At 60.2% G+C, this 121,896-nt stretch overlaps 5 protein-coding genes across 12 annotated transcripts in view; 3 read left to right on the forward strand and 2 right to left on the reverse strand.

The window, feature by feature from the left end:
- Nucleotides 1-5,299, forward strand: part of SYDE1 (synapse defective Rho GTPase homolog 1) — a gene marked incomplete at its 3' end in the record, with an annotated part of 10,740 nt that extends 5,441 nt beyond the window's left edge. The window contains exons 5-10 of the mRNA XM_082299329.1: nucleotides 191-405; nucleotides 1,431-1,557; nucleotides 2,323-2,474; nucleotides 3,339-3,609; nucleotides 4,299-4,595; nucleotides 5,157-5,299. Of these exons, the coding sequence (XP_082155455.1) occupies nucleotides 191-405; nucleotides 1,431-1,557; nucleotides 2,323-2,474; nucleotides 3,339-3,609; nucleotides 4,299-4,595; nucleotides 5,157-5,299 (1,205 nt within the window). The remainder of the gene's footprint in view (nucleotides 1-190; nucleotides 406-1,430; nucleotides 1,558-2,322; nucleotides 2,475-3,338; nucleotides 3,610-4,298; nucleotides 4,596-5,156) is intronic.
- Nucleotides 5,300-9,036: 3,737 nt separating this feature from the next.
- On the reverse strand, nucleotides 9,037-45,868 carry ILVBL (ilvB acetolactate synthase like). Of its 8 annotated transcripts, none has more exons than XM_082299387.1 (17): nucleotides 42,071-42,988; nucleotides 40,875-41,863; nucleotides 40,375-40,488; nucleotides 39,696-39,897; nucleotides 36,723-36,850; nucleotides 34,531-34,669; nucleotides 32,822-32,933; nucleotides 31,914-32,013; nucleotides 27,712-27,809; nucleotides 25,248-25,384; nucleotides 25,039-25,173; nucleotides 19,585-19,699; nucleotides 14,317-14,486; nucleotides 13,406-13,476; nucleotides 12,893-12,964; nucleotides 11,372-11,477; nucleotides 9,037-10,279 (listed from the first exon to the last, which is right to left on the reverse strand). In XM_082299387.1, exons 1-17 carry the CDS (start codon nucleotides 42,087-42,089, stop codon nucleotides 10,062-10,064), a joined length of 2,925 nt encoding a protein of 974 aa, XP_082155513.1. In that variant the 5' UTR covers nucleotides 42,090-42,988; the 3' UTR covers nucleotides 9,037-10,061. The 8 variants fall into 8 exon arrangements, 7 of the variants coding, with proteins under 7 accessions (XP_082155513.1, XP_082155512.1, XP_082155516.1 ...); XM_082299386.1 differs by having other exon boundaries at nucleotides 40,875-41,790; nucleotides 41,929-42,988; XM_082299390.1 differs by lacking the exons at nucleotides 40,875-41,863; nucleotides 42,071-42,988 and adding an exon at nucleotides 44,353-45,868.
- Nucleotides 45,869-46,467: 599 nt separating this feature from the next.
- On the forward strand, nucleotides 46,468-50,039 carry LOC309583587 (uncharacterized protein; the record flags this gene model as incomplete). The annotated part of the gene is made up of 3 exons (XM_082299330.1): nucleotides 46,468-47,200; nucleotides 48,329-48,362; nucleotides 49,612-50,039. The coding sequence occupies exons 1-3, from the start codon at nucleotides 46,481-46,483 to the stop codon at nucleotides 50,037-50,039; spliced, it is 1,182 nt and encodes a 393-aa protein (XP_082155456.1). The 5' UTR covers nucleotides 46,468-46,480.
- A 5,977-nt stretch (nucleotides 50,040-56,016) lies between these two features.
- On the reverse strand, nucleotides 56,017-85,999 carry C3 (complement C3; the record flags this gene model as incomplete). The annotated part of the gene is made up of 40 exons (XM_082299431.1): nucleotides 56,017-56,243; nucleotides 56,951-57,086; nucleotides 57,935-58,018; nucleotides 58,489-58,575; nucleotides 59,157-59,246; nucleotides 59,540-59,645; nucleotides 60,235-60,321; nucleotides 60,780-60,867; nucleotides 61,467-61,518; nucleotides 61,632-61,782; nucleotides 62,731-62,889; nucleotides 63,487-63,650; nucleotides 64,075-64,225; nucleotides 64,321-64,416; nucleotides 65,056-65,215; nucleotides 65,294-65,369; nucleotides 65,976-66,179; nucleotides 66,275-66,361; nucleotides 67,017-67,083; nucleotides 68,364-68,576; nucleotides 68,656-68,795; nucleotides 69,757-69,842; nucleotides 70,240-70,349; nucleotides 71,203-71,405; nucleotides 72,295-72,366; nucleotides 72,854-72,983; nucleotides 73,677-73,838; nucleotides 74,381-74,575; nucleotides 74,661-74,873; nucleotides 76,079-76,225; nucleotides 76,890-77,005; nucleotides 77,703-77,823; nucleotides 79,560-79,662; nucleotides 80,066-80,156; nucleotides 80,236-80,318; nucleotides 80,402-80,496; nucleotides 80,589-80,659; nucleotides 81,244-81,403; nucleotides 82,919-83,111; nucleotides 85,926-85,999. 40 exons carry the CDS (start codon nucleotides 85,997-85,999, stop codon nucleotides 56,102-56,104), a joined length of 4,965 nt encoding a protein of 1,654 aa, XP_082155557.1. The 3' UTR covers nucleotides 56,017-56,101.
- A 4,347-nt stretch (nucleotides 86,000-90,346) lies between these two features.
- Nucleotides 90,347-121,545, forward strand: VAV1 (vav guanine nucleotide exchange factor 1; the record flags this gene model as incomplete). Its single annotated transcript, XM_082299277.1, has 27 exons — nucleotides 90,347-90,550; nucleotides 92,622-92,738; nucleotides 92,831-92,889; nucleotides 93,759-93,824; nucleotides 94,229-94,337; nucleotides 94,463-94,552; nucleotides 97,049-97,117; nucleotides 98,402-98,508; nucleotides 101,823-101,919; nucleotides 102,673-102,768; nucleotides 103,430-103,498; nucleotides 104,083-104,169; nucleotides 105,463-105,548; nucleotides 105,933-106,065; nucleotides 107,178-107,287; nucleotides 107,399-107,500; nucleotides 108,311-108,408; nucleotides 109,746-109,768; nucleotides 109,939-109,984; nucleotides 110,869-111,005; nucleotides 112,554-112,619; nucleotides 112,769-112,800; nucleotides 114,086-114,202; nucleotides 114,287-114,374; nucleotides 119,424-119,538; nucleotides 120,710-120,858; nucleotides 121,492-121,545. 27 exons carry the CDS (start codon nucleotides 90,347-90,349, stop codon nucleotides 121,543-121,545), a joined length of 2,526 nt encoding a protein of 841 aa, XP_082155403.1.
- Between the last annotated feature and the right edge of the window lie 351 nt (nucleotides 121,546-121,896).

Here is a 121,896-nt window from a genome sequence, read left to right on the forward strand (position 1 = left end):
GTCCTGCTGTCCCTGTGACCCCATGGGTGTCCTGCTGACCCCATGGGTGTCCTGCTGTCCTGCTGACCCCATGGGTGTCCTGCTGTCCCCACGGGTGTCCTGCTGTCCCCATGGGTGTCCTGCTGTCCTTGTGACCCCATGGGTATCCTGCTGACCCCGTGGGTGTCCTGCTGTCCCTGTGTCCCTGCAGGTGGCCGGACACAGGCGCTGGCCCTGCAGCTGCACCCGCGGGGTGTCCTTTACTCCAAGCTGACCCTGGTGCAGCTCCAGGCCGCTCCGGCCCCGCGGCCGCCACGCGTGTTTGGGGCGGATTTGGGGCAGTTGGTGGCGCGGGAGGGGGACCCCAGCCAGGTCCCGCTGCTCGTCCAGAAGTGCCTGGCCGAGATCGAGCGCCGCGGCCTCAAGGTGACCGGGGAGTGACCAGGAGTGACCGGGGGGTGACCGGGGGTGACCGGGGCCAGGGGGTCACCAGGGGGTGACTGGGGAGTGACCAGAACCTGGGGGCTCAAGGTGACCACAGAGGGACCAGGGGGTGACCAGGGAGTGACTGGAGCCAGGGGGTCACCAGGGGGTGACTGGGGAGTGACCAGAACCAGGGGCCTCAAGGTGACCACAGAGGGACCACGGGGGACCAGAGGGTGACCAGGACCCAGGGGCTCAAGGTGACCGGGGAGTGACCAGAAGGTGACCAGGGGTGACGAGGGGTGACCGGGGGTGACTGGGAGGTGACTGGGAGGTGACTGGGACCAGGGGGTGACCAGGGGGGACTGGAGTGACCAAAACCTGGGGGCTCAAGGTGACCACAGAGGGACCACGGGGGACCCGGCAGTGACCAGGGAGTGACCGGGGGTGACCAGGGGGTGACCAGGGAGTGACCAGGGGGTGACCAGGGCGTGACCAGGGGGTGACCAGGGGCAGGGAGGTGAAGGTGAGTGGACCATAGGGTGACCCAGAGCCAGGGGGTGACCAGGGGGTGACCAGGGGGTGACTGGGAGGGTGACCCGGGGCTTGGGGGCTGACCAGCAGGTGACCTGGCTGGGGGGGTGACCGGGGCCGGGGAGTGACCAAGGAGCCAGAGGGTGGCCAGTGGTGACCCCACAGGTGGTGGGGCTGTACTGGCCAGGAGGTGACCGGTGGCCAGGGAGTGACCGGGACATAGGGAGTGACCAGGGCCAGGGGATGACCTGTAGTGACCAGTGGCTGGAGAATGACCAGTGGCCAGAGAGTGACCAGCAGTGACCCTGCAGGTGGTGGGGCTGTACTGGCCAAGAGGTGACTGGTGGCCAGGGAGTGACCGGTGGCCAGGGAGTGACTGGAACCCAGGGAGTGATTGGGACTGGGGGTGACGGGGACTGGGGGATGACCGGTGGTGGTGACCAGTGGCCGGAGAGTGACCGGTGGCCGGAGAGTGACCAGCAGTGACCCCGCAGGTGGTGGGGCTGTACCGGCTCTGCGGCTCGGCCGCTGCCAAGAAGGAGCTGAGGGACGCCTTCGAGAGGGACAGCGCGGGGGTGGCACTGTCCGAGCGCCTCTGCCCGGACATCAACGTGGTCACCGGTGAGGGGGGACACCCGGGGGACACCCCCGGGGTGGGAATTTGGGGGGAATTTGGGCTCTCAGGGGGAGGATTTAGGAGTGAAAAGGGGATCCCAGTACCTAAAATGGGATTCCAGCCCCAGAACTGGGATCTCAGCCCCACAAAAAGGGGATCCCAACCCCAAAATGGGATCCCAGCCCTAAAATGGGATCCCAGTCCCAAAATGGGATCCCAGCCCCAAAACGGGATCCCAGCCCAAAAATGGGATCCCAGCCCTAAAATGGGATCCCAGCCCCAAAACTGGGATCTCAGCCCCACAAAAAGGGGATCCTGGCCCCAAAATAGGATCCCAGCCCTAAAATGGGATCCCAGCCCCAAAACAGGATCCCAGCCCAAAAATGGGATCCCAGCCCTAAAATGGGATCCCAGCCCCAAAACTGGGATCTCAGCCCCACAAAAAGGGGATCCTGGCCCCAAAATAGGATCCCAGCCCTAAAATGGGATCCCAGCCCCAAAATAGGATCCCAGCCCTAAAATGGGATTCTGGCCCCAAAAATGGGATCCCAGCCCCAAAACTGGGATCTCAGCCCCACAAAAAGGGGATCCCAGCCCAAAAATGGGATCCCAGCCCCACAAAAATGGGATCCCAGCCCCAAAATGGGATCCCAACCCCAAAATGGGATCCCGGCCCCACAAAAAGGGGATCCCGGTCCCAAAAAGGGATCCTGGCCCCAAAATGGGATTCCCAGCCCCTAAAGGATCCCCCCCGATCCCGTTTTTCCCAGGGATCCTGAAGGATTTCCTGCGGGAGCTGCCGTCCCCGCTGGTGCCGCCCCGGCTGCAGCGCTCGGTGCTCGAGGCCATGGCCCGGAGACCCCCCCGGGACCCCCCCGGGGACCCCACGGCCCTGCTGGAGTGCCTGAGACCCCCGGAGAGGGTGGGAAAACGGGAATGGGGTGGGAATGGGGGGTGGGAATAGGGATATGGGGAGTGGGAATGGGATTGGGAGTGCCTGAGACCCCCGGAGAGGGTGGGAAAATGGGAATGGGGGTGGGAATGGGAGGAATGGGGTGGGAATGGGGGGTGGGAATGGGATTGGGAGTGCCTGAGACCCCCGGAGAGGGTGGGAAAACGGGAATGGGGTGGGAATGGGGAATGGGGGTGGGAATATGGGAATGGGGATATGGGAATGGGGGAATGGGAATGGAATGTCTGAGACCCCCGGAGAGGGTGGGAAAATGGGAATGAGGGGTGGGAATGGGGAATGGGGGTGGGGATATGGGAATGGGGGGTGGGAATGGAATGTCTGAGACCCCCGGAGAGGGTGGGAAAACAGGAATGGGGTGGGAATGGGATTGGGAGTGCCTGAGACCCCCGGAAAGGGTGGGAAAATGGGAATGGGGGTGGGAATGGGAGGAATGGGGTAGGAATGGGGGTGGGAATGGGATTGGGAGTGCCTGAGACCCCCGGAGAGGGTGGGAAAATGGGAATGGGAATGGGAAAATGGGTGGGACTCGGGAATGGGGGAAATGGGGTGGGAATGGGAAAAGGGGGGGGCAGGGATGGGAAATGGGGCGGGAATGGGGGTGGGAATGGGGAGGAATTGGGGTGAGAGTGGGGGGGAGCGGGGTGGGAACAGCAGCGGGGAAAAGGGGGCTGGAAATGGCGGAAATGGGGAACAGGGCTGGGAGAAAGGAGCGGGAAGGGCGGGTGGGAAGAGGTGACCTCAGGTGACCCCGGGTGACTTCAGGTGACCCCCAGGTGACCTCAGGTGACCCCCGGGCTGTCCCCGTGTCCCCAGGCCACGCTGCGGCGGCTGCTGTCGCACCTGAGCCTGGTGGCGGCGCTGCAGCGCTGGAACCGCATGGGGCCGCAGAACCTGGCCGTGTGCTTCGGGCCCGTGCTGCTGCCCCCGCACACCTGCCAGGGCCACCAGCGGGGCGAGCGGGGCCACCAGCAGGGCCACCAGCAGGGCCACCAGCAGGGCCACCCCTCCGGAGAGGACGCGGCCGGAGCCGTGGATTTCAAGAGGCACCTGGAGGTGCTGCACTACCTGCTGAGGGTGTGGCCAGGTGAGGGGGGCACAGCTGGGGGGCAGGGGACAGGTGACAAGGGGACACACCTGGGGAGGTGACAAGAAGGGGACACAGCTGGGGAGGTGACAGGGGACACCTGGGTGGGTGACAAGAAGGGGACACACCTGGGGAGGTGACAGGGGACACACCTGGGGAGGTGACAGGGGACACCTGGGTGGGTGACAAGAAGGGGACACAGCTGGGGAGGGGCAGGGGACACCTGGGTGGGTGACAGGGGACACCTGGGGAGGTGACAAGAAGGGGACACACCTGGGGAGGTGACAGGGGACACACCTGGGTGGGTGAAGGGACACAGCTGGGGGGGTGACAGGGGACACCTGGGGGGTGACAAGAAGGGGACACACCTGGGGGGTGACAAGAAGGGGACACACCTGGGGAGGGGCAGGGGACACACCTGGGGAGGTGACAGGGGACACCTGGGTGGGTGACAAGAAGGGGACACAGCTGGGGAGGGGCAGGGGACACCTGGGGAGGTGACAGGGGACACCTGGGTGGGTGACAAGAAGGGGACACACCTGGGGGGTGACAGGGGACACACCTGGGGAGGGCCAGGGGACACCTGGACAGGTGGGGGGGTGTGGGGTGGACACACCTGGCCAGGTGACCGGGACCACCACCCCCTCCCCCCTCCAACACTGACCCTCTGTCCCCTTCTGGCCCCGCAGCCCCCCCGGTCCCTGCGTGGGCCGAGTCCCCCCGGGGTCGCCCCCAGGCGCTGGCCCTGAGTGACCCCCCGGTGGTGGCCCCGAGTGACCCCCCGGTGGTGGCCCCGAGTGACTCCCCGGTGGTGGCCCCGAGTGACCCCCCGGTGGTGGCCCGGAGTGACCCCCCGGTGGTGGCCCGGAGTGACCCCCCGGTGGTGGCGCGGTCGCGACCGAGGGGTCCCGAGAGCCCCCCCAGCAACCGCTACGCGGGGGATTGGAGCGTGTGCGACCCCCGGGGCCCGCCCGGGGACAGCGACGGCGACAGCGCGGGGACAGCGCCCCAAAACCCGCCCCAAAGCCCGCCCCAAGAGCGGTTCTGGTCCCAACCCCAAAACCCGCCCCAAAACGCGCTCCAGACCCCGCCCCAAAGCCCACCCAGAACCCGGACCCCGCCCCAAAACCTGGCCCGGACCCCGCCCCAAAACCTGCTCCAGACCCCGCCCCAAAGCCCACCCCGACCCCCAGTCCAGACCCAACCCCAAATCCCGCCCCAAATCGAGCTCCAGACCCCGCCCCAAAGCCCGCCCCAAAGCCCACCCAGAACCCGGACCCTGCCCCAAAATCTGGCCCGGACCCCTCCCCAAAACGTGCTCCAGACCCCGCCCCAAAGCCCGTCCCAAAGCCCACCCCAAAGCCCACCCAGAAGCCGGACCCCACCCCAAAACGTGCTCCAGAGCCCGTCCCAAAGCCCACCCCGGCCCCCGGTGCAGACCCAACCCCAAATCCCGCCCCAAATCGAGCTCCAGACCCCGCCCCAAAGCCCGCCCAGGACCCAACCCCAAAGCCCGTCCCAAAGCCCGCCCCGGACCCCTTCGGTAGCGGATTTGGGGCTGGGGGCGGATTTGGGGCCGGGGGGAGGTCCCCAGGTGCCGTCGGGGCCCCGTCTGACCCTGAAGGATTTCGATGCCCTGATCCGGGAGCTGGAGCGGGAGCTGGGGACGCGGCCGGACGTGGGGCTGTGACACCGAGGGGACATTGGGGACACCCAGGGGACACCCAGGGGACACCCAGGGGACACGGCCGGACATGGGGCTGTGACACCGAGGGGACATCGAGGACACCGAGGGGACATCGAGGGGACATCGAGGACACGGCTCAACATCGGCCCGTGACACTCGGGACACCGCGGGGCTGGCACCGCCACCGGCGACGTCGACAGCGCTGTCGCCGACCCCGGTGACACGGTGACAACGGCGGGCTGGTGACACCGGGGCTGGCACTGGCACTGGCACTGTCCCCAGTGACCGACACGGTGACAACGCCGGTGCCAGTGATGGACTCAGCGGTGGCACTGCCATCCCCCGGTGTCACCAACCCCGTCCCCAGTCCCGTGGTCACCGCTCCTGTCACCACCACCCCCCCCCCCCCAATGTCCCCAAATCCCCCTCAGTGTCCCCAAACCACCGTGCTGCCCAAAGTGTCCCCAAGGGGGGTGGCAGTGCCCGAAATGTCCCCAAAGTGTCCCCAGAGTGTCCCTAAGGGGGGTGGCAGTGCCCATCGTGTCCCCAAAGTGTCCCCAGAGTGCCCCCAGGAGAGGTGGCAGTGCCCAAAGTGTCCCCAAAATGTCCCCTGAGTGTCCCTAAGGGGGGTGGCAGTGCCCGAAGTGTCCCCAGAGTGTCCCCAAAGTGCCCCCAAGGAGGGTGGCAGTGCCCAAAGTGTCCCCAAAGTGCCCCCAAGGAGGGTGGCAGTGCCCGAAGTGTCACCTGGGTTTGGGGACTGTCCCCAAAGTGTCCCCAAAGAGGGGTGGCAATGCCCGAAATGTCCCCAAAGTGTCCCAAGGGGGGTTGGCAGTGCCTGCCCCAAGTGTCCCCGGAGTGTCCCCAAGGGGGGTGGCAGTGCCCAAAGTGTCCCCAAAGTGTCCCCAGAGTGTCCCCAGCGTGCCCGAAGTGTCCCCTGCCACCCCTTGGGGCCACTCTGGTGGCACCTGGGGACATTGGGGACACTTTGGGACATCGGGGCCCCCTGCCCAGAGCCCGGAATTGTCGGAGCCTCCAAATAAAGATTTTTATTTCTATTTTTATTTTTTAGGTTTTTTCCAGTTTTTTTTTTTTGGGGGGGGGAGGAGGGGATTTCGATTCCTCCCCCCTTGAAATTCCCGGGATTTGGGAGTTCGGGATGGGCCCTGGGGGAGAGGGAAACTGAGGCAGGGAAAGGCCGCTGGAATCCAGGGAAAAAGCCCCAAAATTCCCGAATTTAATTCCCAAATTTGGGGTCCCAGGGAAAGGGAAACTGAGGCAGGGAAAGCCCCCAAGATCCAGAGAAAAAAACCCCAAATTCCCGAATTTGGGGTCCCAAGGAAAGGGAAACTGAGGCAGGGACACGCCCAACCCCCCCAAAATGCAGGGAAAAAAACCCCAAAATTCCCAAATTTAATTCCCAATTTTGGGGTCCCAGGAAACTGATGCAGGGAAAGCCCAAAAATCCCGGGAAAACGCCCCAAAATTCCCCAAATTTTGGGGTCCTGGGAGAGGGAAACTGAGGCAGGGAAACCGGGAAAAAACCCCCAAAATTCCCAAATTTAATTCCCAAATTTTGGGGTCCTGGGAGAGGGAAACTGAGGCACGGAAACCGGGAAAAAAAACCCCAAAATTCCCGAATTTAATTCCCAAATTTTGGGATCCTAAGAAAAAGGAAACTGAGGCAGGGAAAGCCCCAAAAATCCCGGGAAAAAACCCCAAAATTCCCAAATTTAATTCCAAAAATTTGGGGTCCTGGAAAAGGGAAACTGAGGCAGGGAAACCGGGAAAAAAACCGCCAAAATTCCCAAATTTAATTCTCAAATTTTGGGGTCCTGGGAAAGGGAAACCGCCCAAAAATCCCGAGGAAAAAACCCCAAAATTCCCAAATTTAATTCCCAGATTAGGGGACCTGGGAAAAGGGAAACTGAGGCAGGGACACCCCCAAGATCCAGGGGAAAAAAACCCCAAATTCCCCAATTTAACACCCAAATTTGGGATCCCAAGGAAACCCAGGATCCAGGGGAAAAAAACTGCCCCAAAATTCCCCAAATTTGGGGTCCCAAGGAAAAGGAAACTGAGGCAGGGAAAGCCCCAAAAATCCCGGGAAAAAAAACCCCCAAAATTCCCAAAATTTAATTCCCAAAATTTGGGGTCCTGGGAAAGGGAAACTGAGGCAGGGAAACCGGGAAAAAAACCCAAAAATTCCCAAATTTAATTCCCAAAATTTGGGGTCCTGGGAAAGGGAAACCGCCCAAAAATCCCGAGGAAAAAACCCCAAAATTCCCAAATTTAATTCCCAGATTAGGGGACCTGGGAAAAGGGAAACTGAGGCAGGGACACCCCCAAGATCCAGGGGAAAAAACCCCCAAATTCCCCAATTTAACACCCAAATTTGGGATCCCAAGGAAACCCAGGATCCAGGGGAAAAAAACTGCCCCAAAATTCCCCAAATTTGGGTTCCCAAGGAAAAGGAAACTGAGGCAGGAAAAGCCCCAAGATCCAGGGAAAAAACCCCCAAATTTCCCGAATTTAATTCCCAAATTTGGGGTCCTGCGAGAGGGAAACTGAGGCAGGGAAAGCCCCAAAAATCCCGAGAAAAAAACCCCAAAATTCCCAAATTTAATTCCCAAATTTTGGAGTCCCAAGAAAAAGGAAACTGAGGCAGGGAAAGCCCCAAAAATCCCGGGAAAACGCCCCAAAATTCCCAAATTTTGGGGTCCTGGGAGAGGGAAACTGAGGGAGGGAAACCGGGAAAAAAACCCCAAAATTCCCGAATTTAATTCCCAAATTTGGGGTCCCAAGGAAAGGGAAACTGAGGCAGGGAAAGCCCCAAAAATCCCGAGAAAAAACCCCCAAAATTCCCAAATTTAATTCCCAAATTTTGGGGTCCTGGGAGAGGGAAACTGAGGGAGGGAAACCGGGAAAAAACCGCCAAAATTCCCAAATTTAATTCTCAAATTTTGGGGTCCTGGGAAAGGGAAACCGCCCAAAAATCCCGAGGAAAAAACCCCAAAATTCCCAAATTTAATTCCCAGATTAGGGGACCTGGGAAAAGGGAAACTGAGGCAGGGACACCCCCAAGATCCAGGGAAAAAAAACCAAAATTCCCCAATTTAACACCCAAATTTGGGATCCCAAGGAAACCCAGGATCCAGGGGAAAAAAACTGCCCCAAAATTCCCCAAATTTGGGGTCCCAAGGAAAAGGAAACTGAGGCAGGAAAAGCCCCAAGATCCAGGGAAAAAAACCCCCAAATTCCCAAATTTAATTCCCAAATTTTGGAGTCCCAAGAAAAAGGAAACTGAGGCAGGGAAAGCCCCAAAAATCCCGGGAAAACGCCCCAAAATTCCCCAAATTTTGGGGTCCTGGGAGAGGGAAACTGAGGGAGGGAAACCGGGAAAAAACCGCCAAAATTCCCAAATTTAATTCCCAAATTTTGGGGTCCTGGGAGAGGGAAACTGAGGGAGGGAAACCGGGAAAAAACCGCCAAAATCCCCAAATTTAATTCTCAAATTTTGGGGTCCTGGGAAAGGGAAACCGCCCAAAAATCCCGAGGAAAAAACCCCAAAATTCCCAAATTTAATTCCCAAATTTTGGGGTCCTGGGAGAGGGAAACTGAGGCAGGGGCACCCCCAACCCCCCCAAAATCCAGGGAAAAACCCCCAAAATTCCCCAAATTTGGGGTCCCGGGGGAGGGAAGTCCCCGCTGCCCCTCCCCCCATCGATGTCACCGGACGCCACTTGGGGACATCAGAGCTCTTTATTCCCACGGGGGTGGCAGCGCCCAAAGTGTCCCCAAAGTGTCCCCAAAGTGTCCCCAAAGTGTCCCCAAGGGGGGTGGCAGCACCCAAAGGGTCCCCAGAGTGTCCCCAAGGGGGGTGGCAGTGCCCAGAGTGTCCCCAAAGTGTCCCCAAGGGGGGGTGGCAGTGCCCAAAATGTCCCCAAAGTGTCCCCAAAGTGTCCGCAAGGGGGGTGGCAGTGCCCAAAGGGTCCCCAAAGTGTCCCCAAGAGAGGTGGCAGTGCCCAAAGTGTCCCCAAGAGAGGTGGCAGCACCCAAAGTGTCCCCAAAGTGTCCCCAAGGGGGGTGGCAGTGCCCAAAGTGTCCCCAAAGTGTCCCCAAGAGAGGTGGCAGTGCCCAGAATGTCCCCAAAGTGTCCCCAAGGAGGGTGGCAGCGCCCAGAGTGTCCCCTGGGGTTGGGGACAGTGCCCCAAGTGTCCCCTGGAGGGGTGACAGTCCCCAAAATGTCCCCTGCCACCCCTTGGGGCCACTCTGGTGCCACTCTGGTGCCACCTTGGTGACCGCTGGTGACCCTTGGTGCCACCTTGGTGACCCTTGGTGCCGCTCTGGTGACCCCTGGGGACCCTTGGTGCCACTGGTGCCGCTCTGGTGACCCTTGGTGACACCTGGTGACCCTTGGGAATGCTCTGGTACCACTCTGGTGACCCTTGGTGCCACTTGATGCCACTTTGGTACCACTCTGGTGACCCTTGGTGACCCTTGGTGCCGCTCTGGCGACCCTTGGTGCCACTTGATGCCACTCTGGTGCCACTTGGGGACCCTTGGTGCCACTCTGGTGATCCCTGGGGACCCTTGGTGCCACTCTGGTGACCCCTGGGGACCCTTGGTGCCACTTGGTGCCACTCTGGTGACCCTTGGTGCCACTCTGGTGACCCTTGGTGACCCTTGGTGCCACTTGGTGCCACTCTGGTGACCCTTGGTGCCACTCTGGTGACCCTTGGCGACCCTTGGGGACCCTCGGGGACGCTCACACGGACACGGAGCCCTCGCGGAAGTCGCTCTGGCCCAGGAGGGCGTTGATGAGGACGGGGTGGCCTCGGTGGCACTCGGCCTGTGCCGCCCTCAGCACGGCCACCACCCTGTCCCCTGCGCTGTCCCCTGCGCTGTCCTCGGTGTCCTCGGTGTCCCCGGCGCTGTCCAGGACGAAGCCTCGGCCCCCCAGTGCCACCGCCACCGCGTGGTAATCTGGGGACAGAGGTGGCACCGTCACCGCCCTGGGGGTGGCACTGTCACTGTCACTGCCAGGGGTGGCATTGTCACTGCTGGGGGTGGCATTGTCACTGCCACTGCCCTGGGGGTGGCATTGTCACTGCTGGGGTGGCATTGTCACTGTCACTGCCAGGGGTGGCATTGTCACTGTCACTGCCAGGGGTGGCATTGTCACTGCTGGGGTGGCACTGTCACTGTCACTGCTGGGGGTGGCATTGTCACTGTCACTGCCGGGGGTGGCACTGTCACTGCTGGGGTGGCATTGTCACTGTCACTGCCAGGGGTGGCATTGTCACTGTCACTGCCCTGGGGGTGGCATTGTCACCAGGGAGGGACAGAGGTGGCACTGTCACTGCTGGGGGTGGCACTGTCACCGCCCTGGGGGTGGCATTGTCACTGTCACTGCCAGGGGTGGCATTGTCACTGCTGGGGGTGGCACTGTCACTGTCACTGCCCTGGGGGTGGCATTGTCACCAGGGAGGGACAGAGGTGGCACTGTCATTGCTGGGGGTGGCACTGTCACCGCCCTGGAGGTGGCATTGTCACTGTCACTGCTGGGGGTGGCATTGTCACTGCTGGGGTGGCACTGTCACTGTCACTGCCAGGGGTGGCATTGTCACTGCCGGGGGTGGCATTGTCACTGCTGGGGGTGGCACTGTCACTGTCACTGCCAGGGGTGGCATTGTCACTGCTGGGGGTGGCATTGTCACCAGGGAGGGACAGAGGTGGCACTGTCACTGCTGGGGTGGCATTGTCACCAGGGAGGGACAGAGGTGGCACCGTCACCGCCCCGGGGGTGGCACTGTCACTGCTCCAGGGGTGGCATTGTCACCGCGGGGGTGACAGGGGGTGGCACTGTCACTGCTGGGGGTGGCATTGTCACCAGGGAGGGACAGAGGTGGCACTGTCACTGCTGGGGTGACACGGGGACACCGGGGGTGGCCTGAGCTGGTGTCCCCCTGCTGTGCCCTCAGTATTCCCCCGCTGTCCCCAGTGTCCCCTCCCTGGTCACTCAGTGGTCAGTTGGTCACTCAGTGGTCACTCAGTGGTCACTCAGTGGTCACTCACCGCTGTAGGCCAGCCCGCAGCCCACGGCGCTGCCCAGCAGGGGGAGCTGCTCGCGGCTGATCTGGGTCCAGCCCGCGTCGTTCCCGACCAGGGCGATCACCGGCACCTGGGGACAGCGAGGGGACAGCGGTGACACAGAGGGGACACACCGGGGACACAGAGGGGACACAGTGGGGACAGAGGGGACAGCGGTGACACAGAGGGGACACACCGGGGACACAGAGGGGACACACCGGGGACACGGAGGGGACACGGAGGGGACACAGTGGGGACAGAGGTGACACAGAGGGGACAGCGAGGGGACAGCGGTGACACAGAGGGGACACACCGGGGACACAGAGGGGACACACTGGGGACACGGAGGGGACACGGAGGGGACAGAGGGGACACAGTGGGGACACACTGGGGACACAGAGGGGACACGGAGGGGACACAGTGGGGACAGAGGTGACACAGAGGGGACACACTGGGGACACGGAGGGGACAGAGGGGACAGAGGGGACAGCAGGGGACAGAGGGGACACGGAGGGGACAGAGGGGACACAGAGGGGACACACTGGGGACACGGAGGGGACAGAGGGGACACGGAGGGGACAGAGGGGACAGAGGTAACACAGAGGGGACACACCGGGGACACGGAGGGGACAGAGGGGACAGAGGGGACAGCAGGGGACAGAGGGGACACGGAGGGGACAGAGGGGACAGAGGGGACACAGAGGGGACACACTGGGGACACAGAGGGGACAGAGGGGACAGAGGGGACAGCAGGGGACAGAGGGGACACAGAGGGGACACACTGGGGACACGGAGGGGACAGAGGGGACAGAGGGGACAGCAGGGGACAGAGGGGACACAGAGGGGACACGGAGGGGACACAGTGGGGACACAGTGGGGACACGGAGGGGACACGGAGGGGACACAGTGGGGACAGAGGGGACAGAGGTGACACAGAGGGGACACACTGGGGACACAGAGGGGACACGGAGGGGACACAGTGGGGACAGAGGTGACACAGAGGGGACACACTGGGGACACAGAAGGGACAGAGGGGACAGAGGTGACACAGAGGGGACACAGAGGGGACACAGTGGGGACACACTGGGGACACGGGGGGACACGGAGGGGACACAGTGGGGACAGCGGTGACACAGAGGGGACAGAGGTGACACAGAGAGGACACACCGGGGACACAGAGGGGACAGCGGTGACACAGAGGGGACAGAGGAGACGAAGCGGGGACAGAGGTGACACAGCTGAAGACAGGTGACACCCCCAGGACAGCGGGGACAGAGGTGACACAGCGGGGACAGAGGACAGGTGACACCCCCAGGGCTCCACCCAGGGACAGGGAGGGGACAGGGGACAGGTGACACCCCCAGGACAGGGAGGGGACAGGGGCCAGGTGACACCCCGGGGACAGGGAGGGGACAGGGGCCAGGTGACACCCCGGGGACAGGGATAGGGACAGGTGACACCCTGGGGACAGGGAGGGGACAGGGGCCGGGTGACAGCGACAGCGACCTTGTGGCGCACGAAGGTGTCGAACTCCATCAGGCTGAAGCCCAGGGAGCCGTCCCCGTACAGGACCCACACCTGGGGACCGTCCCCAAATGTCACCGTTGTCCCCAGCGGGTGGCCCTGGGCACCCTCTGAACCACCCCCCCACCCCCCGTGTCCCCCAGTGCCACCACCCCGCCCCAGTGCCACCCCTCCGTGTCCCCTCCGTGTCCCCCAGTGCCACCACCCCGCCCCAGTGCCACCCCTCCGTGTCCCTCACACCCTCCTTGTCCCCCCCAGTGCCACCACCCTCCGTGTCCCCGTGTCCCCGCAGTGCCACCCCATGTCCCCAGTGCCACCACCCCCCGTGTCCCCCTCCCCCCCACACTCCCTGGTGTCCTTCCCACCCCACATCCCCCCAATGTCCCCTCTGTCCCCGATGTCCCCGATGTCCCCGTGTCCCCACATCCCCCCAATGTCCCCTCTGTCCCCTCTGTCCCCAATGTCCCCCCCATCCCCCGCTGTCCCCGCTGTCACCTCCGCCTCGGGCCGGCACAGTTTGGCCCCGAGCGCGAATCCTCCGCCCACGCCCAGGGTGCCGAAGGGACCTGCGGGGACAGCGCGGGGACAGCGCGGGGACATCAGCGGCCACTGCACCGGCCGGGGCCGGCCGAGTCCCGGAGCTGTCCCCGCGTGTCCCCACAGGGTTTGACCGTGTCCCGGAGCTGTCCCCGCGTGTCCCCGCAGGGTTTGACCGTGTCCGGGAGCTGTCCCTGCGCGTCCCGGAGCTGTCCCCGCGCTGTCCCTGCGTGTCCCGGAGCTGTCCCCGAGCTGTCCCCGCGTGTCCCCGAGCTGTCCCTCCGTGTCCCGGAGCTGTCCCCGCGTGTCCCCCCGCAGGGTTTGACCGTGTCCCCGAGCTGTCCCCGCGTGTCCCCTCAAGGTTTGACCGTGTCGGGGAGCTGTCCCCGCGCTGTCCCTGCGTGTCCCGGAGCTGTCCCCGCGTGTCCCCACAGGGTTTGATCGTGTGCCCGAGCTGTCCCCGCGTGTCCCGGAGCTGTCCCCGAGCTGTCCCCACAAGGTTTGATCGTGTCCCCGAGCTGTCCCTGTGTGTCCCGGAGCTGTCCCCGCGTGTACCCACAGGGTTTGACCGAGTCCCGGAGCTGTCCCCGCGCGTCCCGGAGCTGTCCCAGAGCTGTCCCCACAAGGTTTGATCGTGTCCCCGAGCTGTCCCTGTGTGTCCCGGAGCTGTCCCAGAGCTGTCCCCGCATGTCCCCGAGCTGTCCCCGCGTGTCCCCTCAAGGTTTGATCGTGTCCCGGAGCTGTCCCCGCGTGTCCCCGAGCTGTCCCCGCGTGTCCCCACGCAGTCTGGCCGTGTCCCTGCAGGGTCTGGCCGTGTCCCTGTGGGGTCTGGCCATGTCCCCACACTGTCCCCCCGGGGGTGGCCATACCGGGGTCCAGCCAGGCCAGCGGCCGGCGGGGCCGGACGATGTAGGCGGCCGTGCCCACGAAGTCGCCTCCGTCGGCCACCAAGAGGCTGTGGGGTGGCAACACCTGGTCCACGGCCTGCAGCAGCGCCAGCGGGTTCAGGTGACACGGAGGGGACACCGCGGCCTTGTCCCTGCAGGAAAAGGGCAATGAGGAGGGCTCTGACCCCAAAACCCCCAATGAGGAGGGGTCTGACCCCAAAACCCCCAATGAGGAGGGGTCTGACCCCAAAACCCCCAATGAGGAGGGGTCTGACCCCAAAAGCCCCAATGAGGGGGGGATCAGACCCCAAAACCCCCAATGAGGAGGGGGTCTGACCCCAAAACCCCCAATGAGGAGGGGGTCTGACCCCAAAAGCCCCAATGAGGGGGGGATCAGACCCCAAAACCTCCAATGAGGGGGGGATCAGACCCCAAAACCCCCAATGAGGAGGGGTCTGACCCCAAAACCCCCAATGAGGGGGGGGCCTGACCCCAAAACCCCCAATGAGGAGGGGCCTGACCCCAAAAGCCCCAATGAGGGGGGGATCAGACCCCAAAACCCCCAATGAGGGGGGGATCAGACTCCAAAACCCCCAATGAGGGGGGGTCTGACCCCAAAACCCCCAATGAGGAGGGGCCTGACCCCAAAAGCCCCAATGAGGGGGGGATCAGACTCCAAAACCCCCAATGAGGGGGGGTCTGACCCCAAAACCCCCAATGAGGAGGGGCCTGACCCCAAAAGCCCCAATGAGGGGGGGATCTGACCCCAAAAGCCCCAATGAGGGGGGATCTGACCCCAAAAGCCCCAATGAGGGGGGGATCAGACCCCAAAACCCCCAATGAGGGGGGGATCAGACCCCAAAACCCCCAATGAGGAGGGGTCAGACCCCAAAACCCCCAATGAGGGGGGGGCCTGACCCCAAAACCCCCAATGAGGAGGGGCCTGACCCCAAAAGCCCCAATGAGGGGGGGATCAGACCCCAAAACCCCCAATGAGGGGGGGATCAGACTCCAAAACCCCCAATGAGGGGGGGTCTGACCCCAAAACCCCCAATGAGGAGGGGCCTGACCCCAAAAGCCCCAATGAGGGGGGGATCAGACTCCAAAACCCCCAATGAGGGGGGGTCTGACCCCAAAACCCCCAATGAGGAGGGGCCTGACCCCAAAAGCCCCAATGAGGGGGGGATCTGACCCCAAAAGCCCCAATGAGGGGGGATCTGACCCCAAAAGCCCCAATGAGGGGGGGATCAGACCCCAAAACCCCCAATGAGGAGGGGTCAGACCCCAAAACCCCCAATGAGGAGGGGGTCAGACCCCAAAACCCCCAATGAGGAGGGGGTCAGACCCCAAAACCCCCAATGAGGAGGGGGTCAGACCCCAAAACCCCCAATGAGGGGGGGATCAGACACCAAAACCTCCAGTGAGGGGGGGTCTGACCCCAAAACCCCAATGAGGGGGGATCTGACCCCAAAACCCCCAATGAGGAGGGGTCTGACCCCAAAACCCCCAATGAGGGGGGGATAAGACCCCAAAACCCCCAATGAGGGGGGGATCAGACCCCAAAACCCCCAATGAGGAGGGGTTTGACCCCAAAACCCCCAATGAGGGGGGATCTGACCCCAAAACCCCCAATGAGGAGGGGATCAGACCCCAAAACCCCCAATGAGGAGGGGGCAGACCCCAAAACCCCCAATGAGGGGGGGATCAGACCCCAAAACCTCCAATGAGGGGGGGATCAGACCCCAAAACCTCCAATGAGGGGGGATCTGACCTCAAAACCCCCAATGAGGGGGGATCTGACCCCAAAACCCCCAATGAGGAGGGGATCAGACCCCAAAACCCCCAATGAGGGGGGGATCAGACCCCAAAACCCCCAATGAGGAGGGGATCTGACCCCAAAACCCCCAATGAGGGGGGGATCAGACCCGAAAACCTCCAATGAGGGGGGATCTGACCCCAAAACCCCCAATGAGGGGGGGATCAGACCCCAAAACCCCCAATGAGGAGGGGTCTGACCCCAAACCCCCAATGAGGAGGGTTCTGACCCCAAAACCTCCAATGAGGGGGGGGTCTGACCCCAAAACCCCCAATGAGGGGAGGGTCAGACCCCAAAACCTCCAATGAGGGGGGATCTGACCCCAAAAGCCCCAATGAGGGGGGATCTGACCCCAAAAGCCCCAATGAGGGGGGGATCAGACCCCAAAACCCCCAGTGAGGAGGGGTCTGACCCCAAAACCCCAATGAGGGGGGGGTCAGACCCCAAAACCCCCAATGATGGGGGGGGTCTGACCCCAAAACCCCCAATGAGGAGGGGTCAGACCCCAAAACCCCCAATGATGGGGGGGGTCTGACCCCAAAACCCCCAATGAGGAGGGGTCAGACCCCAAAACCCCCAATGAGGAGGGGTCTGACCCCAAAACCCCCAATGAGGGGGGGATCAGACCCCAAAACCCCCAATGAGGGGGGGATCAGACCCCAAAACCCCCAGTGAGGAGGGGTCTGACCCCAAAACCCCAATGAGGGGGGGGTCAGACCCCAAAACCCCCAATGAGGGGCGGGGTCTCACCCCAAAACCCCCAATGAGGGGGGGATCAGACCCCAAAACCCCCAATGAGGAGGGGTCAGACCCCAAAACCCCCAATGAGGGGGGGGGTCTGACCCCAAAACCCCCAATGAGGGGGGGATCAGACCCCAAAACCCCCAATGAGGGGGGGTCTGACCCCAAAACCCCCAATGAGGAGGGGGTCAGACCCCAAAACCCCCAATGAGGGGGGGATCAGACCCCAAAACCCCCAATGAGGAGGGGTCTGACCCCAAAAGCCCCAATGAGGAGGGGATCAGACCCCAAAACCCCCAATGAGGGGGGGATCAGACCCCAAAACCCCCAGTGAGGAGGGGGTCAGACCCCAAAACCCCCAATGAGGGGGGGATCAGACCCCAAAACCCCCAATGAGGAGGGATCAGACCCCAAAACCCCCAATGAGGAGGGGATCAGACCCCAAAACCCCCAATGAGGAGGGGTCAGACCCCAAAACCTCCAATGAGGGGGGGATCAGACCCCAAAACCCCCAATGAGGAGGGGTCTGACCCCAAAACCCCCAATGAGGGGGGGATAAGACCCCAAAACCCCCAATGAGGGGGGGGTCTGACCCCAAAACCCCCAATGAGGAGGGGTTTGACCCCAAAACCCCCAATGAGGAGGGGTTTGACCCCAAAACCCCCAATGAGGGGGGATCTGACCCCAAAACCCCCAATGAGGGGGGGATCAGACCCCAAAACCTCCAATGAGGGGGGATCTGACCCCAAAACCCCCAATGAGGGGGGGATCAGACCCCAAAACCCCCAATGAGGAGGGGATCAGACCCCAAAACCCCCAATGAGGAGGGGTCTGACCCCAAAACCCCCAATGAGGAGGGGATCAGACCCCAAAACCCCCAATGAGGAGGGCTCTGACCCCAAAACCCCAATGAGGGGGGGATCAGACCCCAAAACCCCCAGTGAGGAGGGGTCTGACCCCAAAACCCCAATGAGGGGGGGATCAGACCCCAAAACCCCCAATGAGGAGGGGGTCAGACCCCAAAACCCCCAATGTGGAGGGGTCAGACCCCAAAACCCCCAATGAGGGGGGGATCAGACCCCAAAACCCCCAATGAGGAGGGGATCAGACCCCAAAACCCCCAATGAGGAGGGCTCTGACCCCAAAACCCCAATGAGGGGGGGATCAGACCCCAAAACCCCCAATGAGGGGGGATCTGACCCCAAAACCTCCAATGAGGGGGGGGTCTGACCCCAAAACCCCCAATGAGGGGGGGATCAGACCCCAAAACCCCCAATGAGGGGGGGATCAGACCCCAAAACCCCCAATGATGGGGGGGGTCTGACCCCAAAACCCCCAATGAGGAGGGGTCAGACCCCAAAACCCCCAATGATGGGGGGGGTCTGACCCCAAAACCCCCAATGAGGGGGGGATCAGACCCCAAAACCCCCAATGAGGGGGGGTCTGACCCCAAAACCCTTAATGAGGAGGGGGTCAGACCCCAAAACCCCCAATGAGGAGGGGTCAGACCCCAAAACCCCCAATGAGGGGGGGGGTCTGACCCCAAAACCCCCAATGAGGGGGGGATCAGACCCCAAAACCCCCAATGAGGAGGGCTCTGACCCCAAAACCCCAATGAGGAGGGATCAGACCCCAAAACCCCCAATGAGGAGGGGTCAGACCCCAAAACCCCCAATGAGGGGGGGATCAGACCCCAAAACCCCCAATGAGGAGGGGTCTGACCCCAAAAGCCCCAATGAGGGGGGGATCAGACCCCAAAACCCCCAATGAGGGGGGGATCAGACCCCAAAACCCCCAGTGAGGAGGGGTCTGACCCCAAAACCCCAATGAGGGGGGGGTCTGACCCCAAAACCCCCAATGAGGGGCGGGGTCTGACCCCAAAACCCCCAATGAGGGGGGGATCAGACCCCAAAACCCCCAGTGAGGAGGGGTCTGACCCCAAAACCCCCAATGAGGGGGGGATCAGACCCCAAAACCTCCAATGAGGGGGGGTCAGACCCCAAAACCCCCAATGAGGGGGGGATCTGACCCCAAAACCCCCAATGAGGAGGGCTCTGACCCCAAAACCCCCAATGAGGGGGGGTCTGACCCCAAAACCCCAATGAGGGGGGGATCAGACCCCAAAACCTCCAATGAGGGGGGATCTGACCCCAAAACCCCCAATGAGGAGGGGATCAGACCCCAAAACCCCCAATGAGGGGGGGATCAGACCCCAAAACCCCCAATGAGGGGGGGGTCTGACCCCAAAACCCCCAATGAGGAGGGGTTTGACCCCAAAACCCCCAATGAGGGGGGGATCAGACCCCAAAACCTCCAATGAGGAGGGGATCAGACCCCAAAACCCCCAGTGAGGGGGGGATCAGACCCCAAAACCCCCAATGAGGGGGGGATCAGACCCCAAAACCCCCAATGAGGGGGGGATCAGACCCCAAAACCCCCAATGATGGGGGGGGTCTGACCCCAAAACCCCCAATGAGGAGGGGTTTGACCCCAAAACCCCCAATGAGGGGGGGATCAGACCCCAAAACCTCCAATGAGGGGAGGGTCAGACCCCAAAACCTCCAATGAGGGGGGATCTGACCCCAAAACCCCCAATGAGGGGGGGGTCTGACCCCAAAACCCCATTTCCTTGTCCCCCACCCCCGTCCCTGTCACCATCCTGGTCCCAGCTGTCCCCATCCCTGTCCCCTCACCGGTTCCGCTGCTCCTTGTCCCTCTCGGCCTCTCGGAGCCGCTCCAGCCACTCCCGGGGGCAGGAGAAGTCCTGGAGGCTCCGGGCCAGCGCCACCATGAAGGACGCGGGGTCACCTGCGGGACCCCAGAGTGTCACCAGGGACTGGCCCAGCTGGGGACGGCCCCAAATCGGCCCCATTTGGCCCCAAAACCAGCTCTGTTGGGAGCCCCAAACTGGCTCCATTTGGCCCCAAAACTGGCTTGGTTGGGGCACCAAAACTGTTCTGTTGGGGCCCCAAACTGGCTCAGTTTGGCCCCAAAACCAGCTCCGTTTGGGCCCTAAACTGGCTCAGTTTGACCCCAAAACCAGCTTGGCTTGACCCCAAATGTGCCTCAGCTGGGGCCCCAATCTGGCTTGGTTTGACCCTAAAAGTGGCTCAGTCGAGGTCCCCAACTGGCTCAGTTTGACCCCAAAAGCGGCTCCATCCAGATCCCAAAACAGCCCCGTTTGGCCCCAAAAGCAGCTTGGTTGAGGCCCCAAACTGGCTCGGTTTGACCCCAAAACCAGCTCAGTTGGGAACCCCAAACCAGCTCAGTTCGGCCCCAAAAATGGCTCGGTTTGACCCCAAACCAGCTCAGTTCGATCCCAAAAATGGTGCACTTGAGATTTCAAACTGGTTCTCTTTGATCCCAAAACCAGCTCGGTTTGACCCCAAATGTGTCTCATTTGGGGCCCCAACCTGGCTCAGTCTGGCCCCAAAACCAGCTCGGTTGAGGCCCCAAATTGGCTCCCTTTGACCCCAAAACCAGCTCAATTTGACCCCAACCCCAGTTCAGTCAAAGCCCCAAACTGGTTCAGTTTGACTCCAAAACCAGCTCAGTCAAGGACCCAAAATCTCTTGGTTTGGCCCCAAAAGGGGCTCGGTTGGGACCCCCAAAACCAACTCAGCCATGACCCCAAACTGGCTCGGTTTGACCCCAAAACCAGCTCAGTTGGGGGCCCAAAACCGCCTCAGTTTGACCCCAAAACCGCCTCATTCTGACCCAAAACCGCCTCTTTTTGACCCCAAAACCACCTCATTATGACCCAAAACCGCCTCATTCTGACCCAAAACCACCTCATTCTGACCCAAAACCACCTCATTTTGACCCCAAAGCCCCAATTTGTGTCCCCAAAGTCCCGATTTGTGGCCCCAAAATCCCGATTTGTGGCCCCACTGTCCCCGGCTTCCAGAAGACGTCGGAATTGCGCAGCAGCTGCGTCCGGTTGCGGTTTGACCCAAAACTGCCTCAATTTCACCCCAAAACCGCCTCTTTTTGACCCAAAACTGCCTCATTCTGACCCAAAACTGCCTCATTTGTGACCCCAAAGTCCCGATTTGTGGCCCCACTCTCCCCTGACCTTGCAGGGCCAGCCGCGGCTTCCAGAAGACGTCGGAATTGCGCAGCAGCTGCGTCCGGTCACGGTTTGACCCAAAACCGCCTCAATTTCACCCCAAACCACCTCATTCTGACCCCAAAGTCCCAATTTGTGTCCCCAAAGTCCCGATTTGTTGCCCCAAAGTCCCGATTTGTGTCCCCAAAGTCCCGATTTGTGGCCCCAAAATCCCGATTTGTGGCCCCCACTGTCCCCGGCTTCCAGAAGACGTCGGAATTGCGCAGCAGCTGCGTCCAGTCGCGGTTTGACCCAAAACTGCCTCATTCTGACCCCAAAACCGCCTTTTTTTGACCCAAAACCACCTCATTCTGACCCCAAAGTCCTGATTTGTGTCCCCAAAGTCCCGATTTGTGTCCCCACTGCCCCCCTGACCTTGCAGGGCCAGCCGCGGCTTCCAGAAGACGTCGGAATTGCGCAGCAGCTGCGTCCAGTCGCAGTTTGACCCAAAACCGCCTCAATTTCACCCCAAACCACCTCATTCTGACCCCAAAGTCCCAATTTGTGTCCCCAAAGTCCCGATTTGTGTCCCCAAAGTCCCGATTTGTGGCCCCAAAATCCCGATTTGTGTCCCCAAAATCCCGATTTGTGGCCCCCACTGTCCCCGGCTTCCAGAAGACGTCGGAATTGCGCAGCAGCTGCGTCCGGTCGCGGTTTGATCCAAAACTGCCTCATTCTGACCCCAAAACCGCCTCTTTTTGACCCAAACCCACCTCATTTGTGGCCCCAAAGTCCCGATTTGTGGCCCCAAAGTCCCGATTTGTGGCCCCACTGCCCCCCTGACCTTGCAGGGCCAGCCGCGGCTTCCAGAAGACGTCGGAATTGCGCAGCAGCTGCGTCCGGTCGCGGTTTGACCCAAAACTGCCTCATTCTGACCCCAAAACCGCCTCATTCTGACCCCAAAACCACCTCATTCTGACCCAAAACCACCTCATTTGTGACCCCAAAGTCCCGATTTGTGGCCCCAAGATCCAGATTTGTGGCCCCCACTGTCCCCGGCTTCCAGAAGACGTCGGAATTGCGCAGCAGCTGCGTCCGGTCACGGTTTGACCCAAAACTGCCTCATTCTGACCCCAAAACCACCTCATTTGTGACCCCAAAGTCCCGATTTGTGTCCCCACTGCCCCCCTGACCTTGCAGGGCCAGCCGCGGCTTCCAGAAGACGTCGGAATTGCGCAGCAGCTGCGTCCGGTCGCGGTTTGACCCAAAACCGCCTCAATTTCACCCCAAACCACCTCATTCTGACCCCAAAGCCCCAATTTGTGTCCCCAAAGTCCCGATTTGTGTCCCCAAAGTCCCGATTTGTGGCCCCAAAGTCCCGATTTGTGGCCCCAAAATCCCGATTTGTGGTCCCCACTGTCCCTGGCTTCCAGAAGACGTCGGAATTGCGCAGCAGCTGCGTCCGGTCGCAGTTTGACCCAAAACTGCCTCATTCTGACCCCAAAACCGCCTCTTTTTGACCCAAAACTGCCTCATTCTGACCCAAAACCACCTCATTTGTGACCCCAAAGTCCCGATTTGTGGCCCCAAAGTCCCGATTTGTGGCCCCACTGCCCCCCTGACCTTGCAGGGCCAGCCGCGGCTTCCAGAAGACGTCGGAATTGCGCAGCAGCTGCGTCCGGTCGCAGTTTGACCCAAAACCGCCTCAATTTCACCCCAAACCACCTCATTCTGACCCCAAAGCCCCAATTTGTGTCCCCAAAGTCCCGATTTGTGGCCCCAAAGTCCCGATTTGTGGCCCCAAAATCCCGATTTGTGGCCCCACTGTCCCCGGCTTCCAGAAGACGTCGGAATTGTGCAGCAGCTGCGTCCGGTCGCGGTTTGACCCAAAACCGCCTCATTCTGACCCCAAAACCGCCTCTTTTTGACCCAAAACCACCTCATTCTGACCCAAAACCACCTCATTTGTGACCCCAAAGTCCCGATTTGTGGCCCCCACTGTCCCTGGCTTCCAGAAGACGTCGGAATTGTGCAGCAGCTGCGTCCGGTCGCAGTTTGACCCAAAACTGCCTCATTCTGACCCCAAAACCGCCTCTTTTTGACCCAAAACTGCCTCATTCTGACCCAAAACCACCTCATTCTGACCCCAAAGTCCCGATTTGTGGCCCCACTCTCCCCTGACCTTGCAGGGCCAGCCGCGGCTTCCAGAAGACGTCGGAATTGCGCAGCAGCTGCGTCCGGTCGCAGTTTGACCCAAAACCGCCTCAATTTCACCCCAAACCACCTCATTCTGACCCCAAAGCCCCAATTTGTGTCCCCAAAGTCCCGATTTGTGGCCCCAAAGTCCCGATTTGTGGCCCCAAAATCCAGATTTGTGGCCCCCACTGTCCCTGGCTTCCAGAAGACGTCGGAATTGCGCAGCAGCTGCGTCCGGTCGCAGTTTGACCCAAAACTGCCTCATTCTGACCCCAAAACCGCCTCTTTTTGACCCAAACCCACCTCATTTGTGGCCCCAAAGTCCCGATTTGTGGCCCCAAAGTCCCGATTTGTGGCCCCACTGCCCCCCTGACCTTGCAGGGCCAGCCGCGGCTTCCAGAAGACGTCGGAATTGCGCAGCAGCTGCGTCCGGTCACGGTTTGACCCAAAACCGCCTCAATTTCACCCCAAACCACCTCATTCTGACCCCAAAGCCCCAATTTGTGTCCCCAAAGTCCCGATTTGTGGCCCCAAAGTCCCGATTTGTGGCCCCAAAATCCCGATTTGTGGCCCCCACTGTCCCCGGCTTCCAGAAGACGTCGGAATTGCGCAGCAGCTGCGTCCGGTCGCGGTTTGACCCAAAACTGCCTCATTCTGACCTCAAAACCGCCTTTTTTTGACCCAAAACCACCTCATTCTGACCCAAACCCACCTCATTTGTGACCCCAAAGTCCCGATTTGTGGCCCCAAAGTCCCGATTTGTGGCCCCACTCTCCCCTGACCTTGCAGGGCCAGCCGCGGCTTCCAGAAGACGTCGGAATTGCGCAGCAGCTGCGTCCGGTCACGGTTTGACCCAAAACCGCCTCAATTTCACCCCAAACCACCTCATTCTGACTCCAAAGCCCCAATTTGTGTCCCCAAAGTCCCGATTTGTGGCCCCAAAGTCCCGATTTGTGGCCCCAAAATCCCGATTTGTGGCCCCACTGTCCCCGGCTTCCAGAAGACGTCGGAATTGCGCAGCAGCTGCGTCCGGTCGCGGTTTGACCCAAAACTGCCTCATTCTGACCCCAAAACCGCCTCTTTTTGACCCAAAACCACCTCATTCTGACCCAAAACCACCTCATTTGTGACCCCAAAGTCCCGATTTGTGTCCCCAAAATCCCGATTTGTGGTCCCCACTGTCCCTGGCTTCCAGAAGACGTCGGAATTGCGCAGCAGCTGCGTCCGGTCGCAGTTTGACCCAAAACTGCCTCATTCTGACCCCAAAACCGCCTCTTTTTGACCCAAAACTGCCTCATTCTGACCCAAAACCACCTCATTTGTGACCCCAAAGTCCCGATTTGTGGCCCCAAAGTCCCGATTTGTGGCCCCACTGCCCCCCTGACCTTGCAGGGCCAGCCGCGGCTTCCAGAAGACGTCGGAATTGCGCAGCAGCTGCGTCCAGTCGCAGTTTGACCCAAAACCGCCTCAATTTCACCCCAAACCACCTCATTCTGACCCCAAAGCCCCAATTTGTGGCCCCAAAGTCCCGATTTGTGGCCCCAAAATCCCGATTTGTGGCCCCCACTGTCCCTGGCTTCCAGAAGACGTCGGAATTGCGCAGCAGCTGCGTCTGGTCGCAGTTTGACCCAAAACTGCCTCATTCTGACCCAAAACCACCTCATTCTGACCCAAAACCACCTCATTTGTGACCCCAAAGTCCCGATTTGTGGCCCCAAAATCCAGATTTGTGGTCCCCACTGTCCCCGGCTTCCAGAAGACGTCGGAATTGCGCAGCAGCTGCGTCCGGTCGCGGTTTGACCCAAAACTGCCTCATTCTGACCTCAAAACCGCCTCTTTTTGACCCAAAACCACCTCATTCTGACCCCAAAGTCCCGATTTGTGGCCCCACTGCCCCCCTGACCTTGCACGGCCAGCCGCGGCTTCCAGAAGACGTCGGAATTGCGCAGCAGCTGCGTCCGGTCGCGGTTGATGGCCACCACGGCGGTGCCGCGGCCGAAGAGGCGGCCGTAGGACAGGCGGAAATCGCAGACCGTCCCTTGGGGTGGGGACAGCGAGGGCTCAGGAGGGGACAGGGGACGCTCGGGGCTGTCCCCGCGTCCCCACAGGTACCTGCCAGCAGCACGAGGTCGGCGTCGCGCAGGGCGTCGCGGCGGTTCTGCCGCAGCAGCAGGGGACACTCGGGGGACAGCAGCCCCCGCGCCGCCCCGCCCAGGTAGCAGGGGACACCCAGGGACTCCAGGGCCGAGCTGGGGACAGGGGAGGGGTCAGCGGGAAGGGCCTGGGGGGGCCAAACTGGCTCCGTTTGGACCCAAACGGGCTCGGTTTGGACCCAAAAACGGCTACATTTGGATCCAAAAATGGCTACGTTTGGATGCAAAAACGGCTCCATCCTGATCCCAAACTGGCTCTGTTTGGACCCAAAAATGGCTCCATCCTGATCCCAAACTGGCTCGGTTTGGACCCAAAATTGGCTCCATCCTGATCCCAAACTGGCTCGGTTTGGCTACAAAACTGGCTCGGCTTGGACCCAAACTGGCTCCATTTGTCCCCAAAATCAGCTCCATCCAGATCCCAAAGTGGCTCCGTTTGGCCCCAAAATGGCTCCGTTTGGACCCAAAATTGGCTCCATGCTGATCCCAAACTGGCTCTGTTTGGCTACAAAACTGGCTCCATTTGAACCCAAAATCAGCTCCATCCAGATCCCAAAGTGGCTCCGTTTGGCCCCAAACTGGCTCTGTTTGGACCCAAAATTGGCTCCATCCTGATCCCAAACTGGCTCGGTTTGGCTACAAAATTGGCTCCATTTGAACCCAAAATCAGCTCCATCAAGATCCCAAACTGGCTCAGTTTGAACCCAAAAAGGGCCCCATTCAGATCCCAAACTGGCTCCGTTTGGACCCAAACGGACTCGGTTTGAACCCAAAAACGGCTACATTTGGACCCAAAAATGGCTACGTTTGGATGCAAAAACGGCTCCATCCTGATCCCAAACTGGCTCCGTTTGGACCCAAAAATGGCTCCATCCTGATCCCAAACTGGCTCGGTTTGGCCCCAAAACTGGCTCCATCCTGATCCCAAACTGGCTCGGTTTGGCTACAAAACTGGCTCGGCTTGGACCCAAACTGGCTCCATTTGAACCCAAAATCAACTCCATCCAGATCCCAAACTGGCTCCATTTGTCCCCAAAATCAGCTCCATCCAGATCCCAAAGTGGCTCCGTTTGGCCCCAAAATGGCTCCGTTTGGCCCCAAAATTGGCTCCATCCTGATCCCAAACTGGCTCGGTTTGGCTACAAAATTGGCTCCATTTGAACCCAAAATCAGCTCCATCCAGATCCCAAAGTGGCTCCGTTTGGACCCAAACGGGCTCGGTTTGGACCCAAAAATGGCTACATTTGGATCCAAAAATGGCTCAGTTTGGATGCAAAAACGGCTCCATCCTGATCCCAAACTGGCTCGGTTTGGCCCCAAAATTGGCTCCATCCTGATCCCAAACTGGCTCGGTTTGGCCCCAAAATTGGCTCCATCCAGATCCCAAACTGGCTGCATTTGGCCCCAAAATTGGCTCCATCCTGATCCCAAACTGGCTCGGTTTGGACCCAAACTGGCTCCATTTGAACCCAAAATCGCCTCCATCCAGATCCCAAACTGGCTCCATTTGTCCCCAAAATCAGCTCCATCCAGATCCCAAACTGGCTCAGTTTGAACCCAAAAAGGGCCCCATTCAGATCCCAAACTGGCTCGGTTTGGACCCAAAAATGGCTACATTTGGATCCAAAAATGGCTCCGTTTGGATGCAAAAACGGCTCCATCCTGATCCCAAACTGGCTCCGTTTGGACCCAAAATTGGCTCCATCCTGATCCCAAACTGGCTCGGTTTGGCTACAAAATTGGCTCCATTTGTCCCCAAAATCAACTCCATCCAGATCCCAAACTGGCTCCATTTGTCCCCAAAATCAGCTCCATCCAGATCCCAAACTGGCTCCGTTTGGCCCCAAAATGGCTCCGTTTGGACCCAAAATTGGCTCCATCCTGATCCCAAACTGGCTCGGTTTGGCTACAAAATTGGCTCCATTTGAACCCAAAATCAGCTCCATCCAGATCCCAAACTGGCTCCGTTTGGACCCAAACGGGCTCGGTTTGGACCCAAAAATGGCTACATTTGGATCCAAAAATGGCTCAGTTTGGATGCAAAAACGGCTCCATCCTGATCCCAAACTGGCTCGGTTTGGCCCCAAACTGGCTCCATTTGGCCCTAAAAGTGGCTGCATCCAGATCCCAAACTGGCTCCATTTGGCCCCAAAATCGGCTCCATCCAGATCCCAAACTGGCTCGGTTTGGACCCAAAAATGGCTCCATCCAGATCCCAGTCCATCCTAATCTCTCCCAGTCCCTCCCAGTTCATCCCAATCCCTCCCAGTCCCTCCCAATTCCCTCCCAATCCCTCCCAGTCCATCCCAATCCTTCCCATTCCCTCCCAGTCCATCCTAATGTATCCCAGTCCCTCCCAATCCCTCTCAGTCCATCCCAGTCCCTCCCAGTCCCTCCCAGTCTGCCCCAGTCTGGCCGCTCACCGCAGCTCCTCGGCCGGCGTGGGGGGCAGCAGGGCCTGGCTGCCCACGAGCACCAGCGGCCGCCGGGCGCGGCTGAGCAGCTCCGCACAGCGCTGGACCTGGATCAACCCCAAAGAGCCGGGATTAACCCCAAAGAGCCGGGACTAACCCCAAAACCCACCTTAGACAGGCCCAAACCTGGATTAACCCCAATGAGCCAGGATTAACCCCAAAACCCACCTTAGACAGCCCCAAACCTGGATTAACCCCAAAGAGCCGGGATTAACCCCAAAACCCACCTTAGACAGCCCCAAACCTGGATTAACCCCAATGAGCCAGGATTAACCCCAAAGAGCTGGGATTAACCCCAAAACCTGCTTTAGATAGCCCCAATCCTGGATTAACCCCAAAGAGCCGGGATTAACCCCAAAGAGCCACGATTAACCCCAAAACCTGCTTTAGACAGCCCCAATCCTGGATTAACCCCAAACAGCCCAAATTAACCCCAAAGAGCCGGGATTAACCCCAAAACCTGCCTTAGACAGCCCCAATCCTGGATTAACCCCAAAGAGCCGGGATTAACCCCAAAGAGCTGGGATTAACCCCAAAACCCGCCTTTGACAGCCCCAAACCTGGATTAACCCCAAAGAGCCGGGATTAACCCCAAAACCCGCCTTAGACAGCCCCAATCCTGGATTAACCCCAAAGAGCTGGGATTAACCCCAAAACCCGCCTTAGACAGCCCCAAACCTGGATTAACCCCAAAACCTGGTTTAGACAGCCCCAATCCTGGATTAACCCCAAAGAGCCGGGATTAACCCCAAAGAGCTGGGATTAACCCCAAAACCCGCCTTTGACAGCCCCAAACCTGGATTAACCCCAAAGAGCCGGGATTAACCCCAAAACCCGCCTTAGACAGCCCCAATCCTGGATTAACCCCAAAGAGCTGGGATTAACCCCAAAACCCGCCTTAGACAGCCCCAAACCTGGATTAACCCCAAAACCTGGTTTAGACAGCCCCAAACCTGGATTAACCCCAAAGAGCCGGGATTAACCCCAATGAGCCAGGATTAACCCCAAAACCCGCCTTAGACAGCCCCAAACCTGGATTAACCCCAATGAGCCAGGATTAACCCCAAAACCCACTTTAGACAGCCCCAAACCTGGATTAACCCCAATGAGCCAGGATTAACCCCAAAGAGCTGGGATTAACCCCAAAACCTGGTTTAGACAGCCCCAAACCTGGATTAACCCCAAAGAGCCACGATTAACCCCAAAACCCGCCTTAGACAGTCCCAAAACTGGATTAAGCCCAAAGAGCCAGGATTAACCCCAAAACCCACCTTAGACAGCCCCAAACCTGGATTAACCCCAAACAGCCCAAATTAACCCCAAAAGCTGGTTTAGACAACCCCAATCCTGGATTAACCCCAAACAGCCCAAATTAACCCCAAACCAGCCCAGCTTAGACAGCCCCAAAACCAGCTCATCCCAAACCCTTCAATCCCATCCCAACCCCATCCCAACCCCTTCAATCCATCCCAAAACCCCCAATCCATCCCAAACCCATCCCAAAACCCCCCCAATCCATCCCAAATCCCCTCAACTGCACCCCAAAGCCATCCCAAACCCTTCAATCCCATCCCAAAGCCATCCCAAATCCCCCCAATCCATCCCAAAGCCATCCCAAAACCCCTCAATCCATCCCAAATCCATCCCAAACCCCCCCAATCCATCCCAAACCCATCCCAAAACCCCTCAAAAACCCATCCCAATCCATCCCAACCCCATCCCAAACCCCAATCCCACCCCAATCCCATCCCAACCCCATCCCCAAGACTCCAATCCGTCCTAACCCCATCCCAAACCCATCCCAATCCATCCCAAACCCATCCTAAAAACCCTCAGTCCATCCCAAATCCCCTCAACCCCACCCCAAAGTCCCTCAACCCATCCCAAATCCCTTCAACCCATCCCAAACCCATCCCAAAATCCCCCAATCCATCCAAAAACCCCCAAAAAATCCATCCCAAACCCTTCAATCCATCCCAATCCCATCCCAACCCCAATCCCAACCCCATCCCAACCCCATCCCAACCCCACCCCAACCCCATCCCAACCCCATCCCATCCCCATCCCAACCCCATCCCAAACCCCAATCCCATCCCAACCCCATCCCAACCCCATCCCAAAACCCCAATACCAAAACCCCAATCCCATCCCAACCCCATCCCAAACCCCAATCCCAAAACCCCAATCCTATCCCAACCCCATCCCAACCCCATCCCAAAAACCCAATCCCATCCCAAACCCCAATCCCATCCCAACCCCATCCCAAAACCCCCCAGTTCATCCCAAACCCTTCAATCCCATCCCAAAACCCCCCAAAAACCCATCCCAATCCATCCCAACCCCATCCCAAACCCCAATCCCATCCCAACCCCATCCCGAAACCTCAATCCCACCCCAATCCCACCCGAACCCCATCCCAAAACCCCAATCCCACCCCAACCCCATCCCAACCCCATCCCAACCCCATCCCAAAACCCCAATCCCATCCCAAACCCCAATCCCACCCCAACCCCATCCCAAAACCCCCCAGTTCATCCCAAACCCTTCAATCCCATCCCAAAACCCCCCAAAAACCCATCCCAATCCATCCCAACCCCATCCCAAAATCCTCCAATCCCATCCCAACCCCATCCCAACCCCAATCCCATCCCAACCCCATCCCAACCCCATCCCAAACCGTTCAATCCCATCCCAAAATCCCCCAAAAACCCATCCCAATCCATCCCAACCCCATCCCAAAATCCTCCAATCCCATCCCAAAATCCCCCCAAAACCCATCCCAATCCATCCCAGTCCCAAACCCCAACCCCATCCCAACCCCATCCCAAACCCCAACCCCATCCCAACCCCAATCTCATCCCAATCCCATCCCAAAACCCCCCGATCACATCCCAAATCAACCCCACCCCAAACCCCCCCCAAATCCCTCTGATCCCATCCCAAAACCGGACCCCAAATCCATCCCCACCCCCTCAACCCCATCCCAAGTCTCCCCATTTTGGGGTTTCCACCCCACTTTTGGGGTTTTCGCCTCATTTTTGGGGTCATCGCCCCAGCTTTGGGGTTTTCCCCTTGTTTTTGGGGTTTTCCCCTGGTTTTGGGGTTTTCCCCTGGTTTTGGGGTTTTCACCCCACTTTTGGGGTTTTCACCCCTTTTATGGGGTTTTCCCCCCTGTTTTTGGGGTTTTCGCCCCATTTTTGGGGTTTCCCCCCCGTTTTTGGGGTTTTCCCCCCACTTTTGGGGTTTTCACCCCATTTTTTGGGGTTTTGTCCCGGCTTTGGGGTTTTCCCCCCGGTTTTCAGGTTTTCGCCCCATTTTTGGGGTTATCTCCCCGTTTTTGGGGGTTCCCCCTGTTTTTGGGGTTTTCCCTCCAGTTTTGGGGTTTTCTCCCCGCTTTTTGGGGTTTCCCCCCCATTTTTGGGGTTATCACCCCGGCTTTGGGGTTTTTCTCCCGTTTTCAGAGGTTTTCCCCCGCTTTTGAGATTTTCTGCCCGTTTTTGGGGTTTTCCCCCCAGCTTTGGGGATTATGAGGTTTTCGCCCTGTTCTTGGGGTTTCCCCCCTGTTTTTGGGATTTTCCCTCTGGTTTTGGGGTTTTTGCCCCATTTTTGGGGTTTTCGCCCCGTTTTTGGGGTTTTCCCCCCACTTTTGGGGTTTTCACCCCATTTTTTGGGGTTTTGTCCCGGCTTTGGGGCTTTCCCCCCAGTTTTCACGTTTTCGCCCCATTTTTGGGGTTATCTCCCTGTTTTTGGGGGTTCCCCCTGTTTTTGGGGTTTTCCCCATTTTTTTGGGGTTCTCCCCATTTTTTGGGGTTTTCCCTCCAGTTTTGGGGTTTTCCCCCCGCTTTTTGGGGTTTCCCCCCCATTTTTGGGGTTATCACCCCGGCTTTGGGGTTTTCCTCCCGTTTTCAGAGGTTTTCCCCCGCTTTTGAGATTTTCTGCCCGTTTTTGGGGTTTTCCCCCCAGCTTTGGGGATTATGAGGTTTTCGCCCTGTTCTTGGGGTTTCCCCGCTGTTTTTGGGATTTTCCCTCTGGTTTTGGGGTTTTTCGCCCCATTTTTGGGGGTTTCCCCCCCCCGTTTTCGGGGTTTCTCCCTCGTTTTTGTGGGTTTTGCCCCATTTTTGGGGTTTTCGCCCCATTTTGGGGTCCCGCACCTGCTCGGGGGCGGCCGTGGGGACGCGCAGGGGCAGCGGGGTCAGGTCCCGCGGCTCCCAGGCCCCCGCGAAGAGATCCTGGAGGTAATTCCCGAGGTACCTGCGGGGATTTGGGGTTTTTGTGGGATTTGGGGTTTTTTGGGGTTTTTCTGGGATTTTGGGGGGATTTTTTGGGGGGCAGGGGGAGGTTTTTGGGGGAGATTTTGGGGGCTTTTTGATTTTTTGGGGTTTTTTTTGGTGGGATTTGGGGTTTTTTTGGTTTATCTGGGGTTTTTGAGGGGGAGGTTTTTTGGGGGATTTGGGGGTTTTTTGGGATTTTTGTGGGATTTGGGGTTTTTTGGCTTTTCTGGGGTTTTTGGGGAGGAAGTTTTGGGGGGAGAGGTCTTTTGGGGGGGGGTTTTGGGGGGTTCTTTTGGGGGTTTTGGGGGATTTTGGGGTTTTTCTGCGTGTTTTTGGGGGGGCTTGTTTTTGAGGGGAAGGCTTTTGGGGGGGGTTGGGGTTTTTTTGGTTTTTGTGGGATTTGGGTTTTTTTGGGGGTTTTATGGGATTTTGGGGGGGCTTTTTGGGGGGGGTTGGGGTCTTTTTTGAGTTTTTTTTGGTTTTGGGGTTTTTTTTTGTTTTTTGGGGGGAGTTTTTGGGGGATTTTTTGGGGGTTGGGGTTTTTTTTGGAGGTATTTTGGGGGGATTTGGGGGGGGAGGGTTTGGGGGTTTGTGTTTTTTTGGGGGGGGTTGGGTTTTTTGGGGGGGTTGGGTTATTTGTGGTTTTTTTGGGGTTTTTTTGGGGGGAGGGTTTGAAATTTTTGTTGGTTTTTGGGGGATTTGTGGGTTTTTTTTCTGGGGGCTTTTTTTTGGGGTGGGGTTTTTTTGGGGGGGCTTCTTCGGGGTTTTTTTGGGGGGATTCCTCTCACCACTGGACGAGTTTCCCCCGCAGCCCCCGCGGGGTTTTGGGGCCCCCGATCTCCTTCTGGACCACGTGGAAGGGGTAGAGGACATCGATGGGCAGCTCCACGAACACGGGGCCTGCGGGGACCCCAAAACCCTTTTAGGGGGGGGATCTGAGCCCCTTGATCCCAAAAAACCCCAAAAAACCTCCAGAAACCGGCCCCAAAGCCCTCAAACAGCCCCAAAACCATCCCAGTGTCCCCAACCCCAAAGTTCCATCCCCAGAGACCCCAAAACCCCAAATCCCATCCCAAAACACCCCCAAATCCATGGGGGTCACCCCAAATCCCACCTGATCCCAAATTCCATCCCCAGAGACTCCAAAAAATCCCAAATCCCATCCCAAAACATCCCCAAATCCATGGGGGTCACCCCAAATCCCACCTGATCCCAAATTCCATCCCCAGAGACTCCAAAAAATCCCAAATCCCATCCCAAAACCCCCCCAAATCCAGGGGGATCACCCCAAATCCCACCTGATCCCGAATTCCATCCCCAGACACCCCAAATCCCAAATCCCATCCCAAAACCCACCCAAATCCCACCTGATCCCAAACCTCCATCCCCAGACACCCCAAAATCCCAAATCCCATCCCAAAACCCCCCAAATCCAGGGGATCACCCCAAATCCCACCTGATCCCGAATTCCATCCCCAGACACCCCAAAATCCCAAATCCCATCCCAAAACCCACCCAAATCCCACCTGATCCCAAATTCCATCCCCAGAGACCCCAAAAAATCCAAATCCCATCCCAAAACCCCCCAAATCCATGGGGGGGTCACCCCAAATCCCACCGGGTGCCCCAAAAGTGCCTTAGGGGGGTTCCCTCCCCAAATTTCTCACTGGGGGAATTCTGGGATTCCTCCCATCCCAAACTCCTCCCCATGGGAATTTTGGGATTCCTCTCCCCATCCCAAACCCCTCACAGGGAGATTTCGGGATTCTTTCCCTCCCTAATTCCCCACTCTGGGGGCTGATTTTGGGATCCCAACCCCAGGGAACTTTTGGGGTTCCAACCCCCCCAAACCTTATCCCAGGGCTGATTTTTGGGATCCCCATCCCAGGGGAATTTTGGGGGAATTCCGGGATGTCCCCGTGCCCTCACCGGGTGTCCCCTCCATGGTGGTGGTGATGGCCCCAAGCAGGGAGGGGACGGAAATTCCCCATCCCGGGGCTGATTTTGGGATCCCCTCCCTTCCCAAACTCCTCCCCATGGGAATTTTGGGATTCCCACCCCCCAAACCCCATCCCAGGGGAATTTTGGGGGAATTCCGGGATGTCCCTGTGCCCTCACCAGGTGTCCCCTCCATGGTGGTGGTGATGGCCCCAAGCAGGGAGGGGACGGAAATTCCCCATCCCGGGGCTGATTTTGGGATCCCCTCCCTTCCCAAACTCCTCCCCATGGGAATTTTGGGATTCCCACCCCCCAAACCCCATCCCAGGGGAATTTTGGGGGAATTCCGGGATGTCCCCGTTCCCTCACCGGGTGTCCCCTCCATGGCGGTGGCGATGGCCCCGAGCAGGGAGGGGAATAAAAATCCCCCATCCCGGGGCTGATTTTGGGATCCCCTCCCTTCCCAAATTCCTCCCCATGGGAATTTTGGGATTCCCACCCCCCAAACCCCATCCCAGGGGAGTTTTGGGGGAATTCCGGCATGTCCCTGTGCCCTCACCGGGTGTCCCCTCCATGGCGGTGGCGATGGCCCGGCGCAGGGTGGGGACGATGTCGCGCACGGCTCTGACCGACAGCGCGGCCTTGCAGAGCGTCCGGAACAGCGGCACCTGCGGGATGTCCTGGAGCGCGCCCCGGCCCTGGGAGACCGGGAATGGCACCGGGAGTTCGGGAATGGCATCGGGAACAACAGGAATGGCACCGGGAATTCGGGAATGACCATTGGGAATGGTCTCGGGAATAATGGGAATGGCACCGGGAATGGCACCGGGAATGGCCATCGGGAATAATGGGAATGGCACCAGGAATTCGGGAATGACCATTGGGAATGGCCTTAGGAATAATGGGAATGGCACCGGGAATGGCCATCGGGAATAATGGGAATGGCACCAGGAATAACGGGAATGGCACCGGGAATAACGGGAATGGTACCGGGAATGGCATCGGGAATAACGGGAACGGCATTGGGAACAATGGGAATGGCACCGGGAATTTGGGAATGGCACTGGGAATTCGGGAATGGCACCGGGAATGGCATCAGGAATAACGGGAATGGCACCAGGAATTTGGGAATGGCACCGGGAATAACGGGAATGGTACCGGGAATGGCATCGGGAATTCAGAAATGACCATTGGGAATCCAGAATGGCATCGGGAATAACGGGAATGGCATCAGGAACGGCATCAGGAATAACGGGAATGGCATCAGAAACAACGGGAATGGCACCGGGAATTCGGGAATGGCACCGGGAATGGCATCAGGAATAACGGGAATGGCACTGGGAATCCGGGAATGGCACCGGGAATTCAGGAATGACCATTGGGAATCCGGGAATGGCACCGGGAATGACCATTGGGAATGGCATCGGGAATAATGGGAATGGCACCGGGAACAAGGAATGGCATCGGGAATAAGGGGAATGGCACCAGGAGTTCAGGAATGGCACCGGGAATTCAGGAATGACCATCAGGAATGGCACTGGGAACTTGGGAATGGCATCAGGAATAATGGGAATGGCATCGAAAACAACGGGAATGGCATTGGGAATTCAGGAATGGCACCAGGAATTCGGGAATGACCATCAGGAATGGCATCGGGAATTCAGGAATGGCACCAGGAATTCGGGAATGACCATCAGGAATGGCATCGGGAGTTCGGGAATGGCACCGGGAATGGCACTGGGAATTCGGGAATGACCATCGGGAATGGCATCGGGAACTTGGGAATGGCACCAGGAACAAGGAATGGCATCGGGAATAATGGGAATGGCATTGGGAACGGTATTAGGAATTCGGGAATGACATCAGAAATAATGGGAATGGCATCGGGAATGGCACTGGGAATTTGGGAATGGCACTGGGAATTTGGGAATGGCCATTGGGAACTTGGGAACTCCTGGGAATGCCCTCAGGAAAACGGGAATGATCTCGGGAATAACAGGAATGGTCTCAGGAATCTGGGAATGACATCGGGGATTTGGGAATGGCAGTGGGAATTCAGGAACGGCCTCGGGAATCTGGGAATTCCCACTCTGGGATCCAGGAATTCCCAGGAATGCCCTGGGGAAAACAGTAACGACCCTCAGGAATAACGGGAATGGTCCCTCGGGAAACTGGGAACGGCCGCAGGAAAATGGGAATTCCCTCAGGAACACCGGGAATGGTCTCGAAAAAAATGGGAATTCCCCCAGGAAAACGAGAATTCCCCCCAAAAACGTCAGATTTCCACCTCAACAAATTCTTTGGAATGGTCAATTCCCAGTTTTTGGTGACACCAGGACCCCAAAACCAAGGGAAAACCCCCCAAAATTGGGGTCAGGAAGGGATTTTTTGGGATGCCTCCAAACCCCCTCAAAACCCCCTCAAATCCAAAAGAATTGATGGCAATAATTTGCATAAATGAATGGATTTGAGGATGTGATGAATACGTAATTAAAATATGAGGAACAGTCACTAATTCCATGCATTCCAGGAATTTTTGGTCATTGATTTGGGGACAAATCCCCAAAAAAACGCCGGATTTTCTACCCCGGAGAACAAATTCCCATTTTTTTAGTGACACCGGGACCCAAAAATGAGAGAAAACCCCCAAAAATGAGGGAAAACCCCCCAAAAATGAGGGGAAAAAACCCCAAAATGAAAGAAACTGCCCCAAAATTCCCTTTGGGAAGGGCTTTTTTGGGATGTTCCCACCTTTTGTAGGGTGGCAGCGGCGCCGCCCAGGAGCAGCAGGGGGGACTCGGCCATCTGGGCGTTCTTGACGGCCGTCACCGTGTTGGTGACACCGGGGCCCGCGGTGACAGCGGCGACGCCGATGCGACCTGGGGGCACAGCGGGGACGGGGTGGGACAGGGGACAACGGATGGGGTCAAGGTGGCACCAAGGTGGCCCCAAGGTGGCTCCAAAATGGCACCAAGATGACACCAAAGTGGCTCCGAGGTGGGGCCAAAGTGGCACCAGGGTGGCTCTAAGGTGGCACCAAAGCCACACCAAAGTGGCTTCAAGATGGTGCCAAAACGACACCAAAGTGGCTCCAAGGTGGCACCAAGGAGGCACTAAGTTGGCACCAAAGCCACAACAAAGTGGCTCCAAGATGGCCCCAAAATGGCACCAGGGTGGCTCCAAGGTGACACCAAAGTCACACCAAAGTGGCTCCAAAATGGCACCAAGATGACATCAAAGTGGAACCAAGGTGGCACCAAAGTCACACCAAAGTGGCCCCAAGATGGCCCCAAAGTGGCACCAAGGTGGCCCCAAGATGACACCAAAGCGGCACCAAGGTGGCACCAAGGTGGCCCCAAGATGACACCAAAGCAGCACCAAGGTGGCACCAAAATGGCACCGAGGTGGCCCCAAGATGGCCCCAAGATGACACCAAAGTGGCACCAAGGTGGCTCCAAGATGACACCAAAGCCACAACAAAGTGGCTCCAAGATGGCCCCAAAATGGCGCCAAAGTGGCACCAAGGTGGCACCAAGGTGACACCAAAGCGGCACCAAAGTGGCTTCAAGATGGCACCAAGGTGGCTCTAAGATGACACCAAAGTGGCACCAAGGTGGCACCAAAGCCACAACAAAGTGGCTCCAAGATGGCCCCAAAATGGCCCCAAAGTGGCACCAAGGTGGCTCCAAAGTGACACCAAAGTGGCACAAAAGTGGCTTCAAGATGGCACCAAAATGGCCCCAAAGTGGTACCAAGGTGGCTCTAAGGTGGCACCAAAGTCACACCAAAGTGGCTTCAAGATGCTGCCAAAATGGCTCCAAAGTAGCGCCAAGATGGCCCCAAGGTGGCTCCAAGATGGCCCCAAGGCGGCTTCAAGATGGCTCCAAGGTGGCTCCAAGATGACACCAAAGTGGCCCCAAGGTGGCACCAAGGTGGCACCAAGCTGGCTCCAAGATGATGCCGAAGTCACACCAAAGTGGCACCAAGATGGCGCCAAAATGGCCCCAAAGTGGCACCAAGATGACACCAAAGTGGCACCAAGATGGCTTCAAAATGGCCCCGAGATGACACCAAATTGGCACCAAGGTGGCTCCAAGATGGCACCAAAATGGCCCCAAATTGACACCAAGATGGCTCCAAGGTGGCATCAAAATGGCTCCAAGATGACACCAAAGTGGCTCCAAGGTGGCACTGAAGTGGCACCAAAGTGGCTCCAAGGTGGCTCCAAGATGGCTCCACGGTGGCACCAAGGTGGCGCCAAGGTGGCTCCATGATGGCTCCAAGATGGCACCAAGGTGGCACCAAGGATGGATGAGATCCAAGAGGGGACAAACGAGGACAAAATCCCACTCTGGACACCCCAAAACCCTCTGGAGATGTTGGCCATGGGGTCACCTCCCCGTGCCACCGCCACTCCTTGGGGACAAATGGGGACAAACGAGGACAAATCCCACCCTGGACACCTCAAACTCCTTGAACCTTCTCAGGTCACCCAGGAGCCACCATGGTGGGACACGGAGGGACACCCCAAAACCCTTGGAGATATCGGCCATGGGGTCACCTCCCTGTGCCATCCCCACCCCTTTGGGACAAACGGGGACAAATCCCACCCTGGACACCCCAAACTCCTTGAACCTTCTCAGGTCACCCAGGAGCCACCATGGTGGGACAAGGAGGGACACCCCAAAACCCTCTGGAGATGTCGGCCATGGGGTCACCTCCCTATGCCACCCCCACCCCTTTGGGACAAATGGAGACAAATTGGGGCAATCCCACCCTGGACACCTCAAACTCCTTGAAACCCTCTCAGGTCACCCAAGACCCACTGAGATGGGACAACCCCAAAACCCTTGGAGATATCGGCCATGGGGTCACCTCCTTGTCCGGTCCTCACCCTTCTAGGAGGGGAAAAATGGGGACAAACTCCACCCTGGAAGGACCTCGAACACTCCAAAGTCTCAGGTCACCCAAGACCCACCAAGATGGGACAACCCAAAACCCTCAGGAGATGTTGGCCATGGGGTCACCTCCCCGTGCCACCCCCACCCCTTTGGGACAAATGGGGACAAATCCCACCCTGGACACCCCAAACTCCTTGAACCTTCTCAGGTCACCCAGGAGCCACCATGGTGGGACACGGAGGGACACCCCAAAACCCTTGGAGATATCGGCCATGGGGTCACCTCCCCGTGCCACCCCCACCCCTTTGGGACAAATGGGGACAAATCCCACCCTGGACACCTCAAACTCCTTGAACCTTCTCAGGTCACCCAGGAGCCACCATGGTGGGACAAGGAAGGAGACCCCAAAACCCTCTGGAGATGTCGGCCATGGGGTCACCTCCCTATGCCACCCCCACCCCTTTGGGACAAATGGAGACAAATTGGGGCAATCCCACCCTGGACACCTCAAACTCCTTGAAACCCTCTCAGGTCACCCAAGACCCACCAAGATGGGACAACCCAAAACCCTCTGGAGATATCGGCCATGGGGTCACCTCCTTGTCCGGTCCCCACCCTTCTGGGAGGGGAAAAATAGGGACAAACTCCACCCTGGAAGGACCTCGAACACTCCAAAGTCTCAGGTCACCCAAGACCCACCAAGATGGGACAACCCAAAACCCTCTGGAGATGTTGGCCATGGGGTCACCTCCCTGTGCCACCCCCACCCCTTTGGGTGGACAAACGAGGACACCCCCTCCACCGAAATGTCCCCGGTGCTGACCCGAGAGCCGCGAGACGGCGTCGGCGGCGAAGACGGCGGTGGCCTCGTGCCGCGTGTCCACCACGCGGATGCCGAGCTTCTCGCAGGCCACCAGCACGGGCGAGATGTGGCCCCCGGGCAACGTGAACAGGAACCGCACCCCGTGGGCACGGAGCACCTCGGCCACCAGCTCCCCGCCATGCCGGGGACTCGCCGTGTCCACCTGGGGGGACAGCGAGGTCACCGTGGGGTCACCACAGGGTCACCATGGGGGCAGCAGGGCCCCCAGTGCCCCCAGTATCCCCAGTGTCGGCGGTGACACCGGTGACACCTGTCCCCAGGGTCCTCCATCCCACCCGTGCCACCTATGCCCATTTCCCCCTAGTCCCACCCATCCCACCTGTGGTCACCATGGGGTCACCACGGGGTCAGTGGCGGCACCAGTGGCACCTGTCCCCAATGTCCTTCCCAGTCCCCAATGTCCCCCATCCCCGGTGTCCCCCCAGTGTCCCCCCAGTGTCCCTCCAGTGTCCCCCCGATCCCAATGTCCCCCATCCCCAGTGTCCCCCCAGTGTCCCCCCAGTGTCCCCCCAGTGTCCCTCGACCCCAGTGTCCCCCCAGTGTCCCCCGACCCCAATGTCCCCCAGCCCCAGTGTCCCCATCATGCCCGCAATCCCCAATGTCCCCAATGTCCCCAGACCTTGTGGCACAGGCGGTAGAGGAGCCCGAGGCGCTGGGCCACCACCAGCAGGGCCAGGGCCACCAGCCCGGCACAGGCACAGCCCAGTCCGGCCACCAGATCCATGGGAGGGGACTGCAAAACAATGGGGCCACCGTGGGAACCCCTGGGGACACCAGGAAGCCACCGGGGACATCATGGGAACCCACTGGGGACATTGTGGGAACCCATGGGGGACACCAGGAACCCAACGGGGACACTGTGGGAACCCCTGGGGACACCGGGAACCCACTGGGGACATCGTGGGAACCCCTGGGGATACTGGGAATCCAACGGGGACACCGTGGGAACCCACTGAGGACATTGTGGGAACCCATGGGGACACCGGGAACCCACCGGGGACATCATGGGAACCCACTGGGGACACCGTGGGAACCCCTGGAGGACACCAGGAATCCACCGGGGACACCGGGAATCCACCAAGGACATCGTGGGAACCCCTGGGGACACCGGGAACCCACCAGGGACACTGGGAAGCCACTGGGGACACCGTGGGAACCCCTGGAGGACACTGTGGGAACACCTATGGACACCAGGAACCCACCGGGGACATCGTGGGAACCCCTGGGGACACCGGGAACCCACCGGGGACACCGGGAACCCACCAGGGACACCAGGAACCAACTGGGGACATCGTGGGAACCCCTGGGGACACCGGGAACCCAATGGGGACACCGTGGGAACCCCTGGGGACACCAGGAACCCACCGGGGACATCATGGGAACCCCTGGAGGACACCGGGAACCCACCGGGGACACCGGGAACCAACTGGGGACATCGTGGGAACCCCTGGGGACACCGGGAACCCAATGGGGACACCGTGGGAACCCCTGGAGGACACCAGGAACCAACTGGGGACATCGTGGGAACCCCTGGGGACACTGGGAACCCAATGGGGACACCGTGGGAACCCCTGGAGGACACCAGGAACCCACTGGGGACACTGGGAAGCCACTGGGGACATCGTGGGAACCCCTGGGGACACCGTGGGAACCGAGTGGGGACATCGTGGGAACCCCTGGGGACACCGTGGGAACCGAGTGGGGACATCGTGGGAACCCCTGGGGACACCAGGAACCCACCAGGGACACCAGGAATCCACTGGGGACATCATGGGAACCCACTGGGGACACCGTGGGAACCCCTATGGACACTGGGAATCCAACGGGGACATTGTGGGAACCCCTGGGGACACCGGGAATTGCCCAGGGCCACTGTGGGAACTGACTGGGAACACTGGGAACCCATTGGGGACACCGTGGGAACCCCTGGGGACACCGGGAGTGGCAGGGAATGACATGGACATTGGGGACATTGGGGACACTGGGGACAGGGGGGACACTGGGGACACTGGGGACACTGGGGACAGTGGGGACACTGGGGACACTGGGGACACTGGGGACAGGGAGGACATTGGGGACACTGGGGATACTGGGGACACTGGGGGACACTGGGGGCACTGGGGACACTGGGGACAGTGGGGACACTGGGGATACTGGGGACACTGGGGGACACTGGTGGACTCTGGGGACAGGGAGGACATTGGGGACACTGGGGACACTGGGCACATGGGACACTGGGGACACTGGGGATACTGGGGACACTGGGGGACACTGGGCACATGGGACACTGGGGACACTGGGGATACTGGGGACACTGGTGGACACTGGGCACATGGAATGCCACGGAACAGCCCCAGGGCGCGGTGACGCACGGAATTTGCATTAATTAAATGCGGATTGATTAAACCCAAATTGATCGAACACCGATCAATTAAAGCCAGGTCAACTGAAGCTGGATTGATTAAACCCCAACTAAATTAAAGCCTGATTAATTAAACCCCGATTAACTGAGCTGTGATTGGCCGAACCCAGATTAACGGAGCCCAGTGGATTGTGCCCAGATTAATTAAACCTGTATTAATTAAACTCAGATTAACTGAGCTGGGATTAATGGACCCCAGTGAACTGAACCTGATTTACCCAGATTAATTAAATTTGGATTAATTAAACCCGGATTAATTGAACTGGGATTAATGGACCCCAGTGAACTGAACCTGATTTACCCAGATTAATTAAATTTGGATTAATTAAACCCGGATTAATTGAACTGGGATTAATGGACCCCAGTGAACTGAACCTGATTTACCCAGATTAATTAAATTTGGATTAATTAAACCCAGATTAATTGAGGTGGGATTAATTGGGGTGGTCCCATGGGGATTAATTGAGCTGGGATTACTGGACCCCAGTGAACAGAATCTGATTTACCCAGATTAATTAAACTTGGATTAATTAAAACCGGATTAATAGAGATGGGATTAACTGAACCCAAATTAATTAAACCCAGTTCAATTAATCAGATTGGATTAATTAAACCCTGGATTAACTGAACCCAGTTTAACCAGTCCCAGTTAAACCAGTCCCAGTTCCTCCAGGTTCCCACACCCCTGCATGCCTCATTTGCATAACGACGAACCAAATTTGCATAATTACACAGTTCATTTGCATAACTACACATCTCATTTGCATAACCACCCAGTCCATTCGTGTAATCACCCCTAACGAAGTTTCGCCCCTCCCCCAAACATTCCTGGAATTCCTTCCCTCCCTGATCCCAAATTCCTCCTTTTTGCCCCAAAACCCAGCGGGGGAAAACACTGGGCCAAAAGGGCCCAAACTGGGGCAAAAATCCCCAATTTTGGGGCAGTTCTTGGGGTCTTTGTCCCCAAGGTCCCCAAGGGCACCTCTGTCCCCTGATTGTCCCCCCTGTCCCCAAGGCCACCCAGACGCTCAACTGTCCCTCATGTCCCCAAGGCCACCTCTGTCCCCACTGTCCCCAAGGTCACCAAGGTCACCTCAACCCCCAACTGTCCCTCATGTCCCCAAGGCCACCTCTGTCCCCTGATGGTCCCCCCTGTCCCCAAGGTCACCAAGATCACCTCAACCCCCAACTGTTCCCCCTGTCCCCAAGGCCACCCTGATTGTCACCCCTGTCACCAAGGCCACCCAACTGTCCCTCCACCCCTGTGGTCACCTCCATCCCCAAAGCCACCTCTGTCCTAATGGTCACTCCAGACCTCGATGATCCCCCCCTGGCCCCAAGGCCACCCAGACGCTCAACTGTCCCTCATGTCCCCAAGGCCACCTCTGTCCCCACTGTCCCCAAGGTCACCAAGGTCACCTCAACCCCCAACTGTCCCTCATGTCCCCAAGGCCACCTCTGTCCTCTGATTGTCCCCCCTGTCCCCAAGGCCACCCCAACCTCCGACTGTCCCCCTGTGCCCAAGGCCACCCCTGTCCCCAAGGCCACCCACACCCCTCATTGTCCCTTCTGCCCCCAGGGCCACTCCAGTCCCCACCTCCTCCCTCCGTCCCCAAGGCCACCCCTGCCCTGATGGTCACTCCAGACCCCGATTGTCCCCTCTGTCCTAATGGTCACCCCCAGGTGACCCCCTGAGTGTCCCCCCCCACGTGTCCCCGCCCCGATTCCCGGGACGCCCCCAGTGACCGGGGACAGCCCCCGGTTGTCCCCTCCGTGTCCCCCCTGTGTCCTCTGACCCCTCCCGTGTCCCCCCTGTGTCCTCTGACCCCTCCGTGTCCTCTGACCCCTCCCGTGTCCCCTCTCCCGTTCCCACCACCCCCCCCCCAATGCCCGGGGACTCCCCCCGCGTGTCCCCCGCGTGTCCCTCGTGTCCCCCCCGCTTCCCACGACCCTCCCCAGTGCCCTGGGACCCCCCCCCCGGTGTCCACCCCGGTGTCCCACCGGTGTCCACCCCGATGTCCACCCCGGCGTCCCCTCACCTGCGCTTCCTGCAAGAGCCGCGCCCGCCCTGGCCACGCCCACACCTGGCGGCCACGCCCACCCCCGGCGGCCCCGCCCACTCAGGCCCCGCCCACCCCACGCTCCCCTAAAGTCGCGTGTTGCCCCCCCTTGTACCTTGCACTGTTCTCGCTTCCGGGTCGGCGCGATGACGTCATCGACGCGCGCCGCAGCGCAGCGAGCGCTGATTGGTGGGTTGCGGGAGGGGGGCGGGGCCAGGAATGAGGGGGTGGGGGAGTGGGCGGGGCGATGGTGAAGGGGGCGTGGTCAGAGGGCGTGGCTTTGCAGGGGAGAGCCCCTCGGAGCGGGGTCCCCAATTTTTAGGGGGGGGGGGCCATGGAGGTCTCGTTGGGGGAGGGGTTTAAAATGGGGGGTCCCTCTGGGGGTCCCATTTGGGGGGCGGGGGTCGCGGGGGGGGGCATTTTTGGGGGGGGCGGGTCTCAGGGGGTCACCCATGAGGGCCTCATTATGGGGGGGGATTCACATGGGGGTCCCATTTTGGGGGGCTTCAAATGTGGGGGGGTGTCACCCATGGGAGTCCCGTTTTGGGGGGCGGGGTCTCATTTTGGGGGGGTTTCATTTGGGGGCTCCCATGGGGGTCCCATTTTCGGGGGTCCCATTTGGGGGCTCCCATGGGGGTCCCATTCGGGGTGGTCCCATGGGGGTCAAATTTGGGGGGCTTTTTGGGGGTCCCATTTTCGGGGGTTCCATGGGGGTCCCATTTTGGGGGTCACATTTGGGGGGCTCCCATGGGGGTCCCATTTTCGGGGGTCCCATTTGGGGGGTCCCATGGGGGTCACATTTGGGGGTTTTTTTGGGGGTCCCATTTGGGGGGGTCCCATGGGGGTCCCATTTTCGGGGATCCCATTTTGGGGGTCACATCTGGGGGCTCCCATGGGGGTCCCATTTTGGGGGGCTTTTTGGGAGTCCCATTTTCAGGGGTCCCATGGGGGTCCCATTTGGGGGCTCCCATGAGGATCCCATTTGGGGGGGGCCTATTGGGGGGCTTCACTTGGGTGGGGCTCATTTGGGGAGGGGTCCCATGGGGGTCCCGTTTTTTTGGGGAGGGCTTCACATATGGGGGACTCACTTGGGGGTCCCATTTTGGGCGGGGGGGGGGTTGTCTCCCATGGGGGTCTCATTTTGGGGGGGGCGGCTTCACATGGGAGGGGCTCATTTGGGGAGGGGTCTCATGAGGGAGGGGTCCCGTTTTCGGGGGGCTTCAAATGGGGGTCTCATTTTGGGGGGGTGTCCCATGGAGGTCCCATTTTTGGGACGGGGGGGTGTTTTTTCATACGGGGGGGTGTTTTGAGGGGGGTCTCTTTGGGGGGGGGTGTCACCTATGGGGGTTCCATTTTGGGGGGGGGGCGGGGGGTGGCTCAGCCCAAGGGGATCCCCAGATGTCCCCCCCCCCCCCCCCCCCATTGTCGCGTGTCCCCCAAACCCTTCCCGGTCCCGATCCCCGAGGCGGAGGAAGGGGGGGGGGGAGAAGGGACAGGGACAAGAAATTCCGTCCCCGCTCCGCGCAGGAAACTCCGGAGGCGAAATCCCCGCCAGGGGACACTTGGGGACACTTGGGGACACTTTCCCATCCCCCGTGACGTCACCGCAGGGAGGAGCCCTGGATGGTCCCCAAAACCTCCCCCTCCCCGGTGTCCCCCCAGGGCTCCCCCCGCCCACGGTGTCGCTGGTTCCTCGCTGGCCTGTCCCCACCCCCGGTGTCGCTCTGTCCCCACCCCCGGTGTCGCTCTGTCCCCGGCGCCTCCCCCCGCATGGATTTGTCCCCTCCCGGTGTCACCGTGGTCCCCTCCAGGTCCCCTTTGGGGTCACCCCGCTCCCCTCCCCGCCTCTGCCCCGCTGTCCCCAATCCCTCCCCGGTATCCCCAGCTCCTCCCCGGTCCGTCCCTTGTCCCTCCTCAGTGTCCCTGTCCCCTCCCCGATGTCCCCAACCCATCCCCGGTCCTTTCCCTGATGTCACCGTCCTTTCCCCGATGTCCCTTCCCCGATGTCCCCTCCCTGATGTCCCCGGTCCCCTCCCCGATGTTCCAGTCCCCGCCCCGATGTCACCGCCCCCTCCCCGATGTCCCCTCCCCGATGTCCCCTGTCCCCTCCCCGATGTTCCAGTCCCCTCCCTGATGTCACTGTCCCCTCCCCGATCCCTGTCCCGATGTCCCAGTCCCCTCCCCCGTCCTTCCCCGGTCCCCTTCCATGATGTCACCGTCCCCTCCCCGATGTCCCTTCCCTGATGTCCCCTTCCCCTGATGTCGCCGCCTCCTCCTCGATGTCCCCTCCCTGGTCCCTTTCCCGATGTCCCCGGTCCCCTCCCCGATGTTCCGGTCCCCTCCCTGATGTCCCCGGTCCCCCCCGCCCCCCGATGTCACCGTTCCTTCCCCGATGTTCCAGTCCCCCCCCCGATGTCACGGTCCCCTCCCCGATGTCCTTGCCCCGATGTCCCCTCCCCGATGTCCCCGGTCCCCTCCCCGATGTCACCGCCCCGATGTCCCTTCCCCGATGTCACCTCTGTCCCCTCCCCGATGTTCCAGTCCCCTCCCCGATGTCACCGCCCCCCTCCCCGCTGTCCCTTCCCCGATGTCACCGCCTCCTCCCCGCTGTCCCCTCCCTGATGTCACCCCTGATGTCACCCCTCCCCGCTCTCCCGCTCCGTGGCCCGTTAAAAGCGGCCGCGCCGCGCTCCGTCCCCGATGTCGCCGCGATGTCGCTGCTCGCTGACCCCGAGAATCCCCCGGCGCCCCCCTGCCCGTGCCGGTGCCTCTGCCCGAACCGGGACCAAACCCAGAACCGGCCCCAGGACCAGCACTGGGACCAGCACCGGGACCCGAACCGGACCCGGTCCCGGTGCCGCCGCCTGGCCCCGGCTCTCGCCGCCCTCGCCGCCCTCGCGCTCGGAGCCGCCGCCGCCGCCGCCGCCGTGCTGGGGACGCTCCGGGGGCAGCCCCCGGTGAAGGTGGGCACGGGGAGGGGGGTTCGGGCTCTGTCCGGCCGGGAGTCCATCCGTCCGTCTGTCCTGGGGGCCGGGGGGCCGGGTGTCCTGGGGTCTGGTTGTCCAGGTGTGCGGTTTTCCGATTGTCCGGGTGTTTGTCCTGGTGTCCGGTTATACTGGTGTCCAGTTATCCTGTTGTCCAGGTGTCTGTCTGTCCTGGTGTCCATCTGTCCGGCAGTCCAAATGTTCATCTGTCCACCTGCCCGAGTGTCCATCTGTCCAGATGTCCTGGTGTCTACCTGTCCAGTTGTCCAGGTATCTCTGTCCTGGTGTCCATCCATCCCTCTGTCCTGGTGTCCAGTTGTCCAGGTGACTGTCCAGGTGTCCATCCAGGTGTCTGTCTGCTCGCTGTCCATCTGTCCATGACTCTGGGGGTCCACCTGTCCAGGTGTCCATCTGTCCATCCATCCCTGTGTCCATCCATCCAGGTGTCCAGTTATCAGCCTGGTTGTCCAGTTGTCCAGGTGCCCATCGGGCAGCCCAGGTGTCCTGGCTGTCCAGTTGTCCATCTGTCTGTCCACCTGGGGGCGTGTCCAGGTGTCCATCCAGGTGTTCGCCCATCTGGATGTTGTGCTTACCCAGGGCTCTGTCCGTCTGTCCAGGTGTCCAGATGTCCATCCAGGTGTCCCTCTGTCCATTCAGGTGTCCATCTGTCCACCCGTGTGTCCATCCAGGTGTCTCTGTGTCCATTCGTGTGTCCATCTGTCCATCCGAGTGTCCATCCAGGTGTCTGTGTGTCCACTTGTGTGCCCGTTTGTCCATCCATCTGTCCACTCGTTTGTCCATCTGTCCATCCAGGTGTCCATGTGTCCATCCCGGTGTCCCCCCACTCCTGTCCCCGCCCCGATGACACGAATGCCACCACCCCGCCCCTCCCCCATCCCCGAATCCCCTTTTTTTCCCCCAAATCCCGGAATTTTCCCTTTTCCCCCCCCAAAAAAAAAATTCCCCCGAGCGGGAGCTCTGGGAAGTCCCCAAATCCCGGCGGGAGGCGCCACTTCCCCTTCCGGGGGGTTGGGAACATGGGGGACACCTTGGGGACATTGGGGACCCTCCCGCTGACGTTGTCCCTGCTGTCCCCTCCCCCTCCAGGCTGCCACCGCCGCCCACGTGCTGCTCAGCGCCGGTAAGTCCCGGATGTCCCCTGATGTCCCCTCCTGTCCCCTGATGTCCCCTGATGTCCATTCCTGTCCCCCGAGTCCCCTCCTGTCCCCTGATGTCCATCCCTGTCCCCTGATGTCCCCTGATGTCCCTTGGTGTCCATTCCTGTCCCCTGATGTCCCCTCCTGTCCCCTGATGTCCCTTGATGTCCATTCCTGTCCCCTGTGTCCCCTCCTGTCCCCTGATGTCCCTTGGTGTCCATTCCTGTCCCCTCCTGTCCCCACCCCCATGTCACCTCCCCCCCTCCCCCCAGTCATCTCGAAATTGTCACTCGGGTTCCTCGTCCCGCCGCCCTCGCAGAGGAAGTGTCACCTCCCTCTCCGATGTCGCCTCCCCGATGTCACCTCCCTTCCCTGCGGCATCCGGGGGTGGCACAGACGGCCCCGGCGTCACGGAGTGTCCCCGAGGTGTCAGTGTCCCCACAGTGTCATGGAGTGTGCCCAGGGTGTCATGGAGTGTCCATGTCCCTGTGGTCCCCTGGGTGTCACGGAGTGTCCCCGAGGTGTCAGTGTCCCCAGGATGTCACGGAGTGTCCCCAGGGTGTCATGGAGCATCCTGTGGCCCTGTGGTCCCCACAGTGTCATGGAGTGTCCCCAGGGTGTCAATGTCCCCAGGATGTCACGGAGTGTCCCCACAGTGTCATGGAGTGTCCCCAGGGTGTCAATGTCCCCAGGATGTCACGGAGTGTCCCCACAGTGTCACGGAGTGTCCCCACAGTGTCATGGAGCATCCTGTGTCCCTGTGGTCCCCAGGGTGTCATGCAGTGTCCCCAGGGTGTCAGTGTCCCCACAGTGTCATGGAGTGTCCCCAGGGTGTCATGGAGTGTCCATGTCCCTGTGGTCCCCTGGGTGTCACGGAGTGTCCCCAAGGTGTCACCGACTTTCCCCAGGGTGTCACAGACCCAGTGTCCTTTTGGGTCACCTCATGTCCCCTTGGTGTCACCCCTCTCCTCTGTCCCCTCACTCACCTGCTGTCCCCCCTGTCCCCAGGCTCCTTCGGTGTCCCCATGTCCCCCACTGTCCCCTCTGTCCCCAGACTCCCCCATCTCCTCTGTCACCTGCTGTCCCCCGTGTCCCCCACTGACCCAATGTCCCTCTGTCCCCAGGCTCCCTCGGTGTCCCCATGTCCCCCACTGACCCAATGTCCCTCTGTCCCCAGGCTCCCTCAGTGTCGCCCGTGTCCCCAAACTCACCTGGTGTCCCCTCTGTCCCCAGGCTCGCTGTCGCTGCCATCATCCCTGGGCTGGCGCTACGAGGACGGAGTCCAGGGCGTCTTCCTGAGCAGTGACATCCGGCCGGACACCGCAGGGACGCTGCAGGTGACGTCCGGTGGCCTCTACCTCCTCTATGGCCAGCTGGGCCTCACCTGCACAGTGGCCAACTGTCCTCAAGGCCGCGTCACCCTGCGGCTGCTCCACGCCACGTCCCGGAGGCCGCTGCTGGCCGTGCCGCTGACCCTGCCGGCCGCAGCTGGAGGCCACCAGGAGCGGTCAGCTCTGGCCCAGGCCGTGGGACAGCTGCGGCCGGGGGACGTCCTGAGCCTGGAGCTGGATGGGGACACGGGGGACACGGGCGGGTGGCAGCTGGCGCAGGACGAGCGCGAGGGCAACTTCGTGGGGCTGCTGCGCATCGCGGGTGGGTGACACCGGGTGGCACTGGGTGGCACTGGGTGGCTGGCCTCGTGTCCTGCTGGTCACCTGCCAGGGTGGGGCTTGGGGACGTCCGAGACCCTTGAGTGTGGAGGTTTGGGGACATCAAGGGACATCGGTGACCTCCCAACCCAGAGATCTGGGGACATCAGGTGACATTGGTGACGTCCATGGCTGGAAATTGGGCTCCTGAGGCCCCCACGCAGAGATCTGGGGACATCAAAGGACACTGGTGGTGTCCACAGCTGGAGATTTGGGTGACAAGACCCCCATGCCCACAGTTTGGGGACACCAAGGGACATCAAGTGACATCGGTGACCTCCAAACCCGGAGATCTGGGGACATCAAGGGACATCTGGGACCCCACTGTGCAGAGGCTTGGGGACATCAGAGGACATTGGGGACATCAGAGGACATTGGTGACATCCAAAGCCAGAGATTTGGGTGACAAGAGAGATTTGGGTGACAAGACCCCTGCGCCCAGAGGTTTGGGGACATCAAAGGACATCAAGTGACATCCATGGCTGGAGATTTGGGGACATCAAAGGACATCACTGACCCCCCTGCTCGGACACTTGGAGACACCGAAGGACCTTGGGGACCCCCCTGTGGGGACATGGGGGGGGGGGGGGTCCAGAGCCCCCCGTTTGGTGCTTGGGGACATTGGGGGACATTCGGGGACGCGGTGCTGGACACTTGGGGACATTTTGGAATCCAGTGCTGGACACTTGGGGACACTTGGGGACATCTGGGGACACTTGGGGACCCAGTGCTGGACACTTGGGGGCCTCTCAGACCTCCTTGGGGACATTGGGGACCCTTTGGGGAGGTCCCTGCTGTCCCTAACCCCTCCCCCATCCACTCCCCCCCAGCCGGCCTGGGGGGGCCCCTCCCCCCTAAATTATTGTCCTTAATTAATTATTTATTGATTAACAAATAAATTTATTTATGGATTACTTAGGGCCTGGATTGTCCCTAAAAAAGGGAGGGGGGACAACCCTGGGGTGGCACTGAGGGACATCTGAGGGTCCCCACCTCTGAATCCCCCCCTCCCCAAATTTGCCCCAAATCCCCCAAAATTTACCCCAACCTCCCCAAATTTACCCCAGAAACTCCAAATTTTCTGAATCTCCCCCCCAGATTTGTCCTGGAACCCCCAAAATTTTCCCCCAAGCCCTCCAAATTTACCCCAGAAACTCTGAATTTACTCCATTCCCCCCAAAATGCCTCAGAGACTCCAAAATTTGCCCCAGAGTCCCCCAAATTTCCTCAAATCCCAAAAAATTGCCCCGATCCCCCAAAATTTACCCCAGAGTCCCCCAAATTCCCCTAAATCCCCAAAATTTTGCACCAGCTCCCCCCTGAAACTGCCCCAGATCCCCTCAGTTTGCCTCAGATCCCCCCAAATTCTCCCAGAACCCCCAAATTTGCCCCAGATCCCCCCCAAATTTGTCCCCAGAACCTCCTGCCCCCCACATTTCTGTGCCCCACAAGTCTCTGTGGGGCTGCGGCGGCTCCGGGTGAAGGAAAAGGTTCCGGAAAGTTCCGGAAACCGTGGGGGGCCCACACGGGGGTGGGAACGGGGTGCAGGTGTGGGGTGAGGGGTGGGAAATGTGGGGTGAGGGGTTTGGGGGGCAGAATTTGGGGGGCAGAGTTTAGGGTGGGAAATGTGGGGTTCAGGGTTTGCGGGGCAGAATTTGGGGTGAGAAATGTGGGGTGCAGGGTTTGGGGTGCTGGGATTGGGGGGCAGAATTTGGGGGACAGGGTTTAGGGTGGGAAATGTGGGGTTCAGGGTGTGGATTTGGGGGTGCTGGGAGGAGCTGGGATTGGGGTGTGAAGTTCGGGGTGCGGAGTTTGGGGTGTTGGGATTGGGGCGCGACTTTGGGGTGCTGGAATTGGGGTGCGACTTCGGGGTGTTGGGCTTGGGGTGTAGATTTGGGGGTGCTGGGAGGAGCTGGGATTGGGGTGTGGAGTTTGGGGTGCAGAGTTTGGGGTGCTGGGATTGGGGCATGGATTGGGGGGTGCAGGGTTTGGGGTGTTGGGATTGAGGTGTGGATTTGGGGGTGCTGGGAGGAGCTGGGATTTGGGTGTGAAGTTTGGGGTGCTGGGATTGGGGTGCGAGTTTGGGGTGTTGGGCTTGGGGTGTGGATTGGGGGGTGCAGGGTTTGGGGTGTGGATTTGGGGCTGCAGAGTTTGGGGTGTTGGGATTGGGGCGTGGATTTGGGGGGTGCAGAGTTTGGGGTGCTGGGATTGCGGTGTGGAGTTCGGGGTGTGGAGTTTGGGGTGCTGGGATTGGGGTGCGACTTTGGGGTGTTGGGCTTGGGGTGTAGATTTGGGGGTGCTGGGAGGAGCTGGGATTGGGGTGTGGAGTTTGGGGTGCAGAGTTTGGGGTGCTGGGATTGGGGCGTGGATTGGGGGGTGCAGGGTTTGGGGCGTGGATTTGGGGCTGCAGAGTTTGGGGTGCAGGGTTTGGGGCGTGGATTTGGGGCTGCAGAGTTTGGGGTGCAGGGCTTGGGGCGTGGATTTGGGGCTGCAGAGTTTGGGGTGTTGGGATTGGGGTGTAGATTTGGGGGTGCTGGGAGGAGCTGGGATTGGGGTGTGAAGTTCTGGGTGTGGAGTTTGGGGTGTTGGGATTGGGGTGCAGAGTTTGGGGTGTTGGGATTGGGGTGCGAGTTTGGGGTGTTGGGCTTGGGGTGTGGATTTGGGGGTGCAGAGTTTGGGGTGTTGGGATTGGGGTGTGGATTTGGGGGGTGCAGAGTTTGGGGTGCTGGGATTGCGGTGTGGAGTTCGGGGTGTGGAGTTTGGGGTGCTGGGATTGGGGTGCGACTTTGGGGTGTTGGGATTGGGGCGTGGATTGGGGGGTGCCGAGTTTGGGGTGTTGGGATTGGGCTGTGGATTTGGGGGTGCTGGGAGGAGCTGGGATTGGGGTGTGAAGTTCGGGGTGTGGAGTTTGGGGTGTTGGGATTGGGGTGCGACTTTGGGGTGTTGGGCTTGGGGTATGGATTGGGGGTGCAGGGTTTGGGGTGTGGATTTGAGGCTGCAGAGTTTGGGGTGTTGGGCTTGGGGTGTAGATTTGGGGGTGCTGGGAGGAGCTGGGATTGGGGTGTGGAGTTCGGGGTGAAGCGTTCGGGGTGCAAACTCTGCACCCCAGGGCGAGCCCCGGGGGTTGTGCACCCAGGGCTGTTCTCTGAGGGTTGTGCACCGAGGGTTGTGCAGCACCGAGGACGTGCAGCTCTGGGGGTTGTGCGGGTTGTGCATCCCAGGCTGTGCACCCAGGGTTGTTCCGCACCAAGGGCTGTGCAACAGTCAGCATTTTGCACCCAGGGTTGTGCAGCACCAAGGGCTGTGCACCCAGGGCTGTTCTCTGAGGGTTGTGCACCGAGGGTTGTTCTGCACCAAGGGTTGTGCAGGTTGTGCATGCCAGGGTGTGCACGGAGGGTTGTTCTGCACCAAGGGCTGTGCAACAGTCAGGATTTTACACCCAGGGCTGTTCTCTGAGGGTTGTGCACCGAGGGTTGTGCAGCACCGAGGGTTGTGCAGGTTGTGCATCCCAGGGTGTGCACGGAGGGTTGTTCTGCACCAAGGGCTGTGCAACAGTCAGGATTTTACACCCAGGGTTGTTCTCTGAGGGTTGTGCACCGAGGGTTGTGCAGCACCGAGGGTTGTGCAGGTTGTGCATCCCAGGCTGTGCACCGAGGGTTGTTCCGCACCAAGGGCTGTGCAACAGTCAGCATTTTGCACCCAGGGTTGTGCAGCACCAAGGGCTGTGCACCCAGGGCTGGTCTCTGAGGGTTGTGCAGCACCGAGGGTTGTGCAGCACCGAGGGTTGTGCAGGTTGTGCATCCCAGGCTGTGCACCGAGGGTTGTGCAGCACCGAGAGCTGTGCAACAGTCAGGATTTTGCACCCAGGGTTGTTCTCTGAGGGTTGTGCAGCACCGAGGGTTGTGCAGGTTGTGCATCCCAGGGTGTGCACCGAGGGTTGTTCTGCACCAAGGGCTGTGCAACAGTCAGGATTTTACACCCAGGGCTGTTCTCTGAGGGTTGTGCAGCACCGAGGACGTGCAGCTCTGGGGGTTGTGCGGGTTGTGCAGCCCCGGTTGTGCACAGAGGGTTGTGAAGCACGGAGGGTTTTACACCGAGGGTTGTGCACCCCGGGCTGTTCTCTGAGGGTTGTGCAGCACCGAGGGTTGTGCAGGCTGTGCATGCCAGGGTGGGCATGGAGGGTTGTACAGCAACCGAGGAAATGAAGCACCGAGGGTTGTTCTCCGAGGGTTGTGCTCTGAGGGATGAGGAGCACCGAGGACGTGGAGCACCACGGGTTGTGCAGGTTGTGCACCCCGCGTTGTGCTCCGAGGGTTGTGCAGCACCCCTGTGGTGTCCCCCTGTCCCCTCCGGTGGCCTCAAGCCCCTTGCGGGGTCCCCATGACTCCCACAGTGTCCCTGTGACCCCATCAGCCCCTGCAGAGTCCCTACATCTCCTATGGTGTCCCCATGACCTCTGTGATGTCCCAATGTCCCCTCTGGTGGCCCCATTTCCCCTCTGGTGGCCCCATGACTCCCACAGTGTCCCCGTGACCCCATCAGCCCCTGCGGAGTCCCTACGTCTCCTATGGTGTCCCCATGACCTCTATGATGTCCCAATGTCCCCTCTGGTGGCCCCCTGTCCCCTCTGGTGGCCCCATGACCCTCATGGTGTCCCCATGACCTCTGTGATGTCACCTATGGTGTCCCCATGCCCTCTATGATGTCCCCATGTCCCCTCTGGTGGCCCCATTTCCCCTCTGGTGGCCCCATGACCCTCATGGTGTCCCCGTGACCCCATCAGCCCCTGCAGAGTCCCTACATCTCCTATGGTGTCCCCATGACCTCTGTGATGTCCCAATGTCCCCTCTGGTGGCCCCATTTCCCCTCTGGTGGCCCCATGACCCTCATGGTGTCCCCATGACCTCTATGATGTCACCTGTGGTGTCCCCACGACCCCATCACCCTCTAGGGAGTTCCCACAATCCTGCTGTCCCCCATGGTGTCCCCTTGTGTTCCCCATGATCCCTCTGGTGTCCCCATAACCCCAAAACCCTTATGGAGACCCCACAATCCTGGTGTCTCTTATGGTGTCCCCTTGAGTCCCCCTGTCCCCCTACAGTGTCTCCATGACCCCAACACCCCAGTGGAGCCCCCAGAACCCTCTTGTCCCCTACAAAGTCCCCCTGTCCCCTACAGTGTCCCCATGACCACACCAGCCCCTACGGAGTCCTGGTGGTCACACACATCCTGGTGTCCCCCACGGTGTCCCATGTCCCCTCTGGTGTCCCCATGACCCGACCAACCCCTAGGGAGTCCCCCCCCCCACCCCCTTGTCCCTTACAAACCCTCTATATCCCCTATGGTGTCCCCACGCCCCCTATGGTGTCCCCATGTCCCTCTATGATGTCCCTGTGGCCCTTCTGGTGTCCCCATGTTCCCTATGATGTCCCCATGACTCCATCAATCCCTATGGAGTCCCCACCACCCTCTTGTCCCCTCCGGTGTCCCCATGTCCCTTATTGTGTCCCCCATGACCTCTGTGGAGTCCCCACCACCCTCTTCTCCCCTCTGGTGGCACCAAGTCCCCTTTGGTGTCCCCCTGTCCCCCATGGTGTCCCCATGCCCCTCCTTGGTGTCCCTGCAACCCCTCTGGTGTCCCCATGACTCCATCAACCCTATGGGGTCCCCACCACCCTCTTGCCCCCTCTGGTGTCCCCATGCCCCTTATCATGTCCCCATGACCCCTCTGGTGTCTCCATGTCCTCTGTGGTGTCCCCACCCCCCACTGTCCCCGCTGGTGTCCCCATGAACCAGCTGATGTTCCCACCACCTTCTTCTCTCCTCTGGGGTCACCACCACCTCCCACGTGTCCCCCTCCACAGACACCCAGAGCCAGGTGCTCAGAAATGACTTTTTTTAACCAAAAAAAAAAGGGGAGGGAGGAGGGGACAAAAGGTGACCAAAAGGGTTGGTGACACCTGAGGGTTGGTGACACCCGAGGGTTGGTGACAACCCGGGGGCGGGGTGGGGACTCAGTTGGGACACCCGAAGAGGGTCATGGCCTCGGAGAACTCGACAAAGTCCTGGCAGCGTCCCTGCAGGGCGGGGTCCTGGCACGACTCCTCCAAGGGCCACTCCTCGATCCACGTGTCCTTCCCGATCAGGTACGAGAAGCTGGGGACACAGAGGACAGCGATGGGGACACGGGGGACAGCGATGGGGACACGGGGGGCAGCGATGGGGACAACGGGGGGCAGCAGGGGCAAGGGAGGCAGTGGGGACAATGGGGGGCAATGGGGATATAGGGGACAGTGGGGACAATGGGGACAATGGGGATATAGGGGACAGTGGGGACAGTGGGGACAGTGGGGACAGTGGGGATATAGGGGACAGTGGGGACAATGGGGGGCAATGGGGACAATGGGGGGCAATGGGGGCAGTGTCCCCTGTGTCCTCTTGCTGTCCCCACCTTCTCCCTCTGCCCCATCCCCGTGCCCTCCCCATCCCTCTGTCCCCCTGTCCCCTTGTCCCTCCCTGTCCCCATGTCTCCCCTGTCCCTGTGTCCCCCTGTCCCCTGTCCCCATCTCCCCCACCTTGTCCCCGTGTCCCTCCATCCCCTCTCGCCTGTCCCTGTGCCCTCCCCATCCCCATGTCCCTCACATCCCCATGTTCCCACGTCCCACCTCCCCGTCCCTTTGTCCCCCTGTCCCCTCTCCCCACCCCAGTGTCCCCCTGTCCCCTCTGCCCCTGTCCCAGTGTCCCTCCCTGTCCCCACAGACCCCTTCCACATCCCCCCCACGTGTCCCTGTGTCCCCCCATGGCCTCCTGTGTCCCTCCCATGTCCCTCCCGTGTCCCCCCAGTGTCCCCCCAGTGTCCCTACTGTCTGCCGGTGATCCAGAGGTCGCTGGCCTGTCCCCACACCAGGTAGTCCTGTCCCTTGCGCAGGTTCAGGCTGTCCCTGCACTGCTGGTGGCTCACGAATGTCCTGCTGCTGCCGGCGGGGTCCTCGTCCGTGCCTGGTCACAGTGTCACCGTGTCACCGTGTCATCTCCACCCCCCCAAACAGAGCAGCTGTGGTGGCACCACCCCCTGCTGGCCCCGGCTGTGGGTGGGACCAGGTCCCTCTGGCTTTGCCAGCAGCTTCGGGGGTCCCCAATGCACCTGGGTGGCACCGACCCCACCTGGGTGACATCGACTCATTTGGGTGTCCCCAACCCACCAGGGTAACCCCAAACTCCCTTGGGTGACACCAACCCCACCTTGGTGACATCAGCCCCCTTGTGTGTCTCTAACCCACCTGGGTGTCCCTAAAACCCTTGGGTGACTTCAACTCCCACCTGTGTGTCCCCAGCCCCAGATGACCTTCACCGTGTCCCTCCATGGGGTGGCCTTGTCCCCCCGGAGGTGGCCGTTTCTCCCCCTTGGTGACCTTGTCACACCCGCCCTGTGGTGGCCTTGTCCCCCCCTTGGTGGCCTTTTCCCCCCCAGAGTGATTGTGTCCCTCCAAGGGTGGCCGTGTCTCCCTGAAGTGGCCGTGTCCCGCTCTTGAGGTGACCTTGTCCCCCCATGGCTCGCATGTCCCCCCATGATGTCCTTGTCCCTCCCAGGGTGGCCTTGTCCCCCAACAGTTCCCTTGTCCCCCCCACGGTTTCCTTGTCCCCCAAGGTGGCCTTGTGCTCCTCCCAGAGTGGCCTTTTCCTCCCCCATGGTGGCCTTGTCCCCCCATGGTTTCCTTGTCCCCCCCTGAGGTGACCCCGGGGTGGCTTTTTCACCCTCCTTGGTGGCCTTGTCCCCCTCCTTGGTGGCCTTGTCGTCCCCCCACCCCCCCCGAGGTGGCCTTGTCCCCTGCTCACGGTGGCCGTACCCATCTTGATGACCGACAGGACCTTCATGACGTAATTGTCGTGGGACGGAGTCTCCTCGCGGTCCACCAGCTTCACCTTGTACACTGCCAGGGGACACGGGGACAGCGTGGTCATCCCCGCTGGGGTGGCCCCGCTGTGTCCCTCCCTGCCCCTTTGATGTCCCCAATGTCCCCACCCACAGCCTTTCTGTCCCCAGCTCCACCCACCATGACCCAATGTCCCCAATGTCCCCAATGTCCTTGATGTCCCCATTGTCCCCAATCCCCCAATGTCCCCAATGTTTCCAGTCTCCAATGCCCCCAACCCCCAATGTCCCCAATGTCCCAAATGTCTTTGATGTCCCCAGTGTCCCCAGTGTCCCCATTGTCCCCAATCCCCCAATGTCCCCAGTGTTTCCAGTCTCCAATGCCCCCAACCCCCAATGTCCCCAATATCCCAAATGTCCTTGACGTCCCCGATGTCCCCAGTGTCCCCATTGTCCTCGTGTCCCCAATCCCCCAATGTCCCAAATGTCCCCGTTGTCCCTGCTGTCCCCACTGTCCCCATGTCCCACCAAAGTCCACTCCAGGCTCGCAGGCGCGCTGGATGCGTTGGTTGACGGTGATGGCCTCGTGCTGCTCCTGCCGGTTGAAGCAGCTCTCTGTGGGGACATGGGAACATCATGGGGACATCATGGGGACACAGCCATGACAAGGTCAGGTCCGGCAGGGACGTGTCCCCATCACAGTCATGACACGCGACATCTCATCAATGACGTGTCCCCACCACAGCCATGACGTGTCCCACCATGGCAGGGACGTGTCCCCATCACAGTCACGACATGTGACATCGCATCAATGACGTGTCCCCACCACGGGCATGACGTGTCCCATTGTGGCAGGGATGTGTCCCCACCGCGGCCATGACGTGTCCCACCACGGCAGGGACGTGTCCCCATCACGGTCATGACATGTGACATCTCGCCATTGTGTCCCACCATGGCTGTGACTTGTCTCATCCTGGCCGTGACATGTCCCCATCATGACCGTGACGTGTCCCACCATGGCAGGGACCTGTCCCCATCGTGGGGGGGACACGTTCCCATCATGGCCATGAAGTGTCCCACCACATCAAGGTGTTCCATCATGGCCATGACATGACCCCTCATGGCCATGGAGTGTCCCACCCTGCCAGTGCTGTCATCCCATCCCACCCCCCATGTCCCCGTGTCCCCAGCGTCACCTTCGGCACAGCGACAAACGTCCCCCTGGCAGATCTTGTTCAGTTTCCCTCCCTCCTTGTCCGGGTGGTAGAACCGGGTGCAGCGATCGTCTGTGGGGACATGGGGACAGCCGGGACATCAGGGGACATGGGGGGACAGCAGGGGACATCAGCTGAGGCCCAGCAGGAGGTGTGGGGACAGCGCGGTGACATCGGGGTGGGGACGCTTAGCGAGGGAGGAGAGTGAGGGGACACAGAGCGAGGAGATCAGTGGGACAAAAGCACAGGAGGGGATATGGAGGGGACTTTGGAGGGTGTGGGGGTGGAGGGGACCCAAGGATGACCCAGGGGAGCCCAGGGTGATCCAGGTGACAAGGGTGACCCAGGTGACCCGGGTGACACACCGATGCTGTAGTAGCTGTAGACGCTGACGGCCGCGGGCTGGATCAGCCCCACCTGGAACCTCTGGTGGGCCTTGAAGGCGAAGCACTCCTGGGCCTTGTGAGACACCTGGGGACAGCGCGGGGACACGGGGACATGGGGGTGGCCCTCAGACAGACTGTGAAGCACCTCCCCAGCCCTCCGGTCCTGTCCCCAGCCATGTCCCCGTGCTGTCCCCACCCATCACCTGGAGCCGTCTCTGTCCTTGTCACCACCTTGAGACTGTTTCTGTGTCACCCACTTCTGTCCCCAACACTGTCTGTCCCCATCCCATCCTTGTCCCCCTCCTGTCCCTGCCCATGTCCCCAACTCCCTCCTGGTCCCTGTCCCATCCTGTCCCTGTCACCATCCCTGTCCTCTCACATCCCTGTCTCATCTTGTCCCTGTCCCCATGTCCCTCCTGTCCCCATTGTCCTCTGTGTCCCCACCTTCATCACCATCCTTGTCCCCTCCTGTCCTTGCCCATGTCCCCCACTCCCTCCTGGTCCCTGTCCCATCCCTGTCCCATCTCTGTCCCTGTGCTATCATGTCCCCATTCCTCTCCCATCTTGTCCCTGTCCCCATCCCTGTCCTGTCCCATCCTCATCCCTGTCCCCATCCCTTTCCCCACCTCCCAGTTCCCACCCCCGTGTCCCCAGCGTCCCCTCCGTGTCCCCACCTTGTCCAGGTAAATGACGACGTTGCTCCGCTCTGTTCCCTGATCCAGCTCGAACTTGGAGATGTACCTGTCCACCCCCTCGGACAGCTGGGGACACCGGGGACAGCGTCACACTGGGCACGGGGGACACGCGGAGACACGCGGGGACACCAGGGACGCCGTGACATGAGGGACATGCAGGGACACCGGGGACACTGTGACACCGGGAACAGGGGACACACAGGGACACATAGGGACACCGGGGGACACCATGACACCAAGCACGGGGGACATGCAGGGACACATGGGGACACACCGTGACACCACGGGGACATGTGGAGACAGGGTGACATGGGGAACGCAGGACATGTGGGGACACAGAACGGCATCAGGACATGGGGACACACAGGGACACGGTGACACCAGACACGTGGGGACACGCAGGGACAACAGGGATGTGGGGACATGTGGCAGTGTGGGGACATGGTGACACACAATGGCACAAAAACGTGGGGTCCCCTGTCTCACCCAGGTCCCCCTGGGTGTCCCCATGTCCCCACACTGACCCTCCTCAGGTCCTGGACATCCGGCGAGAAGCCCGTGAGCATGGACACGTCCAGGATGGACATGGTGGCATCCACGGTGTCCAGGTACCTGTGGGGACAGGGCTGAGGCCACTCCCGCCTGTCCCAACCACCCCAGTGTCCCCAGTGTTCCCATTCCCAAGGGTCCCCATGGGACCAGGTGGCGGCTGAGCCCTGTGTGTTCCCCTTGTCCCCATCCTTTCCCTGACATCCCTGTGTCCCCATTCCTCTCCTCGTCCCCAATGTCCCCATCCTTCTCCCTCACATCACTGTCCCCAATGTCCCCATTCCCCTTCCTGTCCCCAGTGTCCCCATCCTTACCTTGATGTCCCTGTCCCCAGTGTCCCTCCCCCCCATTCACCCCCCAGTCCCCGCTGTCCCTGCTGTCCCCAGTGTCCCCATACTTTCCCTGATGTCCCTGTCCCCAGTGTCCCCATTCCCCTCCCTGTCCTCAATGCCCCCATTCCCCTCCCTGTCCCCAGTGTCCCCATCCTTTCCCTGATGTCCTTGTCCCCAATGTCCCCATTCCCCTCCCTGTCCCCAGTATCCCCATCCTTTCCCTGATGTCCTTGTCCCCCGTGTCCCCACTCCCCTCCCTGTCCCCGGTGTCCCTCCCTCGCAGTCCCCTCCCTGTCCCCTCCCTGCCCCCGCCGTCCCCAGTGTCCCCACCTGGTGCAGATGGTGATCTTGACAGACCTGATGACATCCTCCTCTTCCTTGCCTGGGTGGGGACAACAAGGAGACCTTGAAGAGGACACGGGGTGCACAGAGGGGAGGTGGGGAGGGGCTCGGGGGGACACAGCGAGGACAGGGAGGGGACAGCTGGGGACTCACCCATGTTCACCTCCTCCACGTCCACGCTCAGGTCGAACTTGTCACATTTGTTGTCCTTCTCGGGGACCTTGGCGTGGTACACGGTCACCACTGTCATTGTCCCCTTGCCTACGCCCTCGGCCTTCACGGTGAATTCCTCGTTCAGCTTGGTCTGAGGGGACAGGGGTCGTTGGGAAGGGACAAGGATGTCCCCAGGAGGAACAGGAAGGGGTGTGTGGGGACATGGAGGGGACATAGAAGGGACAGGGACAGGCAGGACGCGGAGGGGGTGACAGCGTTGCAGAGATAGAGGGGACAGGGACGTTGAAGGACACAGAGGGGACATGGAGATCAGGAGGAGAAGGAGGTGACAGGGATATTGCAGGTCACAGCAAGGGAGGGGACAAGCTCAGCCTGGGACATGGAGGTGACAGGGACATCCCAGGGAGGGGACAAGGTCATCCTGGGACATCCCAAGGCTTGAAAGGACACAGAGGGGACAGGACATAGAAGGGACAAGGACAACCAAGGCCATGGTGAAGGTACAGGATTGTCCTGGGCCATAAAAGTGACAGGGTGACAGTGACAGGGACAAGGGTGCCAGGTGCCAAGGTCATCCTGGGACATCCCAAGCCTTGAGAGGACACAGAGGTGACAGAAGGGACACGAACAACCAAGGCCATGGTGAAGGAACAGGATTGTCCCAGGACACAAGGACACCCAGAGGTGACAGGGAAAAGGTGTCAGGGTGCCAGGGTGCCAAGGCCACAGGGGACAAGGTCACCCTGGGACATCCCAAGCCTTGAGAAGACACGGAGAAGAGAAAACGTGGAACAGACATTGAAGGGACATGGAAGGGACAAGAACAACCAAGGCCATGGTGAGGGGACAGGATTGTCCTGGGACATAAGGAGACCCAGAGGTGACAGTGACAGGGTGACAAGGACACAGGGGACAAGCTCAACCTGGGACATCCCAAGCCTTGAGAAGACACAGAGGTGACAGAACACGGAAGGGACACGAACAACCAAGGCTGTGATGAGGGGACAGGATTATCCTGGGACGTGAAGGTGACACATGGCGGGTGCCAGGTGGCAGTGCCAGGGACAGGGACAGGTACCTCAGTGGAGCGTGCCACCAGTGCGTTGCGGTTCTCGATGCGGTACTTGACGGGGCTGGCGCGGCGCGGCAGCAGCACCGACACGTCCAGCTCCAGCTGCTGCTGGGCCTCTGCGGCCACCTGGTACTGGGCCAGCGCTTGGAACACCAGGATGGTGGCCTGAAGGGACAGCAGGGTCACCAGGGCTTGGGGACAATGGGTGGAGAGCCCACAAGGGCTTCTGAGTGGACACTGGAATCACTGGGGTCACCAGGGCTTGGGGACACCAGCTGTGTGTCCACCTAGTACTGGGCCACAGCTTGGAACACCAGGATGGGGGCCTGAGGGTCACCGGTGTCACCAGGGCTTGGGCACAATGGGTGGAGAGCCCACAAGGGCTTCTGAGTGGCTGAGGGGATGCCACAGTCACCAGGGTCACCAGGGCTTGGGGACACCAGTTGGAGTGCCCACAAGGGCTCCTGGGTGGCCCTTGTAGCCTGAGGGTCACCGGTGTCACCAGGGCTTGGGGACACCAGTTGGAGTGCCCACAAGGGCTCCTGGGTGCCCCTGGTGGCCTGAGGGTCACCAGGGCTTGGGGACATTGGCTGTGTGTCCACATGGTACTGGGCCAGCGCTTGGAGCACCAGGGTCACCCCTGAGGTGACCCCCATGCCCTGAGATGTCCCCAAAACCACAACCCCCATCCCTGTCATCCCCAGGGCCACCAGGTGCCCCTGAGATGTCCCTGCGGGTGGCCGGGGGTGTCCCATGTCCCACCTGGGTGGAGCCATAGCCGCCTCCGTAGTAGTTCTGCTGGGCGAGCCACCGGACCACCGGCCCCGCCAGCTCCGACTTCTTCATGTGCACCAGGGCCAGCAGCGCGTAGGATGTGCCCTCGATGTTGTAGGTGCGGGCATTGCGCTCCTCCCAGCTGGCCCCGCCTGTGGCAACACCAGGGACACCCTCAGACACCAGGGACCCCACAGCCACCTCACCTCAAGCCTAAATTACAACTCTGGGTGAGGTGTCTCCTCTGGAGGATCCAAAACCACTTCTGGAGAACTCATGAGAACACAAAACCACCTCTTCTGACCCCAGTTTCAACCCTTTGGACCCCAAGGTGAAGGGGTCACCTTTGAGAATGTCAGGAGGACCCAAACCCACCTCCCCTGACCACAGTTTCCACCCCCAGGTGAGGCTTTAATTCTGGAGAACCTCATGAGAATCCAAAACCACCTCCCCTGACCCCAGTTTCCAACCCCTGTTGAGGTGTCACCTTTGGAGAACCTCACGAGGACCCAAAATCTCATAAGGACCCAAAACCACCTCCTTTCACTCCAATTTCACCCCCAACTGAGGCATCACCTTTGGAGAACTTCATGAGGACCTTCTCGCTCTTGAGCTTCCCGGCCAGGGCCAGCGCGTAGGATGCCAGGGCCACCGTGTAGGGCCGGGCCAGCTGCTCATAGCGCCGGGCCAGGAAGTTGGCGGCTTTGTTGATGCTCTCGTCCAAGCTCTGGGAATAAAGGACGGAAAATTTGGGATCTCAGGTGGCTTCCATGAGGGCCTGGCACCTCAGGAATGTCCCTGTCCCCACGTGGGGTCACTCACGTTGATGTGGTCCTTGCAGATCTCCCGTGCCTCCTCCAGGGCAATGAGGATGAAGGCGGTGAGGGACACCTCAGGCTCGGCGCCTACGTAGCCTCCCTGGGGGATAAAAAAGAGGGAAAAATCCTCGGGATTGGGATTTTCCCAGTGAGTTCTGCCCCACCCAACACTCGGCCATGCCCCAGGAACCCATTCCAAAAATCTGTGCTTGACCAGGCCAAGGGACACCCAAGGGACACCCAAAGAATCTCCAAGGAACACCCAAGGAATGTCTGACCTTCACCTGACCTTCACACAAGGAACACTCAAGGGACACCCAAAGAACCCCCAAGGAACACCCGAGGAATTCCTGGGGTTCACCTGACCTTCCGCCAAGGAACACCCAAAACCCAACCGAACTTCACCCAGAGAATACCCAAGGAATTCCTGAGCTTCACCTGACCTTCACCCCAGGAAAGTCCAAGGAACACCCAAGGACCATCTGACCTTCACCCAAGCTTCACCCAAGGAAAACACCTCGACTTCACCCGAAGTTCCTCTGACCTTCAGCCGAGGAACACCCAAAACCCACCCAAACTTCACCCAAGGAACACCCAAGAAATTCCTGAGGTTCACCTGACCTCCACCCCAGGAACACCTGAAGCCCACCCAAGACCCTCCCACTCTTCACCTGACCTCCACCTGACGTCCTCCCAACCTTCAGCCACCAGCAATGACAGGGTTGAGGTGTCCTCCTACCAACATCTCCTTATGGATGACGGGAGCGTCCTCCTGGAAGACCCCATCCGGCTTCTGCTTGTTGAGGATGAGCCACTTGACGGGGCCGCAGATCTCGCTGTGCTCGATGTCCGTCAGCTTGCGGGCCATGGCGAACACCTTGACCACGTAGGCGGTCAACCTGGGGACGGGGACACCTGAGCATCACGTCCGGGCCTGTCACCTGGGCCAGGTGGTGGCAGTGGCAGCAGGACCTCACCAGGTGCTGGAGGGGCGGTTGATGAAGGCAGCATAGGAGCTGTCGGGCTTGCGGAAGGCCAACTGTTGGGTGTAACCTGCGAGGAGATGGACGTTGGTCAACGCAAGGGGTGGCCGGGGGTGGCCTCAGGCCACCAAGGTCCTCCAGTCATTGGTCAATGTGAGGGGCGGCCGGCGGTGGCCTCAGGCCACCAATGTCCTCCAACTCTTGGTCAATGTGAAGGGTGGCCAGGGGTGGCCTCAGGCCACCAATGTCCTCCAACCGTTGGTGAATACAAGGAGTGTCCAGGGGTGGCCTCAGGCCACCAATGTCCTCCAACTGTTGGTCAGCCTGAGGGATGTCCAGGGGTGGCTTCGGGCCACCAACACCCTCCAACCATTGGCCAAGAGAAGGAACACCTGGAGGTGCCATCAGGCCACCAACGCCCTCTAACTGTTGGTCAACACAAGGAGCACCCATCCAAGCTGAGGAAGCCTTGGGCCACCAACCCACTCAGGAGCCCATCCCAGTGCAAACCAGTAACTCCGGAAACCCCAAACTGGTGGCACCCAACCCAGGTCTCCAGAGGGGCCATCTCCTGCACCACCTCAGATGATAGGGACATTTTGTGACCCGAGAGAGGCCACTGAGGGACATTCCCACCCTTTTGAGGACATTCCCACCGTTTTGGAGCTGCTCCCACCTTTCCTGATCAGCTCGATAGCCTCGGCCCGGCGGTCGATGCCGAAGTTCTCCCACTGCATGGTGTTGTCCAGGTAGTGGACGGCGATGACCGTGGGGGTCAGGGCGATCATGTTCTGCTCCCCGCAGCCCGACGGGGTCACGATCAGGTGCTTCAGCTTGGCCCCGTCGATGGCCTTCTCCACGATGATGGACACGGGGTTGCCTGGGCCACAAGGAGACGTGTCAAGCCCGGAGATGTCCCTCCCACCTGTCCCCTCTCCAGGTTGTCCCCACCTGTGTCCCCTCCCCGGCGCTCACCTTGGATGCTGACTTTGGTCTCTGACTCCGTGTTGGGGACAATGTCCGAGAGATCCGCGGCCTTCACTCGCTCCTCCTGCACCCCCTCTGTGGGACGGGGTGGACATGGGTGACCCCAAATCCTCCCCGTGTCCCCCCCAGCGCTCAACCCTGAGGTGACCCAGCCCCGCCCCACACCAGGGTGTCCCTTGTCCCTCCAGACCTTCCAGGGTCACACCAGGATGTCCCTTCTCCCTTGAAATGCCCCAGCTCTGTGGTGGTGGGATGGGTCTTGGCCCCAAAGATGACCCAGACCCACAGTTGGACTTCCCTTGGCCCCAAAGATGTCCCAAACCCACAGTGGGCCTTCCCTGATCCCTCAAGATGTTCCAAACCCACAGTGGGCCTTCCCTGGTCCCTCAAGATGTCCCAAACCCACAGTGGAACTTCTCTGGTCCCCAGAGATGCCCCAGTGGGACCTCCCTGGTCCCTCAAGATGTCCCAGACCCAGTGGGGTGTCCCTTGTCCTCCAAGATGTCCCAAATTTGCCCTTGGGGGTACATCCTCCATCCCCTGAGATGTCCCAGACCCACAGTTGGACTTCCTGGTTCCTCAAGATGTCCCAGACCTGCTCTTGGGGGTACCTTCTCCATCCCCTGAGATGTTCCAGCCCCACAGTGGGACCTCCCTTGTGCCTGAGGTGCCCCAGACCCCAACCCAGGCGAGTCCCCCCGTGGGGCCGAGCTCAGCCACGGTCACTCACTGACTCCCTTCTTCTGTGGGTCCAGCTCGACGATCTGCACCGTCTTCTCCAGCCGCATCCCCTCGGGCTGCCCAGGGCAGAGTCCAGCGCTGAAGGTGGGGCTGGGTTTGGGGTCTTCCCCTTCCCAACCCCTCTGGACCGGCCGGGAAAGGCCTCCCAGTATAAACCAGCACCCCCAGCTCAGGTGGACACACTGGGACAGCCCCAGGAGGCCACACTTGGCCATCCTGAGGGGACAATCCTTTATCCCAGGATGAACCACAGAATCACAGAATCAACCAGGTTGGAAAAGACCTTTGAGATCATCGAGTCCAACCTGTGACCACCTTGTCACCCTGACCATGGCACCGAGTGCCATGTCCAGTCTTGAACACCTCCAGGGATGGGGACTCCACCACCTCCTTGGGCAGCCCCTTCCAATGTCCAACCACCCTTTCTGCGAAGAACCTCTTCCTAATGTCCAGCCTAAACCTCTCCTGGCACAGCTTAAGGCTGTGTCCTCTTGTCCTGTTGCTGGTCAGCCAGGACAAGAGACTGACCCCCACCTGGCTGCCCCCTCCTGCCAGGGAGTGGTGGGCAGTGATGGGGTCACCCCTGAGCCTCCTCTTCTCCAGGATGAACAACCTTGGAGCACGTGTGCTCCAAACCCCTCGTCAGCCTTGTTGCCTTTCTCTGGATACTCTCCAGCCCCTCAATGTCCATCCTAAATTGGGGGTCCAGAACTGGACACAGCACTTGAGGTGTGGCCCAACCAGTGCTGAGTACAGGGGGACAATCCCTGCCCTGCTCCTGCTGGCCACTCCATTCCTGATCCAGGCCAGGTGCCATTGGCCTTCTTGGCCACCTGGGCTCATGTCCAGCCTGCTGTCCATCAGTGCCCCCAGGTCCCTCTCTGCCCGGCCGCTGTCCAGCCACTCTGTCCCCAGCCTGTAGCTCTGCAGGGGTTGTTGTGGCCAAAGTGAAGGACCCGGCACTCGGACTTGTTGAACCTCCCATGGTTGGGTTTGTCCCTTGTCCCCAGCCTGTCCTGGTCCCTCTGCAGAGCCCTCCTGCCCTCCAGCAGATCCACACTCGCTCCCAGCTCAGTGTCATCTGCAGATTTGCTGATGGTGGACTCAATCCCCCCCATCCAGATCATCAATAAAGATATTAAATAAAGATATTAACTCAAGAAAGACATTAAATAAAAACACTAAATCGATGAAGATATGAAGCAGGACTGGCCCTACACTGACCCCTTGGGGACACCACTGGTGACCAGAGGTGGCACCATTCCCCACCACACTGAAGAAGGACACAGGGACATCACCGTGCCGGGGACACCTCAGGGACACCACCATCACTCACCACGACTCTGAGCTTCTTCTTGACCCCGTCGCCCATGTACTGGTTGCGGACGGCCGCCTTGACCTCGATGTCCAGCAGGCCGAGCTTGAGGGGGACGATGACGAAGGGCACGGTGCGCGAGGACTCGGCCTTCATGCGCAGCACCTGCTGGTAGCGCTGCTTGGCCGTGGAGGGGCTGCACAGGTCGGGGTTGTAGATCAGCTCCACGCGCACCTGGACGGGGACAGTGGGGGGGGTCACACGTGTGGTCCGGGGAGGGTCACGGTGTCCCCAGAAAATGTCCCCAACTGACCGTGATGTCGTGCAGCCAGTAGTTGTAGAGGATGGCGCGGATCTCCACCTGCTCATTCCTCACCACCGAGTAGGGCAGGCGGAGGTCGATGAAGAAGTCCTTCATCACCGTGATCTCGTAGGGATCGGCCACGCACAACCCTGGGGTTGGGGACACGTGGGTTTGGGGTTGGGGGACACCTCGTGTTCCCAGGGCAGCCCAGAGGCCTTCAGAGGTCCGTGGAAGCCCAGGGAGTCCTCACAAGGTTTAGGGGATCCATCAAGAACTGTGGGATCTGCTCAAGGTTTAGGAGATGCCTCAAGTCCCATGGAGTCCTCCCGAGGTTTAGAAGGTTCCTCAAGTCCCACAGAGTCTTCCTAAAGTTTAGGGGATCCCTCAAGTCCCATCGAGTCCTTCCAAGGTTTGGGAGATCCCTCAAGTCCTATGGGGTCCTCCTAAGATTTAGGGGATTCCTCAAGTCGCAAGGAGTTCTCCCAAGATTTAGAAGATTCCTCAAGTCCCATCGAGTCCTTCCAAGGTTTAGGAGATTCCTTGAATCCCAAGGAGTTCTCTCAAGCTTTAGGGGATCCCTCAAGTCCCACTGAGTCCTCCCAAGTCCCATGGAGTTCTCCCAAGATTTAGAGGATCCCTCAAGTCCCATCAAGTCTTCCCAAAGTTTAGGAGATCCCTCAAGTCCTATGGGGTTCTCCCAAAGCTTAGAAGATCCCTTGAGTCCCAAGGAGTCTTCCCAAGATTTAGGGGATTCCTCAAGTCCCATTGAGTCCTCCCAAGGTTTAGGAGATCGCTTGAATCCCAAGGAATTCTCCCAACATTTAGGGGATCCTTTAAGTTGCATGGAATCCCCCCAAGATTCAGGGGACCCCTCAAGTCCTATGGGATCCACCCAATGTTTAGAGGATCCCTCAAGACCCAAGGAGATCCCTCAAATCCCAAGGACGGTCACCAAGCTTTGGGGCATCCCCACCTCAGATTTTGGAGATACCTCAAATCCCAACAAACCCCTCCAGGTTTTAGGGGACCCTTCAGGTCTCAGGGACCTCCACCAAGGTTTGGGGGATTTCTTTGACCCCAGAAACTCCCTCGTCCTCCATGACCCCATACCCTTGGAAGGGGAGAGGCTGACGGCCAGGACCTCCCAGGTGGTGATGGAGTCCTTCAGGTACACGGGCAGCGTCTTGGCTGAGACCCTGGAGAGGACAGGAGTGACCAAGGGGGTCATGGCCCACCCCAGGCCAGGCTCAGGGGGTGTCACCATGGGACCTCCCTTGTCCCCAGAGATGTTCCAGACCCACTGTGGGACTTCCTTGGAACCCAAAGATGTCCCAAACCCACAGTTGGACTTCCCTTGTCCCCACAGATGTCCCAGACCCCCAACCAGGACCAGAAGCTTGGAGATGACCCCTGAGTGGACCAAGGGGTCCTGAGGCAGCTCCAGGGGGTCAGCAGTGACCTTTGTCTGGATTTGGGGTGACCATAACTGGTCTCCAGAGATGTCCGAGCCTGCCAGGGAGGGGGTGACCATGCCCAGGCTGGGCTGTGGGGTGGGAGGGTTGTGGGACCAGGGGTCCGGGGGTCCAGGCTCACCCCAGCTTGTTGGGTGGCTCCGTCAGCTGCTCCACCTGCCACAGCCAACTCTCGGGGAAGAGGCTCCGCGAGACGATGTAGCTGTCCGACAAGAACGGACTGTCGTCCTCCTGGCCTGAGGGTGGTGACATTGGCCTTCTCGAGCGTGACCTCGGGCCTCCGACCCCTGAGCGGAGCCGGTATCACCCCAGCGCCACCCCAGTGCCATCCCACCACCACCCCTGGTCTTGCCCAAGCAAGGCCACCCAACCACCACCCAAGCGTTGCCCAACGTTCATCCAAGGGTTGTCCAAGGACAGCACAAGGAACGCCCAAGGGTCACCTGACCTTCACCCAAAGAACACCCAAGGAATGCCTGAACTTCACCCAAAGAAGACCCAGGGAACACCCAAGAAATGACCAAGGAATGCCCAAGGAAAGACCAAGGAACACCCAAGGAACATCTGACCTTCACCCAAGCTTTGCCCAAGGAAAATGCCTCAACTTCACCTGACCTTCACCAAGGAACACCCAAAACCCACCCGAGACCCTCCTAACTTCACCCAAGCTCCACCTGAGGAACACGCAAGGAATTCCTGAGGTTCACCTGACCATCACCCAAAAACCACCCACAGAATTCTTGAGGTTCACCTGACCTTCACCCAAGGAACACCCAAGAAAAGTCCAAGGAACACCCAAAGAATGCCCAAGGTCCACTTGACCTTCACCAAGGAACACCCAAAACCCACCCAAGACCCTCCTAACCTCACCTAAGCTCCACCTGAGGAACACTCAAGGAATCCCTGAGGTTCACCTGAGCTTCCCCCAAACAAAGCCCAAGTCCAAGGAAAGTCCAAGGAATACCCAAGCTTCACCTGACCTTCACCAAGAAACACCCAAACCCCACCCAAGACCCTCCCAAGTTCCACCTGAGGTTGCTCCAACCTCCCCCAACCTTCTCCCACCCCCCATGGCCCAACACTTGCTTCTGGCCAGCCCGGTGCTGGGTGACTGCTTCTGCTGGTCCCGCTTGGCCTTGATGTATCTGCAGCAGTCGAGGAAGGCGCGGATGCAGGACTCGCCCTCCTGGATGTACTCGGTCCTCTGCTCGCAGCTGTGTCCCATCGGGTTGTCCCTCATCCCGTCCTCGCAGCACTTCCGCTCCAGCTTGTCCGAGTACTCAGCCGCTACCGGACACACCAGGACAGGGCTGGGACCGGCCCCGGTGGCACCGGCATGGGGACCTCGGGGGTGTGGGACACTCTGGTGGCTCTCTGGGATATGGGACACTCTGGTGGTGTTTGGGACAAGGGACGCTCTGGTGGCTCTTGGGGATGGGGGACATTCTGGTGGTCTTTGGGACATGGGACACTTCGGTGGTCTTTGGGATATGGGACACTCTGGTGGCCCTCAGCGTCATGGGACACTGGTGGTTTTTGGGACATGGGACACTCTGGTGGCCCTCAGGGACATGGGACACTGGTGTTTTTTGGGACATGGGACACTCTGGGGGCTCTCAGGGACATGGGACACTGGTGGTTTTTGGGACATTGGACACTCTGGTGGCTCTCAGGGACATGGGACACTGGTGGTTTTTGGGACATGGGACACGCTGGTGGCCCTCAGGGACATGGGACACTCTGGGGGCTCTCAGGGACATAGGAAATGCTGGTGGCCTCTGGGACATTGGCATTGACCGGGACATGGGACACTCTGGTGGCCCTCAGGGACATGGGAAACTGGTGGCCTTTGGGACATGGGACATTGGTATTGACCAGGACATGGGACACTCTGGTGGCCCTCGGGGATGTGGGAAACTCTGGTGGCCTTCAGGGACATGGGACACTCTGGTGGCCTTTGGGATATGGGACATTGGTATGGACTGGACATGGGACACTGTTGTTCCTCAGGGACATGGGACACTCTGGTGGCCTTTGGGACCCAGGGGATGCTGTGGTGCCACCAGGGACAAGGGACACCTTGGCACCCTCAGGGACAAGGGACACAGCACACCGCAGTGGGACATGGGACACCCACAGTGTTCCTGGGGACAAGGGACACCCCAGCGCCACCTACCCTTGCTGCCCTTGTACTCGGCGAGTGCCAGCGAGCGGCGTTTGCGTTTGGCAGGCTGGGGACACTGGACCTCTGGGGACAGAGGGGACACAGCGACCCAGGTGTCACATCCCAAAGTTCAAGGTCACTTCCCCATCCCTGAGGTGTCACCTCCCCCCTCCCCGAGGTGTCGCATCCCTGAGGTGTCACCTCCCCCATCCCTGAGGTGTCACATTTTCCAGTCCTTGAAATGTCACATCCTTGAGGCATCACCTTCCCCATCCCCAAGGTGCCACCTCCCCTATCGCTGAAGTGTCACCTCCCCTGTCCCCAGGACGTCACCTTCCCCATCCCCAAGGTGCCACATCCCTGAGATGTCACCTCCTCCATCCCTGAGATATCACCTCTCCCATCCTCGAGGTGCCACCTCCTCCATCCCTGAAATGCCACCTCCTCCATCCCCAAAATGTTACCTCTCCCATCCTCGAGGTGCCACCTCCTCCATCCCCGAATGTCACCTCCTCCATCCCTGAAGTGCCACCACCCCCTGTCCCCGAGATGCCACCACAGCCAGTCCTACCTGACCGCTGGGGGGTGGTGACCTTGACGCTGGTGGCCAGGCTCAGGCCAGCATCTGAGAAGACCCCGACGTTGTCCCTGCCACTGCCTGGGGTGCAGCCGATGTCACTTTTCTCCACCGTGTCCCAAACCTGCTCCCACAGGGGACAGCTATGACAGCCACCGCCACCACCGGGGGGTGACAGGACAGTTCCGACAGCCACTGCCACCACCCAGGGATGATGGGGACATCTGTGATGGCCACTGCCACCATCCAGGGATGGTGGGGACAGGGACAGCCATGAACAGCCACTGCCACCACCTGGGGATGGCAGGGATGGGGACAGGTGTGATGGCCACCATTTGGGGACACGGGAGATGAGGACATCAGTGACAGCCATGGCCAGCACCCAGGGATGATGGGGACAACCATGATGGTCACTGCCACCACCCACACACAGTGGTGATGGGGACAACCATGATGGCCATGGCCACCACCCAGGGATGACAGGGGACAGGGACAGCTGTGATGGCCATGGCCACCACTTGGGGACAGCGGGGACAGGGACAGCTGTGATGGCCACCACCAGGGGATAGCAGGGACGAGGACAGCCATGATGACCACTCCCCCTTGGGGACAGCAGGGAGAGGACACCCGTGATGGCCACCACCAGGGGACAGGGACAACTGTGATGGCCACCACCCAAGGATGCTGGGATAGCCATGATGGCCATGGCCACCTCCTGGGGACAGTGGGCACAGGTACAACAGTGATGACCACCACCCAAGGATGGTGAGGACAGTCATGACCACCCCTTGAGGACAGTGGGGATAGGGCCACCCACCCTGGTCTGGGTGAGCTTGTTCTTCTTGCTGAGGACGAAGACCCCTTTGTCCACGGCCACCAGCCCCACATAGGCCTTGTGGTCCCCCTCGATGTGCAGCCTCATTGGTGTCCCTGGCTCGTGGATGCGGTTGTCACCTTCTGTCGCCCCCTTCACCACCAGCTGCCACAGACATGGGGGGGTGACGTCCCCAGGATGTCCCCAAAAGCCACCTTTGTCCCCCCCCACCTCAGGGGTGACCCTAAGTCTGGCCCTTCGGGGTGGTTGGTGGCCGTGGGTTTGGGGTCTGGGTCACCACTGGGCCACCAGGGCCACCTGAGCAACCCAGGAGATGTCCAAGCTCTTCATGGAGTGTCCCAAACCACCCAAGTGACACCAAATCCCCACCAGGGGCCACCCAAGGCCCTCAATGTCCCCGCAAAAGCCCCCCCGGTCCCTTAATGTCCTCCAAACTCTTCCAAAGGTCCCCCAAGGACCTCCTAAGCCTCTCAGTGTCCCCCCAAATCTCTCAAGGGCCCCCCAAGCCCCTCAAGGGCCCCCCAAGCCCTTCCAAAGGCCCCTAAATCCCTCAAGGGCCCCCCAAACCTTTCCGAGGCCTCCCAGACCCCTGAAGGGTCACCTCAATGACCACCGCAGCCACCACCAAGGCCCATCCAACGCCCCCATGACCCCTTGACCCCCCCAGGCCAGCAGGGGACTCTCACAGTGCCCATGCAGGTGTCCTTGACGTCCACCCAGACGGAGTCGGCCACAATCTCGCCGGGCAGGACGTAGTAATAGGCCACGATGCGGAAGGAGGGGATAAGTTCGGCCGTCACCGGCAGGGTCATGGTCACCAGGCTCTGGCCGGCCTCGTGCCGCTGCCGGCCAGCGCGGAGGATGCGGCCCTTGCTCATGATCTGCAAGAAACACAATGAGCTTGGTGGCCATCTGGACATCCAGCTGGTCAAGCTCGGGGACCACCGGTCAGCCACAGGCACCTACCAGGTAGGTGAAGAACGGGACGGAGTTGCGGACATCGTTGTTGCTGGTCTTGAGGTGGAAGTTCACGGCCAGGTTTTCCCCGGGCTGCAGCTCGGTGGCAGGCACTGCCAGGTGCAGGAAGTTGCCCGAGCCGGCCTGGCTACGATAGGCCTCGGCCGTCATCTGCCGCGAAGCCTGGCGCTCCGGGGGCAGCCCCGCCTGGGCTGTCCGCACCTGTGACGGGGACACGGTGGCACTCGGTCAGCGGGGAGGGGCGTGGGCCTGGGCGGGGTCAGCGTGGAGGGCTTGGCCACCATGGGGGTTCCATAGAGCTCTTGGCCTCCACAGCGGTCTTGGCCACCATAGAGGCCTTGGCCATCATGGAGGCCTTGGCCATCATGGAGGTCTTGGCCATCATGGAGGTGTATTGGTCATCATGGAGGTCTTGGCCACCATAAAGGTTTTGGCCAACAAAGAGGTGTTGGCCAGCATGGAGGTGTGTTTGACGTCTTGGAGGTCTTGGCCACCGCAGAGGTCTTGGCCACCATGAAGGGTTTGGCCACTGTAAAGGTCTTGGCCACTGAATAGGTCTTGGCCACCGAAGAGGTCTTGGCCATCATAGAAGTTTTGGCCACCATGGAGGTCTTGACCCCCACAGAGGTCTTGGCCACCCATAAAGGTCTTGGCCACCCACAAAGGTCTTGACAACTGTGGCGGTCTTGTCTGTCACGGCCTCCCTGCCCCTTCCTGGTGTCCCGGTCCTTGCTGACCATCTCATGGTCAAACTGACCATCCTCTACCTTGGATGTCTTGGCCATTCAACCACCATGGTCGCCCCGACCTTGGCTCTTGGCCATCCTCAATGCTTTGGCCTCCTTCCCCCTGGCCTTGGCCATCCCAGTTCCTGGTCACTGCTGACCCTGGCCACAGGCCACCATGGACAAGTGACCATGGTGGACACCTCCACCAGTCTCTTTGACTCCTGGTCCTTGGTCACTCTCATGTCTTGGTCAACCGTATTATGTTGGCCATCATGGTCATCTTGACCTTGGACATCCTTGTCCTTGGCTGATGGTGACCAGGACAGCCCCAGTCCTTGGTCACTCTTGTGTCTTGGTCAACCAATTGTGTTGGCCACCGTGGTCACCCTGACCTTGGACATCCTCATCCTTGGTCACTCTGGACATCTTGACCACCACAGTCACCTCAACCACGGGATGACCTTGTCCATCCTGGTTTTTGGCCAATGATGAGTGACCAGGATGACCCTTGGCCACCATGGATGTCCAGCCCATCCTGGCCCCTCAATCCTATTGTCCTGGCCCTTGATGATCACAGCCATTGGTCACCCCAGACATCTCAGCCACCGCAACCCCCAGGTCACTTCCCCACCCCCTTGGCCACCCCAGCTCCGGTGTCACCCCGGTGTCCCCACTCACCGTGATGGGGACGCTGTCCTTGTTGGCCGGCATGTTGAGGACCAGCCTGGCTGTGCCATCGCGCTGGGTGGACACCTGGCCCTGGAAGCCATCGGCCTGGACGGTGACACGCGGGGCTGGGGACTCGTCAGGGTTGGAGACATAGACCTGGAGGGGACACCGGGGGACATGGGGACATTACGTGGGGACGTGGAGGGAGGGAAGGGCACTGGGAAGGGGCACTGGGAAAGGGCACTGGGAAAGGGTGGTGGCACTGGGCAGGGGCACTGGTAAGTGGCACTGGCACTGGGAAGGGGCACTGGGAAAGGGTGGTGGCACTGGGAAGGGACACTGGCACTGGGAAGGGACACTGGGAAAGGGCACTGGAAAAGGGACACTGGGAAGGGACACTGGCACTGGGAAGGGACACTGGGAAAGGCCACTGGGAAGGGGTGGGGGCACTGGGAAGGGACACCAGGAAGGGACACTGGAAAGGGGTTGTGATACCAAGAAGGGACACTGGGAATTGACACTGGCACTGGGAAGGGACACTGGGAAGGGGTGGTGGCACTGGGAAGGGACACTGGGAAGGGGTGGTGGCACTGGGAAGGGATGCTGGCACCAGGAAAGGGCCACTCCTGTGACACAGGGACAATCCACGCTCCCCAGCCCCTCTCAGGTGACCCAGGGACATCACCCAGGGACTGACTTTGGTCCCCAGATCTCCTCCACCTCCAGCCCAAGTTGTGCCCTGTCCCCATCCCAAGCCAGGACACCCCAAGGGCCCTGTGCCACCACCCTGGGCCACCACTGTCCCCAAGATGTCACCAACCGTCAGGTCAAAGGGCATCCCCGGCTTGAAGTACTTGGGCGTGTGGGTGAAGTGGATGTTGTAGGGTGATGTCACGATCTGGATGCCGCTGCGATGGGCCTCCACCATGTCACTGCCTGTGGGGACACCGCAGTGGCCGCGTCACCGGGGGCCAGGGCTCCTTGTCCCCCACCCCAAATGTCCCCCCATCCTTGCCGTCCCTGTCCCCCTAGTGCCCTTTGTCCCCCATGTCCCCCCTCCACCATGCTGGGCCTTCACCATGCCACCTCCTGTGGGGACAATGGCAGTGGTTGTGGCATCCAGGCCCACCCTGTCCCCTGTCCCAGATGTCCCCCCCATCCTCACTGTTCCTGTCCCCCATGTCCCTCTGGGCCACCATGCTGGGCCTCCACCATGTCACGACCTGTGGGGACACTGCAGTGACCAGAGCTCCCTGTCCCCTGCCCAGGGACAACCCATGGGTGGCCTCAGATGTCCCACCATCCTTGCTGTCTCCAACCTCACACGTCCCCAGACCCACGTCACTGCTGTCCCCTCTTTGTCCCCCCACTGTCCCTGTCCTCCCAAGTTCCTCATGTCCCCCACGTCCCCCTGGGCCTCCACCATGTCACCGGGCCTGTGGGGACACCGCAGTGGCCGTGTCACCTGGGGCCAGGGCTCCCTGTCCCCCATCCCAGATGTGCCCCAATCCTCGCTGTCCCCACCCCCACATATCTCCAGACCCACGTCACTGCTGTCCCCACTTTGTCCCCCTGTCCCGCCAGTCCCCCGTGTCCCCCCACTGTCCCTGTCCCCCCGTGTCCCCGCGCAGACCTGACTCGGTGATGACGGTGACGGTGACGTAGAGGGAGTGTCCCACGAGCTCCTGGGGGTTGGGGAAACGCTCGCGCAGGTGGGCCATGGACAGCACGGCCTCGGCATCACCGTCCTGGACCTGGGGACAGGGGGACAGGGTTGGGACAGGGATCGGGACAGCATGGGGACAGCAGGGGGACAGCACAGCCTCGGTGTCACTGTCCTGGACCTGGGGACAGGGTTGGAACAGGCATGGGGACAGCAGGGGGACAGCACAGCCTCGGTGTCACCATCCTGGACCTGGGGACAGGGACAGGGTTGGGACAGGGATGGGGACAGCACGGGGACAGCACAGCCTTGGTGTCACCATCCTGGACCTGGGGACAGGGTTGGGACAGGCATGGGGACAGCAGGGGGACAGCACGGCCTCGGTGTCACCATCCTGGACCTGGGGACAGGGACAGGGTTGGGACAGGCATGGGGACAGCAGGGGGACAGCACGGCCTCGGTGTCACCATCCTGGACCTGGGGACAGGGACAGGGTTGGGACAGGCATGGGGACAGCACGGGCACAGCACAGCCTCGGTGTCACCATCCTGGACCTGGGGACAGGGACAGGGTTGGAACAGGCATGGGGACAGCAGGGGGACAGCACGGCCTCGGTGTCACCGTCCTGGACCTGGGGACAGGGACAGCGTTGGGACAGGGATGGGGACAGCACGGGGACAGCACAGCCTTGGTGTCACCATCCTGGACCTGGGGACAGGGTTGGGACAGGGATGGGGACAGCAGGGGGACAGCATGGCCTCGGTGTCACCATCCTGGACCTGGGGACAGGGACAGCGTTGGGACAGGGATGGGGACAGCACGGGGACAGCACAGCCTTGGTGTCACCATCCTGGACCTGGGGACAGGGTTGGGACAGGCATGGGGACAGCAGGGGGACAGCACAGCCTCGGTGTCACCGTCCTGGACCTGGGGACCTGGGGACAGGGTTGGGACAGGCATGGGGACAGCAGGGGGACAGCACAGCCTTGGTGTCACTGTCCTGGACCTGGGGACAGGGTTGGGACAGGCATGGGGACAGCACGGGCACAGCACAGCCTTGGTGTCACCATCCTGGACCTGGAGACAGGGACAGCGTTGGGACAGGCATGGGGACAGCACGGGGACAGCACAGCCTTGGTGTCACCATCCTGGACCTGGGGACAGGGTTGGGACAGGGATGGGGACAGCAGGGGGACAGCACGGCCTCGGTGTCACCATCCTGGACCTGGGGACAGGGACAGGGTTGGGACAGGCATGGGGACAACAGGGGGACAGCACGGCCTCAGTGTCACCATCCTGGACCTGGGGACAGGGTTGGGACAGGCATGGGGACAGCAGGGGGACAGCACAGCCTCGGTGTCACCATCCTGGACCTGGGGACAGGGACAGGGTTGGGACAGGGATCAGGACAACAGGGGGACAGCAGGGGGACAGCACAGCCTCGGTGTCACCATCCTGGACCTGGGGACAGGGTTGGGACAGGCATGGGGACAGCAGGGGGACAGCAGGGGGACAGCACGGCCTCAGTGTCCCCATCCTGCACCTGTGGCCACCAGGCACAGGGTTGGGACAGGGATGAGAATGGGGACAAGGGTGGGGACAGGTGATGGCAGAGCTCAGGGAGGGACAGGGATGGGACAGGGCATGGAAATGGGGACAGAGGATGGGGACAGGAGAGCTCAGCCTGTGACAGGGATGGGGACAGGGACAGGGAAAAGGACACTGATGGGGACAAGGTTGGGGACAGGGACAATGGGAGGCTCACCAGGACAGGGACGGGGACAGTGGCAGGGTTGGGGACAGGGCGGGGGACAGTGCCAGGCTCACCGCCACGCGCCGCAGGGACTGGGGGATGCTCTTCCTCTCGTCGTCCACCATGACCCCGAAGAGGACAAAGGCCGTCCCCTCCACGCGCTTCCCATACAGGTACCTGGGGACAGCACCGTGTGACTGTGCCACCATGTCCCCAGCACCTCCCTATACTGCCACCCCTGTCCCCACACCACACTGTCACCCCATTGTCCCATGTCCCCATCCTACCAATCCTTGTCATCCCATCCCTGCCACTGCCACCACCAACGTCGCCGCGTCCCTGCGTCCCCACTGCCAACCTCGGCCCCACACTGAGCTGTCACCCCATTGTCCCATGTCCCCATCCTGCCATCCCGTGTCCCACACCATCCCATCATGTCCCACCACCTCCACCACGTCACCCTGTGTCCCCCTCACCCTCCACCCTGTTCCCGTGGACAGCAGCAGAGCAGAGCTGTCCCCTGTCCCCCCACCCCATCCCCACATGGGTGTGACCCCAGAGGGGATGGTCTTGGGGTCACCTGGCCAGGATGGACACCCGGAAATCCTCCTGGCGGTCGATGTACAGGAACTTCTCCTCGGGCTCCAGGGACACCTCAAAGCTCGGCAGCACTGCAGGGATGACATCGGTGACACCGGCGCCCCTTGGGGACAGTCCCCAGGGTCCTCCCTGCCCCCACCCTGCACCCACCGTATTCCTTGACCTCGAATTGGGTGCTGAAAACCTGATCCGGAGAATCCTCGAATTTGGCTGAAATCGTCCACATGCCCAGGCTGGAAGAGAGGACAGTGAGGAGACAGTGAGGGGACAGTGCCAGGGGTGTCCCCGGGCCACCGCGGAGGGAGGTGACACCCACCTGACGACCTCAGGCAGGTTGTGGTTGAGGGACATGATCCCGGTTTTCATCGGGGAAGACACCGGGACTTGTTTGATGATGACGTTGTCGGGTGTCTGAGGGGACACGTGGAGGGTGGGGACGATGGCGCAGGTGGCACCGTGTTACCCCCCCCCGCGTCACCCCTGTGTCACCCAAGGGCACCCACCTTGACCTCCACGATGACCGTCTTGGCCACCGGCTGCATGAGGTGGTCCACGGTGAAGAGGCGGCAGAGGACTGGGAGGGGACAAAAGGGACAAGGTGAGAGGGGATGAGGACAGGGTGGGCACATGGGGGACTGGGAGGGGACACAGGGGACAAGGTGGGGACACCCAGCATTGGGACGTGACACAGGGGGACAAGGTGAATGGGGACCATGAGGGGACACAGGGGACAGGGAGGGGACATGGGGGACAAAGTGACCACAAGGATGGGGATATCCAGCACTGGGAGTGGACATGGGGGACTGGGAGGGGACACAAGGAACAAGGTGAGAGGGGACAAGGACGAGGTGGGGACACAGGGGACAAGGGGAGAGGGGACAGTGAGGGGACACTCGACAATGGGAGGGGACACGGGGGACAGGGTGGGTGGCGACAGGATGGGGACAGTGGGTCCCCCCGGGGACATCATGGGGAGGTCCCCAAATGGGTGCTGGGGTCCTGGTGACACCGGCACTCCAAGGTGTCCCCAACCCCCTGCAATGTCCTCACCCCCTGAGGTGTCCCCAGCCCCCTCCAAGGTGTGACAGGGAGATGTCCCCAGCCCCCCACAGTGTCCCCATCCCCCCGAGGTGTCCTCAGGTGTCCCCTGTGGCTCACCGGTGGCCCCGGGGGTGTAGATGGGTTTGTCGGTCTGCACGAAGATGTGGCCGCTCTGCAGGGACACCAGCAGCACCTTGTCCAGTGTCACTGTGCCCACCCGTGCTGTCACCGTCACAAACTGCTTCCCCTGCGTCTGCGGCAGCGCCTTGGCCAACACCTGCGGGGACAGGGGACGTTGGGGACATTCACGGGGACTGGGGACACTGGGGACATTCACGGGGACTGGGGACACTGGGGACACCTGCGGGGACAGGGGACGTTGGGGACATTCATGGGGACTGGGGACACTGGGGACATTCACAGGGACTGGGGACACTGGGGACACCTGCGGGGACAGGGGACACTGGGGACACCTGCGGGGACAGGGGATGTTGGGGACATTCACGGGGACTGGGGACACTGGGGACACCTGCGGGGACAGGGGATGTTGGGGACATTCATGGGGACTGGGGACACTGGGGACATTCACAGGGACTGGGGACACTGGGGACACCTGCGGGGACTGGGGACACTGGGGACACCTGCGGGGACAGGGGATGTTGGGGACATTCACGGGGACTGGGGACACTGGGGACACCTGCGGGGACAGGGGACATTGGTGATACCCATGGGGACAGGGAACACCAGGTCCACACCACAAGGACAGGGGACATTGGGTGACACCCGTGCCACAAGGACAGGACAGGGGACACCAGGTGACATCTGTGCCACAGGGACAGGAGACACTGGGTGGCAGCAGCACCACAGGGACAGGGGACACCAGGTGACAGCTGTGCCCAGGGCTGAGGACGCTGGGGACAGTCCCCGAGGACTCCAGGGTCACCATCCCCAAGGACACCCAGGGCCACTGTCCACAAAGATCCAGAGGCGACCATCCCCCTGGACACCAGGTCTGACCATCCCCAAGGACCCCAGGAGTGACCACCCCTCTTGACATGGTGTGACTGCCCCATGGACCCAGGGGGTGATCACCACCCTCAAAATGGTGTGACCACCCCCAAGGACCCCAGGAGTGACCACCCCCCTTGATGTGGTGTGACCGTCCCCATGGACCCCAGGAGTGACCACCCCTATGGACCCCAGGAGTGACCACCCCCCTTGACATGGTGTGACCGTCCCCATGGACCCCAGCAGTGACCATCCCCAAGGCCCCCAGGGGTGACCACCTCCCAAGGACCCCAGGGGTGACCACCTCCCTTGACATGATGTGATCGTCCCCATGGACCCCAGGAGTGACCATCCCGAAGGACCCCAGGGGTGACCACCCCTCTTAACGTGGTGTGATCGTCCTCATGGACCCCAGGAGTGACCACCCCTATGGACCCCAGGGGTGACCACCCCCAAGGACTGCAGGAGTGACCACCCCCCTTTACATGGTGTGACCATCCCCATGGACCCCAGGAGTGACCAGACCCATGGACCGCAGGAGTGACCACCCCCCTTGACATGGTGTGACCCCAGGGGTCACCATCCCCATGGACCCCAGGAGTGACCGGACCCATGGACCGCAGGAGTGACTATCCCCCCATATCCCCCACCCCCTGGACATTCTCCACCCCAGGTTCAGGGTTCAGCCCCAGTTTCCCCTCCCGGGCAGTGACCGCTGGGACAATGACCCGGGGCAGTGACCGCAGGGTGGTGGTAGTGACCCGGCGGGGTGGGGAAACCGTACCTTGATGGTGGCAGTGGCCATCATGCCCTCGGCCGGGCTCAGGGGCACCCGGACCTGGAACAGGACCTGGCGCTTCTGAGGGAAGTCCTGGACCATGAGCGAGGCCTCGGTGGCCGTGGTCAGTCCGGGGGCCTCCAGCACCACGCGCTCGTCCGTCTCCAGCCGCAGCACGGCTGGGGTCACCATTGTCACCCTGGGGACACCGCGGGGCTGTCGCGGGGCTCTGGGGGTGTCACAGCACCCAGAAACCCCAAAATCTGTCCCCACAGCGCCCTGGGGACCTCACAAAGCCCTGGGGACCCCAAAATCTGTCCCCACAGTGCCTTAGGGACCTCACAAAGTCCTGGGGTGTCACAGGACCCAGAAACTCCAAAATCTGTCCTCACAGCGCCCTGGGGACCTCACAAAGCCCTGGGAACCCCAAAATCTGTCCCCACAGTGCCCTGGGGGCCTCACAAAATCCTGGGGACCCCAAAATCTGTCCCCACAGCACCCTGGGGACCTCACAAAGTCCTGGGGACCCCAAAATCTGTCCCCACAGCACCCTGGGGACCTCACAAAGTCCTGGGGACCCCAAAATCTGTCCCCACAGTGCCCTGGGGGCCTCACAAAATCCTGGGGACCCCAAAATCTGTCCCCACAATGCCCTGGGGACCTCACAAAAACCTGGGAACCCCAAAATCTGTCCCCACAGCGCCCTGGAGAACCTCACAAAGTCCTGGGAACCCCAAAATCTGTCCCCACAGTGCCTTAGGGACCTCACAAAGCCCTGGGGTGTCAAAGGACCCAGAAACTCCAAAATCTGTCCCCACAGCGCCCTGGGGACCTCACAAAATCCTGGGGACCCCAAAATCTGTCCCCACAGTGCCCTGGGGGACCTCACAAAGTCCTGGGGACCCCAAAATCTGTCCCCACAGCACCCTGGGGAAACTCACAAAGCCCTGGGGACCCCAAAATCTGTCCCCACAATGCCCTGGGGGACCTCACAAAGTCCTGGGGACCCCAAAATCTGTCCCCACAGTGCCCTGGGGAACCTCACAAAGCCCTGGGGACCCCAAAATCTGTCCCCACAGAGCCCTGGGGAAACTCACAAAGCCCTGGGGACCCCAAAATCTGTCCCCACAGTGCCTTAGGGACCTCACAAAGCCCTGGGGTGTCAAAGGACCCAGAAACTCCAAAATCTGTCCTCACAGCACCCTGGGGACCTCACAAAGTCCTGGGGACCCCAAAATCTGTCCCCACAGCGCCCTGGGGAACCTCACAAAGCCCTGGGGACCCCAAAATCTGTCCTCACAGCACCCTGGGAACCTCACAAAGCCCTGGGGACCCCAAAATCTGTCCCCACAGTGCCCTGGGGGCCTCACAAAATCCTGGGGACCCCAAAATCTGTCCCCACAGTGCCCTGGGGGCCTCACAAAATCCTGGGGACCCCAAAATCTGTCCCCACAGTGCCCTGGGGAAACTCACAAAGCCCTGGGGACCCCAAAATCTGTCCTCACAGCACCTTGGGGACCTCACAAAGTCCTGGGGACCCCAAAATCTGTCCCCACAGTGCCTTAGGGACCTCACAAAGTCCTGCGGTGTCACAGGACCCAGAAACTCCAAAATCTGTCCCCACAGCGCCCTGGGGACCTCACAAAGCCCTGGGGACCCCAAAATCTGTCCCCACAGCGCCCTGGGGACCTCACAAAGCCCTGGGAACCCCAAAATCTGTCCCCACAGCGCCCTGGGGAACCTCACAAAGCCCTGGGGACCCCAAAATCTGTCCCCACAGTGCCCTGGGGGCCTCACAAAGCCCTGGGGTGTCAAAGGACCCAGAAACTCCAAAATCTGTCCCCACAGCACCCTGGGGACCTCACAAAGCCCTGGGGTGTCACAGGACCCAGAAACCCCAAAATCTGTCCCTATATCACCTTGGGGACCTCACAGGATCCAGAAACCCCAAAATCTGTCCCCACAATGCCCTGGGGACCTTGTGGGACCCCATGAACCCCCCCCCCCCGTCTGCCCCATGGGCCTGAAACAACCTCAAATCCCCCATTACACCCCAGTATCCCCCATTACACCCCAGTATCCCCCATTATACCCCAAATCCCCCATTACACCCCAGAACCCACCCTGGGGGGGGGGGGGGGAGGGGGCCTGGACAGGGGGCTCCCATTTGGGGTTGGGGTGGGGGGTCCCTGGTGGGTTTTGGGGGGGTCCTGGATATGGGGGATCCGGGCTGGGGTGGGGTGGGGGAGTCCCATGCGGGGCTGGGGGGGTTTTGGGGGGGGAAATCCTGAGGTTGGGTGGTCCCAAAAAAGAGGATTTGATGGGGGAACCCCAGGGGAGATCCCGGGGTGGGGGGGTTAAAAGAGGGGGTCCCATGGGGGTGGGGGATGGGGGGGAGTCCCATGGGTGGGGAGATCCCATTTTGGGGCAGATCCCGAGGTTTGGGGATCCTAAAAAAGGGGATTCCATGGGGGTCCCGTGGGAACACGGGGGGGGTCCCAGTAAGGGAGTCCAAGAGGGAACCCCAAGGGAGATCCCAAGGGCAGGGGGGGGATTAAAAGAGGGGGTCCCATGGGTGGGGGGGTGGTCCCAAAAAAGGGGATTCCATGGGGGTCCCATGGGAACACGGGGGGGGCCCAATAAGGGGGTCCAAGGGGGAATCCCAGGGGAGATCCCAAGGTGGGAGGGTCCCAAAAAAGGGGATTCCAGGGGGGTCCCATGGGAACGGGGGGGGGGGGGAGGGGGTTCATGGGGGTCCCAATAAGGGGGTCCAAGGAGCGCAGGGGAATCCCAGGGTGCGGGGTCCCAAGGTGGGGGAGGGAGGGTCCCATGGGTGGGGAGATCCCATTTTGGGGCAGAGCCCGGATTTTGGGGATCCCAAAAAAGGGGATTCCATGGGGGTGCTGATGAAGGGGGAGGGGGGGTGCGAGAGGTGCAGAGGAATCCCAGGGTATTGGGGGGGGGGGGTTAAAAGAGGGGGTCCCATGGGTGGGGGTGGTCCCAAATCGCTCACAGCTGGGCGCGGGCGGGGGTCCCAAGCAGCACCAGGAGGCCGAGGAGGAGGAGGGGCAGCGCCGGGGCTCCCATGGCTGCAGGGTGGGGGGGGGGGGGGGACGGACAGGGACAGTGGCCAGGGGGTCCCTTTATGGTGGCCCCGCTGGTTAATGGGTAACCCGAGCCCTGGGCCCACCCATGGGTGGGGGGAGGGGCTGCGGCCACCTGCGGCCCCTTGGGTGGGGGTGGGGGTGACACCCCTGGGACCCCCAAGACCCCCCGTGCCGGGGGGGGGGTGTGGCACCCACTGGGGGGGTCCCGCACCCTTGGGTGTCCCTGGGGAGGGGTTGGGAGCCCCCCGACGCCCCCCCCCCTCGGCCCCCCCGTGGGGTGGGGGAGGGGCTGCCCAGACGCCCGGTTCTTCCTCATTTCGGGGAAGGAGCTGGCGAGGGGCCACCTCGGGGCTTGCGACATCGGCAGGGACACCAGAGGGGGGGTCACGACAGGGCTGGGGGGACACCAGGGGACACTGCTGGGACGGGGGGGGTGGGGAGAGTCCTCCCTGAGACCCCCCACCCCCCCCCCCAATAGGTCACGGACACCTGGGTCACCCCAGTGACCCCTGACGGGTCCTGGGTGAGCTCCTGGAGCCCTGGTAGGATATGGACACCTGGGGCCCACCTGGACCCTTGGTAGGACCTGGACACCGGGGTCACCTCCTGGATCTCAGCACCTGAGTCCCCCCTGGAACTCTGGTAGGACCTGGACACCTGGGGCCCAGCAGGACCTGGGCACCTGAGTCCCCCCCTGGACCCTTGGTAGGACCTGGACACCTGGGTCACCTCCTGGATCTCAGCACCTGAGTCCCCCCGTGGACCCTTGGTAGGACCTGGACACCTGGGTCACCTCCTGGATCTCAGCACCTGAGTTCCCCTCTGAGACCCCTGAAAGGACCTGGACACCTGGGTTCCCCTGAGACCCCTGACAGGTCCTGGACATCTGGTTCCACCTGGCCCTGGACACCCGGGTCACCTCCTGGATCTCAGCACCTGAGTCCCCCCTGGACCCTTGGTAGGACCTGGACACCTGGGTCACCTTCTGGATCTCAGCACCTGAGTCCCCCCCTGAGACCCCTGAAAGGACCTGGACACCTGGGTCCCCCTGAGACCCCAAACAGGTCCTGGGTCCTCTCCAGAACCCCTGGTAGGACCTGGCCACTTGGTCCTCCCTGGATCTGGACACCTGGGTCCACCCTGAGACCCCCGACAGGTCCTGGACACCTGGTTCCACCTGGCCCTGGACAACTGGGTCCCTTCCTGGACACTTGGTAGGACTCAGACACCTTGATCACTGCTGGACCTAGGTCAACTCCAAACCTATGGTAGAACCCCAACACCTGGGTCCCCCCTGAGACCCCCAACAGGTCCTGGACACCTGGGTCACCTCCTGGACTCCTGGTAGCACTTGGACATCTGGGTCCTCCTGGACCAGGACATGTGGTCCCCCCTGAACCTGGACATCTGGGTCCCCTCTTTGACCAAAATCCAGGTCCCTCCTTGACCCCTGAAAGAACTGGGATACCAGGGTCACCTCCTGGACTCCTGGTAGGACTTGGACACCTGGGTCATCTCCGGGACTTCTGATAGGTCTTGGACATCTGGGTCGTCCTGGACCTTGGCCATCACCGGACCCTTGGCAGGTCCTGGATACCTGGGTCTTCTTCGAGATCCCAGCACCTGGATCTTTCCTGAGACCCCCAACAGGTCCTGGACACCTGGACCCCTCCTTGACCACCCTGGATAACCATGTCCAGACCTCCTGGATCCCTCCTTGATCCCTCCTGGGTCACCATGTCCAGACCCCCTGGACCCCTCCTTGTCCATCCTGGGTCACCATGTCCAGACCCCCTGGATCCTTCCTTGTCCATCCTGGGTCACCATGTCCAGACCACCTGGATCACCATGTCCAGACCTCCTGGATCCCTCCTTGACCACTCTGGGTCACCATGTCCAGATCACCTGGACCCCTCCTTGATCACCCTGGGTCACCATGTCCAGACCACCTGGACCCCTCCTTGTCCACCCTGGGTCACCATGTCCAGACCCCCTGGACCCCTCCTTGTCCACCCTGGGTCACCATGTCCAGACCTCCTGGACCCCTCCTTGTCCACCCTGGGTCACCATGTCCAGACCACCTGGACTCCTCCTTGTCCACCCTGGGTCACCATGTCCAGACCCCCTGGACCCCTCCTGGGAGCTCACTGCAGCTCCAGGCCCCAGATGCCCGGATCCCCCCACATGTCCCCATGGTCCCCCCATGGTCCCCTTTGTCCCCACCACCGGGGCCCCCTGTGGTGGCAGCTCCTCCCCGGAGCCGCTGCCGTGACAGGAAGGTCCCCGGAAGGCACCCGGGAGCCACGGCCCAGTTCCCATTGTCCCCCGCGCCACCTCCGGGGCGCAGGCGCGACACCTCCGTTGTCCCCTGTGCCACCTTCTGCCACCCCCCAGGCCCGGCTGGGCCTTGCCACCAGCGCTGACCACCCTGGGAGGGTCCCCCAGACCACTGGACCCTCCCCAACTGTGGGGTGAACCAGGAGAAGGAGCCCATCGGCATCATCCGGACGTGGCGGTGGGACGGAGACCGACATCTGCCACTTGTCACCGGCGGTGGCCCCACGGGGCCCCAGCACCTCCGGTTCCTCCCCTTCCTGGGGGGAAGGGACCCCCTGTGCCGTGGGATCTGCCCCAGAAGGAGTTGGAGGCTCTAGGGGTCATCCAGAGGTCATCCAGCGGTCACCCAGTGGTCATCCAGTGGTCATTCAGAGGCTCCTCACTGGACACAAGGTAGGTCCTCACCTGCTGCTGCTTCTGCTCGGGAGTGGTGGCACTGGGATCACACCTGCACCAGGATCTCACCTCCACTGGGATCCCATCTCCATCAGCTCCTTGCTGATCCCACCAGGACCCTCTTCCATCAACTCCTCCATAAAGGTTTATCCTGCCAGGACCCACCGCCATCAGCTCCCCCCCTGATCCCACCTGAACCTCGTCCCTATCAACATCTCCACAGGAGTGGTCACACCTGGATCCCACCTCCATCACCTTCTTCCCAGAACTGGTTCAACCAGGTCCCATCTCCGTTGGCTCCTCCGTAGAAGTTTACCCTGCCAGGACCCTCTTCCATTGGCTCCTCCTTCAAAGTTTATCCCATCTCCATCAGCTCCTCCACAGAAGTTTATCCTGCCAGGACCCAACTCCATTGAAATTTATCCTGCCAGGACCCAACTCCATTGAAATTCACCCCACAAGACCCACCTGCACTGGCTCCTCCATAGAAGTTTATCCTGCCAGGACCCAACTCCATTGAAATTTATCCTGCTAGGGCCCAACTCCATTGAAATTCACCCTGCAGGACCCACCTCCATCAGCTCCTCTGTAGAAGTTTATCCTGCCAGGACCCACCTCCATTGAAATTCACCCTGCAGGACCCACCTGCACTGGCTCCTCCATAAAAGTTTATCCTGCCAGGGCCCACCTCCATTGAAATTCACCCCACAGGACCCACCTCCATCAGCTCCTCCATAGAAGTTTATCCTGCCAGGACCCACCTCCATTGAAATTTATCCTGCCAGAGCCCACCTCCATTGAAATTCACCCTGCAGGACCCACCTGCACTGGCTCCTCCATAGAAGTTTATCCTGCCAGGACCCAACTCCATTGAAATTCACCCTGCAGGACCCATCTGCACTGGCTCCTCCATAGAAGTTTATCCTGCCAGGACCCAACTCCATTGAAATTTATCCTGCCAGAGCCCACCTCCATTGAAATTCACCCTGCAGGACCCACCTGCACTGGCTCCTCCATAGAAGTTTATCCTGCCAGGACCCAACTCCATTGAAATTCACCCCACAGGACCCGCCTCCATCAGCTCCTCCATAGAGGTTTATCCTGCCAGGGCCCAACTCCATTGAAATTCACCCCACAGGACCCACCTCCATCAGCTCCTCTGTAGAAGTTTATCCTGCCAGGACCCACCTCCATTGAAATTCACCCTGCAGGACCCACCTGCACTGGCTCCTCCATAGAAGTTTATCCTGCCAGGACCCAACTCCATTGAAATTCACCCCACAGGACCCACCTGCACTGACTCCTCCATAGAAGTTTATCCTGCCAGGACCCACCTCCATTGAAATTCACCCCACCAGGACCCACCTGCACTGACTCCTCCGTAGAAGTTTATCCTGCCAGGACCCACCTGCACTGACTCCTCCATAGAAGTTTATCCTGCCAGGACCCACCTCCATTGAAATTCACCCCACCAGGACCCACCTGCACTGGCTCCTCCTTCAAAGTTTATCCTTCCAGGACCCACCTCCATCGGCTTCTCCATTGAAATTCATCCTGCCAGGACCCATCTCCACCAGCTCATCCCCGTGTCCCCATGGAGGTGTGGCGGCAATGTGCCCACTGGCTGGTGGCCGCACGCGTCCTGCCTGCTGGACACCGGGCCAGCAGCCCAGGGGGACAGGTGTGGGACCTGGCACAGGCACTACGGGACGGGGTCCTGCTGTGCCACCTCCTCAACGCCCTCCTGCCCCGCGCTGTCCCCTCCCGGGACATCTGTCCCCGACCCCAGATGTCACAGGTGAGAGCCAAGGTGGGGACAAGGGGTGGTTGGCCCAGGGAGGGATGAGGGGGGGGATGTGACAATGACGGTGACAACGGGGGCTGGGGATGGAGACGATGGTGACAATGATGGGTGTGGGTGAGGCTGGTGGCGATGATGGGGACAGTGGGGATGGAGACAATGGGGACGTTGATGGTGACAATGACAGGGCTGGTGTGACTGAGGGTAAAGGAGTGATGACAATCATGGGGACAATGGGGACGTTGATGGTGACAATGTCAGGGCTGGTGTGACTGAGGGTAAAGGGGCGATGAAAATCATGGGGACAACGGGGATGGAGACAATGGGGACGTTGATGGTGACAATGTCAGGGTTGGTGTGACTGAAAGTAAAGGGGAGATGACAATCATGGGGACAATGGGGACATTGATGGTGAACAATGTCAGGGTTGGTGTGACTGAGGGTAAAGGAGTGATGATGATGATGGGGACAATGGGAATGACGATGATGAGGACACTGGTGGTGACAATGTCAGGGCTGGTGTGACTGAGAGTAAAGGGGCAATGGCAATCATGGGGACAATGGGGATGGAGACAATGGGGACGTTGATGGTGACAATGACAGGGCTGGTGTGACTGAGGGTGATGGGGCAATGACAATCATGGGGACAATGGGGATGGAGACAATGGGGACGTTGATGGTGACAATGACAGGGTTGGTGTGACTGAGGGTAAAGGAGTGATGACAATCATGGGGACAATGGGGATGGAGACAATGGTGACATTGATGGTGACAATGTCAGGGCTGGTGTGACTGAAAGTAAAGGGGAGATGACAATCATGGGGACAATGGGGACATTGATGGTGACAATGTCAGGGTTGGTGTGACTGAGGGTGATGGGGCAGTGACAATCATGGGGACAATGGGGATGGAGACAATGGTGACATTGATGGTGACAATGACAGGGCTGGTGTGACTGAGGGTGATGGGGCAATGACAATCATGGGGACAATGGGGATGGAGACAATGGGGACGTTGATGGTGAACAATGTCAGGGTTGGTGTGACTGAGGGTAAAGGAGTGATGATGATGATGGGGACAATGGGAATGACGATGATGAGGACACTGGTGGTGACAATGTCAGGGCTGGTGTGACTGAGAGTAAAGGGGCAATGGCAATCATGGGGACAATGGGGATGGAGACAATGGGGACGTTGATGGTGACAATGACAGGGCTGGTGTGACTGAAAGTAAAGGGGAGATGACAATCATGGGGACAATGGGGACATTGATGGTGACAATGTCAGGGCTGGTGTGGCTGAGGGTAAAGGGGCAATGACAATCATGGGGACAATGGGGATGGAGACAATGGTGACATTGATGGTGACAATGACAGGGTTGGTGTGACTGAAAGTAAAGGGGAGATGACAATCATGGGGACAATGGGGATGGAGACAATGGGGACGTTGACGGTGGCATTGGGGTTGCTGGTGACAGTGACATTGATGGTGACAATGACAGAGTTGGTGTGAATAAGGTTGATGGCAACAGGGTTGATGGTGACATTGGGATTGTTGGTGAAAGTGACAGTGACGATGACAGGGCTGATGAGAACGAGGGTGATGACAATGTGATAGTGACATTGATGGTGACAATGGTGGTGTTGGTGACAGTGCCAATCACAGTGATGGTGATGATGGTGCCAAGGAGGTCACAGTGACAATGACAGTGTTGGTGACAATGACAATCATGGTGATGGTGGTGATGGTGCCAAGGAGGTGATGGTGATGAAGGTGACAGTGACAAGCGTGGTGATGATGGTGACGATGATGCCAAGGGGGTGACAGGGACAGGGACAATCGCCCTGTTGATGGGGGTGACAATGACAGCATTGGTGACAGAGATGATGGTGGTACCAGTGTCACCAGTGGTGACAACGGTGGTCGTAACTGTGGAGAGATGAAGGTGTTGATGGCGACGGTGACAACAGGGGTGGCAGTGACAACAAGGGTGACACTGGGGGGGATGGCGGGTGGCACCGGTGACGATGACACCGGTGACGGTGACACCGGCGACGGTGCCACCGCAGTTCCTGTGCCTGAGGAACATCCGCACCTTCCTGACCGCCTGCGCCGACAAATTCGGGCTGCCCAAGCACCGGCTCTTCGGCGCCTTCGACCTCTTCGATGTCCAGGACTTCGGCAAGGTGGGGTCAGGGGTCCAGCTGTCCTGGCGGGGTGGGACCCAGGCCTCTGGGTCACACCCCTTCCCCCCTCAATATCACCCGTCTGTCCCCAGGTGATTGAGACGCTCTCGACGCTCTCCTGGACCCCGATTGCACAGAGCAAAGGATTCACGTGAGTGGGCAGAACTCAGGTGTCCGGTCCCCTCCAGGAGAGACCCTGGTTTCCAGTTCCCAAGGGTCCCTGGTGTCCAGTCCCTGAGGGTCCCAGGTGCCCAGTCCTGGCATCCAGTCCCTGAGGGTCCCAGGTGTTCTGTTCCTAAGAGCCCCCACTGTCCAGTCCCTAAGGGATCTAGGGGTCCAGTCCCTGAGGGTCCCAGATGTCCAGTCCTGGTGTCCAGTCCCTGAGGGTCCCAGGTATCCCCTCCCTAAAGGTCTCAGATGTCCAGTCCCCGAGGGTCCCTGGTGTCCAGTTCCCAAGGGACCCAGGTGTCCAGTCCCTGAGGGTCCCAGATGTCCAGTCCTGGTGTCCAGTCCCTGAGGGTCCCAGATGCCCAATCCCTAATGGTCCCAGATGTCCAGTCCTGAGGGATCCAGATGTCCAGTCCCCAAGGTACCCTGATGTCCAGTTCTCAAGGGACCCAGGTGTCCAGTCCTGAGGTCCAGTCCCCCAAAGTCTAGTCCCTAATGTCCAGTCCCCGAGGGTCTCTGATGTCCGGTCCCTGAGGGTCCCCAATATCCAGTCCCCGAGGGTCAGTGGTGTCCAGTCCCCAATGTCCAGTCCCCGAGGGTCAGTGGTGTCCAGTCCCTGGTCTCTGGTCCCTGAGGGTCCCCAGTGTCCAGTCCCCAAGGGTCAGTGGTGTCCAGTCCCTGGTGTCTGGTCCCTGAGGGTCCCCAATGTCCAGTCCCCGAGGGTCAGTGGTGTCCAGTCCCTGGTGTCTGGTCCCTGAGGGTCCCCAATGTCCAGTCCCCGAGGGTCAGTGGTGTCCAGTCCCTGGTGTCCAGTCCCCGAGGGTCAGTGGTGTCCGGCCATGTCTCCCCCAGGCCGTTCCCGTCCGAGGACAGCGTTGGGGACGATGACGTTTACAGCGGCCTCTCTGACCTCATCGAGTGAGTGGGGGGGTACTGGGAGGTACTGGGGGGGTCTGGGGCCACCTCAGGGGGTCCAGGGGGCTTTAAGGGGGGCGATTTGGGACAATAAGGGACATTTGGGGACATTTGGGGATATTGGGGAATCTTGGGGCTTATTAAGGGGGGATTGGGGTGCCAAGGGGTACTGGGATGTACTGGGAGCTACTGGGGGGTCCTGGGGGCACCTCAGAACAGTCCTGGAGGTTTGAGGGGGGGTACTGGGGTGGCACTGGGAATTATCTGAGGACGTTAAGGGGCCCCCATGGGATTTGGGGACAATCAGAGGCCCCGGGGGGTTTGGGGGAGCTCCAGGGGGTTTGGGGGGTTCCGGGCATGTCCGAGAGGTGTCTGAGGGGGTGTCCTGAGCTGTCCCCACCACGCAGTGACACGGCCGAGGAGGATGATGACCTCTACGACTGCGTCGAGGCCGAAGGGGATGACGGCGACGACATCTACGAGGACCTGATGAGGGTCGAGCGCCCCCCGGCCACGGTGGGTGTGACCCCACAGGGGGCTGGGACACCCCCTGGACACCTGTGTCCCCCTTCCCCCGGACACCCGTGCCAACCCCCCCGGCCATCGCCGTGATTGTCCCCGGTGTCCCCGTGTCCTCGCAGAAGGGGGGAGTGGACCGGCGGCTCTGCTGCCTCCAAGAGCTGCGGCAGACGGAGGAGAGGTACACGGAGACCCTGGAGTCCATCTGCCAGGTGGGGACAGTGGGGACATTTGGGGACATTTGGGGGTATTTGGGGACTTGGGGGACATTGGGGACATTGGGGGCATGGGGTACACGGAGACCCTGGAGTCCATCTGCCAGGTGGGGACAGTGGGGGCATTTGGGGGCATTTGGGGGTATTTGGGGGCATGGGGGACATTGGGGACATTGGGAACATTGGGTGCATGGGGTACACGGAGACCCTGGAGTCCATCTGCCAGGTGGGGACATTTGGGGGCATTTGGGGACATTTGGGGGCATTTGGGGACTTGGGGGACATTGGGGACATGGGGGACATGGGGGACATTGGGGGCAATGGGGTACACGGAGACCCTGGAGTCCATCTGTCAGGTGGGGACAGTGGGGGCATTTGGGGGCATTTGGGGGTATTTGGGGGCATGGGGGACATTGGGGGCAATGGGGTACACGGAGACCCTGGAGTCCATCTGCCAGGTGGGGACAGTGGGGGCATTTGGGGGCATGGGGGACATTGGGGACATTGGGGACATTGGGGACATTGGGTACATGCGGGAACATGGGGGACATGGGGGACACTGGGGACATTGGGAACATTGGGGACAATGGGGTACACGGAGACCCTGGAGTCCATCTGCCAGGTGGGGACAGTGGGGGCATTTGGGGGCATTTGGGGGACATTGGGGACATTGGGGACACTGGGGACATTGGGAGACATTTGGGGGCATTTGGGGATATTTGGGGGCATTTGCGTACATGCGGGACATGGGGGACATGGGGGACATTGGGAAAATTGGGGACAATGGGGTACACGGAGACCCTGGAGTCCATCTGCCAGGTGGGGACATTTGGGGGCATTTGGGGACTTGGGGGACATTGGGGACATGGGGGACATGGGGGCAATGGGGTACACGGAGACCCTGGAGTCCATCTGCCAGGTGGGGACAGTGGGGGCATTTGGGGGCATTTGGGGGACATTGGGGACATTGGGGACATTGGGAACATTGGGGGCAATGGGGTACACGGAGACCCTGGAGTCCATCTGCCAGGTGGGGACAGTGGGGGCATTTGGGGGCATGGGGGACATTGGGGACACTGGGGACACTGGGGACACTGGGGACATAGGGAGACATTTGGGGGCATTTGGGTACATGGGGGACATTGGGGACACTGGGAACATTGGGTGCATGGGGTACACGGAGACCCTGGAGTCCATCTGCCAGGTGGGGACATTTGGGGGCATTTGGGGACATTTGGGGGCATTTGGGGACAGTGGGGGCATTTGGGGGCATGGGGGACATTGGGGACATTGGGGACACTGTGGACATTGGGAGACATTTGGGGGCATTTGGGGATATTTGGGGGCATTTGGGGGCATGGGGGACAGTGGGGACATGGGGGACATTGGGGACACTGGGGACACTGGGGGACATTTGGGGGCATTTGGGGGTATTTGGGGGCATTTGGGGGCATGGGGGACAGTGGGGACATGGGGGACATTGGGGACACTGGGGACACTGGGGGACATTTGGGGGCATTTGGGGGTATTTGGGGGCATTTGGGTACATGCAGGACATGGGGGACATGGGGGACATTGGGAACATTGGGGGCAATGGGGTACACGGAGACCCTGGAGTCCATCTGCCAGGTGGGGACATTTGGGGGCATTTGGGGACATTTGGGGGCATTTGGGGACATTGGGTACATGGAGATCTTGGAGTCCCTCTGTCAGGTGGGGACACTGGGGATACTGGGGGCATTTGGGGACATTTTGGGGCATTGGGGACATTGGGAGAATTGGGGATGTTGGGACCATTGGGGACGTTGGGGACATTTGGGGACATTGGGAGAATCAGGGATGTTGGGAGAATTGGGGATGTTGGGGCCATTGGGGACATTTGGGGACATTGGGAGAATCAGGGATTTTGGGGCCATTGGGGCCATTGGGGTCATTTGGGGACATTTGGGGGCATTGGGGACATTTGGAGAATCGGGGACGTTGGGGACATTGGGGACATTTCAGGACATTGGAGATATTGAGGACATTTTGGGGACACTGGGGACACTGGGGACATTGGGGATATTGGGGACATTTCAGGACATTGGGGATATTGAGGACATTTTGGGGACATTGGGGATACTGGGGACATTTCAGGACATTTCAGGACATTGGGGACATTGGGGACATTTAAGGACTTTGGGGATATTGGGGACATTGGTGACATTTTGGGACATTGGGGACATCTGGGGACATTTGGGGACATTTTGCGACATTTTGGGACATTGGGGACATTGGGGGCGTTGGGGACATTTTGGGACATTGGGGACATTTGGGGACATTGGATCATGGGGGACATGGGGACACAGAAGGACTCGGGGGGACATTGGGGACATCATTGGGGACCTTGGGTCACGGGGACACAGAGGGACATTGGGGACAGAGGTGGCTGCGCGGGGCCTCCCAGTGCTCCCAGTGCTCCCAGTAAGGGCCGGTGTCCCCTGGTGTCCCCAGCACTTCCTGCGGCCACTGCGGCACTTCCTGAGCCCACGGGACATGGAGAGCATCTTCATCAACGTGGAGGTGACAGTGACCCCGGGGCACGGGGACATGGGGACACCAGTGACACCAGTGACACTGACCAGTAACACCAGTAACACCAGTGACACTGACCAGTAACACCAGTGACGTGGGGACACCAGTAACACTGACCAGTAACACCAGTAACACTGACCAGTAACACCAGTGACGTGGGGACACCAGTGACACTGACCAGTAACACCAGTGACGTGGAGGTGACAGTGACACCGGGGCACGGGGACATGGGGACACCAGTGACACCAGTGACACTGACCAGTAACACCAGTAACACCAGTAACACTGACCAGTAACACCAGTGACACTGACCAGTAACACCAGTGACGTGGGGACACCAGTGACACTGACCAGTAACACCAGTGACGTGGAGGTGACAATGACACCGGGGCACGGGAACATGGGGACACCAGTGACACTGACCAGTAACACCAGTAACACCAGTAACACTGACCAGTAACACCAGTGACGTGGAGGTGACAATGACATCGGGGCACGGGGACATGGGGACACCAGTGGCACCAGTGCCACTGACCAGTAACACCAGTGACGTGGGGACACCAGTGACACTGACCAGTAACACCAGTAACACTGACCAGTAACACCAGTGACACTGACCAGTGACACTGACCAGTAACACCAGTGACGTGGGGACACCAGTGACACTGACCAGTGACACCAGTAACACTGACCAGTAACACCAACCAGTAACACCAGTGACACTGACCAGTGCCACTGACCAGTAACACCAGTGACGTGGAGGTGACAATGACACCGGGGCACGGGGACATGGCGACACCAGTGACACCAGTGCCACTGACCAGTAACACCAGTAACCCTGCCCAGTCCCCCCCAGCACTCCCAGTGCTCCCAATAACTCCCCAGCGCTCCCAGTGCTCCCAGTACTCCCCTCCAGTTCTGCCAGTAAACACCCAAGCGCTCCCAGTTTGGGGTTCCCCCCGCCCCCCTCCCAGTGCTCCCAGTCCCCCCTTCCCCACACTCCCAGCGCTCCCAGTGCTCCCAGTCCCCCCCTCTCCACACTCCCAGCGCTCCCAGTGCTCCCAGTAACCCCAGTTTGGGGTTCCCCCCACCCCTCCCAGCGCTCCCAGTGCTCCCAGTAACCCCAGTTTGGGGTTCCCCCCGCCCCTCCCCACACTCCCAGTGCTCCCAGTAACCCCAATTTAGGGTTCCCCCCGCCGCTCCCAGCGCTCCCAGTGCTCCCAGTCCCCCCCTCCCCACACTCCCAGTGCTCCCAGTAACCCCAGTTCGCAGGAGCTGCTGGAGCTGCACCGGCGCTTCCTGGGGGAGCTTCGGGGGGCGCTGGGGGGGGGCGGCGGGGGGCGCGCGCTGCCCCCCCTGTTCCTGCAGTACAAGGAGAGGTACGGGGGGAGCTTGGGGGTCCTGGGGGGGGGATTTTGGGGGGTCCCAGGGGGGATTTGGGGGGTCCTGGGGGGTTTATTGGGGATTTGGGGGGGATTTGGGGGATTTGGGGGGGGGCTGGGGGGTTATTGGGGATTTTGGGAGGGTTTGGGGGGTCCTGGTGGGATTTGGGAGGGGTTCTGGGTGGGAATTGGGGGGATTTGGGGGGTAATTGGGGGATTTGGGGGGGGCCTTGGGGGGTTATTGGGGATTTGGGGGGATTTGGGGGGTCCTGGGTGGGAATTGGGAGGGGTTCTGGGTGGGAATTGGGGGATTTGGGGGGGGCCTGGGGGGGTTATTGGGGATTTGGGGGGGATTTGGGGGGTCCTGGGTGGGAATTGGGGGGATTTGGGGGGGAATTGGGGGATTTGGGGGGGGCCTGGGGGGGTTATTGGGGATTTGGGGGGGGATTTGGGGGGTCCTGGGGGGATTTGGGAGGGGTTCTGGGTGGGAATTGGGGGGATTTGGGGGGAAATTGGGGGATTTGGGGGGGGCCTGGGGGTTTATTGGGGATTTTGGGGGGGTTTGGGGGGTCCTGGGGGGTTATTGGGGATTTTGGGGGGATCTGGGGGGTCCTGGGGGGTTTATTGGGGACTTGGGGGGTCCTGGAGGGATTTCAGAGGGGTTCTGGGTGGGAATTGGGGGGATTTGGGGGGGGCCTGGGGGGGTTATTGGGGATTTGGGGGGGATTTGGGGGGTCCTGGGGGGTTATTGGGGATTTTGGGGGGATTTGGGGGGTCCTGGGGGGTTTATTGGGGATTTTGAGGGGATTTTGGGGGGTCCCAGGGGGGATTTGGGGGGAGGTTTGAGGGGATTGGGGGAGGGGGGGGATTTGGGGTGTCCTGGTGGGGATGGGGGGAGGGGTTTTGGGGGGTCTGGGGGGGATTTAGGGGGGTTTAAGGGGGTTATTGGGGGTCTTCGGGGGGATTTCGGGGGGATTTGGGGGGAGTCCTGGGGGTTTATTGAGGATTTTGGGGGGATTTGGGGGGGATTTGGGGGATTTGGGGGATTTGGGGGGAGTCCTGGGGGTTTATTGAGGATTTTGGGGGGATTTGGGGGGGATTTGGGGGATTTGGGAGGGGTTCCTGGGGGGGTTATTGGGGATTTTTGGGGGATTTGGGGGGGAATTGGGGGGTCCTGGGGGGATTTGGGAGGGGTTCTGGGCGGGAATTGGGGGGATTTGGGGATTGGGGGATTTGGGGGGGGGGGGGGTCCTGGGGGTTTGGGGGTCCTGGGTAGGAATTGGTGGATTTTGGGTGGATTTGGGGTGGATTTGGGGTGTCCATCCCAGGTTCCTCTTCTATGGCCGCTACTGCAGCCAGGTGGATTTTGGGTGGATTTAGGTCAATTTTGGGTGGATTTCTGTGAATTTGGTTGGATTTGGATGGATTTTGGGTGGATTTTGAGTGGATTTTGGGTGGATTTGGGGTGGATTTGGGGTGTCCATCCCAGGTTCCTCTTCTATGGCTGCTACTGCAGCCAGGTGGATTTTGGGTGGATTTAGGTCAATTTTGGGTGGATTTCTGTGAATTTGGTTGGATTTGGATGGATTTTGGGTGGATTTTGAGTGGATTTGGGGTGGATTTGGGGTGGATTTGGGGTGTCCATCCCAGGTTCCTCTTCTATGGCCGCTACTGCAGCCAGGTGGATTTTGGGTGGATTTAGGTCAATTTTGGGTGAATTTAGGTCAATTTTGGGTGGATTTCTGTGAATTCGGATCCAATTTGGATTTCTGTGAATTTGGATCAATTTGGTTGGATTTAGATGGATTTGGGGTGGATTTTGAGTGGATTTCGGGTGGATTTGGGGTGTCCATCCCAGGTTCCTCTTCTACGGCCGCTACTGCAGCCAGGTGGATTTTGGGTGGATTTAGGTCAATTTTGGGTGGATTTCTGTGAATTTGGTTGGATTTGGATGGATTTTGGGTGGATTTTGAGTGGATTTTGGGTGGATTTGGGGTGGATTTGGGGTGTCCATCCCAGGTTCCTCTTCTACGGCCGCTACTGCAGCCAAGTGGATTTTGGGTGGATTTAGGTCAATTTTGGGTGGATTTCTGTGAATTTGGTTGGATTTGGATGGATTTTGGGTGGATTTTGAGTGGATTTGGGGTGGATTTGGGGTGGATTTGGGGTGTCCATCCCAGGTTCCTCTTCTACAGCCGCTACTGCAGCCAAGTGGATTTTGGGTGGATTTAGGTCAATTTTGGGTGGATTTCTGTGAATTTGGTTGGATTTGGATGGATTTTGGGTGGATTTTGAGTGGATTTTGGGTGGATTTGGGGTGGATTTGGGGTGTCCATCCCAGGTTCCTCTTCTATGGCTGCTACTGCAGCCAGGTGGATTTTGGGTGGATTTAGGTCAATTTTGGGTGGATTTCTGTGAATTTGGTTGGATTTGGATGGATTTTGGGTGGATTTTGAGTGGATTTGGGGTGGATTTGGGGTGGATTTGGGGTGTCCATCCCAGGTTCCTCTTCTACGGCCGCTACTGCAGCCAAGTGGATTTTGGGTGGATTTAGGTCAATTTTGGGTGGATTTCTGTGAATTTGGTTGGATTTGGATGGATTTTGGGTGGATTTTGAGTGGATTTGGGGTGGATTTGGGGTGGATTTGGGGTGTCCATCCCAGGTTCCTCTTCTACGGCCGCTACTGCAGCCAAGTGGATTTTGGGTGGATTTAGGTCAATTTTGGGTGGATTTCTGTGAATTTGGTTGGATTTGGATGGATTTTGGGTGGATTTTGAGTGGATTTGGGGTGGATTTGGGGTGGATTTGGGGTGTCCATCCCAGGTTCCTCTTCTATGGCTGCTACTGCAGCCAGGTGGATTTTGGGTGGATTTAGGTCAATTTTGGGTGGATTTCTGTGAATTTGGTTGGATTTGGATGGATTTTGGGTGGATTTTGAGTGGATTTTGGGTGGATTTGGGGTGGATTTGGGGTGTCCATCCCAGGTTCCTCTTCTACGGCCGCTACTGCAGCCAGGTGGATTTTGGGTGGATTTAGGTCAATTTTGGGTGAATTTAGGTCAATTTTGGGTGGATTTCTGTGAATTCGGATCCAATTTGGATTTCTGTGAATTTGGATCAATTTGGTTGGATTTAGATGGATTTGGGGTGGATTTTGAGTGGATTTCGGGTGGATTTGGGGTGTCCATCCCAGGTTCCTCTTCTACGGCCGCTACTGCAGCCAGGTGGATTTTGGGTGGATTTAGGTCAATTTTGGGTGGATTTCTGTGAATTTGGTTGGATTTTGGGTGGATTTGGGGTGTCCATCCCAGGTTCCTGCTCTACGGCCGCTACTGCAGCCAGGTGGAAGCGGCCGCCCGGCGCCTGGACCAATTGTCCACCTGCACTGACCTGCGCATGAAGCTCCAGGTGAATCCCAAAACCACCCCAAAACCACCCCGAAATCCCCCAGAACCTCCAGGTAGCCCCAAAACCCCCCAATTCCTATGACCCAAATAATCCCAAATAATCCCAAATGACCTCAATCCCCCCCCACCCCTCCCAATGACCCCAAAGGCCCCAACCCCCCCCACCTCTCCCAGTTTCTGTGACCCCCAAATGACCCCAATGACCCTGATGACCCCAAACTGACCCCTGCTGATCCCCATCCTGATGACCCCAAATGACCCCCAGTCCCCCCTTCCCAGATCCCCAATGACCCCAGATGACCCCCAGATGACCCGAAATGACCCCAAATGACCCCAAATGACCCCAAGTGACCCTAAAATACTCCAATGACCTCAATAACCCCAAATGACCGCAATGACCTCAAGGACACCAGTGGCCCTACTGACCCCCCACTGCCCCCAGTGACCCCAGTCCCTCTGCCCCCTCCCAATCCCAATGACCACAATGACACCAATGTCCTCCCATAACTCAAAATGACCCCAAATGACCCCAAATGACCCCAACTAACCCCAAATGACCCCGACTGACCTCAACTGACCCCAAATGACCCCAGCTGACCCCAAATGACCCCAGCTGACCCAAACTGACCCCAGCTGACCCCAACCGACCCCAGCTGACCCCAGCTGACCCCAGCTGACCCCAACTGACCCCAAATGACCCCAGCTGACCCCAACCGACCCCAACTGACCCCAGCTGACCCCAAACTGTCCCCAGGAGTGCTCCCAGCGCGCCAACAACGGGCGCTTCTCGCTGCGGGATCTGCTGATGGTGCCCATGCAGAGGGTGCTGAAGTACCACCTGCTGCTCCAGGTGACACCCCTGGGACACCTGGGGACACCTGGGGATGGCTGGGACACACCCGGGCACAGCTGGGGACACCTGGGGAGGGAGTGGCACACCTGAGACACCTGGGGGACACCTGGGACACGTGTGGGACACACCTGGGACACACCTGGGCACAGCTGGGCACCTGGGGATGGCTGGGACACCTGGGCACGGCTGGGACACAGCTGGGACACAGCTGGGGACACAGCTGGGGACACCTGGGGATGGCTGAGACACCTGGGGAGGGAGCGGCACCTGAGGGACACCTGGGACACGCGTGGGACACACCTGGGCACAGCTGGGCATGGTTGGGACACACCTGGGACACACCTGGGGACACACCTGGGGACAGCTGGGACACACCTGGGACACACCTGGGGACAGCTGGGACACACCTGGGGACACCTGGGGACACAGCTGGGCACAGCTGGGGACACCTGGGACACCTGGGACACATGTGGGACACCTGGGCACAGCTGGGACACACCTGGGGATGCCTGGAGATACCTGGGCACACCTGGGGACAGCTGGGGACAGCTGGGGAGGGAGTGGCACACGTGGGACACACCTGGGCACACCTGGGGACACACCTGGCGACACCTGGGCACACCTGGGCACCCCCTGACCACTGCCCCTCTGCCCCCAGGAGCTGGTGAAGCTGACCCCGGACGCGGCCGAGCGGGAGCGGCTGCGGGGGGCGCTGGATGCCATGAGGGTGCGGGGTGGGGAGGGATTTTGGGGTGATTTGGGAGTTCCTGAAGGATTTTGGGGTTTCCTGGGGGGGGACGGGGGGGGCTGGGGGCTCTTGAGGGGGATTTTGGGGTTTCTGGGGGAATTCGGGGGTTCCTGCAGGGGATTTTGAGGGTTCCTGGAAGGATTTGAGGGGTTCTGAGGGGAATTTGGGGGTTCCAGGGAGGATTTTGGGGCTTCCTGGGGGGAGGGTTGGGGGTTCCTGGGGGGGGGATTTTGGGGTTTCTGTGGAAAATTCGGGATTTCTGGTGGATGTTGGGGGTTCCTGGGGGGGGATTTTGGGGTTTCTGTGGAAAATTCGGGATTTCTGGTGGATGTTGGGGGTTCCTGGGGGGGGATTTTGGGGTTTCTGTGGAAAATTCGGGATTTCTGGTGGATGTTGGGGGTTCCTGGGGGGGGGATTTTGAGGATTCTGTGGAGGATTTGGGGGTTCCTGAGAGGATTTGGGGCTCCTGGGGCGATTTTGGGGGTTCCTGAGGGGATTTGGGGGGCTCCTGAGGGGATTTTGGGGGTTCGGGGGTCTCTTATTGGACCCCCTGACTCTCCCAGGACCTGGCCCAGTGCGTGAACGAGGTCAAACGGGACAACGAGACCCTAAAGCAGCTCACGAGCATCCAGCTCTGCCTGCACAACATGGTGGGGACCTCCCTGGGACCCCCAAAAGCCCCCCCTGGGACCCCCAAAATCCCCCTGGGAACCCCTGGGACCCTTCCTGGGACCCCCTGACCCTTCCTGGGACCCCCAAACTTCCCCAGCCTGAAATTATCCCAGATGATCCCAAATCCCCCTGAGTGTCCGGCTCTGCCTGCACAACATGGTGGGGACCCCCCAGGACCCCCCAAAGCCTCCCCTTGGGACCCCTCCCAGGTGTCCCATTCCCAATGTCCATCCCATTCCCACTGTCCCATTCCCGATGTCCATCCCATTCCCGTGTCCCATTCCCAATGTCCATCCCACTCCCGTGTCCCATTCCCGTGTCCCATTCCCAATGTCCCATTCCTGGTGTCCCATTCCCAATGTCCATCCCATTCCCACTGTCCCATTCCCAATGTCCATCCTATTCCCGCTGTCCCATTCCCAATGTCCATCCCATTCCCACTGTCCCATTCCCAATGTCCATCCTATTCCCGCTGTCCCATTCCCAATGTCCATCCCCTTCCCGTGTCCCGTTCCCAGTGTCCCATTCCCGATGTCCATCCCATTCCCACTGTCCCATTCCCGATGTCCATCCTGTTCCCATGTCCCATTCCCACTGTCCCATTCCCGATGTCCATCCTGTTCCCGTGTCCCATTCTCGATGCCCATTCCCAATGTCCATCCCACTCCTGTGTCCCGTTCCCAGTGTCCCAATCCCGATGTCCATCCCACTCCTGTGTCCCATTCCCGGTGTCCCATTCCCAGTGTCCATCCTGTTCCCGTGTCCCATTCTTGATGCCCATTCCCAATGTCCATCCCACTTCTGTGTCCCGTTCCCGATGTCCCATTCCCGATGTCCATCCTGTTCCCATGTCTCGTTCCCGGTGTCCCATTCCCGATGTCCCATCCCGTTCCCGTGTCCCATTCCCAGTGTCCCATTCCCGATGTCCATCCCACTCCTGTGTCCCATTCTCGATGTCCCATTCCCAATGTCCATCCCACTCCTGTGTCCCGTTCCCGATGTCCCATTCCTGATGCCCATCCTGTTCCCATGTCTTGTTCCCGGTGTCCCATTCCCGATGTCCCATCCCATTCCCGTGTCCCATTCCCAGTGTCCCATTCCCGATGTCCATCCCGTTCCCGTGTCCCATTCCCAGTGTCCCATTCCCGATGTCCATCCCACTCCTGTGTCCCATTCTCGATGTCCCATTCCCAATGTCCATCCCCTTCCCATGTCTCATTCCCGGTGTCCCATTCCCGATGTCCCATCCCATTCTCGTGTCCCGTTCCCAGCCGCAGTCCCTGGCGCAGTTCGGGCGCCCCAAGATCGATGGGGAGCTGAAGGTCTCCAGCACCGAGAGACGCTCCAAGGTGGACAGGTGGGCGAGGGACACCTGGGGACAACTTGGGGACACCTGAGGACACCACAGGAACACCTCAGGGACACCATAGAGATATGGGGACACCTTGGGGACATCCACAGGGACACTTCTGGGAACATGGGGGACATCAATGGGGACAACACAGGGACACCATGAGGATACCGTGGGGACAACAGAGGGACACCTTGGGAACGTGGGAAAACAGGGACACCCCCATGGGGACAACCTTGAGGACACCCTTGGGGACACAAGAATGGGAACAGAGGGACACTTGGGGACACCACTGTCATGGAGCCAGGGCCACTCCAGGACAGTGACGGGGACACCCCACAGCACGTGGTGGCCTTGGGGACACGGTGCCACCCCTGCCACTGTCCCCAGGTATGGCTTCCTGCTGGACAAGGCCCTGATCATCTGCAAGCGCCGCGGGGACTCCTACGAGACCAAGGACGTGGTGGACCTGCAGAGCCACCAACTGCGGGATGGTGGCCTTGGGCCCCGTGACGGCAAGAAGGTACCGGGAACACCACAGAGACATCAGGGCCTGGGGGACCCCAGTGTCCAGGTTCTTCTGGTCCCAGTGTCCTCTTCCCAAAGGACCCAGGTGGACACAGGTGTCCACTCTGGTGGATCCCAAAATGCTGGTCACTGGTGGTCCCAAGTGTCCAGTTCCCAGCGGTCCCAAGTGTCCAGGTCTGGTGGATCCCAGGATCCTGGTCACTGGTGGACACAGATGTCCAGTTCCCAGGGTCCCAGTGTTCTCTTTCCAAAGAACCCTCATGGTCCCACGTGTTCCGGTCCCTCTGATCCCGGTGTCCTCTTCCCAAAGGATCCAGGTGGACACAGGTTTCCCAAGATCGTGTTTCCTGGTGGACACTGATATCCAGATCTGGTGGATCCCCAGATCCTGGTCCCTGGCGGTCCCAAATGTCCACATCTGGTGGACCCCAACATTGTTTCCTGGTGGATCCCAAAACCTCGTTCTTTGGTGGATCCCAGGATCCTCTTCCCTGGTGGATCCCAAAACCCCGTTCTTTGGTGGATCCCAGGATCCTCTTCCCTGGTGGACCCCAAAACCCCTTTCTTTAGTGGATCCTCTAGATCCTGGTCCCTGGTGGATCCCAAAACCCCTTTCTTTGGTGGATGCCCAGATCCTGGTCCTTGGTGGATCCCAAAACCCCGTTCTTTGGTGGATCCCAGGATCCTGCTCCCTGGTGAACCCCAAAACCCCTTTCTTTGGTGGATGCCCAGATCCTGGTCCTTGGTGGATCCCAAAACCCCATTCTTTGGTGGATCCTCCAGATCCTGGTCCCTGGTGAACCCCCAAACCCCTTTCTTTGGTGGATCCCCAGATCCTGGTCCCTGGTGGACCCCAAAACCCCGTTCTTTGGTGGATCCCAGGATCCCGGTCCCTGGTGGACTCCCAAATGTCCAGATCTGGTGGATCCCAACACTCTGTTCCCTGGTGAATCCCAGGATCCTGGTCCCTGGTGAACCCCAGTGGCCACATCCCCAGTGGACACTCCACCACTCAGTGACCCTGGGGATGGGGGATGTGTGGCCACCCCCAGTGTCCTCAGTGCCACCAATGCAGGGGGCGTGGCTGACCCCTCCCCACCCCCACAGTGGTCCCACACCTTCATGCTGCTGGACACGGCCGGGCTGCAGGACTACGAGCTCTTCTTCAAGACGCGCGAGCTGAAGAAGAAGTGGCTGGAGCAGTTCGAGATGGCCCTGTAGGTGGCCGTGTCCCCATGGAAGGGTCACACTTGCCCCACTGGATGGTCCCCGGGTGGCCCAATTTGTCCCCACCAGACCCAGGTCCCCCTCCAACCCATGTCCGGCAGATCCAACATCTTCCCCGAGCACGCCCTGGCTGACGGACACGAGTTCCAGATGTTCTCCTTTGAGGACACCACGTCCTGCAGGGCCTGCCAGATGTTGCTGAGGTAGCACCCCGAAATTACATCTTGGGGAGGCTGGGGGGGCTGGGGGGGGCTGGGAGAGGGGGAGGCCTCAGGGGGGTTTGGAGGTGGGGTCAGGTCTGGGTGGGTCACGCCCTTGGGGGTGGTGAAGTCAAGGAGGATCAAGCCTGGGGTGGGTCAAGGTGGGATTGGTGATGGAGGGGGTGGGTGGGGTCAGGATGGGTCAAGCCTTGGGTGGGTTAAAGGCTGGGGGGGTCAAGGAGCTTCTTGGGGGTCAAGCCTTGAGTGGCTCCAAGGTGGGTCAAGGGTTGGTTGGAGGTCAAGGGGTCAAGGTGGGTGAAGGTGGAGTGGATGAAAACAAGATGGGTCAAGACCAGGTTGGATCAAGGCTGGAGGTCAAGGTGGGTCAGGGATTGAGTGGAGGTCAAGGGGTCAAGGTGCGTTAAATTTGGTTGGACACCAAGGTGGGTCAAGAGTTGGTTGGAGGTCAAGGTGGGTCAAGAGTTGGTTGGAGGTCAAGGTTAGTCAAGGTTGGGTGGAGTTCAATGGGTCAAGGTGGGTCAAGGTTGGGTGGAGATCAGGGTGGGTCAAGGGTTGGGTCAAGACCAAGGTGGGTCAAGGGTTGCTTGGAGGTCAAAGCCAAGGTGGATTTGGTCAAGGTCAAGGTTGGACCCTCCAGGTTGAATGATCCCGGTGAGACCAACCTGGCCCAAGATCCAAGTGGGTCATGGATTGGTCACTCCTGGGTGGGCTCGGGTGGGTGTGGGGCACGGCTGGTGGTGTCCCCTGTGGCCGTGACCCCGCGTCCCCCCCGTGTCCCCCCTGTGTCCCCAGGGGCACCTTCTACCAGGGCTATCGCTGCAGCCGCTGCCGGGCCCCAGCCCACAAGGAGTGCCTGGGGCGGGTGGGGACCTGCGGGAAGGCCGGAACTGGTGAGGAGCATCATGGGATTGGGGAGGGGCATTGTGGGATTGGGGAGGGGGATCAGGGAATGGGGGAGGGGCATTTTGGGATTGGGGAGGGGCATTGTGGGATTGGGGAGGGGACATGGAGAGGAAATGGGGTGGGGATGGGGGTAAGTAGGACGGGGAGAGTGGGGCATCATGGGATACAAGATGGCTGACACTGAGTATTATGGGATACAAGATGGCCGAAACAGAACAGGGCATTGTGGGATACAAGATGGCTGCCATTGAGTATTATGAGATACAACATGGCCGACACAGCGCAGGGCATTGTGGGATACAAAGTGGCTGACCCTGAGTATTATTGGATACACGATGGCTGACACAGCACAGGGCATTGTGGGATACAAAGTGGCGGGCACTGAGTATTATGGGATACAAGATGGCCGACAAAGCACAGGGCATTGTGGGATACAAGATGGCTGCCATTGAGTATTATGAGATACAAGATGGCCGAAACAGCACAGGGCATTGTGGGATACAAGATGGCTGCCATTGAATATTATGAGATACAACATGGCCAACACAGCGCAGGGCATTGTGGGATACAAGATGGCTGACACTGAGTATTATCAGATACAAAATGGCTGCCATTGAGTATTATGGGATACAAGCCGGCTGACACAGCACAGGGCATTGTGGGATACAATATGGCTGACAGAGGTCACCCGTGGGCCGCTAATTACCGCAGCATTAATTAGAGGATGGGTTAATGAATGCCATCGTTAATTACAGCAGGCATTAATAAGCACCAGGATTAATTAAGGGAGGGGCCAACTAGCCCCATCATTAATTAGAGGCGGTTTTAATTACCTCAGTCATTAATTAGGGGAGGGGCTAATTACTCCATAATTAATTAGGGCAGGGGCTAATTACCCCAGCTCTGATTGGCTCCAGCATTAAATAGGAAAGGGACTAATTACCCCATTCTTAATCAGGAGAGGACTTAATTACCCCATAGTTAATTAAGAGAAGCTGTAATTACCCCATTACTAATTAAGGCACGGGCTAATCGCCATATCATTAATAAGAACACGAATTATTTACCCCATCATTAATTAAGGAGTGGGCTAATTACCCATTAATAATTAGGGGACGGGCTAATTACACCATCATTAATTAAGAGGTGGGCTAATTATCCATTAATAATTAGGGGACGGGCTAATTACCCCATCATTAATTAAGAGGTGGGCTAATTACCCATTAATAATTAGTGATGGGATAATTACGCCACAATTAATTAATTAATTAATTAATTAAAGCGCTAATTACCCCCACTAACGAGTCCTTCCCCCTCCCCCCAGATCCCGGCTCCGGCCCCAGGAAGGTACCAAAAACCGGGAAAACGGCTCCGAATGGGCTGAAATCCCCGGATTTTTTTGGGGGGGGCCCTTAGGGGTTCCCGGGGGGGTCCCTGGGGGGGGTCCCAGCCCCCCCAACCCCCCCCCAAACCCCCCCTCCCCACTCACGGGGGTCTCCTTCCCCTCCCCCCCCCAGAACAAATTGCAGCGGCCGGGACCTGACAAGAAACGGGGGGAGCTGGGTGAGGAATTTGGGGGGCCTGACCCCCCCCGGGGAAGATTTGGGGGGGGTCCTTGGGGAGAATCTGACCCCCCCCAATTCAAATTTGGGGGATCTGATCCCCCCCGGGGCAGATTTGGGGGGTCCTTGGGAGGGATCTCACCCCCCCCATTCAAATTGGGGGGTCCTTGGGAGGGATCTGACCCCCCCCAGTTCAAATTTGGGGGGTCCTTGGGGGGTCCCGACCCCCCCCGGGGCAGATTTGGGGGGGTCCTTTGGAGGATCTGAACCCCCCAATTCAAATTTGGGGGGTCTGACCCCCCCCGGGGCAGATTTGGGGGGAGTCCTTGGGAGGGATCTGACCCCCCCCAATTTAAATTTGGGGGGTCTGACCCCCCGCATTCAAATTTGGGGGGTCCTTGGGGGGTCCTTGAGGGGGATCTGACCCTCCTCAATCAAATTTGGGGGGTCCCGACCCCCTCCGGGGAAGATTTGGGGGGTCCTTGGGGGGATCTGACCCCCCCCTTCAAATTTGGGGGTCCTTGGGGGCGATCTGCCCCCCCCAATTTAAATTGGGGGGGGTCCCGACTCCCCCAGGGGCAGATTTGGGGGGTCCTTGGGGGGATCCACCCCCCCACCCCCCCCCTTCAAATTTGGGGTCCTTGGGGGTTTTTTACACCCCCGTCCCCCCCAGTCCATTTTTGGGGGTCTCAGGGGTTTTTTGACCCCCCCCAGTCCATTTTTGGCGTTCTTGGGGTTTTTTGACCCCCCCCCCAGTCCATTTTTGGGGGTCTCAGGGGGTTTTTGACCCCCCCCAGTCCATTTTTGGGGGTCCCGTGGTGGGTGGGAGGGGGGGGGGGCTGGTTCCACACTCGGGGTTCACCCCTTGGCCCCCCCCGCCCCCAGGGCTCCCCAAAATGGAGAGCACCCAGCCCTACAGCGGGGTGCCCCCCCCGCCGGGGGTCCTGGCCCCCCCCCTGCGCCTCAGCCCCGGCGACGTCGTCGAGGTCACGGTGGCCGAGGCCGAGGAGCTCTGGTGGCAGGTGGGGGATGGGGGGCGGGGTGGGCACCCGGGGGGGGGGCGGCGGGACCCCCGGGGTGAGGGTGGGACCCCCGGGGTGAGGGTGGGACCCCTGGGGTGGGGATGGGACCTGCGAGATGGGGATGGGACCCCCAGGGTGGGGATGGGACCTGCGAGATGGGGATGGGACGTCCAGGGTGGAGTTGAGACCCCCGAAATGGGGATGGGACCCCCGGCGTGGGAATGGGAGCCTCGGGGTGGGGTTGGGACCCCTGGAATGGGGATGGGACCCCCGAGGTGGGGATGGGACCCCCGGGGTGGGGGTGGGACACTTGAAATGGGGATGGGACCCTCAGTGTGGGGTTGGGACCCCTGAAATGGGGATGGGACCCCCGGGGTGGGGATGGGACCCCTGAGATGGGGATGGGACGTCCAAGGTGGAGTTGAGACCCCCGAAATGGGGATGGGACCCCCGGCGTGGGAATGGGAGCCTCGGGGTGGGGTTGGGACCCCTGGAATGGGGATGGGATCCCCGAGGTGGGGGTGGGACCCCCGGGGTGGGGGTGGGACACTTGAAATGGGGATGGGACCATCAGGGTGGGGTTGGGACCCCTGAAATGGGGATGGGACTCTCAGGGTGGGAATGGGACTCCTGAGGTGAGGATGGGACCCCCGGGGTGGGGTTGGGACCCCTGAAGTGGGGATGGGACCCCTGAAGTGGGGTTGGGACCCCCGGGGTGAGGGTGGGACCTGCGAGATGGGGATGGGACCCTCAGGGTGGGCTTGGGACCCCTGAAATGGGGATGGGACCCCTGAAATGGGGATGGGACCCCCAGGGTGGGGATGGGGCCCCTGAGATGGGAAAGGGACCCCCGGGGTGGGATTAGGACCCCCAGGGTGGGGTTGGGAACCCCGGGGTGGGAACGGGACCCCCAAGGTGGGGTTGGGACCCCTGAAATGGGGATGGGAACCCCGGGGTGGGGATGGGACCCCCGAGGTGGGGATGGGACCCCTGAAATGGGGATGGGACCCCTGAAATGGGGATGGAACCTGCGAGATGGGGATGGGACCCCCAGGGTGGGTTTGGGAACCCCGGGGTGGGAACGGGACCCCCAAGGTGGGGTTGGGACCCCTGAAATGGGGATGGGACCCCCGAGGTGGGGATGGGACCCCTGAAATGGGGATGGGAACCCCGGGGTGGGCTTAGGATCCCCAGGGTGGGGATGGGACCCCCAAGGTGAGGGTGGGACCCCAATGTTGAAATGGGGATGGGACCCCCAAGGAGGGCGATGGGACCCCTGAAATGGGGATGGGACCCCCAAGGAGGGCGATGGGACCCCTGAGATGGGGATGGGACCCCCAGGGTTGGGTGGGACCCCAATGTTGGGGCCGGGACCCCCGCAGTGGGAAATGGGGTCTGGGCGGGGGATGGGGACCCCCAGGGCCAGGAGGGACCCTCAGGACCCTTCCCCATTCCTGGGGGGGGTCTCGGGGGACCCCTCAGGGTCTTTCCCACCCCCCCCGGGGGTCTCGGGACACCCCCCTGGACCCCCCAAATTTCGCCCCCCAGGGCCGGAACGTGGCCAGCGGGGAGCTGGGCTGGTTCCCCAGCAGCGCCGTCAGACCCTTCGTGCCCGTGAGTTTGGGGACCCCAAAAACCTCCCCAAAACCCCCCCCAAAAAAATCTTTGAGGGGGGAGGGTCCCGGGGAATTTGGGGAGGGGGATGGGGGGGTCTCATCTGGACCCTCCCCTAAATTCTGCTCCTCCCCCTCTCCCCCCCTCAGGTGCCGCTGCCGGATCTGTCCGTGTACCCCTGGTCGGTGGTGGGACCCCAAATCCTTCCCTGAGACCCCCAAATCCTCCCCGGGACCCTCAAATTCTCCCCTGAGAGGCCAAATCCTCCCCTGGGACCCCCAAAATCCTCCCTGGGACCCCCAAATCTTCCCCTGGGACCCCAAAGCCTTTCCTGGAACCCCAAATTCTTCTCTGGGATCCCCAAATCCTCCCCTGGACCCCCCAAATTCTCCCCTGAGACCCCAAATCCTCCTCTGGAACCCCCCAAATCCTTCCCTGAGACCCCAAATCCTCCTCTGGAACCCCCCAAATCCTTCCCTGAGACCCCAAATCCTCCTCTGGAACCCCCCAAATTCTCCTCTGGGACCCCAAATCCTCCCGTGGGACCCCAAATCCTCCCCGAACTCCCAAATCCTCCCCCGAACGCCCCAAATCTTCCCCTGGGACCCCAAATCTTCCCCTGGGACCTCAAATCCTCCTCTGAAACCCCCCAAATTCTCCCTGGGACCCCAAATCCTTCCCTGAGACCCCCAAACGCCCCAAATCCTCCCTCTGTGACCCCAAATCCTCCCCTGGGACCCCCAAATTCTCCCCAGGACCTCCAAATCCTCCTCTGGGACCCCCAGATTCTTCCCTGAGACCCCAAATTCTCCTCTGGGACCCCCAAATTTTGCCCTGGGACCCCCCCCCCGTAGCCCCTGGGACCCCAAATCCTCCCCTGAGACCCCCAAATTCTCCCCTGGGACCCCAAATCCTCCCCTGAACCCCCCCAAATCCCCCTCTGGTACCCCAAATCCTCCTCTGGAACCCCCAAATCCTCCCCTGGAATCCCCAAATCCCCCACTGTGACCCCAAATCCCCCACTGTGACCCCAAATCCCCTTCTGGTACCCCAAATCCTCCCCCAAATCCCCCTCTATGACCCCAAATCCCCCACTGTGACCCCAAATCCTCTTCTGGTACCCCAAATCCTCCCCCAAATCCCCCTCTATGACCCCAAATCCCCCACTGTGACCCCAAATCCCCTTCTGGTACCCCAAATCCTCCCCCAAATCCCCCTCTATGACCCCAAATCCCCCTCTATGACCCCAAATCCCCCACTGTGACCCCAAATCCCCTTCTGGTACCCCAAATCCTCCCCCAAATCCCCCTCTATAACCCCAAATCCCCCTCTGTGACCCCAAATCCTCCCTTGGCACCCACCCCCCCTCCAAAATTCTTTCCCCCTCCCCCTCCCCACCCCACCCCTCCCCAAACCCTTTTCCTCTGGGGTTGCCCGGTGCCATTTTTTGGGGTCACCCCGCGCAGGTTCGGGGGTGCCCTGGAGCGCGCGGGGGCCGAGCGGGCGCTGTCCCCCCGCTCGGACGGCGCCTTCCTGGTGCGCCAGCGCCTCAAGGACCCCGCCGACTTCGCCATCAGCCTCAAGTAGGGAGCGGGGGCGCTTTTGGGGTCAAGGGGGAAACCCCAAAAGTACCCCCCGGGTGACCCCCAAAACCGCGGGTGTGGCAGGTACCGCGGCGAGGTGAAGCACATCAAGGTGACGGCGAGCGAGGGGCTCTATAGGGTCACCGAGAAAAAGGCCTTCAAGGGGCTGGTGGTGAGAGCGCGACCCCAAAAGCGTCTTGGGGGCATCCCAGAAATCCCGGCAAGCCCAAATCCTTCCTTAGGGTCACCCCATAACTCCCAGGAACCCCAAATCCTTCCCCAGCCCTCCCAGGAATCCCAAATCCCCTCTCAGGGTCACCCCATAACCCTCAGAACCCTCCAAATCCTTCCTTAGGGTCACCCCATAACTCCAAGGACCCCACAAAATCATCCTCAGGGTCACCCCATAAACCTCAGGATCCCGCAAATCCTTCCCCAGCCCTCCCAGGAACCCCAAATCCACTCTCAGGGTCACCCCATAACCCCCAGGAGACCCAAAATCCTTCCTTAGGGTCACCCCATAACTCCCAGGACCCCCCAAAATCATCCTCAGAGTCTCCCCATAACCCTCAGAACCCCCCAAATCCTTCCTTAGGGTCACCCCATAACTCCCAGGAACCCCAAATCCTTCCCCAGCCCTCCCAGGAATCCCAAATCCCCTCTCAGGTTCACCCCATAACCCCCAGGACCCACAAAATCCTTCCCCAGCCCTCCCAGGAACCCCAAATCTACTCTCAGGGTCACCCCATAACCCCCAGGAGACCCAGATCCTTCCTTAGGGTCACCCCATAACCCCCAGGACCACCCAAAATCATCCTCAGGGTCACCCCATAAACCTCAGGAGACCCAAAATCACCCTTAGGGTCACCCCATAACCCTCAGAACCCCCCAAATCCTTCCTTAGGGTCACCCCATAACCCCCAGGACCCACAAAATCCTTCCCCAGCCCTCCCAGGAACCCCAAATCCCCTCTCAGGGTCACCCCATAACCCTCAGGAGACCCCAAATCCTTCCCCAGCCCTTCCAGGAATCCCAAATCCCCTCTCAGGGTCACCCCATAACCCCCAGGACCGCCCAAAATCATCCTCAGGGTCACCCCATAACTCCCAGGACCCCCCAAAATCATCCTCAGGGTCACCCCATAAACCTCAGGATCCCACAAATCCTTCCCCAGCCCTCCCAGGAACCCCAAATCCACTCTCAGGGTCACCCCATAACCCTCAGGAGACCCCCAAAATCACCCTTAGGGTCACCCCATAACCCTCAGGAGACCCAAAATCCTTCCTTAGGGTCACCCCATAACTCCCAGGAACCCCAAAATCCTTCCCCAGCCCTCCCAGGAACCCCAAATCCCCTCTCAGGGTCACCCCATAACCATCAGGACACCCAAAATCATCCTCAGGGTCACCCCATATCCCCCAGGACCACCCAAATCCTTCCTTAGGGTCACCCCATAACCCTCAGGACCACCCAAAATCATCCTCAGGGTCACCCCATAACCCCCAGGACCCACAAAATCACCCTTAGGGTCACCCCATAACCCTCAGGAGACCCAAAATCTTCCCCAGCCCTCCCAGGAACCCCAAATCCCCTCTCAGGGTCACCCCATAACCCCCAGGACCCCCCAAATTCACATCAAGGTGACGGCGAGCGAGGGGCTCTATAGGGTCACCGAGAAAAAGGCCTTCAAGGGGCTGGTGGTGAGAGCGCGACCCCAAAAGCGTCTTGGGGGCATCCCAGAAATCCCGGCAAGCCCAAATCCTTCCTTAGGGTCACCCCATAACTCCCAGGAACCCCAAATCCTTCCCCAGCCCTCCCAGGAATCCCAAATCCCCTCTCAGGGTCACCCCATAACCCTCAGAACCCTCCAAATCCTTCCTTAGGGTCACCCCATAACTCCAAGGACCCCACAAAATCATCCTCAGGGTCACCCCATAAACCTCAGGATCCCGCAAATCCTTCCCCAGCCCTTCCAGGAACCCCAAATCCACTCTCAGGGTCACCCCATAGCCATCAGGACACCCAAAATCATCCTCAGGGTCACCCCATAAACCCCAGGAGACCCAAAATCTTCCCCAGCCCTCCCAGGAACCCCAAATCCCCTCTCAGGGTCACCCCATAACTCCCAGGACCCCAAAAAATCATCCTCAGAGTCACCCCATAAACCTCAGGAGACCCAAAATCCTTCCTTAGGGTCACCCCATAACTCCAAGGACCCCCCAAAATCCTTCCTCAGGGTCACCCCATAACCCCCAGGACCCACAAAATCACCCTCAGGGTCACCCCATAACCCTCAGGAGACCCAAAATCCTTCCCCAGCCCTCCCAGGAACCCCAAATCCACTCTCAGGGTCACCCCATAACCCTCAGGAGACCCCAAATCCTTCCCCAGCCCTTCCAGGAATCCCAAATCCCCTCTCAGGGTCACCCCATAACCCCCAGGACCGCCCAAAATCATCCTCAGGGTCACCCCATAACTCCCAGGACCCCCCAAAATCATCCTCAGAGTCACCCCATAAACCTCAGGATCCCACAAATCCTTCCCCAGCCCTCCCAGGAACCCCAAATCCACTCTCAGGGTCACCCCATAACCCCGAGGAGACCCAGATCCTTCCTTAGGGTCACCCCATAACCCTCAGGACTCCCCAAAATCATCCTTAGGGTCACCCCATAAACCCCAGGCGACCCAAAATCTTCCCCAGCCCTCCCAGGAACCCCAAATCCCCTCTCAGGGTCACCCCATAACCCCCAGGAGACCCAAAATCCTTCCTTAGGGTCACCCCATAACCCTCAGGAGACCCCAAATCCCCTCTCAGGGTCACCCCATAACCCCCAGGACCCCCCAAATTCACATCAAGGTGACGGCGAGCGAGGGGCTCTATAGGGTCACCGAGAAAAAGGCCTTCAAGGGGCTGGTGGTGAGAGCGCGACCCCAAAAGCGTCTTGGGGGCATCCCAGAAATCCCGGCAAGCCCAAATCCTTCCTTAGGGTCACCTCATAACTCCCAGGAACCCCAAATCCACTCTCAGGGTCACCCCATAACCATCAGGACACCCAAAATCATCCTCAGGGTCACCCCATATCCCCCAGGACCACCCAAATCCTTCCTTAGGGTCACCCCATAACCCTCAGGACCACCCAAAATCATCCTCAGGGTCACCCCATAACCCCCAGGACCCACAAAATCACCCTTAGGGTCACCCCATAACCCTCAGGAGACCCAAAATCTTCCCCAGCCCTCCCAGGAACCCCAAATCGCCTCTCAGGGTCACCCCATAACCCCCAGGACCCCCCAAATTCACATCAAGGTGACGGCGAGCGAGGGGCTCTATAGGGTCACCGAGAAAAAGGCCTTCAAGGGGCTGGTGGTGAGAGCGCGACCCCAAAAGCTTCTTGGGGGCATCCCAGAAATCCCGGCAAGCCCAAATCCTTCCTTAGGGCCACCCCATAACCCTCAGGAGCCTCAAAATCCTTCCCCAGCCCTCCCAGGAATCCCAAATCCCCTCTCAGGGTCACCCCATAACCCTCAGAACCCCCCAAATCCTTCCTTAGGGTCACCCCATAACTCCCAGGACCCCAAAAAATCATCCTCAGGGTCACCCCATAAACCTCAGGATCCCGCAAATCCTTCCCCAGCCCTCCCAGGAACCCCAAATCCACTCTCAGGGTCACCCCATAACCCCCAGGAGACCCAGATCCTTCCTTAGGGTCACCCCATAACCCTCAGGACCCCCCAAAATCATCCTTAGGGTCACCCCATAACCCTCAGGAGCCCCAAATCCTTCCTTAGGGTCACCCCATAACCCCCAGGACCCACAAAATCCTTCCCCAGCCCTCCCAGGAACCCCAAATCCCCTCTCAGGGTCACCCCATAACTCCCAGGACCCCAAAAAATCATCCTCAGAGTCACCCCATAAACCTCAGGAGACCCAAATCCTTCCTTAGGGTCACCCCATAACTCCAAGGACCCCCCAAAATCATCCTCAGGGTCACCCCATAACTCCCAAGGATCCCCCAGATCCTCTCTGGGGGCGGTTTTTGGGGTCGCTGATCCCCTCTGGGGCGGTTTTGGGGTCGCTGATCCTCTCAGGGCGGTTTTTCGGGTCCCTGATCCCCTCAGGGGGGTTTTGGGGTCGCTGATCCCCTCTGGGGTGGTTTTTGGGGTCGCTGATCCCCTCAGGGCGGTTTTGGGGTCACTGATCCCCTCTGGGGCGGTTTTGGGGTCGCTGATCCCCTCAGGGCGGTTTTTGGGTCACTGATCCCCTCAGGGTGGTTTTTGGGGTCGCTGATCCCCTCTGGGGGGTTTTTGGGGTCACTGATCCTCTCAGGGGGGTTTTGGGGTCGCTGATCCCCTCTGGAGTGACTTTGGGGTCGCTGATCCTCTCAGGGGCGGTTTTTGGGGTCGCTGATCCCCTCAGGGCGGTTTTGGGGTCGCTGATCCCCTCTGGGCGGTTTTGGGGGTCACTGATCCCCTCAGATGGGTTTTTGGGTCACTGATCCCCTCTGGGGTGGTTTTGGGGTCACTGATCCCCTCTGGGGTGGTTTTTGGGGGTCGCTGATCCCCTCTGGGGCGGTTTTGGGGTCGCTGATCCCCTCAGGGCGGTTTTTGGGTCACTGATCCCCTCTGGGGCGGTTTTGGGGTCGCTGATCCCCTCTGGGGCGGTTTTTGGGGGTCGCTGATCCCCTCAGATGGGTTTTGGGGTCGCTGATCCCCTCTGGGGGGTTTTTGGGGTCACTGATCCCCTCAGATGGGTTTTGGGGTCGCTGATCCCCTCAGGGGCGGTTTTGGGGTCACTGATCCCCTCTGGGGTGGTTTTTGGGGGTCGCTGATCCCCTCTGGGGCGGTTTTGGGGTCGCTGATCCCCTCAGGGCGGTTTTTGGGTCACTAATCCCCTCTGGGGCGGTTTTTCGGGTCCCTGATCCTCTCAGGGGGGTTTTTGGGGTCGCTGATCCCCTCAGGGTGGTTTTGGGGTCCCTGATCCCCTCAGGGTGGTTTTTGGGGGTCGCTGATCCCCTCAGGGCGGTTTTGGGGTCGCTGATCCCCTCAGGGCGGTTTTTCGGGTCCCTGATCCTCTCAGGGGCGGTTTTTGGGGTCGCTGATCCCCTCAGGGCGGTTTTTGGGGTCGCTGATCCCCTCTGGAGTGACTTTGGGGCCGCTGATCCCCTCAGGGGGGTTTTTGGGGTCGCTGATCCCCTCTGGGGCGGTTTTGGGGTCCCGGCAGGAGCTGGTGGAGTTCTACCGGCGGAATTCTCTCCGGGATTGTTTCAAGGCGCTGGACACGACCCTGGCCGTGCCCTACAGGGACCCCGAGAGCCACCTGGCACCCCAAAACCTCGGTACGCGGTTGGGGAGGGGGCAAATATTGGGGTGGAGGCGGTGGGGTCACACATCTCGGGGGGCCTGGGGGTTGTGGGGTGACCCTGAGTGGGGATTTTGGGATTCCTGGGTGTTACGGGGTGACCCTGAGGGGGATTTGGGGGTTCCTGGGGGTTGTGGGGTGGCCATGGGAGGATTTGGAGGGTCCTTGGAGTTATGGGGTGACCCTGAGGGGGATTTTGGGGGTCCTGGGTGTTATGGGGTGACCTTGACGGGGAATTTGGGGGGTCCTGGGGGTTCTGGGGTGACCCTGGGTGGGAATTTGGGATTCCTGGGGCTTGTGGGGCAACCCTGAGGGGGAATTTGGGGGGTCCTGGGTGTTATGGGGTGACCCTGAGGGGGAATTTGGGGTTCCTGGGGGTTATGGAGTGACCCTGAGTGGGATTTGGGGGTCCTGGGGGTTGTGGGGTGACCCTGAGGGTGATTTTGGGGGTCCTGGGTGTTATGGGGTGGCCAGGGGAGGATTTGGGGGGTCCTGGGGGCTCTGGGGTGACCCTGAGGGGGTCTCTGTCCCCTGGTGCCACCCGAAGCTTCAGCTTGAGCAAGGCTGGGAGAGTTTGGGGTTGGAATTGGGGATTTCACCGTGTCCATCTGTCCCTCTGTCCATCTGTCCCCTCTCTGTCCCTCTGTCCCTCTGTCCCCTCTGTCCCTCTGTCCCCTCTGTCCCCTCTGTCCCTTCTGTCCCTCTGTCCCTCTGTCCCCTCTGTCCCTCTGTCCCCTCTGTCCCCTCTGTCCCTTCTGTCCCTCTGTCCCTCTGTCCCCTCTGTCCCTCTGTCCCCTCTGTCCCCTCTGTCCCTTCTGTCCCTCTGTCCCCTCTGTCCCCTCTGTCCCTCTGTCCCTCTGTCCCCTCTGTCCCTCTGTCCCCTCTGTCCCCTCTGTCCCTTCTGTCCCTCTGTCCCCTCTGTCCCCTCTCTGTCCATCTCTGTCCCTCTGTCCCTTCTGTCCTTCTGTCCCTCTGTCCATCTGTCCCTCTCTGTCCCTCTGTCCCTCTCTGTCCCCTCTCTGTCCCTTTGTCCCTCTCTGTCCCCTCTGTCCCCTCTCTGTCCCTTTGTCCCTCTCTGTCCCCTCTGTCCCTCTGTCCCCTCTCTGTCCGTCTGTCCCCTCTCTGTCCCTCTGTCCGTCTGGCCCCAGGTGCCATCCGCAGTTTCGGCTCGGCCAAGGCCCGCTACGACTTCAGCGCTCGGGACCGGACGGAGCTGTCGCTGCGGGAAGGGGACATCGTCCGTGTCCTCAGCAAGAAGGGTCACCCCGGCTGGTGGAAGGGGGAGATCTACGGCCGGGTACGGCCCCGTCCCCACCCCACAGGGTCAGCGGGGTCACTCCAGGCCCCCTGACCCCATCCCCACCCCACAGGGTCCATGGGGTCACTCCAGGCCCCCCTGACCCCATCCCCACCCCACAGGGTCCATAGGGTCACCCCACACCACTGACCCCATCCCCACCCCACAGGGTCCATAGGGTCACTCCAGGCCCCCTGACCCCATCCCCACCCCACAGGGTCAGCGGGGTCACTCCAGGCCCCCCTGACCCCATCCCCACCCCACAGGGTCCATAGGGTCACTCCAGGCCCCCTGACCCCATCCCCACCCCACAGGGTCAGCGGGGTCACTCCAGGCCCCCTGACCCCATCCCCACCCCACAGGGTCCATAGGGTCACCCCACACCACTGACCCACACCCCACAGGGTCACTCCAGGCCCCCTGACCCCATCCCCACATGGTCAGTGGGGTCAGTGGGGTCACCCCACACCACTGACCCCATCCCCCATATGGTCAGTGGGGTCACTCCACACCGCTGACCCCCCACCCCACATGGTCAGTGGGGTCACCCCACCCTGCTGACCCCCACCCCACATGGTCAGTGGGGTCACTCCACGCCACTGACCCCTGTCCTGACCTGTCCCCTCTCCCCAGGTCGGGTGGTTTCCCGCCAATTACGTGGACGAGGATTATTCGGATTATTGCTGACGGGGCCACCCCGAATCCGCGGCCCCCGATGTCCCCAAACCCCAAATCCCGTTAATTTATGCCTCTTCCCGCCCGGGAGGGACAATAAACGAGGATGAGGATGAGGATGAGGATGAGGATGAGTTCCAGAGGGGGATTTTACGGGAAAGGGCCCCGAATGTCCAGGCCTGGCACAGAATTCCAGGAAAAGGCCACGAATGTCCGGCCGAGGGCAGAGGTCAAGGCCGGACACTTGGGTTGGATCCCTGGGATGGATCCAAGTGTCCGAGCAGGGATGAGTCCGGCAGGAAGGGAATTCCAGGATTGCGGGAAGGGAATTCCAGGATTTTGAAAAGGGAATTCCATTATTTT

The sequence above is a fragment of the Coloeus monedula genome (assembly GCF_965178545.1).
Source record: "Coloeus monedula genome assembly, chromosome: 31".
In the NCBI taxonomy this organism is placed as follows: Eukaryota; Metazoa; Chordata; class Aves; order Passeriformes; family Corvidae; genus Coloeus; species Coloeus monedula.

Excerpts from the sequence above, each read along its gene's own strand:
- ILVBL (XM_082299386.1), bottom strand. The coding sequence starts at position 42,089 with ATGTGCCCAGTGTCCACCAGTGTCCCCAGTATCCCCAGTGTCCCCAGT. Across the intron at positions 32,934-34,530 it reads CGCCATGGAGGGGACACCCG|GCCCCGTGTTCGTGGAGCTG; the intron begins GTGAGGGCACAG and ends GGGTCCCCGCAG. Across the intron at positions 19,700-25,038 it reads GCCGCGGCTGGCCGTGCAAG|GTGACCCCGCGTCCTTCATG; the intron begins GTCAGGGGGGCA and ends GGGGTCCCGCAG.